The sequence below is a fragment of the Musa acuminata genome, chromosome BXJ3-9 (assembly GCF_036884655.1).
Source record: "Musa acuminata AAA Group cultivar baxijiao chromosome BXJ3-9, Cavendish_Baxijiao_AAA, whole genome shotgun sequence".
NCBI lineage: Eukaryota > Viridiplantae > Streptophyta > Magnoliopsida > Zingiberales > Musaceae > Musa > Musa acuminata.
In genome coordinates, this window is record NC_088357.1 from 11,740,693 (window position 1) to 11,884,109 (window position 143,417).

At 36.5% G+C, this 143,417-nt stretch overlaps 12 protein-coding genes across 23 annotated transcripts in view; 4 read left to right on the plus strand and 8 right to left on the minus strand.

Moving 5' to 3' along the window:
- Positions 1 to 7,121: 7,121 nt before the first annotated feature.
- On the minus strand, positions 7,122 to 20,163 carry LOC103998248 (uncharacterized). Of its 2 annotated transcripts, XM_009419670.3 has the most exons (10): positions 17,207 to 20,163; positions 16,758 to 16,997; positions 14,037 to 14,166; positions 12,108 to 12,260; positions 11,708 to 11,937; positions 11,532 to 11,601; positions 10,799 to 11,005; positions 9,533 to 9,765; positions 8,484 to 8,700; positions 7,122 to 7,877 (listed from the first exon to the last, which is right to left on the minus strand). In XM_009419670.3, exons 1-10 carry the CDS (start codon positions 20,002 to 20,004, stop codon positions 7,704 to 7,706), a joined length of 4,452 nt encoding a protein of 1,483 aa, XP_009417945.2. In that variant the 5' UTR covers positions 20,005 to 20,163; the 3' UTR covers positions 7,122 to 7,703. The 2 variants fall into 2 exon arrangements, with proteins under 2 accessions (XP_009417945.2, XP_065024334.1); XM_065168262.1 differs by lacking the exons at positions 11,532 to 11,601; positions 11,708 to 11,937.
- Positions 20,164 to 33,917: 13,754 nt separating this feature from the next.
- LOC103998247 (cytokinin dehydrogenase 4) lies at positions 33,918 to 36,650 on the minus strand. 2 transcript variants are annotated; one of them, XM_065166959.1, is made up of 5 exons: positions 35,568 to 36,650; positions 35,364 to 35,491; positions 35,031 to 35,291; positions 34,688 to 34,950; positions 33,918 to 34,611 (listed from the first exon to the last, which is right to left on the minus strand). In XM_065166959.1, exons 1-5 carry the CDS (start codon positions 36,172 to 36,174, stop codon positions 34,287 to 34,289), a joined length of 1,584 nt encoding a protein of 527 aa, XP_065023031.1. In that variant the 5' UTR covers positions 36,175 to 36,650; the 3' UTR covers positions 33,918 to 34,286. The 2 variants fall into 2 exon arrangements, with proteins under 2 accessions (XP_065023031.1, XP_009417944.2); XM_009419669.3 differs by having other exon boundaries at positions 35,574 to 36,645.
- Positions 36,651 to 54,511: 17,861 nt separating this feature from the next.
- On the plus strand, positions 54,512 to 59,695 carry LOC135649148 (uncharacterized). 2 transcript variants are annotated; one of them, XM_065167260.1, is made up of 4 exons: positions 54,512 to 54,785; positions 56,426 to 56,482; positions 57,424 to 57,729; positions 59,408 to 59,695. In XM_065167260.1, exons 1-4 carry the CDS (start codon positions 54,604 to 54,606, stop codon positions 59,472 to 59,474), a joined length of 612 nt encoding a protein of 203 aa, XP_065023332.1. In that variant the 5' UTR covers positions 54,512 to 54,603; the 3' UTR covers positions 59,475 to 59,695. The 2 variants fall into 2 exon arrangements, with proteins under 2 accessions (XP_065023332.1, XP_065023333.1); XM_065167261.1 differs by lacking the exon at positions 56,426 to 56,482.
- An 859-nt stretch (positions 59,696 to 60,554) lies between these two features.
- LOC103998244 (probable calcium-transporting ATPase 8, plasma membrane-type) lies at positions 60,555 to 72,360 on the minus strand. 5 transcript variants are annotated; one of them, XM_065168397.1, is made up of 9 exons: positions 71,978 to 72,351; positions 71,633 to 71,807; positions 69,436 to 69,467; positions 69,131 to 69,185; positions 67,121 to 69,054; positions 66,775 to 66,933; positions 65,756 to 65,927; positions 65,355 to 65,653; positions 60,555 to 61,287 (listed from the first exon to the last, which is right to left on the minus strand). In XM_065168397.1, exons 1-9 carry the CDS (start codon positions 72,152 to 72,154, stop codon positions 60,976 to 60,978), a joined length of 3,315 nt encoding a protein of 1,104 aa, XP_065024469.1. In that variant the 5' UTR covers positions 72,155 to 72,351; the 3' UTR covers positions 60,555 to 60,975. The 5 variants fall into 5 exon arrangements, with proteins under 5 accessions (XP_065024469.1, XP_065024472.1, XP_065024471.1 ...); XM_065168400.1 differs by lacking the exon at positions 71,633 to 71,807 and having other exon boundaries at positions 71,978 to 72,160; XM_065168399.1 differs by lacking the exon at positions 69,436 to 69,467 and having other exon boundaries at positions 71,978 to 72,100.
- A 10,369-nt stretch (positions 72,361 to 82,729) lies between these two features.
- Positions 82,730 to 90,325, minus strand: LOC103998243 (RNA-binding protein BRN1). 4 transcript variants are annotated; one of them, XM_009419666.3, is made up of 10 exons: positions 90,017 to 90,325; positions 89,794 to 89,876; positions 87,923 to 87,974; positions 87,612 to 87,737; positions 87,393 to 87,475; positions 86,150 to 86,332; positions 83,600 to 83,690; positions 83,351 to 83,488; positions 83,064 to 83,207; positions 82,730 to 82,988 (listed from the first exon to the last, which is right to left on the minus strand). In XM_009419666.3, exons 1-10 carry the CDS (start codon positions 90,186 to 90,188, stop codon positions 82,846 to 82,848), a joined length of 1,215 nt encoding a protein of 404 aa, XP_009417941.2. In that variant the 5' UTR covers positions 90,189 to 90,325; the 3' UTR covers positions 82,730 to 82,845. The 4 variants fall into 4 exon arrangements, with proteins under 4 accessions (XP_009417941.2, XP_009417940.2, XP_009417939.2 ...); XM_009419665.3 differs by having other exon boundaries at positions 83,351 to 83,690; positions 87,393 to 87,472; XM_009419664.3 differs by having other exon boundaries at positions 83,351 to 83,690.
- Positions 90,326 to 93,942: 3,617 nt separating this feature from the next.
- LOC135650063 (probable indole-3-pyruvate monooxygenase YUCCA5) lies at positions 93,943 to 95,452 on the minus strand. The gene is made up of 4 exons (XM_065169164.1): positions 94,823 to 95,452; positions 94,420 to 94,653; positions 94,210 to 94,332; positions 93,943 to 94,119 (listed from the first exon to the last, which is right to left on the minus strand). Exons 1-4 carry the CDS (start codon positions 95,450 to 95,452, stop codon positions 93,943 to 93,945), a joined length of 1,164 nt encoding a protein of 387 aa, XP_065025236.1.
- Positions 95,453 to 100,416: 4,964 nt separating this feature from the next.
- Positions 100,417 to 104,726, minus strand: LOC103998242 (uncharacterized). Of its 2 annotated transcripts, XM_009419663.3 has the most exons (4): positions 104,524 to 104,725; positions 104,293 to 104,427; positions 102,336 to 102,584; positions 100,417 to 100,881 (listed from the first exon to the last, which is right to left on the minus strand). In XM_009419663.3, exons 1-4 carry the CDS (start codon positions 104,611 to 104,613, stop codon positions 100,636 to 100,638), a joined length of 720 nt encoding a protein of 239 aa, XP_009417938.2. In that variant the 5' UTR covers positions 104,614 to 104,725; the 3' UTR covers positions 100,417 to 100,635. The 2 variants fall into 2 exon arrangements, with proteins under 2 accessions (XP_009417938.2, XP_065023166.1); XM_065167094.1 differs by lacking the exon at positions 104,293 to 104,427 and having other exon boundaries at positions 104,524 to 104,726.
- Positions 104,727 to 106,693: 1,967 nt separating this feature from the next.
- Positions 106,694 to 112,973, minus strand: LOC135649921 (receptor-like cytoplasmic kinase 185). Its single transcript, XM_065168888.1, has 5 exons — positions 112,615 to 112,973; positions 111,757 to 111,953; positions 111,357 to 111,546; positions 108,028 to 108,419; positions 106,694 to 107,804 (listed from the first exon to the last, which is right to left on the minus strand). The coding sequence occupies exons 1-5, from the start codon at positions 112,745 to 112,747 to the stop codon at positions 107,214 to 107,216; spliced, it is 1,503 nt and encodes a 500-aa protein (XP_065024960.1). The 5' UTR covers positions 112,748 to 112,973; the 3' UTR covers positions 106,694 to 107,213.
- Positions 112,974 to 115,028: 2,055 nt separating this feature from the next.
- LOC135650243 (xylose isomerase-like) lies at positions 115,029 to 121,613 on the minus strand. Its single transcript, XM_065169506.1, has 21 exons — positions 121,483 to 121,613; positions 120,500 to 120,583; positions 120,302 to 120,415; positions 120,089 to 120,163; positions 119,879 to 120,008; positions 119,684 to 119,775; positions 119,343 to 119,393; positions 119,112 to 119,191; positions 118,973 to 119,027; positions 118,800 to 118,901; positions 118,568 to 118,619; positions 118,221 to 118,266; positions 118,091 to 118,146; positions 116,448 to 116,499; positions 116,258 to 116,337; positions 116,072 to 116,142; positions 115,911 to 115,951; positions 115,661 to 115,760; positions 115,519 to 115,590; positions 115,325 to 115,402; positions 115,029 to 115,228 (listed from the first exon to the last, which is right to left on the minus strand). The coding sequence occupies exons 2-21, from the start codon at positions 120,554 to 120,556 to the stop codon at positions 115,193 to 115,195; spliced, it is 1,440 nt and encodes a 479-aa protein (XP_065025578.1). The 5' UTR covers positions 120,557 to 120,583; positions 121,483 to 121,613; the 3' UTR covers positions 115,029 to 115,192.
- A 2,401-nt stretch (positions 121,614 to 124,014) lies between these two features.
- On the plus strand, positions 124,015 to 132,679 carry LOC103998239 (probable GTP-binding protein OBGC1, chloroplastic). The gene is made up of 9 exons (XM_009419660.3): positions 124,015 to 124,540; positions 124,604 to 125,268; positions 127,322 to 127,595; positions 129,077 to 129,368; positions 130,668 to 130,827; positions 131,755 to 131,863; positions 132,014 to 132,132; positions 132,214 to 132,302; positions 132,397 to 132,679. Exons 1-7 carry the CDS (start codon positions 124,058 to 124,060, stop codon positions 132,107 to 132,109), a joined length of 2,079 nt encoding a protein of 692 aa, XP_009417935.2. The 5' UTR covers positions 124,015 to 124,057; the 3' UTR covers positions 132,110 to 132,132; positions 132,214 to 132,302; positions 132,397 to 132,679.
- A 1,989-nt stretch (positions 132,680 to 134,668) lies between these two features.
- LOC103998238 (bidirectional sugar transporter SWEET14) lies at positions 134,669 to 136,616 on the plus strand. Its single transcript, XM_009419658.3, has 6 exons — positions 134,669 to 134,823; positions 135,150 to 135,186; positions 135,322 to 135,529; positions 135,740 to 135,901; positions 135,987 to 136,106; positions 136,207 to 136,616. Exons 1-6 carry the CDS (start codon positions 134,772 to 134,774, stop codon positions 136,396 to 136,398), a joined length of 771 nt encoding a protein of 256 aa, XP_009417933.2. The 5' UTR covers positions 134,669 to 134,771; the 3' UTR covers positions 136,399 to 136,616.
- Positions 136,617 to 139,088: 2,472 nt separating this feature from the next.
- Positions 139,089 to 143,417, plus strand: part of LOC135649754 (zinc finger CCCH domain-containing protein 6-like) — a 6,011-nt gene continuing 1,682 nt past the window's right edge. Inside the window, exons 1-6 of the mRNA XM_065168507.1 lie at positions 139,089 to 139,437; positions 139,586 to 139,734; positions 140,003 to 140,068; positions 140,230 to 140,349; positions 140,470 to 140,760; positions 140,867 to 141,187. Of these exons, the coding sequence (XP_065024579.1) occupies positions 139,371 to 139,437; positions 139,586 to 139,734; positions 140,003 to 140,068; positions 140,230 to 140,349; positions 140,470 to 140,760; positions 140,867 to 141,187 (1,014 nt within the window). The 5' untranslated portion in view covers positions 139,089 to 139,370. The remainder of the gene's footprint in view (positions 139,438 to 139,585; positions 139,735 to 140,002; positions 140,069 to 140,229; positions 140,350 to 140,469; positions 140,761 to 140,866; positions 141,188 to 143,417) is intronic.

The following is a 143,417-nucleotide window of genomic DNA, read 5'->3' on the forward strand; positions in this document are numbered from 1 at the left end:
TTATGATTCTTTTAGCTATTTACAAAAGAAGATATTTGTCAAAATAAATTATGATCTTTTGGTATTCATGACTTGATCTTTTGTCAAAAGAAAGAGTGGATCATGTCAGAAGATTGGACGTTGGGTCGGAAGACTAGTCGACGTACCGAAAGGACTTCGTGTCATGAGTTCGAGCATCAGACCAGAATGATTAAATATTGCACCAAGAAGATCGAATGTTGTGGGAGATCAAAATGCCAATAGATATAGCAATACACTAAAGGAGAGGATGATGCACCGAAGGATTGGACGCAACATATGAACTAATGACACGCCGAACAATATAGGAATTCATGCTTATAATCATGTGTAGATCAAGACCATTAGGTCTTAAATTAAGTTGATTTTGGGTGTAACCATGCTAACTCAGTTAGGGGCTCATTGAGCCTGAGTTGGGGTTGATTTGGGTCCACTAGGAAGCCCATTCAGTGACCCAAAGTTAGGTCAAGTGGTGGCACCGTCATACCAGATTGTCACGGACTTAGCTGGTTTTGCCTAAGTCGTGCGGCACCCTCGCGCGTCCGTCCGTAAAGGTCAGCCTCCCCGAAGCCTCCCATTGTCCCTTCGGACCAACAAAAGAGAGAACGGGTTAAAGAGAACGCCTCAATCGGGATCCACAAGCAAACATGTCCGAAAAACACTTCATAGACAATGCAAATTACAAACAGACTTTACAAGCTCTGAACAGTGGCACAATAAAGGGTAAAATGGTCCATTACAGATCGAAAATCTCTCGCACGTGTCCACATGACACAACCTTTATTTACAAGCCTTAAGAGGCCACCAACCCAACTAAAATGGGACTATCAAGCCTTCGGCCGCCCCTCTACATGTTGTACAAGGCATGAACATGCCAAAAGACACAGACACACATAAGCATTACATCGAACATCTTGTTTAGAAGTTTGTCCGTGACATTCTCCCCCACTTATCCCTTCGACGTCCTCGTCGAAGCCTTTATCGACACTGCAACTCCTCGCCTTTGCTGAGTCTTCAATCATCTGCTCCAGCTGCAATACGCCTCCTGGCTCCCAGTTGCTCTCCGCTGTTGTTTTTGAGTAGTCGAACCTTTGATCCGCCATGCTGTTGCAACTCACCAATGACTCTGACTCTGGTGTGGGGTTGGCTGAGTTGTGTTGATCATTGTTGATTCCTGCGGATCCCCCAGATGAAGGAAAAGACCATCCTTACTACGCCAGTCTCTCAAATTCCTCATGCTGCTTGAACTGGGTGGATGCTTGTTGGAGCTTTAACGAGCATCGTCTCGCAAACTTCTGAAGTTTTGGGTCCTTCCTCCACAACATCTGCTCATTGACTCTTCTTTCAGTTAGTTGTCACATCCAAGTAGGTTCGCATCACTTCCGCTTTCGATTGGCATTTCGTTGGGAAATGAAGCGGACAATCTACTCTCAGTAGCACTGATCACCATTGGTGAGGATTTGACAACTGTTGTCTTCCATTCTCTTCGAAGGGTCTTTGAACTTGTGCAGAGCTCCTCTGCTGGATAGATAAGAGAATTGGGGTACTCGGTTTCGCCCATTCTCTTAAGAGTTGAGAAGGCAAAGGTTACTTGACTTCGCCCGCCTCCTCGAGGTTGTACTTCATGCATCGAGCTGGTTACTGGCCTTCGCCTGCTCTTTGCTCACACTTTTGAAGCACTTGAAGTGTTTGCACTCCTTGCGTTGAGTTAGCTACTGTGATTCACCTTCTCGATGCCATTGAACTTCTGGAATGCAGGAAGTTTTCACCCCAACTTGGAGTAATTCTCTGATAGATGAGGTCGCCTCTAGGATTGTACCGTCTTCTCCATCAACCCTGCCGCCTACTCCATTGAGTAGCAAAGGTACAGCACCACGTACTGCTTGCTTCGTTCCTTGGTCGTGCACTCTTGCATGACCCGAAGTCCTTCACTTACGGCTATCTTGATGAGAAACTTGTTGACACCGGTCTTACGAAGTTTCTTGGCCTCTGCCCTTCAGCCTTGTCTCGGTACTTGGAGATTGCCTTTGCATGCTCCACCTCCTCGGCCCCTTTCACGACCAAGCGCTCTCCCTCCATGAGAGCAAGGGATCAATGACTTGCACGGAAGTCCCGCCTCTGCGGTACCATGGCGCTGCCATGCCCATAGCCCTACTATCCGTCGCCTCGCATCTGCATCCCTTTTCTTCACAATCAGTAGAGATGTCTCCGTGGCACTCCTCTGAGTCCACCTCCATTCTAACTGATGCTTGATTTTGGGTAGCTAAGTCCCTCTGGACTCGTCGTCGCTTCCTCGCCCCTTTCGACCCCCTGCTTCAACACCTTTATGTTTTCCAAGCAGTCCGTTTTGTCGATGGAAAGACAGACTGCAACTCCCATGCATGGCCTCTGCCATCACGTTGTAGAGTTTGCACCGATTCTGTTCTCCTTAGCTTCCTTGGTAGCAATGTTCGCTTACTCGACCTTGTCCTCTGACTTGTCGGGCTCCCTTAAGCGAATATGAGCTCTGGAGCAGTCCAACTCTCCAGCTGCTTCGATCATACCTCTGCATGATCAAGTCCCTCCCATGGAACTCACTGGTACTTGCATTCGAACTTTTCCCTTAGTGGAACACAGCCCCCATATGCTGATGACCAAGGTTTTTATCCGATGCAAAATTCGATGCACGCCCGGAAGACCCGCCTCTGCGGTACCATGGCCTTCACTCCTTGAATCCATAGCCCTTCTTGTCGTCGTGTTGTTCACCGAAGTGGAGCTTCCAGTAGCTCCCGATCATACCTCCATATGATCCAGTCCCTCCCGGGACTATGTCGTGTGTATCGCATTGCCACGAACTGTTCCACCATGATCCGCTGCACCATGTCGCCTCCTGGTGACATCTCTGTTGCATTCTGATCCTTGTGGGATGAACTCGAATTGTGAAGCTTCCATGTGTGGCCTCTGCCAATACATCGCAGGGTCTCTTCCACCTTCGATTTTGTTCGCTCCTTTGGCAATCGACCTTCATCCACCCACTCTCGGGTCACACATAGATGAAGCACCGCTCTAGGACAGTCCGTCGCCTAGTAGCTCCCGAAGTCCACCGACTTCACTGTAATTTGTGCACCATTGTCTGGATCCTGGGCCTCTGCCCCTACCAGCACAATCTCCGCTGCGCACCGCTTCCTTCATGGCAATTTGAATGGCAACACTATGGCATATTCTTCAAGAGTACCTGCCTCTGCGTCCTCTTGCCCCGTGCTAAGGCCTTCTGAACCCAACTTCGCCTCCGCAAATTGAGTCGCCTTAGTTCCTCCATCAAATGCTCCTCCGAGATAAGGTGCATGTGTCCAGAAGCTCCCTTCGTCTTTGGCACCATGCAAGATGAGTCTGCTCCGTCAGAATGAAGGACCCATGGAACAACATGATCCTACTCTTGTCTCTGCAAGAGTTCATGTCTTTGACCTCTGTCTAAGGAAAGCACTATGCTTCTGCTCCATGTTCCAACTTCTCTGTTGGCTCCCTTCATGCGGCTTGGGTACTTCGCCAAGTTACACCCAAGTTGCTCCGCTCCTCGTTTTCGCATTGAGTCGATGGTGGCCCTCGTGCCCACCATTCCACGGGTCAGCCCTCCCTTGAGTCCGATCTCTACATCGACTCCAAGTGTGCCTTCATTTAAGTTGCTTTAGGTCGCTCCCCCACTTGATCTCGCAATGCATCCACCAATGCATTCTCTCGAGCGAGATCATGCGACAACTCCTCGCTGCTTGCTCGGTCCATTGAGCTTCGTGGAGTTGTTGTTTGTGAGTTACTCCTCCTCAACATGTGAAGTCCATCTCACATGATTCTCCCTCTGGAGAGCCGAGACTTATCCCTCCTGGATAACTGTCCCGTTGGAGCAACATCTCTCTTCGTTTCGGAGACCACCATCCCCTTGGACTACTCCGATCTGCTGAACAAACTGTGCATTGTTCTGCCTCTTGCAAACGCACTTGCTAGATTGCGCCTCCACATCAATACAGCCACCGCTGCACCCCTCAAGGCCTAGCAACATGCTGAACTCGTTGCACACTTCAGCCTCCTCCGGACGTATCCTTCGCATGCCGAAGAGAAAGTTTCAATGCTCCATGGCGCCAAGTCTCGACCGCCTTGGGATGGCCACGAACAATCCATCGTCCGCATACAAGCCCATGCATGAGTACCGAATTCTTTGAGTTAGCAATTCCCCTCACCTCTGTGAGCTTTGCACAACTCTTTCGGTCGCTGAGCAACTCATTCCACTTTGCATGGTCTCGTCCTTTTGCCAAGCGCCTCGCTTGCCTTGAGCACCATCAAGTAAAGTTGTCAACGTTGAGCCGTAGCTCAAACTCAGCCATCCCAACCTTTGTGCGCTCCACATTCTTCCAAGCTTGCCTGTTCTCGTGGTGCCTCTTGCGCGAAGGGTTGGCCATTCCTCTGAATGCCAAACTCAAATGCCCGCTCCTCTGAGCGACTCCTTTTCCCTACATCTCCATGCCCGTTTTCCCCCAAACGGTCGCGCGTGTGCTGACTGCCCTCAACGCAGCCCCGCTAGGTCCCCCACGTTTGTATGCTAAGTGTTTCTATGAGTGCTTGTCCCACTCTGATACCATCTGTCACGGACTTAGCTGGTTTTGCCTAAGTCGTGCAGCACCCTTGCGCGTCCGTCCGCAAAGGTCAGCCTCCCCGAAGCCTCCCATTGTCCCTTAGGACCAACAAAAGAGAGAACGGGTTAAAGAGAACGCCTCAATCGGGATCCACAAGCAAACATGTCCGAAAAACACTTCATAGACAATGCAAATTACAAACAGACTTTACAAGCTCTGAACAGTGGCACAATAAAGGGTAAAATGGTCCATTATAGACCAAAAATCTCTCGCACGTGTCCACATGACACAACATTTATTTACAAGCCTTAAGAGGCCACCAACCCAACTAAAATGGGACTATCAAGCCTTCGGCCGCCCCTCTACATGCTGTACAAGGCATGAACATGCCAAAAGACACGGACACACATAAGCGTTACATCGAACATCTTGTTTAGAAGTTTGTCCGTGACAAGATGGTGGAATCGCCTATGAGCTAGAATGTATGATGTGTATGATTTTAGAAGACCTAACGGTGGTACCGCCAATGTCAGGTGGTGGTACTACCCAATATAGCGATGGTACCACCTAAACACAGCCTCTTAAATTGTCAGGCGATGGTACCGCTAGTTGTCAAGGCTACAAGCGATGGTACCGCTAGGACCCCAAAAACCCGAGATGAGACATTTTTTAGCTCCATTTTTGAAGTCATTTGGGGTTTATAAATATCCCACTAATTCTTGCTTGGAATAACAAGAAAAAGAGTAGAAAAGAGGAAAGAATTATTGAGAAAAAAAGTTATAAACTCTCTTGAAGTATAGAGTATCTTCCTCCTAGGTCTAGAAATTCTTCTAACGGAGGAGTGAGGTTTATCTTAATATAAAAGAGATGTGTAAAAGTTCTCTCCTGGGCCTCTAAAAAGGAGAAATAGTTATAAAAATGGTAGTTGATCTTTGTCCATTGAAAGAAGATTAATAGTGAAAATTGGTAGCCTCGAGAGGAATTGAGAGTGAATATAGGTTGAAACGATAGAACCACTATAAATAGATTTACATTTTTGTTTATGCTTTTCATTTTTATTACTTACTGATTTACTTCCTCACTATTTTTACACACATTGTAAGTTAAATATCTTTTCGATACAAGTTTGAAAGTACTAATTCATCCCTCCCACCCCCACCCCCCCACCCCCCGGCCCCTCTTAGTGTCATTTACGGTTCTAATAAATGAGACCGATTTATTTTTAAATATAGTCCATAAATAATCCCGATTATAGGTTACTCGAGAGGGATATTGAGATAACCGGATAAATTAGTGTACTATATACCCTTTCATATGATGTAGATGGTTGGTCTCATAGTTATTCATGTGGGGACACTAGGGATACAATGCAGGTGCTCTTTAGAGAATGAGTTCATTGATTGATCCGTTCACAAATATTAGATAGTTAATGATATATTATTATCAGATAGCGATTCCGTTATCATAGTTGTATATCTGATCGTTAGACTTGATATATCAAGGATGTCCTATATGTACTTCATTCTTTAATATCATATTTATATGTCTGGAAGTTCCAAATCTAACACAGTCGATTATCGGGAGTGACAACTAACAATACGAGCGTAATTGAGTATCGATAGAGGATCATCTGGTTTGATGTCATGAGAAAAATATCCTACTTTTTTTTATCATTCACTCTCGTGTCTTTTTCAATCGATCAATTGCTAATCCATCTTAGCACATGTATCACAATTGAATATCCTATTTATAGTTTTTTTGGCTCTTACCTATTTTCCAAGTATCACTCTGCTACAACAGAATTGCAGCAGCCATGGCGGAACTCGAAGCTTGATGGAAGGACCGGAGGAGGAGATGGAATCTCAATGTCAATCCCCAAGTCAACTATTTCTTTTGAAGGACGGGATGGCAACGTGGGATCTCTCAGACGTAAATGATGGTTGTTAAGTAATTGTTTCTGTGATAATTAGTAAAACATATGTACTCGGGACAAGCTTGATTCTGTGATAGGTACCTTTTCTTGAATTGAATTGGATTTCCAAGGAATGAGATGATGAGTTACAAGCCAAGGCTAAATAGTTTCTAAGATAGCTATTTTCAAGCCCATAAACTTGCTAACACGTCAAGAAGAATGAATTAATGGACTGTCTCACTGGTTGGACGCTTACACTAAAGTTTGCAATATGATTAGTATTCCCTAATTAATGAAGTGGAGATTATTTTGAGAAATATATGTACACTACTGTACCAGAACGAGGAAAAAAGAAAACAGTGGAGAGAAAGAGAATTTCAATATTTTTGAAGGTTTGTAACTCAATCCAGGAATTAAAAAAACAAACAGTCCTTTCCCAGCAATTCAAAAAAAGAGGGGTTAACTTTCACAAAATGCCCTACAAATATGATGTTAATTTCAGTAAGTAATTGGCTCCGATGATATCGAGAAATGGAAAATCATAACAACTAATGCTACTGCTGAATTAAATTATACATCAAGTGAAATTGAAATGCCTAATCCATCATCGATGCTTGATTGGATTGATAAACATCAAAAATGTCAAGGATATACTTCCTCGATTTACAATAATGTCATGCTATATTGTTTTGTTCGCACCTCATGTGATTTCTGTTGCCACATGATGATGTAACAACAACAAAAAAAAAATACTGGGATAGAACTACAAGCAAAAACCTCACCAGCAGAGGATGAACAAGCAGTACAAATAAAAAACAACACTCTAAAACCGCATTCATCTTCTTGGTAAGACCATCATCACTCTCTCTACAACAACCAATTTGCCATGAACAATCAAATGATTGCTGGAGTTGGGATGGGGCGGCCAAAAAATCTATTTATGGGGCCATGGATTCTGCTGCCAGTCAGACAGCATGATTCACTGGTTACCCAGTCTTTTTATCGTGTCACTGATTTAGATATCAGCTAACTTTGGTTTCACCAACCTTGTTCACACCATTTTGTAGCACTGATTTGGCTTTGACAAAGGTAAAGATCGAATGCACCCAACAAAAATTTCATCAGAGTTGCATGTAAGGGCCCGGCTGTTAGTAATTCTTTGAATAAAATCACTTGTAATATCGTGAAGATTCTGACCACCTCTGATGTGTGCTTGCATATGCTCGCCACCTACGCCTCTCAGATGGACTGCTGTGATTGTCTTGGGTTTTTGAAGTGCATCTCCCACCACAGGTTTTTCTCAAGGTGGTCCTTAACTCCTCTTCGGCATCATATTGTAAGCGCTGCAACAAGAGAAGACAAAAGAGATATGCTTTTGAAGACAAACCCACAAGAGTAACCAGTTAACATCCATGCCAAAAAAAAAAGAGAGACTAATTTATAGTTCTATCCTCTCCCAATTTACTAAATCAAGTTGCTTTTTGGGTGTAGGTTGAAAGCAGTGTCAATGGCATCCTAACACCAATATTGCCTTCTGGATGTCATCTATATCGGATCATGATGTCCAATAACTTTTATGCAGCCTCTGGTACTTCCATGTAGCAGGATATAGAATGAAACTAATTACTTATTTATCATCAATCTTTAAATTTTGTCAAATCCTTGTTTTCCCTCTGTTTTCATCCTATTGAATGTGTAAAGTTGGCACTGTCAATAAAAAACAACATTGCATCTGCAACATACCTAATAACTCTTCAATTAAACCATCCTTAGCCATCTCATGTCACAAATACATAAAAAGGGTTTAATCCCATAGATATCTTTGTTACCACTGCTTACATTTTATTCTCCTAGAAACATTGTTAGTTTTCTAGTAGACATTTTACCATAAGGTTTGTAAAGTGAGAGTTAGGAATATATTAAACATATAACACTCGCTAAGTATATACCTTGGTCGCATCTGAAAGAACAGTGTATGCCTCTCCTATCATCTTGAATAACCTATCAGCATCCTTGTGAACTTCATCAGCCACTTCTCTCCAAAAACCATCATCAATAGTTTCATTCCTGGCCAATAACTGCCCAGCCTTGTCTGGGTGGTGTCTCAATGCAGCTTTTCGATATGCCTTTTTTACATCAGCTGCAGAACTAGATACTTCAATTCCTCTGCATGCGCCAAGCAAGCAATTGCAAACATGAAACCATAAGGATTATTCCAAAATTAACTCGTAAGCAACATTGCCCAATAGCTTAAAACTTTGCAAATGAATAGCCTTAAAAAAGAGATGACCTAATGACACTGAAGACAACTTGAACAAGATTTAACAAGATACCAAAATGTGATACCAATGCAACTACAGAAAAGCTAGAATCAATAAGTTAAAATCAGAGACAACATAAGGGGAAAAAAATACTTGATTGAAAAACATTTGACCAGTGAAAAACAATATATCTGTTATAACCAATTAGATTTTAGCAATCCAATTCTGGAACCTTCCAGCTTGTAACCAGGCTTTACAACCGAAGACAGGATAAAGACTCCCATCTAACCCATCAAGCTTTACTCAGCTACAGCCTAGTCCAACCATGTTTCTCTTATCTGACCCGTAGATCACTAATAAATATTTTCACAGCCCCATGCGGGTGAGCAATTTAAAACTTCACTTAACACAACAAATAATATTTAAATTTCATGTAATGACTTCCAACCTTTCCAACCTGACTGTATGGTATAAGTGATGTTCAACTTATCTATTAAGTACTTACATAATAGAATTATTGGGCAGGAATTGTGCTTCTTTTACATAAATAAGCACGTGCAAGGTCCAACTGCTGTCAGGTATGATTCCAGTAAAACTGGAGTATGCTTTTATTTAACATTTGTGAATGGCACAGCAAAGAATCTAGATAGAAGAGTTAAACTGAGATGGTCCAAAAAAATTTCTTTCATCAGAAGAATAACTAACAAATTATAAGTTAAAATAAACCAAACACTTACAGTATCATGTATAAATCTAGAGGAGTCTCCTTTCTGGCTTCCTCCTCCACACTACAAAGACGAACATGGGCCTGGTTTAGATCATTATTGCCACTATTTATTCCCAAAACTCCAGCTTGACTGTCTTTATCCTTAGATTGATTTTTCAGAAGCGAGATAAGTCTGCGGAGGTCATTAGCAGCCTGGCCATAGTCTCTGATCATCTCATGCAAGGTGGCTCTCCTTGAAATTGCCTGCAATATTAACGAAGAGTCAATAAGTGAAAATGACCAACTTTTTCTATAAGGTGCTGTGGGTGCTTCAAAACTCAATGTGATGATTTATGGCTAAATCAGAGCTATTCACTGATTTAAACTTTATTGTTTATCATTTCAACTTTATTGCTTATTTAATAATCCTGGTGCTTTATCCTTTTTCTCAGTTCTCAGAAAACAATTATGTTCCTAAATGACCATGCCAACAATGTAGATCAATTATTCATTAGACCTTAATTGAAATACTGTTCTTTTTTAGAAAATAAAGAGAGCATAAACATGAAGATCAAAAATTCACAACATATGAAATGTAAGGAAGAGAATGGTTCAAGAAGTCTGATTATTTAAGGTTACCAAGTTAGACAAAAAAGAAAAGTTAAAAAAAAGTTCAAGCCAAACTTTCAATGAAATTCAGATAAAATCAGATCGAGATTAATTTAAGCCATGGCAGAATTATTTGGTCAGAAGTCTCAGAACTATTAGGTTATATTACTTTTTGTTAATAATCAAATAGCATGTTTTCTATTCTGAAAAAAAAGACATCAGTGTAAACAATTTAACCCATCAACAAAATGAGCATGTATCCAACAAATGACAAATGGCAAGTTTGGAGTGCCAGGAACCAAGCACAATTCAAAAATTATCTTCAGTACAAGATATCTCGGTAGAGGATTGTACTGTTCTTTCCAATGCAATATGCTATTATAGGACTATGTGATGAAATGCACTACTAAGACACACTTGTGTGAATCATGTGAATCCAAGATGTTAATACCTTATGAAACCATACTAATTTATGCCAGCAAGTGCTAGCTACACTACACGGATGAGGCAGATTAGCCCAACCTAATCCATGTACTGTTGGACACAAACCTATGTACCATGCTGATATCCTACCAGCACCAGTCCACATAATAGCATATGTACTTGATGTGGACACCAGAGCAAATCAACCAAAATTTTCAATTTCAAAATAAAAGGTGCATCTGTGAGCAAAAAATACATAACCAACCTTTGCATAACTGGCAACAAGGGCGATTGCTATACTACAGTCTGCAATGGCATCTGTAATTTGGCCTAGGGCTTGATAAGCAGCAGCGCGATTACAGAAGCATATTGCTGTAAAAGGACGTGATTCAGTATTGCATGCTAAAGCAGCAGAATAATGTTCTACTGCATCCAGATGTCTTCCTGCTTGAAAAGCTGCATTCCCAGCAGCCTGTGAAGGAAAAAGTGCAAATTGAGCAAATGAGAAATATAAGAGTTTATCCTGTCCTCAATATTAATGGGCTAATTGTTTTAAAAACTGTAATATCATTGAAGAAATTACACAGCAAAATGGATCTCATATCTTCATCTTATATTTTAACATTGGGCTTTAGACCCTCCATTTCCCTGCCAAAAACATCTTCATTGCAAAGAATAAATTCATTTTTCTTCATCATGCATGGTATTATATGATCGCCACCACAAAGGCACTAAACCAAATTGATGCATTTAGTGAAAGCCATGAGGTTACACTTTTTCTTTGGGCACGACCAGCAAAACATAAACAAGACTTTGTTTTAGTATTTCTGTTGGGTGTTGAAACAAAATCAACAGACCAAAACAAACAAAAACTTGTTTTGTCATTGACGCAAGTAAATTTCCTTAGAAGTTACACAAGTAGACTACTGTTAGAAGTTCTTTAAAGCCTTAATCCCATGGATCAGTCTTAAAGGCTAAAATGGAAATAGTAGAATTACCTTAAGACGTAAGAGTTCATTTATGGTGCCACACAATGATGCCAGAGATTCTGAAGACCCATTAACGTTCCTGGTAATTATAATGTAGTATATTACAAATAAAACTTCAAGAAACATGTGCTAACTATGATAAGAATGCCAAAAGGTGTATTAGATATTGAGACTTAGAGTAATACTTGTCTTCTTTATATGTCACTTTTTCATGCTTCTTTAGTAACTCAACTGCCTCCTCAAATCTCCCTAAATAGAAATAAGACTTGGACATAAGATTCAAACGCCAGAGCCTCATGGGACAACTTTGCATGTCTTCAGAATTATCTGTGCTGACTCTACACAAAGCATAATTTCTTTCAGCAATTTCAATGGTCTGCTCACAGAAAACAATCACCTCTTTGTATCTCCGCAACTGCCAGGTCCAAGAACAATAGAATTAATAAAAGATCAATGTGACATAGTTCTGTTAGATGTCGATGGAGGATGTTGTAATTCATGTATTCAGGCTCTCTGATACATGTATCTATCATTCAATTGGTCTTAATGTGAACTAATATACTAAAAAAGAGAAGGAATACAAACCATTAGAAAAGCCTCTGCTTTTCTTTCCATCAATCTTTCTGAATACGGAGATATAAATAGGGCCTCAATGATTATCTGTAATGCCTTTGCTGCTTCATTAGATGATTTTTTCAGCATAAGTTCCTCAGACTGAACCATGTAATCAGCAACTTGCTGTTTCATAAAGACAGTATCAGACATCAAATGCACAAAAGAACAAAAGGTGGTGGTGGCGTAGGGAGGGGAAAGTTAGCACTATAACTAGCATAAAAAGCAAACAAAATAATCCAGTCTTAATATGCCATTGAATGCAAGCAAGATATGACCTCTTATATCTTATAATTGCAAAATTAGTTGTAGGAATATGTATAATACAAATGTGACTCAGTTTAAAACAAAGGAAACAATATTCTAAGGATTAGCTCCTTCAATAATACAGGTTTAACCAAAGAACATCGATAACTACTAGGTCATAATTCTTGAATGAATTTGAAATTACACACACTATAAATTTAATTTTGTACTACTTTTGTTATTTAAATCAAGGATTGAAATATCGTATCGTACCGGAGTTTCGACCTTCTCTCGGTATGGTATGGTACTATATACCAAACGGTATACCATTTGGTATATATATATATATATATAAGTAAAAAAAAATTTCGGCGACATCGCCTCCCTTCTCCCCCACGTGAGAAGGGACGTATATAGTATCGTCTCCCTTCTCCCCAAGCAAGGCAACGCAGAAGAGAGGCGACGTCGCAGAAAAGCCTCGGCGATGTCGCCTCTATATATATATATATATATATATATATATATATATATATATATATATATATATAAAATCTTTTATTTATATATCTATTATATATATAAAAAATTTTAAAAAATGTGCGATGTCGCCTCTCTTCTCCCAAAGTGGGGCAAGAAAAATGAGACGACATCGCCTTATATATATATATATATATATATATATATATATATATATATATATATATATATATATATATATATATATATATATATATATATATATATATAATACCACCCGGTAGCGAGCGGTACGTGTACCGGTTTCTTGTCAAACCGATACATATCGCTCGTACCAGGCAGTATCATTCGAAACTGTATACCTTGATTTAAATATTTTTCAACTTTTAGCATTACCAAAAGCAATAAGAGGAAACAGATGGTAGCTAAATTACTATTGTATAACTTATAATTTACATGAGATACTAATAAATTCAATCACAAGAATGTTAACAGACACTAGCTGCACTAGCTGGCAAGTCCATAGAATCAGTGATCCAATCACTTGGCTTATCTTGTTAAAAAAATGTTTTATATTGTTAATCCTTCAGTTTATTGTTCAGCTTCTCTAGGACCTCGTATAACAATTTAGCAAGCAAACCGATCAAATGATTCAAATAAAAAAGTTGTTAAATGTAAAACATAGCATGCGCTTGGCAATCGATAAGACACTTAACATTGGACATTAAGATCCAAGTATTGTGCATCTACATGACTGTTAAAAACCATCGACTTGCTGAGAAGAGTTGCTAGTTTTCCTTATATATTTTGGCAAATAAATGATAAAAATATGTGAAGATCTTCAAATTCAATATAAAATTCCTGCTTTCTGGAGAAGTAATTATAAAATTTGGCATTACATTATTTGCATCACATACTGCGATGATAACAATTTATGCAGACGAGTTACTAAAAACCATACCTGCAAAAATTGTTATCAATTGGGACTTTCACCATCTGGCAAGCAATAAATAATTGCAGGCATAGGATAATATCTCTGAATTACCACATTTTCAAAAAGTTCAATCATATACAGGTGTGGAAGTCATTCAAAAACAAATATTTCCATGCTTAAAGAAAACAGCTGTGCGTAGTCTCAAATGTTAAAAGATACACCACAAGAAGTAGACTAAGACCAACCTGAGTTTTCAGTAGACCATCAGAAGCCTCCACTAAGATTTTGTGGTCTAAACTTCCCTCATTGTTTGATTGTAAGCAATTCTTGAAATGCTTCAAGGCATCTTCAATTTCACCCAATGCAAGATGACAACTACATCAAGAGAAGAATATTTTAAAACTATTTTAAATTTCATATGACCAAATCACTTAGAACAGACAATATACCTTAAGATCAGTTCTTTTTCATGATTCAAATTAACTAATTCTAGATATTAATATATATATATATATATATATGAATTTATATGTATATGTATAAGTATATATATATATACATGTATATGTATACATACATACACACTCACAAATAACTAAAGTAAATAAAATAAGGATTTGTGTTGGATTGGCACAACATAAATAAGTAATTTTGATGGAAAAGATAAAGAAAAAATCTCGGGTTTATTCAATTATGTACATCCATCGGACAATCAAAAATATGCATGTCCGATGAAATACTTGTTGCTATCTACTCCAATAACAAACCATTGGTTTAACTGAATAACTAAAGAAAATAGATAGACCTTTCTCTTCGACTCAGGTCGATGGATATTGTATAGTCTCAGCGAACAATCAATTAACAACACAATTCAAAAAAGAGATTCGGGATTCCAATATTCGAACGGCAAACCCGATAAATGAATCCAAATACCTTTATCCAAACTAATTTTCTGGCCATTTTTAACATAAACCGGCCAATAAACCATAATCTCTTTGAATTTGATTCACTTGACACTACATCCACTCCACTGGACATTAAGTGCTTTGCATGAAGGTTGGGCACATACGAGTAGAGGGTTCCAGCTCATTGTTATCCTAATAGAGGAACGGATGGACCTTTACGGATCCCAAAAGTAGGTCCACCTGAGTTGGGCCAGAGTCAGTGTGATCCAATTCAATTTATCATTATTGGTCAGTTTCAGAACTAATTTGATTCTCAAGGAACATGCTCTAAAGCGTGAATGAAACAGCTGCAGCAGGCAGTTTCAAGCTTCAGTAAAGATGAAGTAGCTGGATGATAGTGTTTCATGTAATAAAGGTTGCAAGAGACATGCTGGCAACTAATCTCCTAGATGGACACGTGGGCTGCAAACCGGTGAAATGAAAAAAATGAAGTGTCAATCTTAGTTTGATTGTTTGAATGCCTTCTAACTTTAAACCTCCCTTGACCACATTTTGCCAGAAGCTTTCCTTTATAATGCCATATAACTTAATTTGATTGTTTGAATGCCTTATAACTTTAAATCTCCCTTGACCACATTTTTCCAGAAACTTTCCTTTGTAATGTTTGTATACATGCAATTAAATCCGCACTGGTACAGACCGATTAGTATTTACCAGTCCAAGCATGAACCAACACGTGGACCATCATGGTCCACAAGTTGTACAACCCTAAAACCCACCCCCCCCTTCCCTCGTGCACCTCTCGCTACCTGTGTCACATGCCGATGGGACTCCTCATCCTCCTCTGTCACAGCCTCCTTGTACTTCACTGACTCTACCCCTCTTCTTCTTCTTCGGCTCCTCCTCTCCCTCCCCACCCCAACCCAACCCCTTTCTTTGTACCTTGGTACATTCTGGTATATCATATTTTGGTATAATGTCGAACCAGCCCCTCCACCTAACTCCTTTCTTTGTACCCTGGTACATTCCAGCATATTGTACCGTAGTATGTCGGAACAAACTTGAACCAGTCCAACCATCGACGTGCATGGGTCCCATACCCAATATTGATTATTGAAAACCTTTGTTATACTTATTTTACATAGTTATCTGAACGAGAGCATACCTTAAAATCTCTTTTCCAAAGCATGATCGAATCAGCAAATAGCATAAGCCAGTTGTAGGTTTTTAGTGGGGATTCATATTGTCATTGTAACCTAGTACAGGACCAACTCTGTTGGCCTCTACAGAGTATCTCTAGGGCCATACAAAAAATTGAGTACTAGCATAGAGCTAGAAAGAACACGGAACATATGATGCACATTAACAATCAAACTGATAATGATAATATATCATAAATTTTAGTCAGAAAAAAAATAATAAGGGAAAAAGAACAATTATGCAACAAAACTTTACAAGAAACATGTGAATATCATATTCCACTTAGGCCAGCTTCATGCTAGAGTGTTCCAATTAGAAAGAATTTTTATTATATTTTAGCAATTCTATGCTAAGAGCTTAAAATTTTATTATGTTTTTTTAATATGCTATGATGCTACAAAATTTTAATATTAATAATCCTATACTAAGACCTCAAAATTTATGAATGTAGATTACTTTTTTTTTTGTAACCAATGGAGCAGGAGGTCAAAGTATCATTACTCAAAGTTTGATAAACAAAGAACATCCAGGTATTACTATCTTTACAATCCATAAATATATATTTGATATTCTCAAACCTTGCTAATTTAGACCTCATAAATAACTAAAGTGAAACTCACAGACAGCCATCCTATCACTACTTTGATCACAAAGGTAAGCTAGAATGCCTGCCCTCAATGTTACACAGAACAAATTTAACCAAGAATGTCAACCATTAGGTTAGGCTCATTCTCTATATCTTAATAACTTAATGTTCTCATTACACCAAAAGTTGCATTCTATGCTTATACAACATAATTTAGAATAAGAACGTGCAGTAATATCATGCTAAAGTCAACCATGAGAGGTGAAGAACCATACCATGCAGCCCTAACTTGAGCCCTGAGAAAGCTGGGGTCAATTTTAGCAGCCATCATACAGTCAGAAAGCGCTTCTCTCATTCTTCCAAGAGACATTCGTGCAGCTGCACGGTTGCTGTAACACAGCATTAATGCCTTATTGTCGCTTCTAGAAACTTCCGTTATAGAGATGGAATTCAACCCTCGAGTATAAAAATCCTCAGCTTTCGACATGTCCCCATTTGAATATGCTTGGTTGCCCCTTATGAACATAAGTAAGTCAATGTCAAAAGCAAATGCCAAAAATGTAAACTGACTGGGCTCAAGCATCTGAGACTATATGTGTCAATCTTTATAAGTTACCAATGAACAGATGAGATGTTGCAAGTGCTACTCTTACCGACAAAAGGCCAAATCAGAATGAATGTAGTTCAATAAGTGAACAAATCAAACCAATGCATAAAAAGGTACCTGAGACGCCACTGGTTACAGACTTCCTGCTCAGTGGCAGTTGCTCCAACTGTGGATATGGGATCTTTTCTCTTTTCCAATTTTTTCTGTCTCTCAGCTACGACATCATCCCCATTTTGAGGAACAGATAGCTTGCCCTTGAAGTCTCTTTCAGCAACAGGTTGCACAGAATTGGCTTCTGGTAACAAATTCTCAGAAGGGGGAACCATCGGAACACTGACCTTCGGGATTGAATTATTCAAGTTCTTGGAACTTCTCATCCTACTTTTCTTTCTGTGTTGACGTTTTTCCGCTGATAACAGACCTTGATTAAAAGCTAATTCACCAAAGGTAAAATCAGAGCCAGGAAAACTTTCTAAGCTGGAGTTAAGATTAAAGCAGTTTTCATTCTCATTAGCTTGTGGCTCAAAATTTGAACTACAGGATTCAGTTTCTGCTTTCATTCCAGCAGCGTTGCTGGTCAAAGTACGATCCATGTTGTCAGATTTGAAAAAATATTTTTCTCTACCATTTTCTGTAATTTGTTCGCCTATAAACGAAGACTTGTCAACAGAATCCTTCTCAATATAATCTCTAGAACCACTATTTTCATGTTCTCTAAGTGTTACACCATCTTTATTAATATACAAGTGCTGTGTTGCAGAAACAGGATCTTCTTTTCTTTCACCTACAGGAACAGATTCTTTTGTACCAATTGACTCACAGGAGGAAAAAATATGGCGGGATTCATCAGATATCTCGTCATAAGGAGAATAATCCATTGGTGAGTAACCACCAGAAGAGAACTTTTCCACAGTTTCAACAACTTTTTCCACTGAGGCAAATGTTTTAGAAAAGTCCTTGTGCAGTGGAACAGATTGTCTAGATTTCTCTCTCCTTTTCTTTCTTGTAGTTCTAGATTCTCGCTTCACATTAAATTCCTTATTTTGATGAGGTCCAGTAAATAAGCTCTCCTTTGACAACATAGGAGTAACATGTATAGGTGTTGTAAATTCCATGTGTGGTAACTTCTGTTCTTCACATACACTTGCAAAATTTAAGCCACTAGCAATAGACTGAGTATCATGGCCAGATAATGATGAAACAAAAGGTGTACCTGCTTCCCTGAGCTTGGAACAGTCAGTAGCACCAGAGGAATTCAGGTAACTCTGGCTTCTACCAAAAACAAAAGTATTACCCTCATTAATCTTAGCCCTGCAATCAGCTTGCTTTGCCTTCTCTGGCTCAACCTCATTATCAGGTCTCTGCAAGTTCAACTTCCTCATTTCGACGTGAAGCCTCGAGACTGTGCCCACATCCAAAGCAATAAATGATTCCTGGCCCAAATTAGAATTTAAACTTGTGGCATTTCCACATACAGAAGAACCTACATTGGGTTCCCTACCACCTTCACTAATAACATTATTTATCACATCCTTGGTACCATTGTCTTTGCTACCAAAATTGCTGGATATGCTTGCACCAAAGAAATAACATTCAGACCTGATAGATCCAGAATTTTTCAATCTCGAATCCTCATTCCCACTTGAATTATCACTTTTGCTCTGAACACCCTCACTAGAAAATATACCCCTACCTGTATTCCCGTCAACAAAGCTAGACGGACCTCCATGGATGCTACTGGAACCAATATTTTTCACACCAGAAAGCAACACAGAATCTGTACCAAAGACAAAAGCAGCACTTTCCGACTTCCCAAACTCAAAGATGCCATTATTCCTACCGCTTAAATTTTCTGATGAATTTTCACAAGAATTTGAACTTTGCTTCAGATCACTTTGAAAGATACAAGCATCAGAATGAGGTTTATGGACTGGGTTATTACCGGATCCATCATCTTCTTTGCCTAGGTTCATTACAGAAGTGGTGCCAAAGACAAAACCATCACTTTGGGACTTAATAGATGCAAGATTCCTGACATTCTGATCACTCAGGTCCGCTGGAGGGCCTTGTTCTGAAGAAAAATTCTTCATACCACTACCGAACACATATAAACCATCGTCAGAACTTCTATTTGAGAAACGACTGAAGCTAAATGTTTCCTCCACCACATTTGCAGACGCTACATTTTTCATACTGTTGTCCGACCCATAACCAGTGTTCTCAGACTTGACAAATTTTTTTCCTTTGCTCCGACCCAAATTTGAACCTTTCTTTTCACTGCTTCCAAAGACAAAAGCTCCCCCGTCACTCATAACAAAACCAGCACTCCCAGGTTTTGCAGACTTTAAACTACCTGAACTTGAATGTTCTGGAATCTTTGAACCTGCCTCAGATTCCAATGGATTCCATCCATGAAACTTCTCGTCAAGCCCCTGAACTCCGTCCCTCTGATGCCGCCCAGAAATATCCGACTCCATGCCGACCGGGCCGGAATGGAATGGATTGAACCCAGAGCCATCATTGGCGTTCGTAGTCGCTGCCGACCTCACCCGAGGCGAGGCCAGATGCTTCCTCACCTTCACAAGTCGAGGTTTAGAGAGCCCCACAGCCGACAATGGCCTCCCCGGAACTGGAACGGGGTGGATTGGAGGGAAAGGTACAGGAGGAACTGGGGCAGCGAATTTTCCATCAAAATCAGCGTTCTTTAATCCCCTCGAAGCAGGGGGCTGTTGCCCTAGGACACTCCGATGCGGGAAACCAAACACGGAACTTGAATTGGAGCCGCCGGAGGAAGGAATGCCGCTGCGGAGATGGAATGAAGGAGAACCGGAAGCGGAGATCTCACCTTTACTAGGGTTTCGAAGAGGGGAGGAAGGCGCGGGGCGGGACCCAAAGTCTACCATCGCGGGCGGCATCTCTGGTGGGAGATCACCAACTTCCGACTACGGTTGACGCGGCGGCGGCGGCAGTCTCCGGCGGGTGGGATCGCCGGAGACGGAGGAGGGTGGGATGGGTGTGACTCCCGAGGCTTTGGCTTTGGCTTTGGCTTTGAATCGCTTCGGAAGGCAGCGGCGTCGCCTCCATGTATTTATTTATTGCGTAATACTTTTTGTAAAGCAGCAATGTTTTCGGCACGCACGTACTCCGACCCGGAAACATCACGTTGCCGGATCTCCTGTATGAGCTCAGGCAGGGTTTAAAACTCTCCACCGTCCTCCACCTCCAGCTCAGCCACGCTGACGATGATGTGTCGGGCTCTTGAAACAGCGAGCCGCTGCCAGGGTGGGGACCACTCTGACACGTGGCCAGGGTCTGGTCATACAGGAGCGGATACCGTGGCGTCAGCACCTCTTAGCGGCGAGGCGCGTGGTTCAAATTTCGATGGGGTCTACGTGGGCCCCCCTCGTTCGAGGGTAGGGTCCGCACCTTATACCTTTTCATTTTTCGGAATTACGCGCCGAGAAGGCAAATGACGCACCATAAAACTTTCCATTATTTAGAACTACACACGGAAAAGGCAAATGAATATATATATATATATATATATATATATATATATGTAAAATGACGCACCATAAAACTTTCCAACGTTTGCTCTTAATGTTTCTAAAATAAAATATGCACCAATGATATTTTTTCAAATATTTAGATATTAGACATATATTAGTTTAAATATTTATTTTTTTCATCTATTATTTTTCTTACAAAAGATAAGTGACGAAAATGAGATTGGAACTCAAGATTGCGATCATCGAATATAAAAAATTCATCACACATATATTATTTATTTTTTTCCTAACCTAAAATTCAGAGTTGATAAATATGAAAGTTACCAATACAAAAAGGTTTATATATATAACAACATAAATATCAATTAAAACTTTAACACCATTATTCTAACAATCAAACGACCAAGTTTAATCATATCATATACGAAAAATACGTCATATATACATACGGTAGGTGATTTAACATTGAATTATTCACCTAAAATTAATTTGCACGGGAGACATTTTCTGAAAGCCATGAAGTATTGTCACGTTGGGTTCGTAAAAATGAATTGGTGATGGACAAACCATAGGTAATGATCATAACATCTATATATCCGCAACTTGAACTTTTTTTGCCATAAGATGTCTAACTTTACGTAGGATAATAAATAGAATCAAGAAACACTTTTGATGCATTATATTTTTCAGGATGACAATTAACTAAGTCGATTAAAATTTTGACTATCTAATAGCAAGTTCTAATGATCTAATCTCATCCTCGTTGGCTTATAATGATTGGTTCTATGGAAATTGATAATAAAGATATATGGAATGTTCAAGGAAATTGATAATAATATGATTCTAATATGGATGGACGATCATATATTTTCCTTAAATTTTTGGGTAGATATTGGTTTTGAATTATAAATTATTTATGTACTGAAATTATGGCTTATGGGGGGAACAATCAACCATATGATTCTAAGAGCCATAGCTATTGTTTATTTAGAATGTCTAGAATAATATTATTTTAAAAAGGAATAAGATTTTATTATTCCTTATTTTTCATAATGTAATTATTTTATATATTTTTTCATGAGTATAATATATTAAAATATGTCCCATAAAACCATTTTTACTTTTCAATTTTATGCCACAAAACTTTGAGGAGTCTTTTACCAGTAGTTTTTTCGAATTTTATTTTATTTTTTCTATACTTAGTTTGTTTTGATTCGATAAGTTTTGGACCTATTCGAATTCCAACCATTTATAAAATTTTTAATTAGATAAATTTTAAAATAATTTAAAATATAATTTTAAGAAATAATATTTAAATTTTATAAAATGTAAAAATATATAAACTAATGTGAAATATATATATATATATATAAACTAATGTGATATATATATATATATATATATATATATATATATATATATATATATATATATATACATACATACATAAAATTAAGATATGTATGTCTTGTAATATTGTTTTATTACAATATATCAACATACAATATTTTAAAATATTAAAACGACCTTAAAAATGAACTAAAAAATTCGAAAAAAGCTGACATTATTTCTTTAATTTAAAATGATATCTACACTAAAAATAATGGTTATATAAATTGTTTTTCAAAAGAATTTTATAATTTTATATATTGTTATAGAATTAAAAAATAATTTTTAATATTTACAAATATTCATATATTATTTAAAATGACTTATATTATATATTTTTATACCTTCTACTAGCCATGATTATGATTCTAAAACTAATAATTCTCGTTTATTATTTTGGAAAATCGAAACCAAGTCAAACAAGTCGATTCAAATCATTGGTTCTTTTTTATTTTTAATTTTAAATTAAAAATAAGCTAAAATTATAAAATTGTAATTTTATTTTCAAGTTTTGATTATAGTGCCACTTTAAAAAGTTTAGTAAACTTTCAATACATGTAATAAGCCTAATGACTAAAAAATAATATTAAATTGATGTAATTATAAAATTATTCATTACTATCAATTTTTTTTGAATTTACAATATTCCAAAAGCCATGAAACGGAACCAAACATCTTATTCTGATTTGGTTTGGAGTGGACGAACTACTAAGATTGGTTTTGGTTCTGACTCGATTTGAAATTAGTAATCTTATAATATACATTTCAAAATTTTATTAATCTTATAATATATTTTATATTATTTTATTTTATAATTTATTTTTTTTATTCATTGGATCGATTGTTAATGCACTAGCATTAGACCAATAATCAACTATTACGAGAGGGAAGGAAAAATAAAGGTGAGATATTATTGTAATAATATATTACTTCAAAAACCTATTACAAGGTATCCCCTCCTCCAAATGGTAGAATTTTGGATCTAAATCTGAAGTCAAAACATGATATGACTAGCTAGCCAATGGGCACATTTGTTGCTATCTCTAAAATATGACTCACCATCTACTCTACATAAACCTTGAGTACATAAAAAAGATCCATAATGGGATTTGTCAACAGCTAAAGAGGACGTTTTACAATCCATTCAATATCTATCTCTATAAAGAACTGTTACACCCAAATGAATGAAAGCTTGAACACCATCCTTCATGGCTATAAGTTCATTGGCCTAGCAGCTTCTCCCTTGAAGAAACTTATAGCGAATAATCAGGACTGCAACCTTATTGGATCGAAGCATAAATATAGCCTCTCTAAGTTCAGTCTCGACCTCAAATGCACATCAACATTTAGCTTTGTCCATCCTTCATTCGATTTTGTCCACTTCATTTGAACAATGCATCTCTCTTTAACCCTGAAGGCTAGTCTAATGAAAAGCTATCACAGAGATAAGCAACAACTCTAAAAGCAATACTGAAGGTGTTGCATTTAGAGTTTTTGGATCCTAAATCATTCCTGATCATTCATATCATCCAAAAGCTATAGGCAACTAGAATTCTCACATGTGAGTTAGAAGAAGAGGAGGAGAAAGCTATCCCCTATCTTAGCTGACTACCCTCACCCCTAGAGAAGTAAGAAAATTGGATGTGCAGCTTTTGTCAGAAAAATTCTCACACTTGAAGGGATGTTAGAACACCCAAGGAAGATATGTTGTTGGTTGTCAGGACCAATCAAGTAGAAATAGCAAGGGTGAGGAGTACAAATGTTGAATCTAGCCGATCTTTCTAAAGTGTTAAGTTTATGATGTAAAAGATTCCAACAACATAAAATTACATGAGGTAAGGTAAGAATATTCTAAAGAGTTTTTCATATGATTAAATCATTATCGAGGTTATTTGGGAAAGAAAGCATTGTCCTTTAAGATTAATGTTCCAAAACTAATGATTTTCTTTAGGAAAGATCTCATTTGAAATAAAAGATGATACTTTATATTCATCAAGAATAACAAAAGAGTTAACAAAAGTAAACTTATTTTTGATAGGCAACTCAAAAATACGAGGGAGAGAGTCTAAACTGTTTGAATCACCATTTTTCATCGTAGGAGAAAAATCTGATCCCAAATTGTTCATAGGACTAATAAAAAATTTCCAAGACTAGCTACACCCGAAGAAGAGAGAGAGTCCTAGGGATTATAATAATTGTATTTGACAATGACTATATTAGTTCAAAGGCCAGGAACATAATTTAGAAACAACTCTATGCATTTTACTTGAAGAGAAGATATAGTAATATTAAGGTTACCAATATCTAAACCCTATTTTGATTTAGTTTTAGTAATAATTTTCTATGTAATCAAGTGTATACCTAGAATCAAATTTTAAAGGAAGTTCCTAACGGTTCTTTTAATACCCCTCATGATAGCTTAAAATATCTATAAGATATTTAGAGAATACATAGGAGTAGCATTAAAAATAAATAAACTTTACGAATGTAATTATATAAACTTAAGAAAAGTCATTCTATCTACTTAATTTGCTAGAGATTTAATTATTGAAACAATCAAATATCTCCTCATACATTCTATGAGGATAAATCATAATCCCCATGATTGAACAACTTAGTAATAGTATGATATAATTTTTTATTAGCTCCATGATTGTCCCGAACAACTTAGCAATAGTCCCCGTGATAGAATAATCAAATATTTTTTTGATTGGTTAAGACTTCATAATGGTTGAACAACTTAGCATGGTATGACAGAATTTTTTATTAAACTTGAAGTACAAGATAATGTCATCAATGTATGCTAAGTGAGTCAACTTAAATTTATATTTAAAATAAAAAAGGAGTGAGATTACCATTATAGATAGCTTAGTTTAATAAAGTTGAAAGAAGCTAAATAACCAAAATGTATATATAAAGGGATAGAGGATCCCTTTTCCTAACACCCATTTCATCTTTAAAATAAGAGGAATACTTATTGCAACAAGTAAAAGAAAGAAAAATAGACACATTCCATGACCCAATCAATAAATTGATGAGAAAAGGTGAAAACACCCACAACCTTATTAATAGCTCTCCAAGAAAGATGAACGTAGGCTTTTTCAAAATCTAATTTAATCAACATAAGAGGGTTTTCCCTTTAGAGTTATAAAGTGAATGAGTTAATTCTTAAGCAACTAAAATATAATTATAAATAGTATGACCCATATAAAGGATAATTGCTCAAAAGAGATAAGCTTATCATAAAAAGGTTTGATCCTATTAGTAAGGATTTTAAACAAAATATAATAATTGATATTGTAGAGAGATATTGGGAGAAAGTCCCCCACTATCAAGAGATTTTTACATTTAGAGATGAAGATAAAAAGAGTCCTAATCCAATCTTACTGAAGAATAGAAGAGCTATAAAATTGTATGAGAGAATACATTAGAAAGTCTTTCATAATATCCCAATAATACCTATAAAACTCAATGGTAAAGTCATCCAGCCCGAGACTCTTCCCTTTACCAAGAGAAGCAATGGGCAATCATATTTCCTCACAAGAGAAAGGTTTAACTAAGGAAAAAGTCATATGACTTTGAAACATATTGAAAGAAGACTAAACAAAAGAGTGGTGCATGGAGGAACCATCCTCCGGCTAAAGATGATTGTAAGATGATTGTGATATAACTTAGTAAACTCAAGCATGATAGATTTAGGGTGGTCAATGATGTCGTCATTCACCTTAAGCTAGTGAATAAAGTTTTGTCTTCATAATAATATCTTGTGTTGTGGTCTCCCTCGTTGTCTCACTTAGTTTTAGCCTAACATTATCATTTGATATTAATTTATCTAATAACAACCTATAAATGATTGTGAAGACACATCATCTTGATGTTATCGATCTCAGAAAGATCGGTGCAAGTTTTTCTGTTCTCAAAGTGCTAGAATCTGCTCATGAAGTTTGGAGGAAATATCCCCCAATTATCCAAGGTAGTCTCAGTTTCAATTATAATGAATGGACCTAAAATGCTTTAAATTCAAGGATAAGGAAGACATTAGACCATAAGAAGAGAAGAAAATAGACTAGTGATCTTTATAAGATTGTGGACCTCTTAGTATTCGATTGACAATGACTGAAACTAAAAGATGAAGTGAATCCTCTTGGCCTTATTTATCACCTTAATAATCAAAGAGTTATGGTTCGAGAGATATCTAGAAAGGGAGGTAATGGTAGAATTACCAAAAAAGTATAGTTAAGAAGAATTGGCTAAAACCTGATCAAGCTTAACAAGAACCTTAGCCAATCTCTTTCTATTGTTGGACCAGGTAAAATTAACAGAATCACTCCCAAGATTAAACAAACCAATAGAAGAATAGAAGAATCTAAGCTTTAGAAAGATCTAAGAACCATATTAAGTTTGAAAGGAGAACTATCATACTTTTCAGAAGACTCGAGGATGCAATTAGAGTCACTAATCAAAGCCCAAGGAATATTATCAAAATTCAGAGAAGCCAAATTATGAAAAAAGATATACCTAACAATAATATTATTACTAGCATAAATACCTTACAAAAGCCAAGGAAAAGAGAAATCTGATTACAAAATAATAAGTATACATTGCGGGTGGGATGATATCACTTGGGCTTACACATAATGAATTCTATGCAAGAAAAATTCCTTCTGAAGCCCATTGGAAGCTCGAGTATAACCCTTTTAATCATGGCCAAAGTATAATGTCAAGTGCTCCACATTATCCTTCTTTGAGTGAGTTTCCTGTAATAGTACTACATCCGATTTGTGCTTAAGTTTAACATTAGTAAAAAACCCCTAACCTTTATACGGTTAGCATTATGATAATTTCACTTTATTATAACTTTTAAAAAATAAATAAGATTTAGGAAGATACTTCCTAAGTAGAAGGATAAGTGGGAGGAGAAGTAGAACCAAGGGAGACACGAGATGTCTTATTTTGTTGCTACTTGCACTTGAGTGAGCTTTCAACTACCTTTAGCTTGAGGCCTTTGACCACCCTATTGGGCTGACAGCCCAAAGTTGGTTCAGCCCATGGTGGGCTTCATCAGCCCATAACCCACACCCCTTTGACCTAACCCTAGATCAATATAAGGGGGGTGTGGTGGTTGTGTTTTGAAGAGCAGGTGGCTACGTTTTTGGGAGAAAAACTACAGCAATGTAGAGATTTTCGTAGCAGCAAAGAGGAGAAGAAAAAGGTAGAAAAACAAGAGAAAGAAAGGGAAGAAAACAAAAACAACCTAGAGAGACTGTTCTCAATCATCTAGTAGTGTTCTCATCTCAGGTTAGATCAAATCTACAGTAGACTCTTGTTATGATTACTTCGGGAGGTTTTAGATATTGTAGATAATGACATGATCCTTGTGTTCCAGTTGTTCTCTTGTGATTGTTGCTAGGGTTTAGGGCAAGAGATTGAGATTTGTATATTCATTATTCTCATAGTGGATTATCTCTAGTTTGCCCCGTGGTTTTTACCCTTCACATTGGATGGATTTTTCACGTATATCTTGATGTTCTATTTGATTATAATTTTATTTAATTCCGTTGCATATCTAGTATTTATTCATATACAAAAGTTATTCCGCTTTATATCCCATCAACTAGTATTAGAGCAAGGGTTTTGATGATTTAATTTTTGTATTTGAACATGGAGGCCAATAATATTTCTCGCATGATTAGTTTAAATGGAAACAATTAGATGATATGGAAACTAAGAATGAAAGATCTCTTGTATTGCAAAGATGTATATGGACCTTTGCAGGGGGATAATGCAAAACCTACAACTATGACAAAGGATGAGTGGAAGAGGTTAGATCGAAAAACAATTGGGTTTATTCGACAGTGGCTTGATGATAGCGTCTTTCACCATGTTTCTACTGAAATTTCTACATATTCTCTTTGGAAAAAATTGAAAAGTCTCTATGAAAAAAAAACAGTTGACAACAAAGCTTTTGTGATTAGAAAACTTGTGAATCTAAAATATAAAGAGGGTGCTTCTATTGCTGAGCATTTGAATGAAATGCAAAGTATTACTAACCAGTTATCCTCTATGAAAATATCTCTTGATGATGAGTTGCAGGCATTGTTACTTCTTAGTTCATTATCAGAAAGTTAGGAGATATTGATGGTTTCCCTCAGTAATTCTGCGCTAGATGGTGTTGTCACTACGAGTCAAATAACAATCAGTTTATTGAATGAGGAGTTGAGAAGAAAGAGTTCAGCAACATCTCAGAATGATTCACAGGCACTTATCTCAGAGAACAGAGGAAGGTCAAAGTTTAGAAGTAGTTCACGCATGAGTAGGAGCAAGTCAAGATCAAGAAAATATTTTGTTTGCTATAACTATGGTAAGAAAGGACATTACAAGAACCAATGTAAGCAACCTAAGAAGAATAAAAAAAAAGGGAAAAGAAGTGGAGTCTATAGAGTCAAAAGATAATATCACAACTATAGTGCAGAGTGGTGATTATTTGATTTTGTCTCCTTCTGATGATATTTTTTCTTGTGTGTGTTAGGATCTTAAGTGGGTAATTGACACAGGTGCTTCTTATCATGCTACACCACGGAGGGAGTTTTTTACTACATATAAGTCTGGAAATTTTGGTATTGTCAAGATGGACAACTATAGCACAGCAGACATCACAAGCATGGGTGATATCCATTTAAAGACCAACCTTGGCTGCAAGTTGGTGCTTAAGGATGTGAGTCATGTGGTTGACTTGAGGTTGAATTTAATTTCAGTTGGAAGGCTAGATGATGAAGACTATGATAGTAGATTTCACAGAAGACAATGGAAACTCAGTAAGGATTCTCTTGTTATAGCTAATAGAAAGAAATGTCATACTTTGTACATGTTGCAGGCTAAAGCTTATGGTGATCAATTAAATGCTATAAAAAAAGACTTCAGTATGGAGTTGTGGCATAGGTGACTGGGACACATGAGCGAGAAAGGAGCTCTTTCCAAGAGAGAGGTGTTGTCAGACCTTAGAGGTATACATCTAAACCCTTGTATTGATTGTTTAACTGGTAAACAACATAGAGTTTGATTTGCTAGTCTTATTTTATCTAGAAAAATGCCTGTCATAGACCGTGTTTATACAGATGTATGTGATCCTTTGAGGATAAAAACTCCTGGTGGATCTGTTGATGTTCTTAGTATAAGTAGTGCACTTTATTTTATCACTTTTATAGATGATTTTTCCAGGAAAGTTTGGGCCTATGCTTTGAAGGCCAAACATCAGGTTATTAATGTCTTCAAAAAGTTTCATGCTAGGGTTGAAAGGGAGACAGAAAGACAATTGAAATGCATAAGATCAGATAATGGTGGTGAGTATACAGGATTATTTAGTGATTATTGTAGGTCACATAGATCTAACATGATATGACAGTTCCTGGTACATCTCAGCATAATGCAATTGTAGAGAGGATGAACCGTACCATCATGGAAAAGATCAGATGTATGCTTTCACAGGCTAAGCTACCCAAAAGGTTTTTGGATGAGGCTTTGAGGACTACGGTTGATGTGATCAACTTATCACTATGTACAACCCTAGATGGTGATGTTGCAGAGCATGTATGGTCAGGGAAAGATATTTCCTACATACATTTGAGAGTGTTTGGTTGTCGTGTATTTGCACATATTCCAAACAATGAGAGGTCCAAGCTGGATGGTAAGACTAAAGAATGTATTTTTCTTGGCTACTCACACGATCGAGAAAAACAGAAGGTGTTTAAAAGCAGAGACGTAGTCTTCTTTGAGGATCAAACTTTTGAAGATTTGAAGAAGAAGACACCAACCAATACTTTTGTAGAAGGATTAGCAGATTGTGACCCAATTACTCCTCCAGTATATCAGGGTGATGGGGGAGATGTGCAAGAAGATAGTATAGAGTCTGATGTTGATCTACTTACAGGACATGTTGAGCAAGAAGAAGTTGGAGAGCAACTTCCTGCAGAACCTCAATTGAGAAGATCTTCTAGACAACGTCAACCTTCTAGAAGATACTCTACAGATGAGTATGTAATGCTTACTAATGTAGGTGAACCAGAGAGTTACCAAGAAGAAGTTGAAAGTGAGCAGAAAGAGAAGTGATTAGTTGCTATGCAGGAAGAAATGGATGCTCTTCATAAGAATCACACTTATGATTTGGTGCTACTACCAAATGAAATGAAGACCTTGAAGAACAAGTGGGTTTTCAGGTTGAAGACTCAAGAATATTGTTCTCAACCAAAGTACAAAGCTAGATTGATTGTGAAAAACTTTACCAAAAGAAAGACAGGAGATATGCCGGTATAGCTTCACATTGAGGAGTCATGGGATAGCCTCCCTTTATGAGCTGAAGGGGGAGGTTGTTGGGTTGACGGCCCAAAGTGGGTTCAGCCCATGGTGGACTTTATCAGCCCATAGCCCATACCCCTTTGACCTAACCCTAAATCAATATAAGGGGGGTGTGGTGGCTGCATTTTTTAGAGAAAAACTACAGCAACATAGAGATCTTTGTAGCAGTAAAGAGGAGAAGAAAAAGGTAGAAAAATAAGAGAAAGAAAGGGAAGAAAACAAGGACAACATAGAGAGACTATTCTTCATCATCTAGTAGTGTTCTCATCTCAGGTTAGATCAAATCTACAGTAAACACTTGCTATGATTACTTGGGGAGGTTTTAGATATTGTGGACAGTGACGTGATCCTTGTATCCTAGTTGTTCTCTTGTGATTGTTGCTAGGGTTTAGGGTAAGAGATTGAGATTTGTATATTCATTATTCTCATAGTGGATTATCTCTAGTTTGCCCCGTGGTTTTTACCCTTCACATTGGAGGGGTTTTCCACGTATATCTTGGTGTTCTATTTGATTGTGATTCCGCTTTATATCCCATCACACCCTACTAGAGATCCCAATACCTAAGGGAGCAAAAGGTCCAGTTAAGACCTTCGCTACATCAAATTGCTCCATGGAGGCCACTATAGAAGATAGAGTTACAAGAGTCAATCCCACCTCTTAAACTTGGGATTGAAATGAGTCCTAAGTAATCAAGTCCCAATCTATATAAATATCTTCTTCATTCAATCAAATTTGTTAGTTGTAGGTTTACTTAGAGAAGACCCACCATCACCTAAAGTGGATCAAGATGCCTCCACATCTGAATCGTCCATATATTTGATTGGATTTAGATCCATCAGTATCTATTTATCTTGATTGGTGAAAGAAGACTCACATAAGGTAGCATAAGGTAGCGTTAGTATATTGTAGGCCTTGAGCCCTGCCTCTCATGAAAAGTACAAGAGACCGTGCCTTAGCCTCATCCAATCAATTATCGTTAGGAGCCACATGGGTTATGGGAAGCACATGCTCCTCGAGAGGAGGACCGAAGAGGAGAGGAGTCCAATTAGATATAACTTCCAAAACTTACACACTTTCTTAATTATTTCTTATCAAAAGTAGCATAGTCGTTTGAAGAAGACTAGATACATTAAGAATAACAATAGAGAGGAGTCAAAGCCAGAGATCTTACATGCAAATGATATGTGCCCAAGATAAACTCTTTGGAACCCTCGAACAAGGTTGATATAGAAGGTTTGTTATAGAAAGAGGAGCAAAAAGAAAAGCAAGGATAAGAGAGGGGCCTCCCACTGATCTTTCTCACAAATCGTACCGAAATAAAAAGCATTGGCTAGGATTCACTCATTGGAGGTCCACCCACTAGAGGGGAGGAGAGACATCCTTCAGCCCAACCAATTGAAAGCAATATCCATCATCTTTCAAAGGTTTTAAAATCATATCTTAAGCTAAAATTATAAACTTGAACACATCAATTGACTTTAGCACATAAAAAATTATATATAAAGATTATAAAGTATAATAAAATATTAATAAACTTTTTACTAGGTTGAGAAAGGATTAATCCGAATTTGGTGACTTGAAAAATCCTGATGCAGCTTGACACATAACATCCATAAAAGCTAATTTGAACCCTTGTATTTTGCATTTAGCATTTTATGGGCTGGCCAATTGTGTCGATGGGCTAGCCTTGACTCATTTGCTTCCTTAGGAACTGTTGTTCCTATTCTTTGATGTGCCTTGTTCTTAGGTAACTTTGGTACAACCCTTATCCGTACCTCCATTGAGTCGATTTCTTGGTTTGGCCTCAGGGAGAGTAGATGATCAATGGAACAAAAAGCAGTGAACATATACATGTTCTTCACATACTGACATTAATGGTGGCTCACATTTATTTTACTTTTCGAAGATCTTATTCCCATTAATGATGGTTTTCTATTGTCCCTAACTAATGCTGTAGCAATGGCAAATCAAGATCTCTATGGCTTGCTGTGACTTCATGACAGTGCTGATAGTAATCAGAAAGGGTAGCTAAAATGTAACTAGGCACTTTGTGGAACTCAGGAAGAAAATGATGCCCTCCATATGTTCATAAAGATGATTGATTTAAGCCTACTTTTGTTGCTTGGTCTCTAAGGTTCACAGTCCTTAGCCTCTAGTGGAGACAAACCTAACTTTGCTCCTAATTGATTTGACAGGGAAATGATCCTCTGCTAATGAACCCTAGAATAAATTGAACTTCCACAGACACAAGACCTTTTTTTAGGTCAAAGAAATTGATGACCTAATGAGCACCACTCCTCATGCATTGTTTATTTAGAAGTTTGAAATATGCTAACTCCTCTTTTATGATTTCTTTTTTTTTCTATCATTGACAACAAATTTCTTACTTTTAATTCGTTAACTATTTTCACTTAAGCATTCTCCTTGCTAAACACTTCTTTTTAGTCGATCAATGGGCAATCTTATCTAGGAATGTATTAGTATGTCCTGAAATGGTTCTTTGATACAACGAATTGAAGTCTTTCATCTCTTCACAATCATTTACACTACTTATAGGGTTATTGTAGATTGAGCAATAATATGTGCCGGTGGACTATAAAGTTCGAGGGATGGCTTTGTAGAGGTTGGACTTTCAACAATTTGGTGATGGCAATGGATCTACCTACGCTTACTATTACTAAAGATATCTTTCATTGACATACTTCGTCGTCATCTGTCGACATCAACATCAGACTCAGTTTTTCATGGCTTAGTGAAGGATGTTCTTATTAGTTATCACCCGTTGATGGCGTCTGTTCTTCGTTTAAGATATATGAGCTATCAACTGAACAACAGAGAACTAATAAATCAACAAGATTGATGTATCTTTGATGAAGAACAAGCTGCGATTTATCGAAAGAAGTTAATGGTATGGTGTGTTGATGGTCTCTGTTCTTCGTTTAAGATATATGAGCTACTGAAATGAATGGATGGTTCAACTGAACAATAGAAAACTAATACATCAACAAGATTGATGTATCCTTGATGAAGAACGAGCTATGATTCATCGAAAGGAGTTAATGGTGTGGTGCAATATCAAAAAATTATTGGTTGAAAAGACTGATATAATGGACTGACAACTTGGGAAAATTTTATGTGAGGAAGCTATTCATGGATCTCTCTGCTCTTTGACTACCAATATGTCAACGTGTATGCCAAAAAACCTAGCCTGCAATTAAGAAAACTGAGGATGAGTTGGGTTACATAACAAGGTCAACCACATGTCATCCAAGATGTCATGGCAGTTCCTTTGGCCTTGTGAATCCGTTCCTGCAAGAATTTACCTGTCATATATTAATCTGGAAGCGAAAGAAGCTATATAGTTTAACCAGGAAGAAAAGAGATCAAAGAATCAACAGATGTTTGTGACAAGTTGTTTCTTTCGAGGATGAGTTTGTAGCGGAGGCTATTAATTGATGAGGTAAAAAGAATGCGACGTAGGAAGCTATATATATCATCGAGTTGCAATAACAAATTCGCTAGTTATGTTGTAGAACAAATTGGCAATCTGTGGCGTTGGATGTTCCATTTGGCTCAACAGGTTTCTGGAGATCTTCAACTTTTAATTATGTGGTACAGCAGAATCAAATTCTTTTGATGAGAAAATGTAGACAATTCGATGATTGATTTGTTTTCTTTTTTTCTTTTCTGTCTTCTGGCAAATTCATGATACTTTGATGGAATCATTATTATTTCGATCCCGATATCATCCTTTCAAATGTCATTTTCCACCACCGTAAGGAGAACTTTCAGCTGCCCAGGTTAGCTTTTCGTGATTCTTTAGTTCTTCCCGGCGTTGCATTCGAATGCTCACGGTCAACCGGATTTACTGTCCTCTCTTTCGACCTGTGTAGCTCTTGTGGAGAGTTGCTTCCGTGCAAGACGAGATGTGGCCTCTGCACAGAAGCTACCGTCGTGAGGACCGTACGACCTTCCGAAAAATCCTTTGTCCTGGAGCAAGGATCGACAGGGGATCATAAATGCCTTTTCTATGAGCAAATAGCTCCCATCTGTCACCGAAGTGGGCCTTCCACTCCTCCTGTGTTGTGTAGTGTGGCAAGTATTGCTTCATCTGGATTCCTGCCTTGTTACAGAAGTCTAAGATCTTATCGTTCTGTTTCAGTGCACGCTCCAAGTTGTCATGATCCGAGGAAGATGGCGCCGACGAGAGGAACGCCACCAGGTAGAAGACCTCCTCATCTGGAATCACTGCCGATGTTCTGTTATCCCACCTGCAGCCACGAATCGATGTGAGATAAAGCAATTCCAGGACCGTAAGATGAATCGAAGAAGAACCGATTCGATTACTTGGATCTGTGAAGTGGGTACAGGAGGATGGGACCGTTGTTGCTGTCTGTGAGAATTTTGCCGAAGACCTCTTCTGCGAAGTCTTTGATCCTGGTTCTGGGTATGAGAAGGTTCAGCCATGGATGCGGAACTTCCCACAGGCCTTTGGACCGCAGCTTCACCTCGGAGACGTGCACCCTGTCCAGGAACTCCAGGTAGGTGACCTCCGACTGGAAGAGGGTGGACGGTATGTACCTCAATCTCGACAGAAGCGCTTCGACTCGCTGCGATCACAGGCACAGGTTACCGCACGTTCATGGCCTGCAGACAATGCATTGCAGGGGTGTGGACCGGGGATGATCACCTGGTGCATGACATCGGCCTCGTCTCGGTTGAAGTTTTTGGTCATCTCGAGGCAGAAGAGGATCCTCCCGTCGGAGTCGAACCGGCTGGCTTGAACGGGATCCTGCGGGTTGAACGACGATCTCCAGTTGTTGAGCAGTCCCGTCCGGTTGATGATCACGAATCCTTCGATGTAGTCGAAGGTCTCCCTCGCCGAGATGAGCATCTCCTGGTCCTCCGTGAAGCTGGAGAAGTCGGAGTACAGAACTCTGATCCACTTCACCTGTGAGAAGCCACTCGTCAGCGCTGCTGAATTTTGTCGCTACAACCGGACGAGGTGCCACGGAGTCCCTACCATCTCCGGCGCTGGTTCGAGCGCGATCCTGGCTCCGGTGATGACTCCGAACTGGCCGAGGCCTCCGAGAGCAGCGTGGAAGAGGGCGGCATTCTCCTCGGTCGAGCAGGTAAGCAGCTCGCCCTTCCCTGCACCCAACGTTTCGATGCAGAGTCATGCACAGATCGGTGATGGTGCTGCATGGTAAACTTGCGGCGTGCTCACGAGAACCTGTGACGATCTCGAGCTGGTGGACGTTGCTGATCTGGGGGCCGTGCCGGAACGCCTGCCCGCTGATCCCGGCATTGGACAGCGTCCCGCCGATGGTGAGGTGGAGGTAGTCGGTCCAGGACTTGGGCGCCAGGCCATGCTTCAGGCATTCGAGCAGCACGTTGATCCACAGCTCCCCTCCCGAGGCGTCCACGTAGGGGCGCTCCCCGGCGTGCACCCGCGTCCCGCCTCCGCGGAGCGACTCCATGTGGATGACGACCCCGCCATCGGCCTGCGCCTGGCCCTGCAGCGAGTGCCCGTGGCCTCGGGCCGCGACGGTGAGCTTCGAGCTCGGACCCATTTGGAACACATGCTTGATGATGACGGCGATGTCCGAGACCGACACTGGGTGCAGGATCGCCGACGGCAGGAACCGGAAGCGGTTCCCGAAGTCTTTTGCGGCGAGGGAGACGTCGTGGAAGCTCAAGTTGCCCTCGAGGCGGAGTGCGTCCAGCGAGGAAGGCACGTCAGGGTCGGAGACATGCATGGCGATGCCGCCTAGGACCAAGACGAGGAAGAGCTCGAGGAAGACGACGCTGTGTTGTCGAAGGAGACAATGCATGGTTATATATGGAAGAAGCGTGAGGAGAAAGGGAGGAGCAGCGGAAGTGGAAGGGGGAGGAAGGGGGATTTAAAGGGGCAAGTGAGAGGCCGCAAGATTGTCAACCGGTGTTCGATTCAATGTCCGCGACTTTGGACGCAACCGTGCCCTTCTTTTTGGGCCGTTGTCTGAGGAAGCTCTACCTTTGTTAGCTGAAGGCAAGCTTTCTCTGGACATCTTAGAAACCCAGCGGTGGTGTTGGAGCCCGATATCGAGACGTCGGAGGGGCGACGGGTGGCGGCCCCCCCCGGCTCGGGCTATAATAGGACGCCAACATCTCGTGTCACCTTCCTAATGGTTCCTTTACAGATGGGTTGAATCATTGTCCTTGGTTCTTCTTTGTGAGGTCACGCTCAAGTCGGTTCGAGACCGTCGATCTGGTTCCTACCGAGCCCACCATCATGTAATCGTCGGAACGGTGGCCCCTCCGACGCCAGAGACTCGGGCACCACCACCGGCACGGGGGAGGGGGTCTGATGATCCATGTCACCTTATGGATCGACGGCGAGGGAGGGTTAAAGGTGTTTAAAGTGACAGCGGCAGGGAAATGTGCAAGCGTCGGGATTCTTCCTATCACCTAAGCACGGCCGGTGAAGGATTCCGTTCTAGGTTCCATGCGGTGGGGAGTTGGGCGTCGAGTGGTGTTACTGGCTGCAGTAGTCAAAGGCTAGACGTAGCAACTAAATGCTACGATCTCCCTAGGGTGAATCAATCCGATTTGTTCCACCGGATTAGATCGATCGATTGACTTGGCCTTTTTGGTTGGGTTGAGATCACGTTTTAGAGGTATAGCCTTAGCCGCACCGATAAGAGTCCAAAATATTGGGGGACCACCAGTACAATCAGATTGTATAGTAGCGCCGAATGAAAATGGTGGTATGTATCAGTCAGCAGCGACCCAACTGTGAAATCTATTTCGAGCGAAGGGTGATGCTTCCACCCTAGATTTAGCCTACCACCGTCCATGCTTCCAACCCAGCAAGCGAAAAAGGGAATGTGTTTGGCCAAGATTCGGTGTCTTTACACAGCTGTTTGCACCACCAAGGAAAGGAAGAAGAGAGGTCAAAAGCAGCAGCAGCAACATGAAACATACGATGGAATATATACAACAAATAAAAAAGGTGTGGTGGGCGTCTAAAGCCGCGTTCCCATTGGTTGGTACGTATGAACGCCCAATCAACTGCAAGTGGGTCGTCAGTTTGATCCCCTCAAACAAAAAATATACTGATATCGGCAACTGCATATCAGTCGATCGAAGAAGAAGGGATGCATAAAAAATCGAAATGGAAATCCGAAGGGACAAAACTAGCAGGACAAAGATGGGATGGAGGCATCTCCGAGAGGAGGAGGATGGTGGCACAAGGAAACGAGAACCACCTCAAAAAGCTGTCCTCCGCCTGAGCTTCTCACGTCCTCCCTCCACTTGATTGGAGGGCGTCGCACAGTACGACACTGACACGCGGCGGCTATCACCACCGGCCGTCGTCACACACACTAGATATCAACACGTGGCAGCTGTCACACCGATCGTCGCAACTGCCACGTCATTAAATCATCAACAACGGTACCATTCCGTGTCCCACAGGGGAAGGGGCGGGACCACCCAAAAAGCTCGAGGCCCACTTCTTCTCGTGTGCCCACCAACAACCCACTGGCTTCCCATTCATATCTTGTCCCCCTTTGCTTTGCGCAACACAACACACCCGCGATCACCCACTCATCCCGTGGTTGCATCGTATTACATATGCCTCGGTGACATTTTAACGAGAAGAGTAAGCAGGGAATGGGTATTTTAACGGTGTGCTTGGAACACGTTGTTCACGATGGGGTGGGGGAGGGAGAGCAAAATCTAAGAGGGAGTGGAATATATGGGAGAGAGAGAGAGAGAGAGAGATCAGATTGCCGCCGCCGCCCTCTCGTCTCCGGAACGAATCCAAGATTGATCCATGCACGCGTCAGTTTCTTATACGTGTATCTCGTCTTTGAAGTAGGTTGTCGATGGCTTATTGGCTCCTCCATCATTACAGTTTACGACGATTCTGCTCTGAAGGAATGAGTAATTATTGTATTTATGCTTTTTAAATTTAAACTTTGAATGAAAATAATTATTAAGGTTATTTGATTACAAATTTTGGAGTTGGTTCGAATTTATTTGAACCGATTCAAAAAATTATTGAACCAGAAGATATTTAAGACTATTATAGGTAATAATTATTAAGGTTATTTGATTACAAATTCTGAAGTTGGTTGGAATTTATTTGAACTAATTCAAAAATTTATTGAATCGTAAAATATTTAAGACTATTATAGGAAATAATTATTAAGGTTATTTGATTACAAATTTTGAAGTTGGTTCGCATTTATTTGAACTGATTCAAAATTTTATTGAATCGTAAAATATTTAAGACTATTATAGGAAATAATTATTAAGGTTATTTAATTACAAATTTTGAAGTTGGTTCGAATTTATGTGAACCGATTCAAAAATTTATTGAATCGTAAAATATTTAACATCCCACTCCCTAAGCTTAAAAAATTTACATTGAAATCTCTATACTTATGAAAATAAAATATTTAATCTCATTTATCCTAATATTGTCGACTTTACAGAAAGAAGATATAGCACAAGATAGCATATGCATGAATGATGTTGCATCGCGTTGTCTCACTTACCCCATCTTCCCTCTCTCTTCTCATTCTCGATGATACAGATGTCTCATCACTCGTCTCTTCCTCTTTTGTCGTCTATGTAGATATCTCATCATTAGAGGAGGAAAAGAAGGTAGAGCGATGCAATGCTGATGAAGATGCGTCACCTCCCTTCTCTTCCTCCTCTGATGTTGATGTAGATATCTCACTGTTTTGTCTTCTTCTTTTTTTTTTGTCGTTGATGTTTGGATTGACAATAGTAAAATTGACCATAGCACCATTATCATCGACCACCACCATATTAGCCACCAACGACGTCACATCCATCACGCACGTGTTGTCATTCGTTTTTATGTCATTCACGCACGTATTGTTAATGCTGTATCTTTCATCGATAAAAACAACGACGTTAGGATAAATAAAATTAAATATTTTTATTTTTATAATTATAAATATTTTAATATAAAATTTAAAATTTTAAAAATCTAACTATAAATAATAATCTTTGACCAGGAATAAGACACCACAACGGTTTTAGAACAATGCTGGAAGTTAAAAAATGTTGTAAGAGAAAGTAAAATGACAATAAGGTGCTCCTTAGGAAAAGATAAATCAAATGGCTTTTAATTTTTTTTTTTTTTTGGAGAATCCGTTCAAAAAAGAAAAAGTAATATGTTTTTTTATAGGGATAAAAATTAAAATATTTCCTGTCCCTCCATTGCTACATCCAAGCTCATGTGATGTGCAATTGTCCTGCATGGTTTCAACCCCACTTGGAAGCATTCATCAGAGAGACAGGAGGAGCAAAAGGGTACCATCGTTGGTCCTCTCTTCTTGCATCGACGAAAAGAGTATTCATTGGTGATTTCCTTTTATAGGTTGGGCGTAGGTACTTGTAAAAAAGATAATCCAACATTATCCTTTCTGAATTCCAATATATTAAAATTTATCTCACAAATCGGTATCAAGACACGTGGAAACAAAAAAAAAATTTAATTTTTTTTTCTGATACTTTTTTACCTTCTAATATAATCTTTCTAAACATCTTCAACTTCGATAACCTTCAAATTCTTTACTATTGATAAAATTTACGGGGTTGGATACAACTTTAGGTCGCTTCCCGATTGAATTTTTGTCAATGTCTACTCTTAATTCCTTATAATTTTTTTTACTTTAAAGCATTATTGCTACTACACTATGGTATATTTAGGTAAACAAAAAATCATTCATGTTGTCACACCCTTCGTGCCAAAGCCTCCAACTCTTTAAAGAAAGACAATTTTCGCCACCAATGACTTATTTCTTTTTGAAAATACGTCGATTGATAATATTAAATCAGATTTTTTTCTCATCACCTCATAACTTTAACTATATTATTGATTATACTTTTACATCTAATTTGGACTTTGCAAGATATGGATGGCTTCACTCCTTTGTCATCTTCAAAAGTCTTCTTAAAACCCACACCATCATATTTGAGTGCATGTAAATTCAGAAATCTATGTAAATGACACCAACAGTATAAATTTGGTACCTTAGATCATTATTCTTAGACATCCATGACCTAATAGCTAGGAAGGTCAAAGTAGTTAAATTCCTTAATATCCCCAAAAGTGTAAATATTCAACCACATTTTCTTGCCACTAGGAGCATGCCATCTGAACAATAGTTGATTTTTTAGAACTAAATAATTTTTCATGATGATTAGCATAAACTTTATCAAATCTAAATTTAAAAGTGTGACTAAAAAGATCAATATTGTTTCTCTCATTTATATATATCTAACAACTAATATTAAAAATAATCAAAATAAATCTACGTCCGACTTTAAAAAAAAAAAAAGGAGTGAATTCTTGAAAATACATTTTCTTTTTGGGTTTTCCCCAAATTGTGTGTCCCTTATTTTCAGAATTCTCTAACAACGTTTTCTTTGCCTAATATATGAGATATTCTTGATTTGATAACTAGTTATCTATTTCTTTTCTTTTCATTTTCTCGGGTGAATTGGTCTAGTTATAGTAGTTTTACATCGTGTCGTAATATTTTCAGCAATACCAAGAAAATACTATAACGTAGTACAAAAAATAATGTTACAACGTTTTCAATAATACTAAGAAAACACTGTATTGCGATATTTTTATGCTACGATGTTTTTGTAATATGTTACTAGTGTTTTCGACAATACTAGGAAAATACTATAATGTAACATAAAAATATTATATCAAGTATTTTTCATAAAAATATAGTATTTTTATATTACATTATAATATTTTTCTAGTATTATTAAAACTACTATAATATATAGTATAAAGGTATTATAACTAGACCGGTTGATCGCATGGACGGATATATAGAAAAATGAAAGGAATAATGATAAGTGGCATGGGTATTTCAAATATCAGATTAAAAAAAAAGAATACAGATAGAAAATTCTAAAAATAGAGAAAAAATTTTCCCAAAAAAAATGGAGTTTTTCTCGTGAATTTGCCCCCCTTTAACTAAGATTCGTGTTGGTGATGTGAGATCCAACAACATTATGCCTTGTCATGCTATTGTTACTATCACATCTCCAATAGAATCATCAAACAATCTGATACCACTCGCGATGTACTGCCAAAAGAAATACTCACACAATCAAAGCTTAGGTTACAATCGATATGAAAATAGTCACATCACTGCGTTAAGAACTAAAATTACTCTACTTTGTATACAAATATATGCATCATAGTATTTATTACATGCTATTGCGCATGCAATGAGTCCTGTATATAGAGAAACAATTGCTCATTTACTTCTTGTATGGAGACAATAATCTGAACCTTTTCAGAAGTGAAGGAAACAATCCCATGTTGAAATGGAAAGAGATTTTTTTGATGACTATATATATATATATATATATATATATATATATATATATATATATATATGTTAAGAAAATATTCATGTGTGTGTGTGTATGAGATTGCAAGAGGATCAAGAATAACCTCAGCCGGTAAAGTTCAAAAGAAACGGGTGGCGTATATTAGATTCGATCCATTAAGTATTTAATGATTAGAAACTTTTAGATTGCATTGATATTCACTTTTACATATATTATTTTTGACCAATTTGACTTGATTCATTCATTGTCAATAATATAAACTCACATATATAAATAAATAAAATATAATTACATACATACATATATACATATATATATATATATATATATATATATATAATTATAAATAAATATAGTTAATTATATTTTAATTAAAATTAAAATATGAAACGATCAAGTGTTATCGTTTTCCTTATCTTATTTGGAGTTACAATATCATGATTCTAAGTTTTCAAGATTTCAGAGGTCCAATATGAATATTAAGGAGTCTTATACATCATCGTCAGTATAATATTAATAATGTTCGATTGGGTTTACATCATTAATTATATCGAAAATATCATGAATAAATCTACGCCTATTGATTTTTTTTTTTTCTAGACCCCTACTAAGATAAACTTATACATTGAATTGTCCTTTTATTAGCCTCAAATGACTACAGTCATCACCCACGCCATAGTAACTTATAAGATCTTACGCTAACTAAAATTCCAAATTGGCTTATGCCCATGGTTATTACATGCATGAATTATATTATCAACGATAGGGTGAAACTCTTGGAGGTTCCTTCTTTTCGTTTTCCTCTTTATTCCTCGTCACTTTCGAACACAAACTCTATAAATTATTCTTCCCTAGGGATATATTATTCTACTTTTTTGATTCTTGAACAAAATTGCAGAGTGTACAATCTCTAAAGCTGTTCCACATTTTCACACTTCAAAAGAAGAATATAAACGACTTTATTAAGAGATAAGTGGGTGATGCTGAATTGATAAGGAATTAGAAAGAACAAGGAGAAGAAACAATGCATCATTTTATGTGCAATTATCAGAGAAAGACAGATACCAGTGTTTACTGTTGTTGACATGGATGGATTGAAGTGGCCACAGCATATATGCTTTCCAGTGATTGGTGTGACTTGTCATGCAAGCGATACTTGGGCATGATTCATACGCTGGCTTGATGAAAACCCTAATGCAACCTAATGATGATGTGTTTTGTTTTGGATGCTTTGTGGGGGGAAGAAACCAGCATTTAGGCACAAAGAAATCTCGTTCCTCTTCTTTCATATGTCAACCCACATCATGCATTAGTCGTATCATTAGTAACAGCCATATTATGCATTATTAATTGTACCTTCCCTTTCTTTTTATGCTTTTATTTTGTTTCCTCTCAGTCACGTTGAAATGTCATTGACATATTTAGAATACTGTTATCATCAAAATAATATATTATTAAATGATTTTATGATCTAAAATTTTGTTTTCATGATTTTGAATATCCTAACGGTGCGTACGATAATAATAGCTAATTTAAATATTTTAATTATTTGAGATCGACTATTTGGATCTTTTATATCTTTGAGTATTGATATATCGGTTGAATGGGAGCTGAGAGATCATTCCACCTCCTCCATGATAAAATGAAACACAGTGTATCTATCTATTATTTGGTCTCGAGCCAAATGTATGGATGAGGATATGCACATGACACAATGACATTTTAATGAAATATGACCAATTACTAAGTCAATTACTAATTACAAATATTAGTAAGAAAATCATGCTACACAAATTTTGATGTGTATATTTGAATGAAGTTTTCAGATATATATATACATGTAATATAATATAACATGGATTAACGAAATGAATGATATGAAATATAATATATTGAAAGGACATATGTGGCATAGAAAATTAGAGATAAATGACTTTACAACCTTAATGCACTATTTTCTTATTTATTCATTTATCAATAATCCTCTCTCTCTCTTTCTCTCTCTCTATATATATATATATATATATATGTATATATATATATGTATATATATATATATATATGTATATATATATATATATATGTATATATATATATATATGTATATATATATATTATTATCCAACCAAAAAAATTAATGCTCGTTCTAATTGGAGAGGTCGCTCATAGATCATGATGATGTTCCAAAGAAAATGGAGAATATATTCCTCTCTTTTTTGCGATCGACATCGAAGCGTGTGGCTATCAAACATGCATCCACCAACAAAATTCCAACAATGTAAGAGTCCCTCAAGGAACTGAGTTCCAAACATTGGTGCTGGTTTCGATGGTTGAGTGGGTGGAAGGGAAGGCATCGAAAGCCACACTTGTGGAGGTGAAGAGGCAGCAGGTGCACTTAGAATCCTGGTGATTGAGTTGGGAAGATTGTGTTGTCTCCAGGTTAATTTTCCATGTGGAATTTGTTCTGCATGTTGATGGAGATGTTGTTGTCTTCTTCATCCTGCTATTTGCCAAGGCCGATTGAGACGACAAGGAGAGAGGGATGCTGCGGAGAGGAACCAACTCGATGAATTGTTGGGCTCTTCTTCCATGATGTTGAGACCAAAAAGAGTGCTTGAGAAAGGGATTTACAGTATTCATCTCTTCCGTGTTTGTGTTGCATACTTTTTTGTTAGGAAAGATGAAATGACATCTTTGCATTATCAATTATAATAAATGATGATAATGATTTAATCTCATCTTCACTATTTACCTTTGCTCACATCATTAGTTTAGCTGAAAAATACTTTTTTTTTTATTCATTAGACGATGGAGGCTTTATTGTTTTATTACAAGATTTAGAAAACAAATTTAAAATATTTGTTTTGAGTTAGATTCAATGCTTAATATATTTATATATATATTGTTTCTATTGAGCTAATTAGGGACTCAAATAGAGATGTAGTCTTAATAGAATAAATCATCAAAAATATAATTTTTTTCTTTTTTTTTTAATTCATCATAATCATTCAATATGGCATTAGTTCAATTTGTTTCTTACCTTTGTGTTTAATTAATATCCTTTCATGGATCTTTTTGGCACTTAAAAGATCATTCTTCTCTAGCTCTCTTTGCGAATGATTCTTTAAAAAATGATTTTTTTTAATACTTATTTTATACAATTTGTTAAAATTTAATTTCTAAAATATGATTTTACGACGGTGTACTTAATCCACTTATCAAAGATTTAGGGTTTGAAATATCCTCCAATAAATTTATAAGTCATTGCATTTCAATATCAATATCGAAAAGATAGATAGATAGATAAATTTATGATCAATTTCCCAGGCCCAACATGGCCTAGTTGAGGGTTGGTTGAATATTCATGTATTTAGTATCTTTTGGATAACTTAATTTGAACTTTTTGCTCACAAAGTAAACATAGGTTAAATACCACAACGATCTTGACATTCATATACATGTCATCAATCACACTGGTGGATGGATTATTTAGCTTTTTTCTTACTTACGTGATGTATAATGGTTTCCAATGAATATTACGTATGCATTGTTTAATTTGGTGACACATACTGTTTTATTCGTGCAAACAAATATCATTTTGGATGACGAAAAAGAATAGTTATAAGTAGCAAAATGCTAAAATATACTATTATGTTCATTATTTTGTGCATTATGATATTACTAGATTTATGAAATTAAATTAGATTAAATAATAATAAAAAATAGTGTATCGATTGCACGTAGAACTCGAAAGGTAAATGTGTACGATCATCTCTTTAAATGTTAGTAAATTATTTCTATGACTCAAATCCTATTCTCCTAAGTGAGTAATTAATATCCGTGAAGTTAAATTGGTGAAAGAATCCTCATAAATTTGTATTTGTAAGGGTACGTCTTAGAATCCTCATTGCATTATCCGAACCACATAAATCGAGTAATAAATTATGATTCAATTTTAAAATCAAGATTTTTCTTTCATACATAAGAGTTTAATATTGAGTGATATTAGAAACACATGTTTGTCATTCATTATGATTTTTTTTTTGAACTTCAAGGTATCTCTTCAAATTAAAAAAATACAAATACAAATTAAATTAATTTATATTATTGTTTATGATTGGAAATAAAATATAAGATTTATATTTTAGTTGAATCAAAATACGAACTATATATATATATATATATATACCCAACAACTATAATAATCATGCCATAAATATGTCATATATTTATATATTTAATGATCTTTTGCAATCACAAATGGATAGGAGGTTCAATATTTGATGCAAAAATTTCAAATCGAACCTTTAATAAGTCAATCGGAATTGACTTTGCATCAATGGAATCTTATGGTTTCTACATTTGAACAACTCTGGTAACCAAAGAACACTTCAATAGTTGAGTGACTCGGTCATCATTTGACTGAATAAGCTTCAACAGTTGACTCCAAGTCCACACTCAATTAGCAAAGCTGTTATCTGCAAGGAATATACAAAAAATATAAAGTAAAATGCATTTACCCTTTGATGATAATAAAAAAGATAATTATATCTAACAAAATAAAATTCTACCCTAATCAGACCATAACACATCTCGTTCAACTTCTTCTTAATATGCTTTTCTCTACATCTCGTTCAAGTTCGATCATTTGTTGTGCAATTCTCTACATCTCGTTCAAGTTCGACCATTTGTCATGCAACTTCTTCTCTATTACGAAGAAGATCACATTGTTTTTCTTCTTAAGAAAGATGTCATTCCATTAATCATTTGTCATTCAACTTCTTCTCGAAGAAGATCATATTATTTTGCTTCTTAAGAAAGATGTCATTTCATTAATCATTTGTCGTTCAACTTCTTCTCTATCATGAAGAAGATCACATTATTTTGCTTCTTAAGAAAGATGACATTCCATTAATCATTTGTCATGCATCTTCTTCTTCTCTATTATGAAGAAGACCACATTGTTTTTCTTCTTAAGAAAGATGTCATTCCATTAATCATTTGTCGTTCAACTTCTTCTCTATCATGAAGAAGACCACATTGTTTTGCTTCTTAAGAAAGATGGCATTCCATTAATCATTTGTCATGCATCTTCTTCTTCTCTATTATGAAGAAGACCACGTTGTTTTTCTTCTTAAGAAAGATGTCATTCCATTAATCATTTGTCATTCAACTTTTTCTCTATCATGAAGAAGATCACATTGTTTTGCTTCTTAAGAAAGATATCATTCCATTAATCATTTGTCGTTCATCTATTTCTCTATTATGAAGAAGAAGACCACATTGTTTTGCTTCTTAAGAAAGATTCCATTCCATTAATCATTTGTCGTTCAACTTCGAAGACCATATTGTTTTGCTTCTTAAGAAAGATCAGATCCCATTCCATTGTTCTATCGGGTGGTGGGAGAAGAAGGCAGAAAAGATGATAATTAGAAAATAAAGAAAACAAAAAAGGTGCGATGGACGTTTGGAATTGATGAAAATAATAAAAGATAAGAATAATTATTGAAGAAGCTTTATTGAAAAAGTGAAAAAGCTTAAATACATTAACATATCCCTCTCCTATTTATATAGATTAGGAGGAAGGATTTCCCTCAACAAATGTCCCTCTCCTATTTATACAAATTAGGAGGAAGGATTTCCCTCAAGAGGAGATTTCCTCATATAGTTGAGAAAATCTTATCTTCTATCATGCCCCCGCAAGATGTTGCTCCTATCAAGGATATCAATCTTAGATCGATAATGATTTATGAGCGAGGAGCTTCGTGAGTAGAGCAAGAGCAGATCAACGAAGACAATCACGGTGAGGAAGATAAGGATTGGCCACGGAGCCTCTTAGGAATTTGACTACACTATCACGGTGAGGAAGATAAGGATTGGCCACGGAGCCTCTTAGGAATTTGACTACAGCGGCGTTGGTCACTGGTCGAAGGCAAGAGTGAAGCTTTGCTTTTCTCAGCGGCATTGGTCGCTGGCCGAAAGCAAGGGCGAAGCTTCGCTTTTCTTACTGCTCTGATACCATAATAAAAATAATAGAAGATAAACAATTATTGAAAAAGTTTTATTGAAGAAGTTTTATTGAAAAAATGAAAAAGCTTAAATACATTAACATGTCCCTCTCCTATTTATATAGATTAAGATGAATGATTTCCCTCAACAGAATGAAGGATTTTCATTTGTATAACACCATCCAAAAAGGTAGCTATCAATTTCTATAACTTTGCGGAGGAATGATTAAACAAAGAACAAAAAGGGTCATAAAGCACCAACAAAGAGAGACGTTGAAACAATCATTGAATTAATTCTCTCCGCAAAGGAAGAAATGATTAGAGTAAATGACATTAAGTAATCAAATGGACAGCTTTAACTATTGAGATAGATGCACACCTATATAGGTTTTCTAAAAAGAAGGAAAACACACGATTCAAAAATGAATCTAAGCCATCTTGCAATCACTAATGCAATGAAGATGATGGTATCGATTGCTTTATGGACACATATGTTTATTATATAGAATATTCCAAATTAATTTTGATGGTCCGAGGAATGACTTAACCCAAATGAATTTTGGATTTGCCAAATGGATTGTATATGCCAAATTATTGTGACGTCCTAATTAGTTTTGAAGATTCAATGAATGTGTTAGTTTTGGTATTCAATTATTTATGATCAATTCAATGAACAAAATCATGAAAAATACACTCTTCTTTCTACTAGCCATATGGCATGTTAATGTTCATTTTCTTGCATTCAAGTACATCCAAATGTTATTGCAAAAACGATTGTTCATTGTCATTGTATAATTAGGAATGAATATGAGATTCGAGTTACCTTAGTCACTCATAGATTATATGGAGGTAAGATTAGATCCATTAAAAATTTGAGCTCCAAAGGTATATCTAACAAATGACTTATATAAAAAATAACTATTTAATCAATATAATCATGCAATATGTGATGTAAAATATATTTCAAACTATTGAATACAAAATAATAGGATCCATATTTTCTAATTATGTATGCCAAAGTTTTCTATTAGAAATAGACAAAAAAAAAAAAAATTGTCTGGTTAATGTATTTTATATGAAGTCAAACCATAAGGTGTTATATCTCAATCAAATTGCATTGCATCAAACGACTCTTCAAAAAGATTCCCTCTTTTCCTTTCTAATCCTATCCTTTAGGAAGGGGTGAAATCATGCTTTCATGCTTTCTAATCCCTCTTCGCCTTTGTTTCTCATCTAAGTTTTCTAAGTTTTAATGGGATGGCATCCATCTCAACTTTGAGATGCTTTTATCACAAAGCTTGTATCATGTCTGATTGGAAATATATTAACACTTAAGATCTAATTCATCCTTTATGCTTGTATGAAAATTTAAAACACATAAGCATGAGCTTTGTTTGAGTTTATTATAAAAAGGAAATGATTACAAACTTCATTTTCTCCCTTTATGATATGAAAGATAATTTTAAACTTCTTTATCTTCCTTTATGATAAGGAAGACGATCACAAGCTTCCTCTTTTTCAAGATATAAAAACATATCCTAAATAAGGAAAAGAGGAGAACTCTCTCCTTTCTCGAACTATTTGAGCTTACGTTTAGGGACATCAGATTACTAACTTGAGCATCGGAGGGATCAAATTGGGAAACCTCCCTTGACTTTAGTCTACATGCTAGTGGCATCTTAGGAGTGCAATACTTTCACCTCGACAGTTTTACCTTAGATCCACCTCTCAATCACCTTGAAGCCACCTAAGATTAACCTTGAATCTATCTTGGATCCACTTCGAAGCTACATCGAAACTATCTCAGAGTCAACTCAAATCCACTTTGGAACTATCTCAAAGCCATCTCGAAGATACTTTTGATAATTCTATGCACACAGGTCTAGAATACATTGGGTTGGCTAAGACATTAATGATATTTTTTCTTAATAATTTGATACTAGAAGGAAGGCCTGATATTACAGGAATATTCGCCTATCAACCCTATCAATGAATACTCTAGTGAGGAAGTCTCTCCTCCAACCCACAACACTTTTACTAGAGAGGCAACTGTCATTCTTCCCACATGTAGATATGTTCATCTCGGCATAGATGTTGATAAGGCACTGGTATCTATTCAATGATCTAAGCCCCTTACCCCCAAGGATAAACTAGAGCCACTTGCTTATTCTTACCAAGATATTCCTGAATCTCGCCCATAAGGTGTAGACGTTTATGGGCATGTTGCAAGTTGTTGGCCCACTCCTACCTCAACTAGCATAACAAATGATGTTGTCATCTTAGTTATAGATGACATCTCAACTACTACTAACACTAGCACCCATCAAAATCCCCCTAATTGATGCGATGCCAGCATCTCAAGATCGCTCGAGGTCCATAAAATTGCTAATTGATGGAGCATCTTGCTCCCTAATAGTAGAGTTCAATGCACCACACCATTGCTTTGCCTCGCCCCAATCAGAGACTCAATCGATAGACTTAATAGATGACTCTCTAAAGATCCAACTAAGGCAAATAGACTAATGCCTAGATAAAATACGATGAGATTTCTAGCGGTCCAAGGGGTAGAATCTGATCGATCCCACCTCAAGTTGATCCCCATTCACCCAAAACATCTAAGAGAAACATCTAAGAGAAGCCTATTGATTGTAGTACCAACCCGATTGAACACATTGCCACTTTTCGTGCCCGGATGTCTCTTTACAACACCTCAAACATTTTGATGTATCATGTATTCTCAATGATGTTGAGAGATCCAGTGTGGGAATGTATGCTCGAGGCCATCGATGGCAATGTTGCTCATACTCAAGTTAGGGGAGGAAGAGATACTCTCTGATTTCGTCACCCAGTTCATCATCAAAATATGAGACATGCAAGAAACTCATCCATTACTCATGATTCAAACTTTCATAATGGGAATTAGGCATTCTCATCTTTTCTAGTCATTGGTGGAAAGGTCGCTAGTGACTACACTCGAGGTCCTCTATAGGACCAACCTAAACATAGCTACTAAGGTAATGGTCTCAAGTAAGCATAAGGAGACATGCAAGAGGTCATGACAGGAGCAACCACCATTGGTTCTAACCATAAAGTCACATTAAAAAAGAAAACAAGATCAATCTGAGCCACCCGCTCATCCCCGTTGAGGTATTCATGAACTTCACCTAACAGTTGGAAATGTTGATGGGCATAATGCAAGCTGTTATTCTACTTTTGCCTCAATTAGCCTAACAGGAGACTCTAACAAGATAAAAAGGAATAGCAAAGCGATACCATATCTTGGTTCGTAGATAAATTATTCTTCTTCGATCGATGATCTCTTGGATGGCTGGCTGAGGATATTAATCGTAACGACTGCTTGACCACCATAGCCCCAAGCTAACGCTTAAAGTTATCAATTTGTATAATAAATATAGTAACATATTTTGATCCATCGAAAACTAATTAAACAAAAAAATCACTAAAACATAAATATAAAGAAAGAACCATTACATTCTCACGTCAAAGGGAGAAATCATTAGAGTATGTGGCATTAAATAATAAAATATTAAAGTGTAAACCTACAAAGGGAAAAAGAAGGAAAAAGTGAAGATCCTAAAACACATCCAAGCCAATCTATGATCATCCAATCACAAATGCTATAAGATGAGGGTCGTTTGCTTCGTGGACACATACGTGGACTCATTTAATTTTGAGTCCAATGAGTGACCAAATGAATTGAGGATTTAATAAATGGATTGTATATGACATAATTCGTTTTGAGTATCCAAAAAATCAATTATTTTTGGTGGTCAAAGGGATTATTGCTATGGCCTAATTAGTTTTGAGGATTCTACGAACTGAGTATTATTTGATAGCCTAATAGATGATAGAATCTTTATATTCATCTAAACAAATCATTATAATTATCACTTGGCTCTTTTAACAAACTCCGATGCTGCGATTCATTTTCCAGTATTCAATTGTTTACAACCAATTCATCGAACAAAACATGAGAAAATGAATGGACTCTTCATTCTACTCGCCATATGGTGGTATTCTAATTAATATTCATTTTCTTGCATTCAATTATTTCCGAGTTAAAGTTATTGCAGCAGAAGATTATTCATTATCATTGTATAATTAAGCATCATGTCTCTATGATTAGATCCATTAAAAACTTGAGCTCCAAAGTTATATCTAAGAAAGTGACTTGCATCAAAAATGGCCATTTAATCAATACAGTAATATATATATATATATATATATATATATATATATATATATATATATATATATATATAATGTACAATGCAAAACATCATCTTTATTCAGGTAATAAATTATGGATTTCGTTTTTTTATTTCATACAAAAAAAATTATATATCAACACATCTTTGTAATTCACTATAAAATTGGTATCTCTTAAAATAAAACATAAAATTAAGATTATAGTTAAATTTTTTTTCCTTCCTTTTTAGTACTTATGAATTGGAGATAGAAGAGAAAAGTCAGAAATTATAATTGAATAATTAGTACATACATCTTTGCATTAGCAACTATAACCATCATCATCATGTCTTTGACATCAATAAAGATCTAAGGGACCATGCCACAAGTGTGTGTCTCATCTATTTATATTTAATGATGTTTTGATGGAAGCAAGCATGCCATTTGAGCTTTTAGTAAGTTGGCCAAGTTGTCATCTGCAATGAATAAACAGAATTATCAAGCTTTGATTAGAGTAAAAATAAAATAAGAGACAGTAATATCTAAATAAAAGGAATTCTACTACCTTCATCTGATCATTTGTCGTTCAGCTTCTTAATATGCTTCTCTACTGTCTCATCGGATGGGACAACAAGGTAGAAAAGATGATCCCTAGAACAAAAAAGATAAGACAAAGGGTGCATCTTGTCAAGATGAACATTTTGCCACCCTATAAAAAATATAATTGATAGCACCATCCCAAAGGAGCTCTCGGTTTGTATGAAGCACCTTCTTCACAAATTTTGATCTCAACTTGCCGACCAAAGAAACAAAGTCACTATAGAAGAAACACAAAGAGAGGCCATCGGGAAGAACCATTATTTTCTCTCCGCAAAGGAAGAGAGTAATCCATCCATTCAATAGCATAAAGGACATCTATATAGGGACAAAAAAAAATCTATGCCATTCTATTATCCTCCGATGATAAACGCGATAAGATGCGAGTCATCATCTTCTTTATAAACGCATATCTATAGAATGAATTATTTTGAGGATTCGATGAATGAGTTGCATTTGATAGGTAATGGATGACACAAATCTTTAAATCCATTGAAACGAATCATTAGAATTAGTTCTTTACTCTTTTTAACCAAATGGGACTCGTTGATTAATCTTCCAGTATTCAATCATGAAAGATACACTCTTCATTCTACCTGTCATATGGTATTCTAATATTCATTTATTTCCCATGTTATTTCAAAAAATATTATTTATTGTCATTATATAATTAAGAATGTCTCTATGATTCAAGTTACCTAAATTGGCTATTATTGGAATAAGACTATAACCATTACAAAGTTGAGCTCCAAAGTTATTATCAAAAAAATTACTTTTAAATCACCACAGTATTGCAATATATAATGTAAAATATCTTTATCTATATCTATACCCTTTTAGGTTTCAGACAATTTATTACAAATGATGGGATCCATATTGTATAATTATGAATTCTAAAGTTTCTAAAATTCTTGTAAAAAAAAACATCCCTTAAATATCTACTCCATTTCGACTTGTCAAATGGTCAATAATATCATTGCAACCTTATTCAGGCATTAATTGTTAATAAAGCGGAGCTCACCTGTAATTGAATCAAGAGGAATATGAGAATATCATTCTCGAGAATTTTATTCTAAATCAATCGAAAAGGTCATATGTGAGTATGTTAAAGATGACATATTGGATTGATCCTTTCATAAAAGCACCTTCCCTTGAAAGTATATTAGTATATTCAAGACATAAATCGGATAGAACATATTCCTCTTGAATCTCATGAATGAAACAGACTAATCTTAATAAGTCACTTTGTCAAGCGTTTTTACCTCTCATAACTCATGTATCACGATATCGAGATGCTTATCCATTTCTTCTAATAATTTAATTTATATAAGATATCACTTGTGGTACCCGAGAATAAATTAGTGGGTGGGACAAATGATTTGGAATTCTCTATGGTGCTTGGAATTAACTGTAATCGATAAAATTCTTATAATTTAAAAAGTTGTGTTGCTATGATCCATATTAATCTAAGGAGAAGAGAGATGACGGTGTACTTCATCCCAACCAAGACTTTAACTTATTGGGTGAGGCCAAAGATAACCTTAATAATAATAATCATAAATTTTAATTTTTTATTAAAAATAATAACCTTCGTTGCTTAAGATCTATTATTATTATTCGTGTTTATGTAGGATTGATCCTAACGGCAAAGATAGAGGCTTTTGCTAAGATTGATTATTTTAACGAAAGATGATAAAGAGATCTTTTTGCTCATATATATATTTATGAGATTTTTTTTTTCAATGATACCATCCGAAGAGTTTTTCTTTTAATATTTTTAATCTAATAATATAAAATTTGATCGTTAATTTGATTTGATGAAATACAAGTCAACTTGTGACACCGCAGTTGTACTCATTTAAACGGGTTCGGATCCTACCTAATAGGATCCGATTCTCAACAGTAGTCGATAAAGTATTAAGCACCAAATAATCCCCCAAAAGGAAACACGTGAGCGAGAGAGAGAGAGAGAGAGAGAGAGAGAGAAGAGAGAGACGGGGAGCGAGCGACTCTCCTGTTTTAAGAGAGAGAGAGAGAGAGAGAGAGATGTCGCTCGTGGATTACGCCTCTTCGGAAGAAGAAGAAGAAGAAGAAGAAGAAGCGATCGATTTGCAGGAAAAAGGAGAAGAAAAGGGGAAGCAACAGATGGAATCTGCTGCTCCTTCGCTCTCCCCTCCGTCGACGCGCCCGCTGCCGCCTTCGATCCCACTCCCCGATCGCCAGAACCAGTAATCGTCTTTCGTTTGCTTGTCTTTCTCCGTTTGATTTCTGTGCGAATCAGCTTAACCTATCCTTTCTTTTAGTTATGGGTTTTGAACCCTTCTATTCTCCTCTACGAACAACATCGACGTTGGGTTCCAATTAGTTAGTAGTGCTGTAATATTTCGACATACTCGTTCATCGTAATTATATCGTGATGTTTACCGATGTCTGCAATTCTTCCAAACGCGTATTGTTGAAAGACAGCAGTTCGAGTTATGACATGGAACTATAATGGATGATAGGTTATAATCCGTAAATTTTCTTTCTGTAGGATTCCAAATTAGTGCTACTACTTCACCAAGGAGAGCGAGAAGAATAAGGACAACGCACGTACAAATCTTGAGGAAGTGTTAATACGGGAAATGGAATTTTACAGTAAATGCATTGTTCATTTTGGTTATTCTAATGTACATTAAAGCACAATTCAGAAGGAGATAACATAGAAGAAAAAGGATGCTGTTAAATAAATCATTAAGCATTTGAGTATGGACATATTAAGTCACTGAATTCCACTTTGACATTGTTAAGGTGATTGGAATGTGTAGCACTTTTCCCTGAAAAAAGATTGTTGTCTCTTATCCATTATCATTATTTTAAGCTAGTGGGTTAACTAATTTGGAAAGGGAAACGTTTAGAAACTTGTAATTATGGGAGAAAGAAATATTGGAGATTTTGGTGGTGTCATATTTCATATGAAACAAAGATCAAAGGGTGCTTGTAAATGTTGTTGAGAATAAGGTAGCATAGAGGAGCTACTTTTACAAATCATAAATCAACATCCTTTCAGTAATGGAGTTTAAAGCTAAAAAACAGAATCGTTAACTCAAAAGATAAGTTTATAAAATAACTAAAATTGATGCAAAAGGACCATAAATAGCTAAAGATAAGTTTATAAAATAACTGAAAATGAGGCAAAAGGACCATAAATAGCTATGTAGAATAGACTATAGAGTGCATAAAATTTGACAACTTATTGGGACATTAAAATGCATAGAACTTTGATTATGTTTACCAATGAATTATAATAAAGAAAAATGATTGATATTGGAGGAAGAAGTGTTTGGGTACCATTTTATACTGAAGAAGGGACATATTTAGAATCACATAAACTCATGAAACTAAACTTATAGGCCATATTATGTGACTACTAGAGTGGATGATTAAACACAAAACAAATGTTTACTGAGTTTAATTTGGTTTTTACCAGGTCGATCAACTATAACACTGACTATCAACTTTACATGTTAGGATAGTGAATGGAGAAATGTAAAGAAAGGAGGAAAAACTTGTATGTCTATTTAAGCTATTTATTAAAGGTTGTAATTTAATTCTAAAGCTGTAATATAGTGGTGTTCAAGAAAGAAAAAATGTGTTTATTTAATATTTTATAATCAATCATTCATGATGTAGTTAAAATACAAGCATTATTTTAAATATTAATGGACCAGTATGCAATTTGATTGATAGTTACCAGTGTAACTAAGGATCAGTAATTAGACAATGTAGCTCAATTGCAGTCAATGTTACTTTCTATAAAATTTTTAGTGACGTTGGGTGATCTAGGTTAAAATGCTAAATTACTGAATTACTCTTGTGGGCATGCTAGGTGCTCCTTGGAGATAGGTGAATTTCATGCAACAAGGACCAAAGAGAATGTACAAAAGTTAAGTTATATTCTTGTTCAGGAATTTCACGGCAAGACTTGCATAGCACTGCAATGATATAATATTTGTTCTCATTAACATGGAGTGAGCGCATGATATAATTTTATGTTAGCTCACTTGCTAGGAATTAAGAACTTGCGTCGCAGGAACTGTTTTTGTTGCATAGATATAAAGGCCACTGTAGATTAAGAACTCTATCTGGAATGTGTAAGAACATCTTGTTGGTTTGTCTTTAGTTTCTTTTATCACTGAAGTGTTTCCAGAGCTATATGATTTAGATTTTGGTGTATGACTTTGAGAAAAATAAGTCTACCTCTTGGTCCTTGTGGCCAACTAAGTCACAGACTGGAAGATAATAACTTATTCTTTATGCATGACAAGGTAAATTTTGTTCATCTTCATGCTCTTTGTCATATTGAGATTGTATGTTAGATAGAGTAACATTGATGCAGTTTTTTTCTTATTCTGAATGTTCAGGTGGACTTATTTCTGAATTAAGTAAACAGAAACAAAAAGTTGAGTTTCTAGAGGTGGTGGGCTATTTTGCTCTAACATTTGTTATGATTTTCTTAGTGTTTTGCTTGTTCTATTTTTTTCTGGTTTTTTATTGGGTTGGGGTGTTGGGGGTGGTTGGAGTGATGAAGTTTAAACAATATATCATAGTTCGCCTCCTAATATAATTTCTGTATGACTGACTATCTAGCTAGAATAAATGAATATCTGCAAATGCCATGATGACTGCTACTTTTGGATTCAATCATGAACTTCATACTGGCTGATAAATGTTCTTCATGGCAGAGGGCCGCTATTTGTTAGTGTGGATTAAGTAGGCGATTACAAAGTTATGTAGTGGAAGAATTGAATTTGTATAGTTATATCAATGTTTTACTGCTCTCGAAGTTTCATAACTTTCTCCTTTTCTTTCTGAATATATCTACAGGATCCCCATAGCAGCAAATCAACCTTCAAATGTAGTCCCCCCCTTGCCGCTACCTTCTTTGGAAGGACTTCTAGATGTATCAGTTCTTTTTGCTACTCAATCCTACCAATCAAGCCAAACGGTTGGTACTGATCACTCCTCTAGAGTTGCTGCTGCACTTGCAGAAACTGCATCACGAAAGAGAGAATCAGATGGTTCCACCTTTCCTCAACCATCTAGTAAGCATTCCAGAGGACAATTACGACGTCTAAGAAATGTTCCCAACACAAAGGGTGGCTTGTTAGTTCCACCACAGCTCAGTGGGAGGTTAGTTTTATCGACTTAATTTTTCTCTTTCTGGGTAGGGTGGGCCAAAAGTTTATGCCGCTATATATATTAATTGACTGGTATTTCATGATGTTTAAATGATATTTTGAGTGACGTCGGCAAGCACTTCCACATGATCTGATTGCTTTTTTATTGTGTTTTCCAGCATCCATGGCTTAAAAAAGTCTATTTGTAGTTTTTTACTGCTACTTTCAGCCAAATTGCATATGAAGCCAATACAACAAGGTTAATCCTGACTTCGTTTTTAGGACTAATGAGTTGCTAAATCCTGACTTTTTTTGGGGCATGAGTTGAAACATTTTTGTAATGGAATTGTATACAATTAGAAAAATATAGATGTATACTCCAATATTATCAACAAAGAAGTTATTTGTATATCTTATTAGGCTGTTACGATTGATTCTCTCAAGCTCTTGCGTTTGCTTTTTATATTTGCATGTAATTACCAAAAAGAACTGTTTAGTTTGAACAAATTGAAGCTTTTCCATATCTTGGAAAAATGAGATATAAGTGAGCTGTTGACAAGAATGATTTGTCAATTTAGAAGTCACAATACTGAGGACAAATAGCTAGAATCAAGATGTATTGACAAAGAACTTCCTTTTTGGTGACATTGAAGGCGTCTACTACCATTAACTTAGACTTGAGAATTTTAGGCTATGTGATGTAATATGTCAATTTTTCCATCGAGTCTGTTCATGACATCAACAAGTACACAAGGAGTTTAGGTGTTTGATGTAACTGTTCACTTAGTTGTGAACTTGTTACTGCTCATTTAATTATGAGTCATTTACTTTTTCACATTACTTTTCTTGGAAGTTGCTTATATAACATGCATGACAAGACTGTAATAATTGTGAAGTCAGAGTACTAGCCCCAACAAACTTGAAACTTTGTGTGTAACATAGTCATAGCAATAGAAAGAAAGTTTCTTCATGCAGTCTTTCAGCAAAATGAATAAACATACATATTCAGATATCTGTTTTCTTGCTTTTACATGTAATCTCATATATTTTCTATATTAGCCAAATTCACAAATAATACCTTGATATTAAGATTTATAAACGAAAAGTTTGAGTAGCTAAACTTTTAGCAAAAAAGATTATCCCAATTGCTGGAATAATATAGAGTTGGTCCAGTGTATAAGACCCTAGCCAATATGAGGTCTGTCAGATTGTTCGATGGTATACCAGAACTCTCTCTGGCATGAAATAAATCTTGGGTATCAATCCCTTACAAATCTCTATTGGACCAGTACGGTACGAAATGTTGTTATGTGGAAAATAATGAGAATTGGTTGAAGTGTCAATGTTTTTCAAAACAGTGACATGCTGCATATTGGTGAGCAGTTGGACCTTAACAATACAGTCAATGCTTGGTATATACTGTGATATGGGAATTCATTTTTCTCCTAGTCTCTCTGCTTTTAAAGATCCCACTCGTCTATGAAATTTAGTGCAGTATCGATCAACTCTTTCCATGTTTAAGTAGTGCACAGCTATTATGGTTTTCAATTTTGTGTAAATATAACAATGTACTGATTTACAAATATCAGAAAAGCTATCACCTCAGTTGTGTACACGGGTCAGCTCATTATGGTTAAATTAAATAAAAAAGTCATTAGCTCTTATTTGGAACTTATCTTTGGTTTTGACAGGAGCAATGTGGTTACTGAAGATATAGGAAAGTTTTTTGTCAGCAAACTTACAGAGTCATCTCGGTAACACGTGGACATCATTTTGTTCATGATCATCCCTACACCTTGACCTGAGGATCCTCTAGCAACATATTGTGATGTGAGGCCAGCTTGAATCTGATCCCTCTGAGACTTCCTACTTGTAATTACAATAACAACACGATCTTTGCTTGTTTGTGCACCTTTGCCTTTTTTGTTTATGTGATATTACAAAAAATATTTATCCAAGTATATACTGCTTAATGATTAGATGAAGTGTATAACAAGGAAGAAGTTTGGCATGAATTCTTGTTTCTTGAGGAATAAGATGCAAACAAGAATGAGAAGCATAAGATCAATTATATGATTAAAACTACATGAAAATTTTGTGAGGATTGCATGGCATAAAATTGCTGGTATTTCTGCTATCTCAATGGACGATCCAATATGAATGTAGAAGTATCTGATTAGCAATTTATTAGCAACTTACTTATTTGTGTTCTTATGCCAATATTTTTAAGCGTGCAAAACATTGTTTAGTGAGAGTTTTAACTGTGATTTACTTGTCCAAGTTCTTTCTGCAAACAATAGTTACGCTTTACATTAAGGTTTCTCCTTACTGCTTAAGCAAGCATTTAAGGTTAGATCTGACCTACAGTTTCACTCGACATCAAGAATATTACCAACTAGAAAATCTACTGTCAACACAGATCTACTTGTGTTCTGTTTGGTGCTTTCTTTTGGTTTTAGGTTTTCCCCCATTGAAACAACTGAACAATTCTATGATGGTTAATGTGCAAGACAGCACAAGTTTCTCATCCTAATGTTGGAACCTGGATATCAGATGTGGATTGTAAATGCATCATTTGCTACCTGCGTTGAATAACCGAGTCTCTCTGCCTATGTTAATGTATGCCTAGCACTGATGCATAGCGGAACACCATCACCATTAGCAATCAACCGTTGGAGTATAGCAAAATGAACGTAGCAAAAAAACATTTGGCCAAATGCACTTAACTATCAAGTTTAAAGTACATGGATTTTAAAGAGTTGTCGACCCAAAATTTGAAGTACATGACACATAACCTGAGAGAAAGTTTGCTGAGCCAAAATTTGAAAGCAAAAAATCTGTGTCAAAGCATGGATTTAATCTCAATATGTTTATTAATCATGAAGCATATTTTCCAATCCAAAATGTCACATTTGTCTGACATGGAACAGAAACTCTCAAGCTCAAACCTAAAGCAAATCAGAGTTATGTACAACTGATGACTCAATTTATTAACTGCAGAGCACATCTGGACGTTTATTTTCCTGAAAGAAGAACAAAAGTAAAATTCTGTCAGATATAGCTCTTGAAGAATTGGATCTCAAAATGCAAGATGGTCTTTCTGTGAAGTTTCTCTGTCCTGGTGCAAGAAGATCTATCGTCATGTTTGCAAGAGAATGATGCAATATGACACCATTTAGCACCCTCAAATTTAAACCCAAACAAGGAAAAAAATTGTGGTCAGACTCAGAAAAGTGTCGGTGTGCTCTTCTTCGGTGCTTTATACTGCTTCTGGACCACTAGGGAGTGCCTCATAGCCATTCTGGTGATGAACTATGGTGCACTTGTTTGATTCAACTGGAATCCACTTCAAGATAATTGCAACAATAATGCTGATGGAGCCGATCATTACGCTGATCAACCATAATTGCCAACTAAGAGGCTTTGTGCTTGCAAAGGGACCAAGGAGTTCCACTATGATCACTTGGAATATTATTGTCGATGTTAAGATGGCCACAAAGATCCAGTTGCTTAAGATTCCATGTAGCACATTGATCTTCTCCATCTCACGGCTATTTATCTCATTGAAGACCTGAAGCAGAGGTATCAAGTTAAATTCAGATTGATATACTATAATTGAGTGATATGAAGAGGAAAAATACTTCATCCGATTAATTGCAAGCTATCCCCTTCCTGGGATCGGCTTTGATTTACTGGAACAACATAGAAAACTGGAAATCTTTCATGTGATTTTGAAGATGCTAAAAGCTTAGTTTCTAAATGGAAACATTAGCTCTTTTACTACCCCAATAACCACTAAATGACATTGAAAATCTTCAAAATCTATGTTATCATATCAAAAGAGAGGAACTGAAAAAATCACCGCACCACGAAAGCCTAAGCTTGGCAACTTTTAGTACTCGAGTGACCTTTTTCGTTCACCTTACAAGAACCTGATGTAGTGATGGAATTAAGTGAATAAGGTCTCTGAAACTGTAATCAGATAAAGGTAGACATTCAAAGCCACTGCTGGAACCCACCAATTTAAGTATGTTGGAACTTGTCACATAGTGCATTGTTATGACAGGCAATCGCTTGCTCAGTTTCAGAATATATAAGGTTACAGTTTCCTTAACCATCATGTGTAAACCTATAAAATTATGCATGTTTTTATATATGGATACATATATGAAAGTATCATGATGTCAAATATACCTATCTATGCAATATATACATTTACACACGACATGGATTGAGCCAATAATATGCTTGATACTTACATTTCTGTATTTTTGGAGCCTAGTTGCTCTCATGAACTGCAATATATCGTTCAAGTCTTCTGAGGTACGTAAGTGTTATATATAGAAATACTGACAATAATATGCTTGATGCTTGCATTACTGTATTTTTGGTGCTTAATTGCTTTCATAATTGCAATATAACATTCAAGTACTTTTGGATATATATGACATATATAGAAATACTGTTTGTCAATAGTTGGATGCATTAATTTCCTAGGCTGTGTCTATTCGGGAATAGTGCATGAGAAAATGATGTATCGGCTCAAACTGAAAAGTACTCACGTATCTTATCTAATTATCACTCTACTGTAGTCAGATTTCAACTATAAACCAACCATGACCCAGTAGAGTCAACACTAACATTCTTAGAATTGCTTTGCCAAATCTCTATATCGGAATGAATAGATTTTCCATTACACATAAGCTTTTACACACTTTGATCTATAAGGAAACCCCATCCTTGTGATCTAAACATTCATGCTACTAGACCACTGATCTGTTTTGGCAATTCTTAATTAGGAGTTTAGGACCAGATTGCATCATATACTAATTCTCCATTTTTTTTCTCTTTATTTTTCCTTGAGCTGTAATGATTCATGAAGTGCCTCCTGAAGGGACTAATTAATAATTGTTTTTGCATTTCATAGTATCCTTACCATGAAAAAGACAAGATGGTCATGGTTGTCTTAAAGAGCATAAGACGTCACAAATTGCAGAAAATCGGATGTAGTTAAGTTTTCCATAAAACCATACTTAGACTAATAGCTTTTAAGTTATTTTCCGCCATGGAAAAACTCTGTAATGTTCTATAGGTGAACTAGCTTATAAGCCTTTAGTATATATAAGATTTGCAAGCCTGTTCTACCAGCTCCCTTAACAATAACACAAGGCGAGAACTAATGGAAGTTCAAGACGTGTAGCAGAAAAATGTTTCTTAAACCTTAACATCACCTGATAAACGACTCTCTTCAACGTCTCATCAGAGAGAAATATCTGGAGCAAGACACAGGGGACCATAATGATACCTATGTGGTGATATCCTGTAAATAGATGTCTCATTTTCACCTTGTTTAGACAATTCTCATATGAGCCCAAGCTCCAAAATCTATTATTTCCTCAACATTAAGCCTCTAATATCACTGCTGTTGGTGTACATAGTTCCTAATTCACTTTAATATCTCCACTCTCACCAAGTACAAAACTAGATAATGAATCTGAACCCAAGGACACAAACTTGTTGCAATTAGATCCACCAGATTCAGAATTTACTTCCAAAAGGATCATAGAAACATTTTTTTTTTCAAGAATATGAGGGAACCATCTCAATATATAAGTTGCAACTATGATTTAGCAACGATTAATGCATGAAAGGGCATGAATCTAAACATTCATGGTACTAGACCACTGATCTGTTTTGGCAATCCTTAGTTAGGAGTTTAGGACCAGATTGCATCAAATACTAATTCTCCATTTTTTTCTCTTTATTTTTCCTTGAGCTCTAATGATTTATGAAGTGCCTCCTGAAGGGACTAATTAATAATTGTTTCTGCATTTCATAGTATTCTTACCATGAAAAAGGTAAGATGGTCATGGTTGTCTTAAAGAGCATAAGATGTCACAAATTGCAGAAAACAGGATGTACCTTTTAAGTTATTTTCCACCATGGAAAAACTCTGTAATGTTCTATAGGTGAACTAGCTTGTAAGCCTTTAGTATATATAAGATTTGTAAGCCTGTTCTACCAGCTCCCTTAACAATAACACAAGGCGAGAACTAATGGAAGTTCAAGACTTGTAGCAGAAAAATGTTTCTTAAACCTTAACATCACCTGATAAACGACTCTCTTCAACGTCTCATCAGAGAGAAATATCTAGAGCAAGACACAGGGGACCATAATGATACCTATGTGGTGATATCCTGTAAATAGATATGTCTCATTTTCACCTTGTTTAGACAATTCCCATACGAGCCCAAGCTCCAAAATCTATTATTTCCTCAACATTAAGCCTCTAATATTACTGCTGTTGGTGTATATAGTTCCTGATTCACTTTAATATCTCCACTCTCCAAAACCAAGTACAAAACTAGATAATGAATCCGAACCCAAGGACACAAACTTGCTGCAATTAGATCCACCAGATTCAGAATTTACTTCCAAAAGGATCATAGAAACTTTTTTTTTTTTTTTCAAGAATATGAGGGAACCATCTCAATATATAAGTTGCAACTATGATTTAGCAACGATTAATGCATGAAAGAGCATGGATCTAAACATTCATGGTACTAGACCACTGATCTGTTTTGGCAATCCTTAGTTAGGAGTTTAGGACCAGATTGCATCAAATACTAATTCTCCATTTTTTTTCTCTTTATTTTTCCTTGAGCTGTAATGATTTATGAAGTGCCTCCTGAAGGGACTAATTAATAATTGTTTTTGCATTTCATAGTATCCTTACCATGAAAAAGGCAAGATGGTCATGGTTGTCTTAAAGAGCATAAGATGTCACAAATTGCAGAAAACAGGATGTAGTTAAGTTTTCCATAAAACCATACTTAGACTAACACCTTTTAAGTTATTTTCCACCATGGAAAAACTCTGTAATGTTCTATAGGTGAACTAGCTTGTAAGCCTTTAGTATATATAAGATTTGCAAGCCTGTTCTACCAGCTCCCTTAACAATAACATAAGGCGAGAACTAATGGAAGTTCCAGACTTGTAGCAGACAAATGTTTCTTAAACCTTAACATCACCTGATAAACGACTCTCTTCTACATCTCATGAGAGAGAAATATCTGGAGCAAGACACAAAGAACCATAATGATACCTATGTGGTGATATCCTGTAAATATAAGATGTCTCATTTTCACCTTGTTTGGATAATTCCCATGCGAGCCCAAGCTCCAAAATCTATTATTTCCTCAACATTAAGCCTCTAATATCACTGCTGTTGGTGCACATAGTTCTTGATTCACTTTAATATCTCCACTCTCCAAAACCAAGTACAAAACTAGATAATGAATCCGAACCCAAGGACACAAACTTGCTGCAATTAGATCCACCAGATTCAGAATTTACTTCCAAAAGGATCATAGAAACATTTTTTTTTTTTTTAAGAATATGAGGGAACCATCTCAATATATAAGTTGCAACTATGATTTAGCAACGATTAATGCATGAAAGAGCATGGTTCAATATAATCTTGGTGTAAACATTTAGAACTGAAGAATCATCAAAATATAGCTGGACCAAAAATTAAAAGTATGTAATCAGCTATATAAAGATCCAAGACCAAACATTGTTTTATCAAGTAATGTACTAAATGACTATAAATTACTGGAACTAAATATCAAGAATTACCTGGCAAAACACGAATGTGTTGAATATGAATGTGTTGAGAACAATGTCAGAATTTGGATCTTCAAGTCTCAGAAGTTTTTTCCCATCAAACATCAGAGCTCCTAGTACAATCAGCTGAAATATACTCTGGCCGATTATATTTCTCCACATGACCTTGGTGATGAAATTTTCATCCCGGCCAACAGGTGGTCTTTTCATCATATCATTATTTGGGGGTTCTGTTGCTAATGCTAGAGCACCTAATGTGTCCATAATCATGTTGACCCAAAGCAATTGAACAGCAGTGAGTGGAGCACTCCCTAAAGTTGCATACCATGAAAATTGCATAATTAACTTGGAATAACTATAAAATCTTCTATACATGGTGAAAGGTAAATATTTGTAATGAGGATCAGGAGTACCTGTTATACATGCAGAAACAAAATTGAGCATCAGAGCAACCACATTAACAGTCAGCTGGAATTGCACAAACTTTTGGATATTGATGTAAACCGCACGACCCCATTTGGTGACATTAATTATAGTAGTAAAGTTATCGTCCAATACAATCACATCAGCACTCTCTTTAGCTACCTGCACATGATGCGTAATGCAAATTCACTGTACATTATTCTAAGGAGAAAACAGCAAAGGATTCAACTTTAAGGGTCTAAACATAATATCATCTTTTCTGCAACTCGTTCACAAAATGAGGGAAATATCTTAATCCACTGCACTATTACAAACAATTATATACTTTTATTTGTTAGCTAGTAAGCCGGTCTAGATCATGTTGCTTTAAGTAATTTTCTCTCTGCCCATACTATGTAGTATGTACATAAAAAAAGTTGCATTCTGTAATAAACTGCCACTAGATGAGCACCTGGTACATCTTTTCCTCTCTAGATGATAACCAAAATTCAAAACTATTTCTGTCATCACAAATTTTACCTGCATATAAAACATAATACTGCAAACTTGGAGCATGAAATTGGAAACTGCAATCTGGTTCATAAAATCAAATATAATATAATTTTGGTACTAGGTAATCCAACTTCTTAACTTATTAAACTAAGATGGTTTAAGTACCAAAAACCAAATGTCAGATAATACAAACTCTACATTTGTTAGATAAAATTAAACCAAAACCTTCCAAACAGACTAAAATTCAGAGAGACAGATATCAGAGGAAGATAATTTTGGTACTAGACAACTTTAGATTCTCTGCATGGTTATATGCAACTTTAGATTCTACCATGGTAAAATTGTCATGAAAGATCAAATCTCCGTCCCTTATTGTACAAGGAGTGGCCCATGATTTTTTTTCTCAAAATAAAACATTTTTTAATGTCTTCAAGAATATGATACAACACAATGTGGTCTCTTGCAACTGTGACATGCATAATCAGGAAAGAAACCTGAGAGTGGCAACAAAGCATACCTCTGTGCCAGCAACACCCATTGCAAGACCAATGTCCGCCTCATGTAGTGCTGGAGCATCATTAGTGCCATCACCCGTCACAGCTACGACTTCTTTAAACATCCTCCTCAAGTTTGTCACTAAAGTATGTTTGTCCAAAGGCAAAGATCGGGCCATTACCTGTAATTAACAAGGAAATGTAGGCTAGCTGATCGAGAAGAGTTTATGATGTTAAATATAAGGCACAGCCACAACTATAACTTGCATATTTGAGGCTACATCTCAGGTTGTCTGATGGCTCAATAAGCAACAGGAATGCAGGTTAGTAGTTCTCAAATTGTATCTGTGGTAGAGTTATGAAAGAAACCTGAATTTTTGGTATTAAATCTTTCATCTCTTCGGGGCTCTTGTTTCGAAATTCTGGTCCTTCTATGGCTAAACCATCCTCTGTCAGTATGCCACACTCTTTTGCTATGGCCTTGGCTGTATTTATGTTATCTCCAGTTACCATCCGCACTTTGATACCAGCAGCTATACAAGTCTGAACAGCTTCCTTGACTCCTGGGCGGACTGGATCTTTGATTCCAAAAACAGCTATCAGTGTGTAACCAGTGGCAGGAATTTCTTCGGCCTCCTGATTAGTTATATCCTTGAAGGCCAAACAAAGGGTTCTTAATGCTTCACAGGCAAAACTATTAATCACATTCATGATGTCCTCCTTCTGCTTTTTGGACAACAGAATAGTGTTTCCATCACTATTAATTAGCTGGTCACACATTTGCAGGATAATTTCAGATGCGCCTTTGCAGAAAGCACGAACTCTTCCACCAGGTAATTTAATGAGCGCAGACATCTTCTTTTTAACTGAATTAAAAGGCTCAACTTTCAATTTCTTGCAGTCCTGATGCTGGGATTCTACGAGTCCTTCAAACTCCAAACCAAACTCCAACAATGCTGTTTCTGTCAGGGTACCAAGGATGGTGTTCTTACCATCTTTCCCTCTTACCACCTCCGAACCACTATTCTGAAATATACATTGCAAAAGAACTGCTAAAACTTTCTCAGAGATCTTGGATTTTAAATGTATAGCAGTTTCACTGCCTTTAAATGACTTGGATACTTGACAAATCCATATCTTATCGACAACCATGTGGTTAGTCGTCAGCGTACCGGTTTTATCTGTGCAAATGCAATTAGCAGATCCCATGGTCTCACATGCTGATAAATGCCGCACCAGTGCCTTTTCGTCCATGAGCTTTTTCATTGCAAAGGAGAGACTCAATGTTACAGCCAGAGGTAGCCCTTCAGGAACTGCAACAACGATTATAGTAACAGAGATAGCAAAGTAGTTTAGTATTGTCAAAGCATCATTTGGAAACCACTTGAAGCCATGGTGATATGCCTTGTCAGCTAAAAATCTTCCTAAAAGAACACAGAATGTCATTGTTGCAAATGCTAAACCGATCTTCCCAATTATTGTCGCAACACCATTCAGCTTAACCTGAAGAGGTGTTTCATCCTCCCCACCCTGACTTAATGTTTCCATTAGTTTTCCCCACTCGGTCCTCATTCCAACGGAGGTAACCAGCATTCTGGCAGAGCCATCTTGCACTTTAGTCCCTGCTAGTAGGAAGGGTTTTTCATGAGAAACATACACTGGCTCACTTTCCCCGGACAAGCTTGATGAATCTATCAACAAAGCATATCCAGAAACATATAGCCCATCGGCTGGAACTCGATCTCCAATCGAAAGATGAACAATATCTCCGACGACTAAATCATAAATAGATACCTTTTGTCGGTAGCCATCTCTGGTTACTTGAATGAAGATCTTCTCCTTTTCTTTGTCCAAATCTCTGAACTGTAATGATTGTTTGTAGTCGCTGACCGAAGTGACTACAACAACCAAGAAAATGCTGAGAATAATTCCCAGCCCATCGTACATACCCTTGGGCCACCCTTCAGTCGCAAGCCCCACAACCACAGATATCAATGCGCAGATCATGAGGATGATCAATGTCAAATCATGCAATGCATCCCATACGAACTTCCAAAAGCTTCTTGGCGGCTTCTCAACGTATTGGTTGAGACCATAGATGTTCTGTCTGATAGGCAGGTCACTTGTTCTGATACCAGAATCAAGTGAAACACAGACTTCTCTTGCAATCCCACTGACTCCTCCATGGTTCTTCAAACTCTTCTTATCATGTCCGCGTGCAATGGATGCCAATTCATCAGGGTTGATGAAGTAACCAGCTTGTCTGACCTCTTCTGAAAGCTGGTGATTGGTTTTTGCACCAGCTGCACGAAGGCAAAGATCGATTGATAACCAGAATTAGACAAGTACATTTGAGACTTGCAGCGGTGGAGTTCGTACCGTCAATGAATTGCAGAGCAGCCTTCTGCACATACAGGGCAACACGAATCTTTTCCTGTTCAGACATCAACTACAAATATGTTAGTACTATATGTCTCATCATCTATCACATGGTGTTCCAACCGAAGTAACAAAGTAAATCAGCCAAATCAATGATCTTGACAAAAGACAACCACAAGCAGATGATAGATACTGGTTGATGTTGTCTCTTGCAGTTATTTTACTTCGTCTTTACATGCTAGTAGTAGCGAAAAAATAGTAGCTTTGATAATGTGACAGTTTCTTGTCTGATTTAACGGTTGCACCTCATGGGCCCCAGCAGAGATCCCTCGCAGGCCTGCCTTGCACAGGAAATTTATTAGGGATGCCATCAAGACCATTCATCACATCATAATAATTGATCTAAACTGTCCATCTTTTGTTGACAGAAAATATATATACATATATATACATATATATATATACATATATATACATATATACATATATATATATATATATATATATTGCAAAGTTGATTTGATCAAGACGGGTGGAGGAGATCAAAAGGTGTGGTGTAATGGACTTGGTGATGGTTTACCAGTATTAGAACCAAGGTAAGCAATACCGAATAATACCGCCCAGTACGGACGGTACGAATAATAATATTAAAATTATATATATATATATATATATTAGAAAAAGGCTCGGCGACGCGACGTCGCCTTTTTCGGCAACGCGACGTTGTCTTTTTCGGTGACGTCGCTGAGGCGATTATATATATATATATATATATATATATATATATATATATATATATATAAACGAGGCGACGTTGCCTCACGTGAGGAAGGAAAAGGCGACGTCGTCGAGGCGATGCGACGTCGACTTTTAAATAAATAAAAAATATATATAAATATATATAATCTTATATAAAAAATATATCTATATTTTTTATATTTATATATTATTTAGATAAACGAGACGACACGACGTCGACTTTTAAATAAATAAAAAAAATATATAAATATATATATAAATAATCTTATATATATATATATAATATATATATACCGCTCGATATACTGAGCGGTATACCGTTCCGTACCATACCGAGCGATCGTCGAAGCTCCGGTACGGTACGAAATTTCAGACCTTGATTAGAACCACAGATAAGCATCCCACCTATCAACCCTAGCTAGCTCAGCTCATTCGAATCCTAAACAGAAGCTAAAGTGGAGCGAATGAACATGCTGTACACAAAATAATCAAGTTAATATTGTAGTTCTGTCCTGGTTTGACTCAGTAAGAGAGATCCTGAGAGTTTTCGCTGCACGCCCATCTTGAAAACTTGGTAGAAGCAAGAGTTGAAAGAAGGCAGCTTCAAACATTCCCCGTAATTCCCACGAACTAAAGCAGAAGATTCCTGGCTTAGTTGAACGCCATCCAAACCTGACCGAGACTAACTAAAATTTCCAAGTGGACCAGCAAAGAATTTAATCGAGGCTGTCATCGGTCATCTCTCCCAGTTGGATCTCTGCTTGTGGATTTCTGAAGGGAGAAGTTTTATGGCTAAAATATTCCGCACTCAATAACAGGAACAATCAGTTCCCCTAAGAAAAAGTCAAAATGGAATAAAACAAGAAATAACAGGCCATCTTTTTCTGGTTTGATCGCTTGCTATGGTTTTATGAAGGGCGAAGTTCTATAGCTAAAATATTCGCCACGCAATATACAGGAACAATAAATTCCTAGGAAAAGAAAATGTTTAAATGGAAGAAAAACAAGAAACAACAAACATGTAACCTATAAAGCAATAAAGCAAAAACAATAAAGCAGGACGAAGCCCAGTTATCAAAGCATATGTTCAGAAAAAAAAAATAATTATATTTTTCTGCATGTAGCCAAATTAATAATGCTCTATGTGACTCACGATTGAGTCGAGCGAGGTCCAGTTGACGCGATCCATGACGCAGAGGATGAAAGGAATCTATTTGACTATTACGTTACCACACAAAGGAGTTGTTGAGACGAACCGTACACGATGTGTGCGGCACAAAATAAACCCCATCTTTTTCTCGATTAGTGCAACCATGACCCCACAAAACACTATAATACATCAATCCTCCTAATTCGAAGTGGTGGACCTGCGGCACCAACGACCACAACCGGAACATGCTGTAGTATGTCAACGCGTTTGCGTGAGCCATACACATGAGGCCAAAGCTTTATTATATGCATCCTCGCGAGCCTATCGAGTACAGGAGAAAGTACTTTTCTTGATGTGTGCTCCACTGTAATTTTTTTTATCTATATATTTTTTCAATTATTTTTGGATGACATTATAAAATCATTTTTTTTTGTTACATGATCGAGATTTTGGAAAGAACGCTCTAAAGCCATATATATATATATATATATATATATATATATATATATATATATATGAAATTAAAAAATAATTCTGTGGACAAAATCAGGTGAGTAGTCAGCTAACGTTTAAAATCAGGAGACAGTGTGTACCACGGGATAAACGACGTACGGTCGATCCGCCGGTTTTACGGGGGTGAGTCGTCCGAGAAGTTTCATGGAAACTTCCAGGCTTCTCATTGGTGCCGTTTGCTTCGTTTCCCACCGACGATTGATGACGGCGGGTTGGGTCCACCGAACGCGCGGTGGAAACTCGAAGGGCCGTACGCTAACATCCGCCGCTCGAGAAAGAGGCGCGAGATCGATCGAATCGATCCGAGTGAAAGAAATGCGTAAATCGAGGGCAGGAAACGAAGCAAAATGCATCAAGAATCAATCGCGATGCGTAAAAGACGATAAGATAAACACAGAGGATTTGGGGATGTTCTTTTGGGTTACCTGGATCTTCCGCTTCTTGGCCTCGACGACGCATCGCTGGTCGAGATCGGGGACCATGCGAAACCTGCGGCGACGGTTCTTCACCACGGCGCCTACCGCCCTCCGCCACCGCCGCTGCGCATCCTCCGACGGGTGCTTCCCCGCCACATCGAAGTTCTTCTTCAAGAAGCTCTCCATCGTCTCCGCCGCTTCGCTTCACTCCCTCTCAACCCGTGATCGCTCGGCTTCCTCCTCCCTTAAGCCCGCTGCTTTTTGGTGGGGAGCCGTTCCAGTCGGGCAGGCGTTTCCCCTCCGCAGCTCGCGGTGCGGAACAGCGAAGACCGGAACAGATCTCTCCCAATAGAATTCATATTTGTCTCCAAGGTCGTTGAGTGGGTCGTGTCAAACTAAATGGCCACCGTCACTATTTATATGACGTATTTCCGAATAAAGACTCATTATTTACCGGATGAATTTTCAAAAAAAATATCTCTTTTTATTATTTTTTCCAATAAGTTATACCATTATAAAATTACATAACAATGTTATATTTGTATATAATTATATATATATATATATATATATATATATATATATATATATATTCTTCTATGGATTGATTCATAAAGTAAACCGTTCAATTACAATATATTTATACTATTATAGTGTTTTCAGTCATACTAAAAAATATTACAGTATAATATTTTTATATAAATTTTATAAAAATATTTATCTATAGTGTTTCTGTTTCTACATTGTATTATAGTATTTTGAATGAAATCAAGAAAATAATGTAACACAGCATAAAAAAACTATAATATCTTATTTTTATACTATGCTATAAAATTTTTTTAACATGGTTGAAAATACTAAAATAGTGTAAAGATATTATACCCAGATCGATCGAACATCCATAAGAAAAGAAGAAAAAATATATATGTGACTGAGAATATTTCAGGCATTAGGTAAAAAGAAAATACTCTTTAAGAAAATTCTGAAACGAGGATGCTTTTCAGAAAAAAAAAAATTTTAATTAAATTAAAACAATATTTATATTTAAATGTTCAAATTGCAACTCTGTTACCGTCCTCGTGTGGATTCCGTAATAAACTCATGTGGGCCGCGACGACGGCCCACTTCTTCCTCCAATCACATGATAACTGTTTATTTGGTTGAGTGTAGAGTAGCAACGAGGCTTGTTATGATGTGTTGGCTTTGACTTTTTCTATTGTCCCTATCGGTATAGAAAAGTCAACGCCCTCACATGCTACCTTCTAATAGATCAATCGAACTGTTTTTAATATTATTTTGCAGCCTAATCATTTTCAACAATCAAGCGATTGTGGTGTGCGATTGTGGTGAGTGGTGCATGAGCAAGTGCGATGGGCTAAGAGGTGGGTAAGCGAACAAGTGAGTGAAAAACAAGCAAGTGCGATGGACGAGCACAAAGGTGCAATAGAATACCGAGGAGCAGTTTAGAAAGATAATGAAATTATATTTTTACCCTTTTCATTCGTGATTTTTTTGCTTGTGACAATACGTACGTTTTTTTTCGTCGATGAAGTTAACGACATAAGAAGAATTTGGATTAAATATTTTACCTTCATAAGAGAAGAAATTCTGATACTATTTTTTAAAGTACAGAGATCAGGATACTAATTATAGTTTTCTCGGACGAGTCATAAGTGGATTCGGTAATACACTCATGTGGGCCACGGTGATGGCCCACATGTTGCAGCCGTTATGGTCACGAGTGTCGAGTGGCAACGAGGATGGATTGGAAATGCTTGCAGTGGTGTGAGCTACCATCTAATGGATTAACCTAACTGTTTTTAATGTTATTAGGCAGCCTAATCATTTGCAAATTACTCAATACCATATATTTTTTTTTTTTATTAATTATATATTCCATCATCCTATGAAATTTTGGAGCGATTAGCAAGAAAAACATCTTAAAATATGGGGAAAAATACTAAATAAATGACAAAATAAATGAAGCTGAAGATTCTTGTCGTAAGAAATAAATTTTCGCTAAAAATTCTAATTTGAATTAGGTGTATCTATTAGCAATTAATTTGCTGGCTTTCCTTTGGCTGATCGTCTCACCATGTGAAAACAATAATAATCAAAAGAGTATAGATATGAAATATTTCCACCATAATGTCATGCTTGTTTTGGCATTCTAATCTCACTTTTGTGTGATGAACTTGTGGGCATTTAGATGCAAATAGATTGAAGGGAGTTGATAAAATCAAAGGGTAAAAAAATGCTAATATTAGTTCATACATATAAGAAAATGATGACGATGTGCAAATTAATCAAAATGATGAAAGGGCACAAAATCTAATAATTTTGGCAGGAATTTGAACGTTGAGGCTGATAAAAAGAATAGAATAGAATAGAAAATAATAAGAATTATTGAAGAAGTTTTATTAAAGAAACTTTAGCTTAAATACATTAAGTTGTCCCTCTCCTATTTATAAAGATTAAGAGGAAGGATTTTCCTCAACAGAATAGAGGATTTCCCTCAACAGCTATCAGAGGCAATACAGGAACTTAATCGAGAAATTCTTCTTTAGTGTTCATACATATAATGAGTTATCTCTTCAGGATATTGATAACAAAATAGACGAATCGATAGGGAAATCGAGATGGGGGAGGAGCTTCATGAGAAAATTCGAATTTTAGAAGAATAAGAATTATGGTAGAAAAATAGATCAAATCCTCAACAAAAAAAAATGAAGCTTTCTATAAACATTGTGCACTTTATTTCAAGTTAAATTCTCTGAAAGATAAGCATTTCTTTATAATTTATAAAAATTTTATAAGTTCCAATAGAAAACTTAGGTTATATAAATATATATATATATACATATATACATATATATATATATACATATATATATACATATATACATATATATATATACATATATACATATATATATATATACATATATATATATACATATATATATATATACATATATACATATATATATACATATATATATATATATACATATATATATATATATACATATATATATATATACATATATATATATACATATATATATATATATATAACATTAAAAAAAAAATTAATAATGAGAGTTTTACTGGATAGCACCCCATCTTTGGTTTTTAGGGGGGGGGGGGGGGGGGGCGCTTTTTTTTTTTAACTATGATCAAAATATCCTCTATAAAATTAAAAACATGCAATTAATGTTCGTTATTCATAGTCGATTGTTATTTTTTTTTTTTTTTACTGAATCGATTTGTTCCATAAAACTGTAGGTATTTGATATGTTCTTATTAGATCCTAGATTGCCTTCCTTTTTTTTATAAATCATCCCACTACCCCTATTCAACCAATACAATAACAATGTCAAAGAAGTTACTAATATCAACCTTCTTGCTGGTTGTGGTTGCCATCGTCACAATCTCCATCTTCGTCACCATCGTTAATATAAAGTAGGGATAGCATGATCAAGAGCTCTAATTGTCTAAAGCGATAGTTGGTGAGCATCATTGTAGATGAGAGGAATGGGATCCCATTAAGCCTTGGTAGTGTTACTGTTGCTATTGGCTTACTACCCATCGCCATCATAGGAGGTCGCTATGGTGGTTGCGATCGTCGTCGTCAATGGGGCAGGAGGTGAGCATCACCTTCCCGCCAAGAGTATGTTAGCTTCCTTCCCGATGTTAATCATTATCGAAGCTATCAGTTGAGCGTTGATCAATAATGCAATCGAGCTATAGCCTAGCCATCGTTGTTAAGCTTCTCGTTGGTCATCCTAATCGTGGTTGTCGATTAAGCCTCATCGATTGCCAACATCAACATTCTCCTTCCTACTGGTGTCAGTCGTCGTCAATATTGATGAAGTCTTTGTAGAGCATCAATGAATAACGATTGATCATCTTATCATTATTTAGTATTATCGAGCCTCGTTAAATCACTATATGACTTATTATTATATTATTGAAGTATTCGTAATATTGTTGAAGCGACGACATCGTCCTTCATAGTGTTGTTGAAGAATAAGTTGCATTTACATATCATTTGGTGTACTATCGAATCATTCGCTTCAACAATAAAATAAAAGTTATATTATTAAATGAATACATCTTTGTAGTTTGATATTATTAATTTTGAATGTCATTTACATATAGGCTACTTATGATAGAGGATAGAGATGATCCTCTTCCAAATAAAATATTTAGTTTTCTATATAAGATGGACACTTTCAATGAACTTTCAATGAAATAACACCTTTGTCAATATTTGAATCAGAAATAATTTTGGGAAGTAGTCATCCAATACCTCACCAACTTGAATGATCAACCTATGCACAACTTCAAACATCAAACTTAGCACTTGAATGATCCATCTGTGCATAACCACAAACTTATAACTTTTATTTGAACAAAACATTTGTAATGGATGACAACGAAGAATGTTATGAGATATTCGAAGCAAAGTAGGCTCAGCAGAGAATAGTCGAAGAATTTAAAGAAGATATAAATCGTAATACATTTTATGCACATGATATTGTCAAGAAGATAATAATTGAATAGTAAGAAAACCTCATAGAGTATCGATAGGGCTATAGAATAATATAACTTCAACCTTAATGCCTTAGCTCTCTATCCAGATAAACTTATCAACAATGACCTATATTGCACAAGTAAAAATTTATGACTATTCATATGATTATTTAATATAAAAAATTATTTGTGATATTTGACACATAAGTATTTTATTCATTATAGGTATTTAAAGATGTTAGGATCAATACGATACTAAGAGGAGGAGGGGGGGATTACGTCAATTTGAAAAATTTTGTTCAATAAAATCGTTTCGACAAAGCCCGTATCAGAAAGTAATGACTTAGAGTAAATGTAAAGTGAAGTGAGCAGCTAAATAATAAAAGTAAGCAGTAAGGAAAGAACATACCCGATTTATAATAGTTCGGTCGTTGTGACATACATCCACTTCCGATTCCTCCTCCGTCGAGGTCACCAACGTCCACTAATGATTTTTCTTCAATAGGCGAAGACCAACCGCTTTCTTACAATGCCTTCTCCTTTTCACGGGTTTAGGAGACAATCCTTACAAGCCTCACACCTCTTCTTGAATGATTATAAAGCTAAAGAAGGAGGAGGACTCTTAGCACTTTTACAACACTTTTACAACACTTTTACACCCCAACACTTAAAAAGATTTTTTCACACTTTGTTTCTCTTTTATTACTTCTTTATACAGAAAGGAGTGGGGTATTTATAGGCCCTAATGGCTATAGAATTGGAGCCAAAAGGTATCAAATGTGTCTTATCCCCAATTTTCGAAGTACTAGCGATACCATCATCATTATTGGGTGGTACCACTGCCTACAGATTGATATTGGGTGGTACATCGCCTAGTCTGGTAGTACTATCGCTTGACAAACTGACACTAGGTGGTACCATCGCTCAGTCTGGCGGTACTACCGCCTGATAGAGCCTCGGAGACTAGACTCTAGCGATATCACCGCCTAGTCTGAGCGGTACCACTACCTAGACCACCTAGGAGACTAAGCCTCAAGTAGTTCCACCGCTAGCTCCAGTGGTGCCACTACCTGACGTGGCTCTAAGTTACTGTTTGGGCTATCGGTCTAACCCAAACCTGAATTGGGCCCAATTGACCTCTAATTGAGTTAGTTGGATTATCTCCCAATCCTAACTTAATCTAAGTTCTAACTATTATAGTTAAGGCATTTACTAAACAATCTTTGTTTGGCATGTCAATTGTTCTTTTGGCGAAATCTCGATGAACTTCCGGTAAACTCTCGGTAAGCTTTTGGTGAACTCCTGACGAATTCTTAGCGAACACTCGACGAATTCTTGACGAACTCCTGACGAACTTTCAATGAACTCCCGATGAACTCTCGGCGAGCTTTTAGCGAACTCCCGACGAACTCTCGACGAGCTCCTAATGAACTCTCAGCAAGCTTCCATCACATCGTTCGAATCTTCGACATATCATCCGATCTTTGCCTCCGACCCAATATCTACTTTATGTCTTATCCATTATCATAGTTAATCCTCCAACACTTATCTCAACATATAGATTAGATCATTAATTTATCAATTAATTTTATCATCAAAATCCGAAATTCAACAAAAGATATGTCAGAGTTTAAGAGAGCTCTATAAGAATATATTATAAGACAAAATTTTGAAATAAAAATTCAAGTAGAAGTTACAAGCTTAATGAATGGATGATAGTTGCTAATGGAGATGATATATGTCGAATTACAAAGTTTATCAATAAACATTAATATAATATATCTAGAGGAAATGGAGATCTTCTTTCTTACTCTAGCAAGTTTATAGTTGAAGAAATTAAAGAACAAGTTTTTGCAAATGAATATTATACACTGAAGATGATCATCACAAATATATAAAAGAGATTTAGAGTGGTAGTTTCATATAGAAAAGTATATGTGACAATATGAAATTGCATTGAATGAAGTTCCGGGGAATTTTGATGGATCTTTATAATGAGTTAAATGTCTTTTCTACGTGAGTTAAAAGTTCATGACTATGTAACAATTATTTGTTTAATGGCTTTTGTCAAATTATTTTGAGCATTTAGTGTATGTTTGTGCAGTTTTTTTCATTACATTCATCTAATTATCAGCATAAATGCAACACATCTAAAAAATATGCTAGTGGATTGATGATGGTGACTGCTGTTGATAAATCTAATAACTTATTCTTTATCGTACTTGGAATAATAGAGATTGAGAGGAGAGTCGAGGGAATTTTTTTTTTTTAAGTTGAGAAAATACTTTGGTGCACATTATAATTCTTTAAATATCGTTAGTGATTGAAATCTCGTAGCAGTGAAAGAAATATTTTTAGAGTCACATCACGATTGCTAGAGTTTTTTTGGACTACCACCGTATCGTCTATTGAGTTCAAGTCTAATGAATATATGAAAAAACTGATGGAAAAACATATGAAAATTTATCGTTGGATTTCAGAATTAGATAGAGAGAAGTGGGCTATTACATTTTTTTTCAGGGTCTGCAATGTTAACAAATGGTTCCGAAAACATGAATTTACTATGATTGAGATGACACGAAAGAAAGCTATCGAATGATTTCATTTATGTTGTCAAATTTCCAATGGTATGATCAATAGTATATTTTGATATATTTGGTATTTCATGCTCTCATGCAATAGGCTATTGGGTTTCTAAAGTCCAATCTATATGACTATTGTGATGATTACTTTTTTATAGAATATTTATAATAATACTATCTTCTCAACAAGAAGGAACCAGTTTTACATTAAAACACCTTACCATAAGATTATTTTACCATTGAAAAGCATAAAATCACCAGACAGAAGAAAGAAGGTAAGGATTGAATCAAAACACAATGACAAGAGCCCTAGAAAGTGTTTGAGGTGTCAATACTTAGGTCACAATCAATGATCATACAAATTTTCATCGATTGTATAAGTTGATATTCCCAAATGTAAAATTATGTGATATCTTCAGTTTTCTTGTATAATTTTTGTTGTTTACATTGGCTATAGGATAACATAGTTTTTTCTGTGTAAAGTATACCTATATAATTTTTCTACAAGTGTGTCGCAAAATTATTAAATATAATATTAAAAATATTAATATTATAAAATAATAATTTTCTTACTTTGGTTGCGCATGAAGTATTCTTTGATAATTTATTGATACGTCAACAAACAATCTGTGACAATATCACCCTGTATGCATGAAATAGACAACCACATTGCTGTATTGCTGAATGATGATAAAATAGAAAGCACTTTTTAAATAGGATATACCTCAACATAAGGCCATCTGATTAACGGTGTGAGTGAGATTTTATGACTTCCATATGCAAAGCACCTTGCACTGCATCTGCCATCACAAAAATATACACTTTCCTCGAGAATTGTATTATATGATAAAGAAGTTGGATGAAGCTGAACAAGTGTTTAGGAACAAAAGTCTTTACATTGCCAACTTAATTCTTTATGCGTGGATGATAATTTAGATCTCTTTACGAGATGGACAGAACAGCAGAACGGAACGGAAGGCCTTTCGAATTTATTATTTAACATCACATATGACAATTTACTTCTACCCGTCTCCTATTTTTTTTTTAGCATTTCAGTTCATAATGCTACTGACCTTCACATACTTTTTCTAAATAGGTGAAGTCATCTCTGTCTTCTCAATATTAAACTGATAAATTATATATTAAATCTGCAAGAGTGTTTAGGTTTTTACTATATGATCCATCTCGATATATTACCAACTATGATTACATATTCGTCCCTAATGATTTTATTGATTCCTAAGACTATACATTCAAACTATTCTGGTCCTAAAGTACAGAAAAATACTTGTATGAGTAAACAATGCATTAGCTCAATGTTTACTTGATAATAACCACCAATAAGACATTTTCTTGATAAAAAATATCAGACATCGACGAATCCAAAGGAAGAAGAAACGAAGGATGAATCTTATCAGACTATGATTCACAAGCATGAATCTTAAATTAGGTTAAACCAATATCAAATGATAAGAACGTTATAACTTTCTATAGTTGTTGAAAGTATATGCAGCAGAATATATGCAAGATTGAAGTATAAAAATCACGAGAGTATAATAGAATATGAACATTTAAGTTTTATCACAATTGATCTATGACAAGCTTGCCACAAGGAAATTAGTTATTATATCGATTTACACTGTGTAATATCATAAAAAACTACCACATTTGGTCAGATACCTATCCTTAATTACACTAGAAAATATTAATCGATATTTACTAATATGATGATGATATTCTATTCCTTGGTCCTAGATCATCAATTGAACAAACATCCAAGCATAATCACACCTACCAAAGAACTCATAGTCATAATCATAAATTTTGAGGATTTGTTGCCCACTAAATGTATGTTGCAAAATTAAAGTATCCTACATAACTATATTAATAGGCAAGAATAAATACACTGCAAAAAGAACTTGAGTAAACATATTTGCCCAAAAGTGATTGATTGACCATTTTATAGCCAGACTATATATATCATCCTAAAGATCATCAAAGCCCACCAATATGGATCAGCTATACGGGATAACTGAAGAATGATACATGTATTTAGCAGGCAAATCTTATGATCTCTCTCAACCCTGTACCATTTTCTTAGTCAAGTGAGAAGTAGAAATATCTCCCTACACATTGCAACTTAAGCCTATGAAACCAAGTAGCAAACCTCTGTAATTCTACTGCAGCTAGAACGAGTCCAGAAGGAGAAATAACAACCTTTGCACCAGAGCAGAGTGCAAGTCAAAGGTACAAAAGATTAGATGAGCTGATCACAAACATGATATTTATTTATATCTTAAGATAGATACAAGTAGGCATGCTTGATTATAAGTTAAACAGTTAAGCAGTTAAACTCAATCAAGGTTTGAGGTTATCTGACGCATCTTTTCTTTTTGCTAAGCAGACTATGTTATCCTTATGTAAATTTACGGTATTACCTGTGTTTGAGAAATCCCAGTTGTCATCAAGATTCTTACGTGCTTAAAAACAAAATATCAAGAACCATTTTTTTAATTTGATAACGAGTTTAACAAAAAAGGACTTGTACATAGATTTCTGTTTACTTTCCAATGTGGCTAATTCAGAAATGGTCAGATCAGCTATTTGATTGGAGGGATGTCATGATGGCTAATACAGGATTCCTAAAATGTAGCACAGTAGCAGAACCATATACCTACTTCAAAGATACATGCTCAACCCCAGAAGATACAGAATGGCAATGTGTTTTTAGCAGACAATAGTAAGAGAAGATAATTCAATAATTTAATGTAAAGTATGTTGTGCACCATTGTTTTAAGATGAGTTAGTTACTGGAAAAAAAATTTGCAAATTATTAAGCACTACAAACATGAACATTACCTGGTTGTTCTTTAAAAATTCTGAGGAAACGAACAATCAGGAGTCGCATGAAGATCTCTGTTTAACTGCAGAACTTCATTAATGCCGAATAACTACCAAAAACAATGCATGTGAAAGCTTTCTGAAAGAAGAATTTTTCATCCATTCATCAAAAGAAACATAAAAGTATGCACTATGAAATCACACAGCACTTTCTATGAACCACCAAAATGGTAATGATAAAATCATGAAGATATATGATCAGAGAAAAAAAATTAGAAAAATTGGTTGCAAATACATAGTATCTTAATATTTGCTGCAAACTGATCTAGACCATGGAAGAAACAATATCATGAAGGAAGCACATTGTATACACTAAAACCTTACAAGTATGCAGATAAGGATGTTTCTTGCAGATAAACCATCATGGTGGTGGAAGATTCTTCAGCAACTTTCCCAGAAAATGAGACATAAGAAGCATATAGACAACAAGAATCTTAAATATTAAACTGTGTAGTGAACAAAGAGGAAGGGAAATACTTGTATGGAAAATGTGCCCATCATAAAAGATATATTATAATAAGGTTTCTATATAATGAATCAAATTTGACCAGTATGCACCAGCTAGCTACTGTTCATTTCTGATAGAAACAAACTGAATGAATTAAATTGTTAACTGTCTATTGGAACTCCCATGGTACATAAATTACAAAAAGAATGAAGTAGAATACACCATTTCTACAGTTTCAAGAATGATTCTGGTAAAGAAGCTACCAGTTTTCACTTCTAAAACATGATAAAATGAGCAAATTAGAATAATCAATTATCTTGCATTCATCTTGTATTTGTATTACAGACAACAAAGGCCACAGCTTTGGTATATGCCAGAGATTACATGATGTAGGAAATGTTACTTCCTCATAAACGAATTTCACCATTTATGTGGTTTACTTTGTTTTCTTTCTTAAGTTGTACCTTCAACTTCTTACCACCTAATTGGAAGCCATTCATCACATTGATGGCAGCCTGGGCAGCTGCAGGCGTGTCATAACTGATGAAACCTGCATGCAAAGGGGCCAATTAATTATATGGTAGATTTGGTTCAAGAAGTATAGAGTGATAGTAGATGGTTTTACCAAAGCATTTACTAACACCAGTTGCTTTGTCTATAAACACTTTAGCACTTAAAACCCTGCCAAATCCCTGAAAGGCATTTGAGAGCTCTTGATCGCCATATTCTTGTGGAATATGATATATAAATAAATTAGCTCCAGGAGGGCCTATATCAATAATGAACCAACAAACAAATGATTACTAGAGGTAGATTAAGATCGCTGCTACGAGGATTACCAAGCACCAACAACAACATATACACAGATAGAGGAAATAGGAAAATCAAAACAAGATTAAGAAGCACATTAACCTTCTATCTGAGTTCCAGAATTTGTGGTAGGGCTTGAAGATTTTGCTGGGTTGGTTTTAATATTAACAGGATGGCCTGAACCATTAGAATCACCCAAATGCCCACTATCCGCTGGATATGCCAATGGATATTGAAGACCTGACAATATGGGATATGGTGAACCTATGAAGCCACCGGGTTGCGTTGTATTTAAATTTCTAGGTCCTGTGCATGGAGAAACATCTGAACTGATCCCACGCACTGCATTACCTTGATTAACTGATGGGATCATATTATGAAATGCAGCTTGATTTCGCATTGAAGCTAGAGGATACTGCATAAGTCCATAAGTTCCAGGTGGCTGCACAAGAATCAAGAATAAAAATGTTCTGGTTAATCAAGGACATAGTAACAGTAACATTGATGACTTTTATCAATTCAAAGTACTCTAAAAAAGAGAATCAGAACATAAGGCTGCCATATCAATTATTTATAAATTTAAAAACAATAACCATAAAGCAAAATACATATGGGACACACAGACCACCGATTCTGATAAACATAAAAGAAAAGTCGAGGAACATTTTCACTCTGGAAACAAGTGCTGAAACAAGAGTGTTACAGTTACACTACTATAGCCATTTCAATTGTATTCATATGTCAGTATCGCTTGTCCTCGCGCCAAAATGCATAGTGGCAATCTTGGAAAAAAAATGACACAAGATTCATGTCCAGTCATATCTTACACCTAAAACGTAAAATAGGACTAGCCAGTGATCAGCCTGCTCCTCTCATTGGACACGGTTGATGTGGTTTCCTTAATTTTCTTCGTCAAAGAAGAGTAGTGAAATGGTGAACAGCCTGCTCCTCTTATTGGACAAGGTTGATATGGTTTCCTTCATTTTCTTTGTCAAAGAAGAGTAGCGAAATTTGAAAATGAAGGATGTCAAAAGATTCAGTTGTTTTACATATTAATCCCAAGAACAATAACATCAACTAGGTGCAGGAGAAGTTACAGGAACATCTAAGGAAAGTTAGATTTCAATGATATGATATGATATGAAGTGCAATTTGACACTATCAACTTGCAGTTCATTCACAATCAATTTAGCTTCTGGCCACCATATTCAATGTACTTGAGTTTGTAAAGCACAATGGCATGCAAGCCTAGAGCACCTTTAGCAATTATAAAACTGCTTTTCTTGATTCTGTTGTTATAATCTTCATTTATACCCTTAGCATCCTCCAGTGAGAATCTAACAGGGAAGAAGGAATCTTCAGAATTCCCTGAGGTGATCTAGGAATTATAGTATTAAATATAGGAAAGTTTCTATTATACTTCATAAGATTATTCAAATAAATATCAGATGTCTACCTTTTTTATAAGTAGACATCATTGGGGTGCCTCTTTCATATTTATACACAATGATCCATACATTTGGATAGCATTAAAATTCTTAGTGTCTGCAAAGAAAATGCTGCCTTAAACCTTGGGGCAATCTTTTTATTTCTCTTAGCTACACCTTATAGAAATTATTACATCTATAAAAACACAAGGGATTGTAGTTATTCAGATAACTGGTCAAATCACAAACCATGCCATTAATTAGTTTTTTAGATGAATCGGCCTGTTACTCTGCTTGTCATTCTTGTTATTTGGAGCATATCCTAAAATTAAGATAATTAAGATAACTTGGAAGACAGGATGTGCCAATTCAATTGAAAGGTTCAAGTTGTGGAGCCTATCTTTCCTTTTAAATCAAGGTATGTGCCATTATGTCTTGGCCAATGAAAAATAATGGATATGTTTGACAAAATGTGGACCATTTAAATTGTGATTGAATTCTTGATATTCATCAATTATTCCTGTGTGTGCCTAGCTTGTCGTATAGAGCGGTTAAGTAGACAAATTCTAACATCGAGTAACTTCGATCTAAACTCTAAAGAGCTGCCTCAGACTATAGTCCAGTATTGGGTGTTGACAGCTTCTGTCTGCTGGGTTCTATACCCGATTCATTTATATTTCTAATAATTGCATGCAGCCGATCCGCTATATCCAGATTCAATTCAAACAAGAAACTTCTATTGTTCTATCCCAAATTCAATGAGTTTCGTAGTGCTAAAATGAGTTAAGTGAGTTTCCAGTCTGCCTCTATTCTAACTTAAAGTCAGGAGAACAAACAAGAGCTTCTGGAACGATACTCCAAGGAGCATAAACAAGCTACAGCGGCACCATACCACATAAAGCCCATTTGTGCTCCTTCTTCAGTGATCCAAGACCAGAGAGAGGAGACGCAGTAGATTAATCTAAGAAAGATTATTGCTCCACCACCTACAGGCCTTCAGATCCGAAAACAACACGATTTGATCATGCCTTCATCAGCTACGTGCACCAACTTACTCAAATAGGGTTTCACATTCATTTGAAGCAACCATTTGCCGACTATCTTTTTAAGTAATTTCGTATCCAGTTCTTTACGTTGCTTTTTCTTCCCTTGCATAGTTTGTTCTTTACACTTATTCTTATTGCTCTTGCTTTGATCTTTTGGACTTCCTTCCCCCTATTACAAGTTCAACAGTTTACTTGAGTATATGAAAAGTTTTAATTGTAAAAACTAAAAACCCATAAACTCCTGAATATTAGTTATTCCAAGGTTTATGCTGTTCAGAAGAATAAACGCATAGGTTATAAAAAAATCATTATGCAGAAATTATCATAATCATAACAAGAAAAAATTTAAGAAGACAAACGAAGTTTTTCGGGCTCTACTAATGGGAAGATTATAATCAAGCATAAAAAAATTAGAAAAAGGGCATCACCTGATACCCATATCCATTATATGGAGACATATACCCCATTGGTAATGCTCCAAATATTGATGGCTGCTGCATTGAACTGGGATTAGAAACATTAGATGCCTGAGATTGAGCTTTTTGTGCCCTTCGAGCTTGCCTTTCCTTTTCTGTGTCAGCCCACTTAACAACCAGAGGCACACTTGAACCCTGTATTGTGATGAGACTCATAACTATGCAAGAAGAATAGGAAAATAGAACCCACATTCCAATGTATATTCAATCTGCAAGACTAGGGCACGAAACTCATAGCAACATATATGTCCCTCTAAGAGAATAACATTTTCTCATAACTTTTCATATCACAAAGAAAATAACATTTTCTACAAGTTTCTTCCTCTATAAAAATCAGGCTTCAGTATAATTAGTAGAGATAATTATTCGACTGTTGATCTACAAAAAGAACATATAATATTCTGAAAACAAGTGCAGAATCAGGTTTACATAGTGTCAAAATGTCTGCTAATAACAATTTCAGAAAATGATGTCCACTTCAACTTTTCTTGCATTTGCTATATAGCCACAGCAGTTAAATTTTAATAAGTAAATCAAATTGAGATCTATTACCAGTACCTAAGCTTTGAAATTGTTCTATATAACCTTGGCTTTTACAGTTGTGTCATATTTTTCTTAGCATATTTGTTAAGATGTAAGGCCTCTAAAATAGCTTCCCGAATTCATTAGTCAGTACATTTGTTACATCATACAGGGGATGAATACAATCAAATCAGGATTCACAAGGTTATCAAACTTAAAATAGAACAACGTTGCATGTTAATCCCATATCAACAACTTTTTTTTCAAAAAGTACCTGAGACAATAGGGTATCATGTTATCCTGACAATCTCTTATGATTCACATGCATCAGTTAATTTAGAAAAAGTTCAACATTCTCAGTGACTCAATATATTACATGGAAGCTTACTAGAAGCCTTAACCAGGATAAATGCACCCCATGTTCCCACTAGTGCTTCTTCCTATCATTTCCCTGCTCAACCTGTTTTAGATAGTCCTCCTCTGGACATATTAAAACAAAGTCAAATAATTCTTTCCATCTTAGCCTCAGTTGATCATACATTCAAACATAACATAGTTCAATTGATTACTCAGTCCTCCTTGGTGCCATTGATTTTGTTAACGTAAGTACAATTAAAAGGATTGGTAGGTAACAAAGATATTCAAGAAGCACAGAAGTTCAACAAACACAAACCTCCATCCTATGTTTCCCATTTAAGGCTTCAAGGGCTGTCAAAGCCTGTTCTTTTGTTTCATATTTCAAAAATGCACAGCCTGCTACATTTAAGGGAAAAGAAAAACAACATTTAATACTAATATTGAGACCAATAAGTCTTAAGTAAAATTCACTTTATGGAGAAAGCAAGAAGGCAATATAATATACTAATTTAAGCATTATAAGGTCATAATGTACCTTTACTTATTTGTTGAGAACCTCTCAAGATCAGTAAGTCCCTAATAGTACCATATTTTGAAAATAACACTGCAACTTCAGTATCAGATATGTTCTTTGGAAGCATTCCAATGAAAAGCTTGTGCTCTGGATGAGAAGAGCAATTACTTCAAACCATAAATCATAAAAAGAGTTACAACATCCTAGTACACAATTTAGGCAAAATTTCAATTTAACATCTAAAATGGAAAAGTATAAATGATAAAAAAGGAAGATGGAAAGAGAATTAAATAATTGACATCACTAGAAGATGATTTTTTTGGTGTTTTTACCTAGCCTTTCCGGCTCACCATCAGCATACTTCACTTGCATTGGACTAGAAGCCTGAGATGCAAAAGCAAAGCATGTTTCAATCAGGATTGCGGAAAACCTATAGCAATAATAGGCCCCCAAATTTTGTTATGAACTGAAGCAAGAAGTAGTAAGCAATCATAGAGGAATTGCACATCGTCAATACTTCATCATACAATTTAGAAAAGAGTAGGCAAAATCTTGTCTGAAACCAAGAACAATAGTGCAGTGAAAATGTATCTACAAACCAAGAACAAGACAACCTCTATTTAAACAACCTACATCTCAGATTTCAGTATCTTGACATACCGAAAGTACAAAGTAACCCACAGTGCTGTATGAATAGGTCAAAGCTGTTAAGTCACATGTATATCGTCTGCTTCTGGATATAATGGCACAGTAGTGGTTCTACCAATGTCCATTCATATGCTATTATATGACAACCTAAAGTCTAGAACCAAATATGCTAGTATATCTGGACATGGTCCATATCATCTCATTACATGCATTTGCAACACAGGGAACTTTCAAAGAACATTTTTCGCTTGAGAATTTTGAAGCACTTATAAACTATTATCACATTGATTCAGATATTATACTTGGTAGCAGCATGCATTTGCAATAGGATAGTAGATCAATATTATCCTGTGTGCAGGAAGATGTTACTTTATAGAAACTAATAGATTATGTTGGTTGAGTGAATAATTATTTATATGTTCATTTAAAAATATTAATAAATACACCAATCTAACAGATGCTCCAATGGTTAATCACCAAAGAAAGAAACTGCTATTTTCTAATTAAGGTGTACAAAAAAACTTAAGAGACACATAGAGTAATGTGTTATTTAAAAGGAAAATTATTGCTTTCAGTCTGGGGTTCAAAACGATAACCTGATGCTCTTCAACATACAAATCCTCTGAGTTTCAACATAAGCTTGTAACTCCCTTTTCCAATAATAAAGCTAAGCTACATTCCCAGATGAGACACCTGGCTCTGATGATTTTTGCTACCTAATTGGATGACTGTCCTGTCTCTGTCTACCAATCTTTCAAAGGTGATGCTTTAGTTCATGGTAAAACAAGAGACTAAAAAATTAATCATTCCCATGACAGAAGCACAACCACAATGAAAAAGGAACAATAGAGAGCTTCCGAAATAAGTCATCAGAACATATAATTAAACAGTGAGCCCATAAATGATACAGTTTTCAAGAGATTTGTAAATATTAGTCATATAATTTAAAATTGTAGCATCACAAACTTAAAATCAATTGTTGTCAGTAGCTTCTTAATCGTATGTGCAAGTTTCCCAGTTAGTGTTTCCAATAAAATAGCTGTCAAAGCACATTTCATGAATCCCAATTTATTGGTCAAGTGAAGAAAGGGGAACATTAGATTTATACATAAATTCGTCATTCATGCCAACGGCAAAGAGTCCTACCATGTACTCAAGAACTCAAAACAAAACTTTCAAAACGGTGTTCTTTGGAGCATGGCCAAATCACTATGCTATGAATGTGAATGCACAATCCATTCCTCTCTGGTGGTATAACTTAAACTACTCCAAGAATCCAACTCCAGAAAAGTAGCCAGTGATTCCCTGTTAAAAATCCTACCGGCAGATCATGACACAATTTGGACATCCACGACATGATATGAGAATGAGATATCGAAAAGGAAGAAGGAAAAAAGCCCAGAATGCATACAAACACAACAGAGGGATGAAATTCTACGAAGTCAGCACCCCCCTCCTCAATAGGTAAAGAAAGAAGAAATGCAGATCCACGACACATTTAAGCTGTATTAAGGACAGAAACAAAAGGGGAAAGAAATCAGATGGAATGCCGTACACCGGGGAGCGTCCGCTTGTTATGGCACGCCGCGACCGCCTTGTCGGCCTCCTGCCGCGACGGGCAGAACAGGAAACAGCAACCTGCGAACGAAATCAAACACAATTGACCAAACAAATCCGAAACTACAACGAAAACTTCCAGGTTGACACCATTAGCAACCCACAGAAATCCACAACGAAGGATAGTGAGAATAACAAAGAATGGATCTCAGAGGAAGGACCTCGGGACGCCTTGGTAACTTTGTCCTTGATGATGCTGACTTCGTCGACGAGAGCCACCTCCTTGAACAGGTTCATGAGCTCCTCCTCCGTCATGTGCTTAGGTACCTGTCCCACAAACAGCTTCACGCTCTCTTCTCCCCTCTCCCCTCCTCTCTTCTCTCCTTCCGCCATTCCTACTCCTGGAGATCCCTCTTTCTCTACTTCCGCGATCCACAGTATTTGGTCGCTCCTCCTCGTCCTCTTCCTCTTCCTCTTCTTCTTCTTCTTCTTCTTCCCCTTCCCCCTGTTCTTGATGGTGGCGATCTAATAATGGTAATTATTATTCTATTGAGGTCAGAGAGATACAAACACACAACCTCTTTAATCCCTTTCTTTTTATTTTTCTTATTATTATTAACAATTTTGGCGCAAATTAATAGCAGGTTCAAATTTTAGAATTTATATTTTAAACTAGAATTGCTTTTTATTTTCTTTTTTATGTAACCTATAAAAAGGGTGGGTTAGAAATTAATAGGACTCGAAGTCCGGTACTGCCACGTGGCACGTGATCAGCGGCAGTCGGAAGGCGGTCTCGTGTCCGGGAACCGTTCACCCGATTGGAACCGTTGTCTTGCTCAACGGGGACACCCCGTCGGCCGCGGCGGGATTCACGTGGTCCGTCCGTTCTCGATCGTACGGGCCCAGATGGTCTCTGCCGAAGACGGCGAACGTAGTTGCAGCGTCGTAATTGTAGGAGAAAACGTCGGTCAAAGTGCTAAGGTTGCCAGTCTGGCGCTGTGAGCTGGCTTCGGTCCACACGTGAGAGTGGAGCCCGTCGAGTCCACTCACTCTCCAGTGCGGTCACCTCCGGGTTCCCGCTCTTGTTGTCATGGCCGGAGATGGGAATTGAAATAGCAGGAGAAGATACTGACAGCAAAGGGTGACGCAACAGACCCGCGTCCATCACATGGTTGTTGTGAGATTGCAAGGAGACATGGGAGCGTTTCAAGTGGTCCACGGTGTGAAGGGGAATGATAAGACAATGGATTAGATTAATTAGATTAATATGAACAATATGAAATTTTATTTATTCAAAAAATATCAAAGCCATTTTTATCACGACAAGAAATTTGATATATCTTTGAACGAATTCCTGAAAAAGCTCAACTTTTTGGCTTTTTTCCCAAAAAGTATTTCTCATTTTTTAAATTTTCCAACTATATTTTTGTAATCATTGATAATTTTTCCCTAAAAATAAATTAATTATCATAAATAATATATTACTTTATTTAAATTATTAATTTATTTATTTGTGTAGTATGGTTAAAGAAATGATCAAATAGATTTTCTTAATTGTATGGATAAGTTAAGAATTTTATCGATTAATTAAATTATTAATTTATTTATTTTCTAATGAATGTTGTGTTTTTTGAAAAATAAATAATTAAAATTTATTTTTGTGTACGAATCATAAGAAATAAATATTATAATTCTATTTTTTATGTGAAAGTAAAATAAAAATAAAAATAAAAATAAAATTATTTGTTACCCTTCAAAAAAAGAACTTGTTTTCTCTTATATAAATGGGCTTCCCCTCTCTCATTTTCGGGGGAAGGATTAGAGAAAGGATTTCTCGAAAAGTACGATATCCTATTCTTTTCTTATTAGTTTTTATCTATATTTTAAAATATTTAAATTAAAATTATTATAATTTATGTGATGCATAATAATATTTGAATTTTAATTTTTTTATAATTATTTAATTATTATATTAGAATAATTAGTTAATTTAATAATAATTCTATTTCATTTAATTAGATATATTTATATTTCAAGGAATTATATATGAATTTTTATGATTTCATTAATTTTTAAATTTAGAATCATAAATTTAAATTATTTAATTCATGAAAAGAATGGATTTAAGATTAACTATTATTTTATAATTTTTTTAAAAAAATAAAATAATATTTAAAATAGTTTCTCGGGAAGGGTCAAATTAGAATCTGATTTAAATTAAGTTAGATCGATGAAACTAGTTCATGTGGCTATATACAACCTAGCAAATATGATCAAACATAAATTAGCTTATATAGTCAAGTGTGATCTAACCTATGTGGTTAAGCATGACCTGGCCATGTGGTCAGATATGACTCAATCTATGTGGTCAAACATGACCCAACCCATGTGGCAAGGAATAACCTAACCCATGTGATCAAATATGATATAGCTTATGTGGTTAAGCATAACTTAGCCCATAGGTATGATGTAACCGATATAGTTAGATACAAAGTAACCCATAAGGATAAATATGACCCAACTCATGTGGACAAGCATAGTCCAACCCATGTGATCGATCATACATGACCTAATCTATATGGTTAGATATGGTCCAACCCATATGACTAGGCATGCTCCGACCCACGAGCCAAGCATGATGTAGTTCAATGGTAAAGATTAACTTAACTATGTAACTAGTGTTACACATATCGCCCCTCTATCTAATCCATTATACCTTAACCTAATATGCTATATTGGACAAGCATGTGTAGTGCATGTGACCCGCCCAAAGCTTACGTGAGTTGGTTTGGCCTAAACTAGCACCATACAATATAATCCAAATTTCTCTTTGGTTTGAGCTCGTTGGTGATTTCAAACTAACTTAATCAATTTATTAGACCTAATTGAAACTAATTAAATCTAAATTAAATTAGTTTAAGGTGATTCTAGACTAGTTCTATAAGTATTTGATGTTGGTTCATTAGGTTTTAATTAAATTGAATTTGGTTTAAACCAATTCAGCTATTTCAACCAGGGTTTTGATTGATTAAAAACTCTTAGATATTTATGTCTTATATATTTATGATTTGATAAACTTAAATTTTTTATTTAAAAATGATTATTAGTATTCTCATATTTTTTTTTTATATTAAATTAATGATATTAATATAATTATTATCATATAATATATATGATTATACTAAGTGGTTCACATTATAAGTGTAACATATAAAAGAAGCTACAGACTCATCGTAATAGGAAGCCACCAATGGACATAATCTAAGAAGATTATACATGAAGCATGATCCCTCATGATATGTTATCATACTACATCTTGGATTCATACATAAATGAATGGATGAATATAATATTATATTATTTTTAATAATATAAAAAATTATAATAAAATATTAAAATATTATAAAATAATATTTTTATATAAATTTTATAAAAATATTATAATACTTTTAATAATACTAAAAAAATACTATTACACAATATAAAGACACAATACTATATTATAATTTTTTAATAGTACTGAAAATACTTTATTATAAATATAAAAAATATTATAATTGGACCAGTTTACCCTATAGACCGGTCCATTAAAAAAAAAAGGATAAGCAGAGAGTGCTTCAGGTATTAAAAAAAGATATTGTTTAAAAATTCTAAAAAAACGTAGGATGCTTCGGTGGGTTTCTCAAGAAAAATCCAAAAAATATATATTTTTTACCTGTTATTGGACCATTAGGATTTCAAAATGGAAATTTTAGAATTCCGAAGCATTATTATCCATCACATTATTGTCACCGTACTCTGTGCATGTCAAACATTCCCCTATTATCTTGGCATAATATATGTCATCCTTGTGTGCGTGCATGGCAGACACATTGTGAGGACCTTCGTGCCCACAAAGTGCCTTTTAAGGTTGGATAACAACTCAGGTACTAACCAAAGCTCCACACCCAACGTGCGACGAATCAGAATATGGAGGATAAACGTCAACATCTTGATGATAAAGGAAGCACCATTGCAGACATTAAATGTTTCTTGTTCATTCGAAGAAGAGGAATCCAGGAACTCTTTCTCAAACTCTAATTCATCGTCTCCATCTTCTTATTGACAGATGCATATTCTTTCTTATTGATAGATGAATGGATCCTATTCATTGTGTATGCTTGTAGTCGTCACCAATATCATTAGCTATTTTTAATGCATCTTCTGCAGACCCATAAATCCCTCTCCTTGCAAGCCCAGCACAGTAAAGTCCATTCCGCCCTTTCCAGTTGTTGGGGTGCGTCTGCTTCGCCATTCCAGTTTCGTCGATAAGAGAGTCATCACCCTGCACCCACCTCGTAAATAGATGATAATATACATGTATGCTCTCATGCATGCAGTGTTCATGTGTGTGAAGTGCAAGAACATTAATTACCTTGAGCCATCTCTTCACTGTGCTTCTGTAGCCTGTAGCGAGAACGATGGCGTCGAAGTGCTGAGTCCTTCCATCGGAGAACGTCACGTCGTTTCCTTCGATGTGCTTTATCGCAGGTAAAACCTGTAACGCATCCAGTTGAGGGATTAGGGTTTGGTCGATTCACGTGGATAAGTAAGATACAGCAAAGACAAAAAAAAAACCACACACCTTTATGTCTCCAGACTTTATCTTCTTCACTGTGCCACAATCCAGGACAGGATACACTGGGGTGTGCTCCTTGAGATACAACGGTCCCTTTGCCGGTCTGCGGATGCCATACTTGGCCAGACTGCCAAACTCTAGATGGCATAGTAGGAGAATGACGGTGTCCACCACTTTACATGGAAATAATCTGCTTAGAATCATGGCCTTTACCCATATCTCTTTGGTTACAATGTGGAACTGCATCAAACAAGTCATGTTTTTAGATCAAATTGAGATCAGCATTGTAACATGAATCGAAAGTTGCATTCTTGCACGGAGGTAAATGAGTCGTTGGGCGTCTGCTTTGGCTGCAGCTGACGCACGCATGAGGCGTCAAGAATACGTGCATGGGTTGGTGGATACAAACCTTGTTTCTTACTACGATGTGAGTGGTGGCGCCATTCTCGGCCAGATCGAGCGCCACCTCCATGCCGGAGTTACCGCACCCAACCACCAGCACCGACTTGCCTTTGTACTCCGAACCGGAGCGGTACAGGCTCGAGTGCACCACCGGGCCGCTGAACCCCTCCAGCCCCGGGATCTTCGGCACCACCATCTCGTCATTCTCCCCGGTCGCCACCACCACGTACCTCGCCACGTACTCCTCCATGCTCCCGTCCTCGCCGTTCGTCGCTACGAGCCGCCACCTCCCCGCCTCCTCGTCGTACTTCGTCGACTCCACCTTGCGCTGCAGGTTGATCCGGAGGCGGAACCGCGCCGCGTAGTCTTCCAGGTACCGGATGAAGTCCTGCTTGGGAATGTACATCGGCGTCTCCGGCGGGTGCGGCGCGTGCGGCAGCTGGCAGAACTGCTTCTGCAGGTGGAGGGAGACGCGGTCGTAGCAGCGGTTGCGCCAGAGGGAGGCGATACAATCTTCGCGCTCCAGGATGACGCACGGCACCGACAGCTCCGTCAGGCACGCCGCCGCCGCAAGCCCGGACTGCCCAGCTCCAACTATCACCACCACCTCCTCCCCCATCACTCTCGTGTTCTCCATGTGGCCTTTACTCGGAGTCTTGGGTGAACGACGGGCGCAGTGAACTCTAATTGTTTCCTTTGGTTTATATGGTTGTCGAGATCTACCGTTTAAGAAGGCAATAATAATATTATCGAACGGAATGCCAATACATATTTTAGGAAAAATGTCATAATTCCATTAAGTGTATGTAATGCCAACTCTTTTATGCCATCAGATTGGATTTCCTAAGTCATCATTGGTGACGCACGGGTGAGTCAGATGGGTAATTAATACCATAATCCTAATCCTGTAGTTTAGATGACAAGAGATTAAAAAGCAAAATAATTGATCTATGAATCAATTAATGTAATTTTTGAATTTTTTTTTATTTATTTTTGATATTCTTGAAACACATCTGAGTATCTATTTTATCATGATATTTGATATAAAAAGTTTATAAATTTATTATTTTAAAAGTAAAATAATTGATCTAACTTTTTTTCTCTTCACATTGAAGGTTTTTTTTTTTGTAATGTAAATTTTGGCTTGTGATTTGTTTATTATTTTGCTATTTAGTGTTAAAAGATATAGTAGTTGTTGATCCATTAAAAAAAGAGAAAGAAAACTTTAATGTTTAGCACATCTTTTCCTAACAACTTGGAGGGGAGAAAGAGGACATGAATATAAAGATTAGATTTTGGAGTTTAAGTCTCTATGAAAACCATCGTAAATTTGATATGGCGCAGGCCAAAAATATCATGTTGTTAAAGTTTAGACATGATAGGATACGCCTATCAATTCATTTGATCACAATCGTATCTTTCTAAGTTTATCTTAGTCTATTAGAGTATTAACGAGTATTCTTATTTTATTCATGAATAATTCTTTTCCTCTCCTCATTTTTAAATATTATGTTGGTTCTGATATTAAATATTTGATTTTTGGATAAGAGCACTATTAGACATGGGAAGAGAACATGCAGAACGTGTTGTTCATAATGTAAAAAGAAAAAAAAAGACCATTATTAGTTGGACCGCTAGTGTGAACATAGTGGTCTTTGACATGTTAGGATCGTCAGTGTGAACATAGTGGTCTTTGACATGTTAGTTGTTTCGTTAGGAAGTTGATGGACTTATCATGAATTAGGTCGGGGATAGTCGGCCTATTGCCTTCGTTTGACCTAAACTAGTAATACACCCATCGAATCCTTAAAAGTTATCTTAAACTTGTGTGATGTGAGATTAATCAAAATAATAATATATATTTTATTAGAGCAAACATACAATTGAGATGAAAAAAAAGGGTAGAACTAATTTGTGATCATGTCCAACATTTATAAACACCTCTAATCGCATCCTGCATTATCATATAATTAATTCACTGAAATGATTGACTTTAATAATCTAACAAATGTTTTGTCTACATGCAGTTTGATTTTTTTTAGCTAATGAAAGTGCTTCTTTCAAGGAAAAAGAAGAGAAAAGAAACGTTATAAGATCATTATTCCCGTGATGGAATCTATCAAATTGTAGCTAATATAAACATGTAGTTAACAAGAAGATAATTCATCATCATCATCATCATTATCATCATCTCAGAAATTGCATGAACCTTCATTTTAGTTGATAAAAAAATAGAAAAATAATAAATACTATTTATTCAAAATTAAAAATATTACTATGTCCCTTTCTCACTAACTAAAAAAATAATATATATCAACTCAATTTACTTTCCTATACAGATGAGAAAGATTATAATATCTATCAAGTCTGACAAACTCGGCAAAATAATATTTCTAATAAACCATGGAACTGAATAATTATGCTTCAAAATATTAATGAGAATCAATAAATAAGATTCTATATGCACTCATCAATCAATCGGTAAAAATGGGATCAACATCCCCCCCTTTCTTAGAATCATCATAGTTTAATATGATCCCTACAAAAGGAGGGGACTATTAAATTCTCTCTCCTGCCTAATGCTATCAGAAACTTTGGCCTTATTATAAGCCAAGACTGAACCCACAACCAATGTTAGAAACAGATATGTTAGAATGATTATAAAGAGCATTGGTGCATTCTCTTCAAATCCACCATAAACCTATAACAACAACAAAGGCAGCTACTAGTGAGCCCAATTCTCCCTCCAATTAAGCCCCTCACCAATTCAATCCATGGCTACACCAAAGAAGGATCATAAAGATTAAGTTTTCGATTCAATAAAGGTGAAAAGAAAATAATGTATTAGTAAAAAAAAAAAAAGTAATGTTCAAGAGATTAAGTAGTGGCAACACAAAAATGATAAATTAGGAAGGAGAAAAGCATATGCAGATTTTGTGGTGGTAGTCTCAATAGGATCTGACTTTCAAAACTAAAAATCATCGCATGACATAAAAGAGAGATTAAATTGATAATTTCTCAAAATTAGGTCCTTCCCAAAAGTGACATAAAACTTGTCAATATTCCAAACTCTGTTTGTAAGAAAATCTATCACACAAATCAATTTTAGAAACATTAATCAAAGTTGACAAACAGTTAAATGAAATCCACATATCACCCAAATTACAATCGAAGAACCACCAATAAATTTCATAAAGCCATTATGGAAGGAAACCAACACTTACAAAAAAAAAAAATCCAACACCAACTAGTATTAACATGGTTATTAATATTCCAAAGGTCAATAATATTATATTTAATTTTACCATCTATTAATATTATATTCCAAAGGTCCCCATTGTTCAAATATAAGAGAATACGCTTATTCTATAAAGTCTATACATAAATCTCCCTCGTTCTTAAGGTAAATCATATTGTCCTAAGCCACTAAATGAATGCTCTTGGTTTTACTGGAGTTAGATCATAAGAAATTCATCGTAAATTAAGTAATCTTATCCGATATGCTATACTGCATCTAAGTCATGCTCAATGGATAAAAGAGAATAGAATTAAACATCAAATTAATCAAAGTGATGGACCCAATCTAAGACAATAAGGATCCATGCCATCACCCTAAGCGATCCATAACTGGTCGGACCAAGGAACCAAGGTCAGATTTAGTAATGTACTTGGGGACAATAAGTGCACTCAGATACGAGGAAATGACCCTCTCTCACTTAGAAGAAAATACAAATCTCTCTCTTGATATCCCTCGTAATATGCTTACGAAAAAAGGTATTTGATTTGACCATATTCACCCTCTAATTAGTCAAAGACTCGTATACACTTAAAATCTACTGAGTGGTATGGCAAGAATACTTATTTGCATGAAAGGATAACAAAATCTCATCAACATATATAATGTAATAAATTTTAAATAATCTCTTAAAACAAAAGAGAGAAATAGCACTTCTAACACATGCATCATTAAGAAAGAATGATAAAATCTATGACATAAGGATATAAGAAACAGAGAAATAAAGTCACCGTATCGGATACCACTACATCCCTTGAGAGGGGTGCTCGTTCACTAGACAAACAAAAGTAAGATAGAGATACATGTATTAATATAAGAGATAAACTTATTAAAAAACTTAGTAAGTTTTATAATAGCTAAGATGGCATCCCACGAAATCCTATGGTAAGCCTTTACAAATCAATCTTAATCGTAATAAAAAGATATCGATCCTTGAGTTATAAAGAGAATATGTCACTTTATTGGTAATAAAAATATTATCATTAATGGATCGAATCTCTTGAAAGATAACAATATTAAGATGAGGCTTTATCCTATTAATCAATACTTTGGCAAGAATTATAAAGTTGATATTGCAAAGCGAAATAGGTCTAAAATCTCTTATTTCATGGTATTCTTAAATTTAAGAATAGACAAAAGAAATATCTTGACCTAATCGAGAAGGAGAAGCATGATCCTTAAAGGCTTGAATAATAGAGAAAGAAAAATCTCTCAATAGAAATGATAAAACTCAACTATAAAACTATTCGAACTCATATTAGGTCAACAAGATAAAACCACAAGAAGCTATGAAGATTACTATTTGGGATGAAGAAAAAGGGTATACGGTGTTCTTAAATATAAAAATTCTTATCTTCTACGATATATATATATATATATATATATATATATATATATATATATATATATATATATATATATATATATTATGGGCAGGATATGCAATGTTATACAATTTTTTTTTTTTACAAAGAGTAAATGATCAAACAATATAGGAACCGAAAACTTTGAAACTTCTTGTAGGAAGAGGAAGAAAGCAAGAAGAATAATTTTGTATGAATCATATATGTTCACAATAAATATATTAGACAAGTGTAGATGAGTAAAATGAATGATGCCTATAAATGTGACACGTCAGTGCACGGATATAATTTTTCCTTGTTAATCATTGTGATGCCAGCTCCGAAATATGGGATTATGTTGGACTAACTGGTTTCCTAGAAAGGTATTGACATGTGATCAATGTGAGCATATTATGGTTATGGAAGGGAAGCCAAGCAGTATAATTTTGAAGACAACATGACAAATGGTAACTTTGTTTTTGTTTTGTTTTTTCTTTTTTTGAATAGTTAGAAATTGGTTACAGAAAATAGATAATTCTATTATCTATTATTATTTTATATTATTTATTATCTTTTTGTTTTATTCCTGTAATATTTTTGTTTTATTATAATTGTGCCTATCATACACCTGAATGGTATGGTTAATTGTAATCAAAGCCCAAGATGGTCATTTGGAGAAATAAAATGATATCTTATGTTCATGTGTTTTTTCTTTAAATGAAAAAACATACGAACAATATCTAAGCCAATAAATATATTAATAAATAATAATATACTCATCAGATCCTTATAAGTCTAAGTTTTTATCCACGAGCAACTCACTCCAACTGCTGGTTATTTCTGTTGTAATCCAGACTGAACGAACTGTGTTTGAAAACACTTTTTAACACAAATAATCAAATCTGAGAAGCTATATCAATCTTACTATGGAAAGATAGTTACTAGCTTTCCGCTGGAAAAGAGTTGAAATCAAAACCTAGAAGTTATGAACAAGCGGCAACACAAATGTTCCACTGCATATGGTGCAGTGCTGCAGATTCACAAACTAAGGGACATGCATACTGTGGTACATCCAGTTAACCACCATCATTCACATGCACAAACATCCACATTTATTAGATATATTACATGGAAAATGCAGTTTAATAGATATAACCTTCAGATTGGCATGATTTGTCAGGATCATGTGGCATTTGATCCAACAGATGAGATCCGGATACGCATTCCTTGGTTGGTTATGCCATAGTTGAGCAAATCAAAGACCTCGTCCTCGTTGCCCATGGCGAGATCACCCAGAGACACTATGTGAGAGTGGTGCTCATTAGGCATGGGGAAGCCGTAAAACCGCCTACATAGCATAAACCACCTCACGCATACTTGTCGCTCGAGTATTTGGCAGATTTCAAGTGCTTCCATTAGATCAACAGTCTGGGATGCCACCACCATAGAGAAGATCATTAGTTTGGTATCCCGAACTTTTGAACTGATGAATCAGGTAAGATTCCTAACATGATTTTGGACTAAAGAGAACTTCACAAAAAGAATAATTCATGCAGAATAAGAATCCTTAAGTAAATTTGATTCTACATAATGCCACAGAAAAGATGCTCCCTTGTGACCTATGTCCAAATGATCGATCACATAATTCCCTCCCTAGATCCCAGATCCAGTATTGGCGGGAGCCATATGCACTAGATGATCCTTCTTTTTATTTGATTCCATATAGAAGATAACTAGAATTTGCATGGATAATGTTATTCGTTAATGTTCGTGCAACGCAGAATAACCAAGTATATGCTGTTATTACACAATGTTGTGGTTGCTAGCACAGTCTTGCTTTCTGTTATAGAAGATACTATGTTATGGATGTTTTCTATGCTTTTAATTAGACTAAAGAAACAATCATGTTGATGTTTAATTATTGGATTTGACCTTACATACAGAATCTCTAGACTAATCTAAAATAATTCGAGAACATTATAAATTAGACTGACCCCATTTGAACTAATCCTACAATTCTTTTTCACATCTATTGAAAATGATTAGAACTATGACCTATTTTATGCTGTAAACAATGGGCAAGGTTTCAAGAACAAATTGACATTCAACAGTGACAACTGTCTGCAACAGGATAGAATATTCACTTCTATCTCCAGGAATCAATTTGAAGACCTCAGTGAAAATGTTTTAGATTATAGCTCAAACAATGTTGAGAACCAAGTTTATGTGGTAGTCAAATTACTTTCTCATTAACTTTTCCATGTGTTTTATTTTCAGGTATAATTCAAGATCAGCTATTCTTAGCTTCTGTTCAGAGCTAAATTTAAGAATCTAAAACAATTTATAAAATGAAAGTTTAGCCAGCAATTTGTATTCTGTGACATCTTCTATCATAGAAGTCCCAAGTCTTCACTCTAAAATACGCACCACCTATATCAGTCATTTAAAGTGTTGCAATAGAAAGATTTACTAATCTGCCACATTGACAATATTTCACTATAATTACAACTTCTAAAAAGATGTTACAGGGAATCACTAAGTTTAGTTAAGGAAAGAGGCCATATATTGCTTTATATTGTCTAGAAAAAGCAAGCAGCATGTTTGCCAAAATATAATAACAGCCGACCTTTACATGTCTTCTTGATCATTCCTTACTGGAAAGATAAGTGCCACATCATGAAACCAAAATGTGAAAGTTAAAAGTTGACATGAAACTAAAAAAGAATCACTTTAGAGTACCAACAGATCTTGTTAAAGGGGATTGACAAATATCAAGGAATAATTAATTTTACAAACCCTATCATCCTGGTTAAAGAATAATCAACAATAATCTAAAACCCAAGGAAATGTAATACAGGAAGTTTGTGTAGAGGATTACTGACTGGTATTTCCAGAAAAGATATGCAATAATGACACCCAATCAGATTCAATAGCACGTTCTGCTCTCTTCTGAACAGAAACAGCTGCACGTCCCTAAAACCAAGTTTCATCGACGTCAGATCACCAATTGCTTTCATGTAAAAACGAATTTCCAGTGACCCACTCTGTGTCGACCCTTCCACATATTTTATTACAGCAGAAACAGCACTGGCCATTTTCTTGTGCTCGTTCATGTAAAAAGCTTTGCATTCCTACAAAATAAAATAACAGTTAAAAAGTTTATGTGACGCCATTATTCTCTGTACTACATTTATTGTACCATAAGTGATTATTGGGAAGTGAGCACGTAAATTAATTTCTGGGTAAAAGATACATTACAGTGATCAATTAAATCAAACTGAAATGAACAGAGATACAATATCCAAAAAAATCTTCATTGCCACCGCAAAGGATGTTATGCTCTGAACAAGTATATCAAGGACAGACAAATGAGAATAATGCCTCAGATGTACAAAATTCAGTTGATGATTTTGATTGTACTGTAATTACTTCTAACTTTAGAGGGACCAACATTTCTTCTTTTGACTTTTGAAATTGCATGGCCATGATCCTTTCTTTTTTAATTCACAGGAAACATTGCCATACAACTACAGTGATATCAAGGGTTGTCACTCAGTATTCAGATGTGAATTCCTTTCCTAATTGCAATGAGTGAAATACAACCCTGTCTAAACAAGGGTTGTCTCTTCTACTAGTATAATTTTTGAAACTATAATTTTATCCTTAAATTTCTTCACTTCGCAATATCCCTGTCTAAACAATACCTATGCCGCTTTTTTGTTTATTTTTTAATAAACCAAAATTTATGTCCAGTATTATCAATATTTTTAGATATTTTATCTACTCAGTTCCTTATAAACAGATTATGTAAATTATTCTTCGCTTCATTAATATGTATCAATCTTAATTCTTTCCCTAAAAGTGTTTCTACATTCTAAATTGATAGCTTAACCCTTTGGTTTGAACTCATTTTTTTAACATATATTGGCAATACAACATGAAACTCTTACCTATTTTGCACTATATCCAAACGAGTCGCTTCCGGACAAGCAATTTAAGACACCTAGATGGTGAAGAAATCTCACATGACTTGCGTAACCTTACAATGAAAGTAGTCAAGATTCATTTCGATGAAATCTAACATAGTTTATGTTGGCTATCAGTGTCCTAATGCAATCATCTATTTTTCTCATTTGAGCCTGGAATTGTTGTTAGGTGGTAGTTATTTGGTCCAGCATAACTTTGTACAAAACAGTGCATACTACGGGATTAGAAGTTCTTCGACCAGTGATATAACCTTTAGACCACCAATCAACTCTTCTCTTTACAATACCTAGATAACATTTGAAAAACTTGCCCACTGGGGTTTAAGATGAGCAACCACAAAAAATTAGCATGATTACCACAAAACTCAAAATATCATTGTAATTATACCAAATATGGGGTACCACTCTCCTAATACAAGCTACAACTGTGGTTTCAAGAAGATTCACTTGAGACCATGAAGAACCAACGATGATTGGAACATATATTAGTAACCATATACATAATACAAGTACATGATGTTGTACATATGTTTTGATGTAGAAACAGCTAAAACAGTACTGCAAGTGTATGATTTCAGTCATTTAGAGCATATATGTCGACTAACCTGAGAACATGAAAAATTGGCTCAAGTTGTCGCTCGATTAAAAGACAAGGTTTCATATCTTAGCCTGTTAGTTAAGAGCAGCAACAGTGTGTGAATCACCCACCCACCCACCCACCCATGAGATACGGCCCTTTTCAACCACAAATTAAAGATTGAAACGCCTTTCTAGTTTCTTCCCTCGTGAATCACAATCAACACGAGTAAAAGAACAAAAAGGGGGCGAAATTACGATGAAATCTTCTGCTGACCTGAGAGGGCGATGCGACGAGGCGGCGGTCCTCAGAGGACCACCGCCGCCCGTAGAGCGCGATCCAGATAGAGTCGGAGGAGCAGATGTCCCGCCAGAACCTGGAGCAGATGCCCAAGGAGCATACATCCGAGGCCTATTGGTGAAGAGCCGAAGATTGAGGTTCAGATGCATGGTGGAGGAGGAGGAGGAGGAGGAGGAGGAGGAGGAGGAGAGAGGATTGAGAGAGCACCTCGAGCAAGGAGACGATGTCGAGGGCGACATCGCGAGGGAGGTAATTCCACCTCAGATCGAGTCCCGAGCTTCCACCGCCCCTCTCCATTTCCGATCGTCGTCGTCGTCGTCGGAGGCGGCTTCCCTCCCGAGCCGTGAGTATAAAGACCGAAGTCGTCGTGTGAAACGTGCGCCTGCGCGGGGCCTGGACCGCTCCCTGCGTCTCTCTCGGCCGGCCACCTGGCACCATAGTAAGCTTCTCCATTGGTTGCCCCTTCATGGGACCCACAGAGTGGCTGGCTGAGGACACCGTCGGACCGTGTTCTTTCGGGTACGGACACCGCCGACTCACTTAAATCGGATTCGGGTAAAAGATATTAAAAATAATTAAATTAAATTGAATTTTCTGTGGGGATATCCGATTACTGTCGCGCATCGATAATGCATCGACTTTGGAGTCCAAAAAGTTTGAACTTTTCATCATGAATTACTTAATAATTCCGATTTGTTTGCTCGTGGGTTTTCAGAATAATCTCTATAATCCATTTAACATTATAGCACATCATATAAAAAAAAAAATTATTTATTTATTTAAATAAGGTATTCATCATTCATCTAAATTTTGTGTAAGAGAGGATTTACCTTTTTTTTATATTTTTACATGGTTATTAAAAATAATATAACTTGATCATTATTTTACGATAAGAGAAAAAAATTTGATTGAAAAATAAAAAATTCATGAAAAATTACAATCCCCGTTTTGTAATAACCGAACACATAATTAGAGAAATATTTCATGTATGCTCAACTTCGTTCGTATTAAGTTGGTATTAATACGGAGAAAAATATTCTTTCGAGTTTATATGAATGGTATGAACCTGTGTTATCATTGTTTAATAAGCATTCAAAAACACATGTCGATGCAAGGGTTTTATTTAGGCATTTCCAGCCATCATGCAATCATTATAATCCATTGAACCATTTATCTTAGTTTCCCAAAGAGATAATAACGATACACAGCAGAAGTGGCAATATTATTATACTCATGAGAAGTAAATCTTTGATTTCATGTATAATTTTTTTTTCTCTGATACTTTTGATCAGTCGAGCCATCATAGTGTGTGAAGGTTATTTATAATGTGAACAACTTAAAGGTAATTTATGTTTAGTTTCCACCAGTATCATGTGAATAACTCATATAAATGTGAGATAAACAATAACAGCATAAAGTATCAACTATTTCGAAGAACAGGTCGACGAGTCGTAAAGTATCAACTATTTGAGGTCACAAGAGGCATCTTAAACTAGTTCTTGTAGATGTTGGTGGAAAAGAGGGCTCTAAATATACAATTCTATCTAGCAATTCAAGTAGGTACATTAAAAAGATAAGACTACATGTATTAACTCTCCCTAAATCCATTCAGGCAAGAGCTTCATACCAAGATATAGCAGTCAGCACAAAGGACAACGTTTTGGGTATGCATTTTAAGTCCATGCTCAAAATGATTCGGGTAGGAAGTAGAGTTGTTCTGGAAATCCAAGAAAACATAAGATGAACAAGGCATAGAATTTGATCAAAAGCAAAGTATCAGAAAGTGGAACAAGTGGATTCACAAAAGCAACAATAGATTCAAAGAGTTCTCTCTTAGGCATGAAGGCCAAGAGAGAGAGTACCCAGTGGTTAAAAGTACAGCAGTCCACCATAGTAACTTACTCAAAAGGACTTCCCTGATGCACAGTCTTTGATCCTCTTGAACTGGGAATTAGGGGACTCCTGCCACAAAGATTGAAGAAATAAGAGACTTTTTTGGCTGTTAGATTAATCAAATAAGAATTGTTTCTCACCTTTGATGAAAAGTCAGAGCCAAATAGAACAAAGCAAAGGATTGGAATTCCTACAACTCAAAAGCACATACTTCAAGTCAAGCTGTCATAAATTACCTAGTGATGGTTAAAATGGATTCCTCGGGTGAAGATAATGAAAAGAAAGGCAAAAGACAACATAAAGTCTGTATATTTCTTGTACCAAACATTTATCCAAATGCATTGTTCAACATATTTTCCTGTGTCACAATAGTAACAACAATTGGAGAAATAATCATCCATCATTATAAGAACAAATGGAACCAACAATGTCTGACATAACAATGACCAGAAAGGGTGGAAGCTAGAAAATTCACACAGTGAAATACAACAGAATTCTGCAAGTTTCCAATAGCATGACAAATACAACTTGAAGAAACATAGTTTTACGAGACGAGATGTGAACAGAAAAGTCATGTGCAGATTTTATGGACAAAAATCCAATAAAATTTTCTTGTACTTCGGAGTAAAAAAGACACTACACAGAATGTGCACCGAATTTGCTCGTACGAGTTGACTGTACTAGATTGCATGTATACATTCTAAATCCAAACTCTATACTTTCTGAATGCTTTTTCAAACTTTTACTTTTTGGCTGTGCCATCTTGTACGCCACATTACAAGGCTTCAGTAAGGCACATCACGTCTCTCAGGAAAAGGAACCAGCGGATATAGCAGATTGACAAGAAAGTAGATGTCACAGAGCATCAACCTTATTCACAAAAAGAATGTGGTACCATGATGAAACCTGCAAAGGTCATATGTCCCGACCAGCTAAGCACGCAACCTATATCTTCCCTTTGTGCATGAAAGTATGGCAAGAAAAGCACCATCCAAACAAGACCTCTACCCATGTGTACTATCATAGCTACCTGGTGTATTTCTCGGTTGTCTCTCTCTCCAATTTTCACCCCATAGTTTGGCTTCTGCAACAGCATGCTCTCTGACAAGATTCGGATCGACAGTCTTTGGTGAGCCTTCTGCTACCCCTACATGAACTGGGCTATCCATCTGAGACTCCTGAGTCTCCAAGTCATCCAAGCCCCACTTCCGCCCAGAGCCACCAGCAGAACCACCTCTGCCAACTTTTGCACCTTTACCACCCGCCTTGAATGGATCCCTTTGCCTAAGGTCTGGAGAATTTTGATGTGGTGAATGAACAGCCTGTTGATTGTCAGACCCACTTCGGGACCTGGGGGTAGATGAACCAAACCTGGTTCTCTGAACACTAGCTGCATTTGGATCATAAGTTTGTGAAGCTAAATATGAAAGTGCTGTCACGACATCCCCTATGAAAGGTCGAGTGGCTGCTTGCTCCTGCAGGCACATAGCTGCAACAGCCAGTGCCTGATATAGGCCTCTCATTGGATATCGGCCTTGTAGCAACGGGTCAGCCATGTTGGGGAACTTCCTACGGTCTTTAAATAATGGACGAGCCTGTAAATAAGATTTAAAATAAGAGGTCACAGTTTTCGTCTATATCTGAAACTGAAATTTGCAAGGCCATCACAAAAACCAAACTTTTATACTTTGTATGAATCTCTAATCTTTACTTTTGGGATCTAAGGTTGAGAATAAGAATCTGAATCACTCCACAAGATTTCTACTACTATGCCAGAGGTTAGATGTGGTATTACAAAAAAGTGAAACAGCAACATACCCATGCAACTAGATTTTGTTCTCCAGAAGGCCGAGTATTGTCAATTGCTTTACGCCCTGTAATCAGTTCAAGAAAGACAACACCAAAACTATAGACATCAGATTTCACTGTTAACTGCCCTGTCATAGCATATTCAGGAGCACAGTAACCATATGTTCCCATCACTCTGGTTGAGACATGAGTCTTGTCACCAACAGGACCAAGTTTTGCAAGCCCAAAATCTGACAACTTCGGATGATATCCTTCACCAAGAAGTATGTTTGATGATTTGAAGTCACGATAAATAACTGGAGGATTCGCCTTATCATGCAGGTATTCCAAACCTTTAGCTGCACCAGCTGCTATTTTCATCCGGATGTTCCAGTCTAATGGTTCTTTATCAGCTGGGATATCTATTATAAAATCAAAAAAATAACAATAAAAATTAAGTTGATTTGTCTGGGACCTTGAATCAGTCATATATTCTCATAACATCACTCCATAAAAGCATCAAGGTATTATCTTTTTCTCTGACATGCAGAAAAATGGGGGCAATTAAGTTCATTAATTCCAGACAACCAACAAAAGCCACATAAAAGGATGAAGAAGCAAATGATAGATACAGTTGCTAATAATGAAGTTTAACTAAATAATAACCAGTCTCACAGAAAAAGCTACAAGCAATTTTTTTAAAATTTTCATAATGTTGTCCGTTCAGGTTAAAGCACGACAAAAGATGTTAAGAAGAATTGAATCAAATTCGTGAAAAGTCTAGTGTCTGTTGGAATTCAAGATCTTTGCATTATAAATTCTGGTTTTGGTTAGCAAATGGCATGTCTCATAACAAAACAAGATGTTAAGAAGAATGGAATCAAATTTGTGAAGAAGTCTAGTATCTTTTAGAAGTCAAGAAATCTAACTTGGCAATTGCTTAGTAAATGGCATGACTCATAATGAATTGCCAAAGAGAATACCCAGAGTTAAAAAGAGCCATTAAAATAATCCAATTGCCAAGTTATTATAGAGACATTACTATAATGTATCGTGTAACTCAATCAACTTTCCCTGATCCTTCCACTAATATGTTCCCTGAGTCGTATATTTCTTTGACAAACAGGAGTATTGAGAAGATTCAAAAAAATAAGTTTCCATGGTGTCGATAGCATTAACCTGGTGTAGAAACATTTCTAGAAAGAAGTAAGAGACAGTGCCGCAGGTCACACTGTGACTAGCATTCTCCCTAATTTGAGTTCCACGACATATCAAAATTGCTCCTTAAATATTGTATCTTACCAAAAACGTTTGGTTTTTTAAAACGTGGCTCGTAATTACAAGTTGAAAGGATAATTTAGATGTATCTTACAGATTATATCAAATCCTATCCAAACTGTCAGATCAATCAAACTAGGAACGAGGTGGCTTCAGAAGAAGGGACCAGAAATATTTCTTGTGCATCAAGATGTGTACACTCAGCTTCACATGGTTAAGGATAGCAGCTGGCTTAATTTGGTGAGGACCAAGGAGTACAGAAGAAAATTGACTTGAACAAGGTCTTGCACATAGCAAACAAAGAAAACTAGCAATCCTGTCTTATTTGCGTACCAAAATATGGGCTGACAGCCTCTGTTTAGAAACAAATTTGCACCAGCCATGCATACTGCCTTAATCAACCTACCAAAATATAAGCCACAGCCACTTTTGGGATCAGGTTATACCGGCTGTAAGAACTATGAAAGGGCAATCAGTACAACTATGCAGATGCCCTTTGGTGAAAGCCCATTAAGGGCCAGTCAGGACTCAATGATGAAGATCAGCTGCAATATATGAAATCTGATGTATTATTTAACTACTTCAAAAAAAATTCATGCTTTTTGATTGATTGTTCTAGACTAGATGAGAAATGCAATTATGTTAGAGGATTTGGCAGTAGTAACTTTATTACCAGACTTGCTTATAAGCTCTTAAGGTTCAGGCTTGGATATATCTTCAACTTTAGTACAATGAAATGAGCTAAGATTAGCAATTTAATTTTAGCCGTAAAAATAGGTTCTTGTTTTTAGGCTATCTATTGCCCTTAAATTTTCTCCTATTTGGACCATGATCTATCTAAAATTTAATGTAAGCAAGGATAAACATTGGTGAATTGTTTTATTTGTATACAAGGAATATGAAGCTTTGTGTAATAAACATTTACTTTATGAATGAAAAAAACAATTCAAAATTGAAAGCTTAGGCAAGACAATGAGATATATATCCAAGTAAGCATGTGCAATTTGGCTCATTATCTCAACAAAGCTATTTAATAATTTTGTTGAGTTAAGCTTATGTGTAACTCTATCAGGATACTACTCAAACACATCCAATACAGGTCTCCTCAAGGATACATGCCAAACTTACAGCACCCTGTCTTTGGGGTTGATAAAATATCAACCAGGTTCCATTCATGCATCCAAGTGAAACATGGTGGGTTTCTCCTCTAGAGAACTGGTGGAAATTTATTGGTACCCAATACTACAAGAAGAGGACATTGTTCACAATTCCATTTCTAAAAAGTCTTACTGTCCCACCAATAACAGCATTTTAAATGTGTGTATAGTTTCTGCTGATGAGCATTATAAACTCAAAGACGTACTACAATGAAGACCATGGAAGCAGTCCTCCAGACACCATGGCTATGATTTGATGCTGGATTTGGCATGTTCAGCCATCACCATTTCATGATAGCTGTTTTACTAAAAAGACAGTTGTCTGTAGGTGGGTGCTTTAGCTCAAAAACTGGCCATTGTTTGTTAACAACAAATGATAGATGCTCTCCCTATTGTGGAGGTGGTTAGTCACTATGGGCTAAACTTATATGATTCAGATATACTATGAACTTTGAAGAGGAGTGAATGAGATCAAGGGAGTTGGTAAAAAATGGACAAAAGTGATATGTAAACTATAAAGAACATATGACAGTTTAACTAGAAGATCTCAAGTCAAACATTTCCAACTAGTTTATTCTAAGCAAACGACCAAACAAGCCAAATAAGTATTTGCAGAGACATAATCTAATAATTTCAAGCAGGGTATGGAATTCTAGGTTAATGTAACTTGAACCTTCATAAGTTCGATTTGGACTCATTTGTGACACCCTACATTCTTAAGTATTCATTCAAGTAAAAGAGAATCTAAACCCTTGCAGATCATGTAAGATGATGTAAATTATTTTATCAATCATCCTTTAACATTTATAATACTTAATTAACACTTTACATGTCTAACTCTAGAAGAACTGCAACTGCAGGAATTATGGAAAAATAAGAACAACAAGGCTAAATCAGTAATATAAGCTAACCGAGAAATCTAACCATGCAAATGGTCTTCTAATGATCCCAAAGGCATAAATTCATAGACGAGCAATCGTTGATCACCATCAGCACAATAACCAATCAGATTGACAAGATTAGGATGATGCAAGAGGCTAAGCATGAGGACTTCAACCAGAAACTCCCTGTTCCCCTGAAGACCATTTCTGTCAAGTTGTTTAACAGCAACAACCTGCATTGGTTTACATCAGCTGCATGCTAAATGCCAGATACCATATTTCACATAACAGATGCACATGTTTCCTAAGCAGCAATCTTAGATTGTAATAATATCTCTAAGCTTATAATACAAGGTATTTTTGTGTTCCTGATCAATTTAATTAAAGCAATCAAGACATTTATAGGTAAACTAGTCACATGAAGTACTAAAACAGAAACTAACCTGTCCATTCTCCAACCTTCCTTTATATACACGACCGAAACCACCTTCACCCAAAAGGCAATCTTGTCTAAAGTTCTTCGTGGCAGCAGCAAGCTCACGGAAAGTGAATGTCTGAGCTGCAATATGACCGGCATTGCTTTCCTTCGGAGTTGATGCTTCCTTCTTGGAGTCTGAACCAGTCCTCGACCTCAATTTGTCTAATGCCACAACCAATCCACAACAGTAAACAAGAAACTCGATATTTTGACAGCAAAACATGACTTAGTATATGATATTTGCTTTCGTAGCATAAGTTGCATAAGCCGAGAGACAAATGAATATTATTGAATTCCGCAATTCTGCGTATATTTTGTTAAAAACCATAAATGCACCTTCTTTTGAACATAATTTTAGGCATGATCAAATAATTGCATGAGCTCCCATTCACCTTCCTATACCCTGATCATTTCATGACAAAAGCATCACCCTAATGTTTTTGGGAGAACAAGACATCTTTCTCCTCAGTAAGGAGAGATCAATGCATATGGCAAGAAAATTAGCCACAAAAAGAGGAGTCCGATCTCCAAAATCTAATGGAACATCGAACAAGAGCACAACAAATAGCTTCAATTTTTTCTTTTTTCTTTTCTTACTTACTCTTCATGCAATGATCATGAAATCAATTGGCATTATTTAGAAAAGAAACGTTGAACGTCCTAAAGCGAGGCCACGAACAATAGCTCCACAGATCGATAAGAAAAGAAAAACGATCAGCACTAAACAAACAAATACTCCTAAAACGCAGCAGAGAGGGACCATCAGATCCACGAGATTCACGTAAAAAACAATTTTCCCTATGAAAAATTCCGACTTTCTCACCAGAACCGCCATGGTGCGACAACGAGGCACCCTTGAAACCCCCACCACCTTTCCCCTCATTCCTCTTCTTCACCTCCTCCTCCTCCTCCTCCCTCTGACTGGCCGATCCGAAGCAGGGAAAACAGCCCATCATAAATTAGAAGAACCAAGAAACCCCCCCCCCCCCCAAAAGCCACCCACTTCAGCTCCAGCGACAGCTCCTCCTCGATCCTCCGATCGATCCCGACGGGCCTACATCAAATCTCGCCGCCTGCGGAGCAGATCAGAGCCTAAATCCGCAAAGGGAATGAGATTTAGGGAAGAGGGGCGGACCAAAATGCACAACCTCCGTCAAAATCGAATGAGAGAGAAAGAGAGCTGAAGTCAGCAGCGTGTGATGTAAGAAGAAGGAAGGAGTCACCAAATGTAGCGAGAGAGTGTTAGGGGTAAATTCCATATTAACAAAGAGGGACTTAGTTTGTCCCCCACAAATTTATCCTATGTGAACCCCACGGGAATCCTCCGCTCACAAAGCAAGTAGGGATGCGGGTAACGTTCTAACGGGTAGAATTAAAATTGTTCTTTGTTGTATAATTATATTGTTCATTAATAAAAATACTTCATTTTAACCTATTTATATACCCCTTTAGATCCATTAATTATCTCAATATTTCACATGCCAACTAATTAATCAATGATATCTTAATTTCTTGCAAAAATGTAATTCTCAAAGGGGTAGAAAACAGTTGCTTTTTATTGTTAATTAATTATTTGAGTGGAAAACAATTGTTTATTGTTGTGGGAATAATTTTATTTTACTAATAAAAAGAGTTAATTTTGTGTGTATATATTTATCCATCCCTTTCCATCTATCAAACGGTAAATAATGGGTAATTCAATAACGAGCAGAAAATAATTGTTCCTCACTGTTGAATTAATTATATTTGTTTTACTTTATAGGTAGAGTGTCACATTTACTATATTTTTTTAGGACAGATTGGACTTCACATTAATAAAATGAAAATCCCAATTGATCTCAGTCTTCTTCAATCTTATACCAATCAGGCATTTCTTTCCCATTGATTCTTCTCACATTTTGTGTTGACTATGTTTTCTTCTTCTTCTTCTTCTTCTTCTATTTTTCTTTTAATTGGTAGGTTTGACTTTAGCAATTATTTACACCAATGGCAAATTTTGTGGTGTGTGCACCACTTGGTCAACATGGGCTTAGTCCATGTTGTTATTACTTAAATAAAACTTCAATCGAACTTTGATACAAGAAATGATGTAGAAAATTTTGATTTAAGAATTAAGACCTACAAGTTTAATAATCGAAACTTTCAATCCATCTTCAATCTATTTTATTTTTTTCACTATTTTACTACTCGAGTATTAAAAGAAAAATTACTATGTTTTTTTAGGATCGATCGTCCGCCTATGAGGATCAATATCGATCGATTAAAATCGATACACGAATCAATATTGATTCGCATTTATTTCCTTTCTTTCTAATTTGATATTAATTTTATTATTTTCTTGATCTGAATCAATTTTTTTTATATTTCTTTCCAATATGCACACACACTCACAACAAATTCATTTAGGTAATTTTAATCTCTAAACCCTAATTTTCAAGTAGCATAGTAAAAGAGTAGGAAAGGTGGACTATACCACCTTCCATGAACTATACTTCAAAAATTGAAGGTTTGATAGAGAGAACAGCCCTCTCTTGAGATGGAAGCAAGAAAGATATATATATATATATATATATATATATATATATATATATATATATATATATATATATATATATATATATATATATATATATATATATATATATATATATATATATATATATATATATATATATATATATATCCCTCTCTCTCTCTCTCTCTCTCAACATATGAATATGGCACATAAAGCAAAAACATCTAAGCTGTGACTGCAGAAATAAGCTCATACTATGTATAGAATTGACAATTTACTGGTTGAAAGAGTGCTCTAAGTTAGATATTAAATTATTTTGTTACTAAGAATGTTGTAGTAATACTTGTTACAAATCTTTCACAGGTCTCCATAATTCGAATGCATAGATGAGTAGATCAGAAACATGGGTAGTTACATCAATAAGTAGAACGCAAATAAAAAATATTGTCAAAATATTTTTTATTGTGGCATAAGAAAGACACCTCCAAATCGACACCACATCAAGTGATCAAGGTTATGGACAAGATCAAAGTTCGAGCTCAAACCAAATTAGACTGCTCAACAAACTCTTAAGGCGACCCACCGAAATCGAACGATAACAAGCGATAAATCTCTTAACCATGATAAACTAATATGTTGAGCTAAACCAAAGTAAACAGAAAATAATTGAACCCCTAATATGGAGATATCACATCTATCTCATGCAAAATCACAAGCGTCACTGATTGGCAAAATTCAAGTTGTTTTCCCGGGAGCCGGTAATTTGAGTGTACAAAGGTTGCAACTTTTATTTCTAGACTACGCTGTACAATACTTGGAAGTCATGGAAGTGTTCTTATCATACGAATCTGATCTCCCATGACAAAAGTTGAAAGTACCTAATAATCTATAGTGCAGATTGGAATATCATCTCCGCGAGTTCCTGCATCGAAAGTTAAAAGCAAAGGTCATGGTGAACTCAGATTACCAGAAAGCTTCATACAGGCATGGAAAACAGACTTGGGTTCGAGATAGATACCTGCTTTCCGGATGGAACAGAAGGTTCATCCCATTCCATGGCCTGCTTTTCAAGTGTCTCGAAGTCGGCTTTGCCAGCCTGATCAGAAGCATATAAAAAAAATGAAATGCATAGCATTAAAATTGTTGGATAATCCCACATTCATGGTCAATTGGTTTTATTTGTACGAGAAATGGATGTATTGATGAACAGACCTCAATTAAAGACCCAATCTCTGTGTCAAAACTTTGGTAGCGCCTGCGGACAAGCTCTGCCAGGGAACCATCCTATCATAAAGAAAGGACCCTTATTAATATACTGGGAGTGGTCTCACATAAAATAAAATTCTCATATTACCTCGTTTAATTTTTTAACATTTCGGAGTCCACGGGCTAATGTGTCCATTCCAGAAATATGAGCAATGAACATGTCCTCAACATCAGTGCTCTCTCTCCGCCTAAAACCAAGGAAAAAAAACAAGCTTAGCACTTAGTTTAACTTGTAGCAGCAACATGCACTTGTTGCTTTTGTATACGGCTATCAGTCATCAAAACAATTTCAGGGATCTAGGATCAGTAAATGGACAATAAGGAGTAAGAGCACCAACAGTTTTGCATCAAAGTTAAATCCACCAGGTGCAAGTCCTCCCTATCAAAACAAATAAAACAATAGTGATAGATCCAAAATAACTTGGAAAAGTGTAGTATATCCTATTACCTAGAGAAAACTTCAACTATTAAGACAGACAAGTATTTTAGTTCGACTTACATTTCTCACAACACTTAACATAACTAAGGTTGCCTCTCCAATGTCTGTAAGGAACTGATCTGTGTCCCAACCTGTGCCAAAAATAGTTGAAGGTATCAGACACATGTCATTATATATTTTCCAGCAATGAGGAAAGACTTAAGAGATTTGTAGCTTCAAGTGCCTTTAAGGGATAGTTGCACATACCAATCTGAGGATCACCAGTATTTGCATCGATATTTCCAAGTAATCCATTTATCCTTGCAGTTTCAAGCTCATGATGACAGCTGCAGCCAAGAAAAAGCCATTGATATTTTCAAGAAAAATAACAAATATCTTCATATGACAATCTTCCTATGTCAGCATTAGCCAAACCCACATCACAGACAGATCTTACCTATGACCAGACAAAGTAGCATGGTTACATTCAATATTCAGCTTGAACTCTCCTGCACCATAGAAATATCAGAATAATGTACTCAGAAACTTCTTTATTGAAAGGAACTATTAGAAACAAAGAAAAGTATGGTTCAATTGAATCAACAATTACATGCTTAAGACTCCTAATGATCAAGATTCACATTACAAACTATGGCTCCATTTGCAAAGATTTTCAAAGTGCATTGCTGAGCAGAATGGAGAACCTGAACTTGTTATGGTAAGTCCAAGTGATAAAATGAAGAAAAAATAGTGATCTTAAAAACCTTCATAGAAATCAAGAGACTGAACTATCAAGAACTGAGTTGACAAGGGATGCAAACCTCAACAGGAAAATATTGAAACTAGTTGCAACAATCATATTACAATATACTGATAAAGCCTGCCTAGAATGATAGCCTGTAAATGAGCAACAGAGAAAACACATTGACATGTTCAAACATATATACAATATGGCAGTCAATCCAAAACTATTAGGCACTTATATCTGATAGTCGTTCTGTTATGTTCCTCTGCACAGGAGTGCATGTAAACATAATCATTCTGCTATGTCTATCTGCACAGGAATGCATATAAACAAAATGGTAGATACCACAAGAGATGCATATAAAAGGCTTAGGGGGGCCATGATTTTGCAGTCATGATTTTGTCTTTTGCTTTATTAAATGTCTTTAAAGATGGCCAACCATAAGAGGTGTAAGCGTGACATTTTGGTGGTCATGAAAAAACATAGAATTTTGCATACATGTACTTGTTGCAGATTCCAAAGTTCATGAATGTATAAACTCATTTCATAATGCCAGCAATCTGAAAACTGGGTGAAATTCCCTTCTTTTCTGAATTAGTTGAATGAGCATAATCATAACAAACATATTTCCTTGTTTGGACCATAAAAAAACACCTTTTAGATTAGAATTGCTAAAAATTAACCAATTATCAACCTGGAAAACAACATCAGGGACCAGATGAACCAGAAAGAACAAAGCTGAAAATGAGATAGTTATAAATGAGTTCATAAACTCTAGCATATATTATTTTTTTTCATTTCTTTAGTGAGGTGAATTGACACTAAAAAATCTTAGCCCATAGGGATACATATTCAAACTCATAATTATGAAATTTCATATAAATAAATCTTGTTGGTTGATTTGAAATGAAGCCATGATAATTTGCAACCCATAATAGTGTTTCAGTATATCACTAGGAAAGCTGGTGAGCCACAAGCTAAGAAAAACTTGGGAACATAATGGGCAATTTCATGAACTCCAATTCAATGCTTGTAAACAAGTCAATAATTCTATAATTATGCTAAAAGTTTATCACAAAAAATAACTAAAGAAAAAAGCCGTCCTCATGGTAATTCTCATCAACAATACTTAGACACAATAAAATTATCTAAGAACTAGTGATTTTACTAAAACATATGGTCACTGAATTGTTTCGTAATGCTAAACTCTAAAGAAAACAAAAACTCTTGCTATGACTAGTTTGATGGAATAACTTAAAATAAGAAGAAATAAAGTATCCATTCAAGAAGTCATGGTACTCTGGCTTATGTAACCAACTTATGTGAATATGAGCAAGATGAGGACAGAAAAGTACCTATAAGGCCATACTTTTGAAGGAAAGCAAAGGCCGTTGCAGCATCCCAGTCATATCTGATATAACAAAAATCAATCAGATTAAGATAATGAACATATCATAGACCATCACCCTTAATTGCAATACATACTGGTGCTTTGTCGGTTCTTGTGGTTTGGGCTCAATCAGCAGAGTTCCTGGAGTATGGAAGAAAAAATCATGAATAATACTATAATTCAAGATGTTAAAGGTACTATAGCAAGTGAATCAGTAATTGCAATAAGAAAACATAAATAAGCATGCCAAGAAGATAAGACTATTAGATATAGTTGTCAGATCAGATAAATTATAAAAGAAAATGTTTTTTTTTAACAATCAAACTTCATACAAAAATATGGAACATCAATTTCTGAGTGCTTTTAACTAGTAAGCTAATGACTTGAAAACCTAATTGTGCAATGAACTTATATTAGCCAATATGGATCAAGACATGGATACCATTGAACCCTATCTTCTTCTTGTAATCAACAGCAGCTTGAAGAAATCTTGCCTACAAAAAGTAAAACCTTGTTTTTAAATGCATAAGAATAATAATCTGGAAAACAATATGTGTGCTTTTACAATTATGAATTGTTCAGGTATTCTATCATAATAAATAAAAGAAAATTGATAATAGAAAAAGATTAACTCTGAACAGGTTAGACTGGCCAATATATTTACTAACTCATACCAAGTGATCAAGCTCTCTTTGCATATCAGTGTTAAGAAGTGACTGATACCCTTCACGTCCACCCCAAAAAACATAGTTCTCTCCTCCTAGGTAGTGTGTTACCTACAAGAAAATGAAGCACAAATGTAGCGGATATTTGAAACTAAAGGCATTCAAATATTCAAAATTAACACCTCAATGGCCTTCTTGACTTGAGCAGCCGCATAAGCATAAACTCCAACCTCTGAGCTGCAAGACAGAAGGATGAAAGTTGGTGAATATATACTTTGAAATATAATACAGACTCTTATTAAAAGAAGAATCACACAGTACCTAGTAGCTGCTCCATGCATGTAGCGAGGATGCAAGAAAAGTTGCGCTGTGCCCCACAAAGGTTTAATTTTAGTTCCCTCCTGTAAAACATATGAGATTCGTCAGGGGATAAAACTTAAATTACTATGGTTGATTCATAATAATAAGTGAACAATGAAAAGAGATGATAACAAATAGCAACATTATAGAGGCTCTACTCATGTTTTACAAGTGGTAATGCAGCATTAATACCTGAAGTTCCTTGGCAAGAGCTACCACTTCATCCAAGTTTGCATTAGTTTCCTGACAATACCAAATTGTCAAACAACAGAGTTTAAGTAAAAAAATGTTTTTCACATGCTTAAGCAGTTAAACTTAAAAAGTTCGAAATTAACTAGATCACTGAGCAAACCCTGGTAACTTTTTTATGGATGAACAGTGACAGAGTTTGCTAAAAAAACTTTTCAAGCATGCCTCAGAAGCAACATAACTTGATTCTTGCAATTAGTTGAATCATTGTCTTGCATCAGCATATATAACTGCTAAAGTCTGAATAAAGTTAACGATAAGAAACAACAATGATCATTGCTTACCGCAAGTGTTTTACCATCTGGAGCTATATCTCTATCATGAAAACACCACCTATCAACTCCAAGTTTGTCCATGAATTCAAAGTGTGCTCTCACTGTGATTGGAGACATAACATGAGTGTCTTAACTTTAATTAACTACCTGATTGTATATTATCTTACTTTGTCCAACTAACTAGCTGACATAACATTATCTTACTTCGTCTTTTGGCCATGGCTACAGAATTTGTACCATCTTCCCATGGCCATGATTTTGTTGGGGCACCAAAAGGATCAGCACCAGTCCCACGAAAGGTGTGCCAAAAGGCAACACTAAATCGCAACCAATCCTACAAGAACAATTAGAAAGCATTAGCATCAACAAATGACAGGACGACTGATCCTTAAATAAGTAAACCAACAAACAAACCTTCATTTTCTTTCCAAGTATCTCTTCCTCAGCATTATACCACTTATAAGAAAGTGGATTTTTGCTGGTTGGACCCTAATGTGAAAGGGGAAAATTGCAACAAAATTTGTATTAGTTGATCAATCAAATCAACAAGAAAACCATGTTCATATTGCAGCAGACCCAATGTTTGGACAAAGTCAATAAAAAAATACAATGTCGATAAGATATTACTTCATATTTGATTTTTGGAATGCCTGGGAAGAACTCGCCTTCCCAGCCATCTGAAGAACCACCATCACACTTGGCCTCGAGATTAGCTGGGCATGTATGTGGACCTTCTGCAATCTGCAAGTAGAAATTATTCACACTTCCACCAAGACAGACATTTGAACGTTTGGTAAAAGAAAAAGAAGGTATGGGGTTACTCACAACAGATGATAGGACCAAGGCCAAGGAGAACAGCAGCAGAGTCCGCTTTATCTCCATGGTGCACCAAAAGTGGAAAAGATGGTTCTGAAAATGAGAGAGTTAGAATGCATGAGAAACTGGTCGAGTTGCTATAACACAAACAGAATATTTCAAATTCCATACAAAGAGGAGGATACAGCTTGTCCATAATTTTGTATAAAGATTTGGCTAATTTTTGAAGTTCTAAAATTACGTCTTTGATAAAAATAGGTTTTTGGGTAAAATGGAGAAACTCAATAAGAGAATACAACCAACTTCCGAGGACAAATCAAATCCATTCCCCTTGAGAAATCAAATTCCTTCAGTGACTAACCGGTCTATTTCTACATTACGCTACACGGCTAAGAAAGTTAAATAAAATATAGAGATACAACCACAAACCAAGCAACAAATCACGGAGTCCTTTGAAAAATTGAATTAATCAACATGTACAGACTGCTCCCCTTTTTCTCAATGTTTGATGCAGAATAACAAACAAACTGAATAATATCCCATCCCCTCATGAACCACTAAATAGGAAATCAAATTCGATTTGTCTCCTCAAAAGACGCGTTTTTTCTTCAAATGAACTTAGTCTCATGTTTCATCTATTCCTAAACTAAACACCAAAAGATCACATCTTTCCTTTCTCCCTAAACACGATATAATTGAATCAAAGAAAAACTTCAAAAGAAATCCAAAGTGAAACCCCGACATAAAAACAGATAAAAGGAAAAAGGAAAACAAGCCGACATTTTTATTCACAAAACGAGCATTCAAAATCCTATGTTACTAATCCTCGACTCCAACGTTAACAAATGATCGATCCCCAAACTAAACACTCCAAAACATCACATCTTTCCTTTCTCTTTCTTTCTCCTAAACACGAGATCGATCATCGAGTCGACATAGAAATAGAAAATTCGACACGAAGAAGAAGAAGAAGAAGAAGAAGGGAAACACACCACGCCCACGCCTCCAGCGATCTCTCGAGTTCCCAGACGAACAGCGCTAGCAGCAAACAGTAGAGAATAAAACCACCGCTGTGGATTAAAGCCAACACGGGCAAACGGGGATAGCCAAAGATAGCCGTCAATCACGAGAATGTGGGATCTTATCCAACTCAAGCAACAAATCCCCAACATAGTCTACTTCTTATCGCCGTCCATCAGAAGATCTGGACCACGGCTCATAAAGATTTGTATCCATCATAACCGTCAAAATGTGAATGGACAGATCACATAAGCATTTCACTAAGGGCATTTAACTCCGACGTTGGTATCTTTTGGTCTACCGTGTGGAGACTGTTCGACTCTCACCACATCCGTCCGTGCTTCACACGAACTCATTTTTGTGTGCGTCGATCCGCTTAAATCGGATCATACTAACTAATGGGATGATGATAATACATTACATTGAAAAGGAAATGTGATTAGTCAAGTTTAGAGTAGATTTAGGCAGTAATTGATCAGATTGGGACTCGAGAAAGGTAAATTTTGATATCCTAATTCGATTTAAACTTTTTTAAGTAATTATATATAATAATCTTAAATTAGTTTTTTTAAGATAAGTAATTAACGAGGGATTGATTACCTTTCAATAAACGGTCAAAGTGCTAAATTAATTAGTTTTATAGTTTTTACAAAAATATAAGTTGAATTAAATAAAATATTCGTAAGCCTCACTAAAAGATGCTTAATATCATCTTGCTAGAGAATATTTATATTTTGAGTATCTTTCTTTTCTTTCTAAATAATATTTTAAATTTTAAAATATTTTGATCACCACAATAAAAAAATATTATAACAAATATATATATTATATATTATAATAATTTTTTAAAAATAAAAATTATCTAAATAAAAATAAAAGTTTGAATTGTTATAGTGCATTGATGATCACAATAAAAAAACCTACTCAAAAATATTAAGAATGATCTTGATAGACTTTTAATATTGACCAAACTAATTATAAGCTTAAAAATATGATATCATAATGGTGTACCAGTAATGATAATAATATATATATATATATATAATATGATATTATTTTTATATATTTTTATAATATTTAATATTAAAAATACTGTAAATGAATCAAATGAAAACACTATAACACATTAAAACTAGTCAAAAAAATAAAAAGAGTGAAAATTTTGAGGAGAAGAGTTGGTGAAAGATATTTTGATATTTTTTAAAATAAAATTGATTGACAAATTTTGCGAGAAATATAAAACCCTTCTTTTGTTGGAGTGAAGGATTGATCCAAACCTTTTAGTTCATGATTTAAAGTAGTAGATATATTAGATTGATTTGGAAATATATATTATATTTCTTTCAGAAAAAATATTTAATTATTTTGGACTAAGTAGGAATTAATCAGTTGATGGTTAGTGCATCGTTAATAGGTCTCATGTTTGTTTGATTATTATTATTTATGAACAAAATATTAGGTTTGGATCGAGTAGGAATAGGTAAATAGATACACGATTTGGATTTAAGATGGTCTTAATGCCTAAAAATATTAGTTAGCTTTAAATTTAGGTAGGATTATCCTACCTAATACAATTCCTACACACAAATTAAAGGAAATATGACTCCTCTAATTTTTTTATTATATGAAATTGACGTAATTACCGTAAATTGGTATGTATTGTAATCCAAATATAATATATTAACTTAAATTATTTCTCAGATTTACGTATAAACCATGTCATATTCGAGTCGTATGAGTTTACCAAATCGTATATCTATAAATTATTTATCTCATGTTTATACGACATTAACATCAATTCTCTACCAATTCCTTCTACTCATTTTCATCGTAAAAGGCGTAAGCTATAACGAATAAGAATCTATACCGCTCGGCTCCAACATAATTATTTTGATATAGTATGCATTTATCGTTATTGCCTCTGTGAATATGAACATACTAGCTAAATAATTCCAACATGTTAAGACAGATATTATATAATTGTTTGATTTTTTACTATTTTTTCTATCATCATAATTCTACTCGAAATTATTCACATAAAAATAGTAATTTAAATAAGTATCCTCACTGATTTGTAAATAAAAATAATTAAATAGAGAGATTTATATTCAATCACATTGTTTTTTTTTGCATAAATTTATAATATTTTTTAAAATATTATAACTGAGAAATTCAATTAGTTCAAGTTATAATTTAGGTACTGTTTTTTAGTTGTATTATCATGAAAAGGTTTCACAGATTATTATAACAACAAATAAGAACATTCTTGGAAAAATATTAAAAGGAATGTTAATCAAGAGCTAAAATAGAAATCATTTTCAGAATTCACCCTATATTATTATACCTTCTCGAAATAAAAAAAGAAAAAGAAAAAGAAAAAGAAAATATCCCATTTTTTCGTTCAGGATATTTTTGCCAATCCATGTGTTTCTTTCTTATCCATCCCAAAGAAAAAGGACAATAAATATTAATATAAATATGAAAGCAAACTCCCTCGCCTCACTCTTTGCTTCTTCCTGTGGCTAGAGAACGGCCAAAGGAACTGTAATGGCGACCGCCGCCGTCGCCCTCTCCTCCCTCCGCTTCCGTCCTCTCTCCGCCGCCGGGGCTCGCCCTAAGGCCGGAAGCCCTAAAAGGCCATCTCGTCCCAAGCCTAACCTCAAGTCCCGGAAGGTCTCTGGCGGCCCGCCGTCCTACGGCTCCTCGAGCGGCGGCGGTGGGGAGGCCACGACCTACACCCGCCTCCCTCCCAAGGGCGACTTCTCCCTCGATCCATCCGTCGTTCCGTTCTCCTCAGCGACCTCCGGTGAAATTAGGTTGCGTGAGTCGCCGGTTCCGGCTTTAAATTCTTCTAAGGAAAAGCCTTCGGACCGTCATCGAAGTAGAGGCTACGATAAGAAGGCTAAAGGTTCGTTCTCTGTGGAAGTGATCGAAGATGAGTTGTTGACGTTTGAACCCGATGGCAAGTTCTCCCTCGATCCATCCCTCGGATTCCACGCACGAGGCTCGGGCGAGTTTAGGGTCGAACAGGTAACAAATCCTGCGTCGAATTTGATGAATAAGAATCTTTTGAACAGTTCGATATTTGTGCAGGACATCGAGGGAAGCGACGACGAATTTTTGGAGTTCGAATCGGATGAAGATGAGGTTATTGTGGGGTATGGATCCACGCATCCAGAGGTTGAGGCCTCGGATTTGGATTTAGAGTCTGAATCCGATGGGGAGTTGGAGGGTTATCTTGATGGGGACAATGAGTTTGGGAATGGAGAAGTGAAGGAGAAGGGGGTTCCTGCGATTATGAGATGCTTTGATAGCGCGAAGATATATGTGAAGGCCGGGAATGGAGGGAATGGAGTTGTGGCATTTAGACGTGAGAAATTTGTGCCTTTTGGCGGTCCATCAGGAGGAGATGGAGGGAAGGGAGGAGATGTGTATGTGGAGGTCGATGGGGCAATGAATTCTTTACTCCCATTCCGTAAAAATGTGCACTTCAGGGCTGGGAGAGGTGGGCACGGCCAAGGAAGGAAGCAGGCTGGGGCGAAGGGAGAGGATGTGGTTGTGAAGGTGGCACCTGGAACTGTGATCAGAGAGGCCTTCAAAGGAGGTATGCTGGGTGAGGTGTTGCTGGAGTTATTGCACCCTGGACAGCGGGCACTGCTCTTACCTGGTGGGCGGGGTGGGAGAGGAAATGCATCTTTCAAATCAGGGACTAATAAGGTACCAAAGATTGCAGAAAATGGAGAAGAGGGCGCCGAAATGTGAGTATTAAAATTTTCTTTTTTTGTTTTCTTCTCATTTTATGTATTAAATATGTGTTTATTCTTGAATTTGCAAGAGAGCATATACATATTTAAGAAATGACTTCATATTGAAATGAGAAACATTTCCAACGACTGACTTTTAATTTAGTCAACATACTTCTTACAATATAGACTGCAATGAAGTTGAAGTTTGTTAGAGCCTCCGGATTCTTAGTGGAGAGGGAATAAGTTCATGTCATCCAATTTATCTAATTGACCTACTCTTGAGAGAGTCAAATTAGCTAGGAATATATATTGTACTGCTCCTTATTTATCTTATTGGTGTTTCTTTTGTTTTGAGACAGAGTAGCATCTAGGGATTTTTGTTATGGTGGGAATGGCTGAAAGGTTCTCAAGCTTCCTAAACAATTAGATAGCCACCCTGCATGGGATTAGCAAACATGTGTCATCTTGACGGCTGATGATTTTGAATGTCTACAAAAATTTGATGATCATCATTATGTGTACGATCGGTGCAGGAAACATATCTCATCTTGATGACTGATGATCTTGAAGCTATGTGAGTATAAAAGGGCAATGGTGCACTAGGGTTCATGGTCTACAGTATCAAACTGTACCGTCCGGTACGGGCGGTACATACCGGTCCGACAGGTTGTTGGTACGCGGACCGCCGGTTACCGGTCCGAATGCACTGTAGCACTGTAGCAGAGCTAAGTACTCGACACACCTGGGTGTATCGCTCGGTATACCGTAACGTATCGATATCGAGCCCAGGTCAAAACACCGGTAAGGTACGGTATTGCGAACCTTGCTAAGGATAACATGCATGGTTCTCCTACAATGTTGCCATTATAAAATCAAAACACAATAGTTGATGATTTGAATTTTTTTAAGAAAATTAATCAGTTAACCAGTAGGTTGAGGGAATTAGAAATGAAATTAGTTCACAGAAGAAATGTTGTTATGTATTTTAAAGAGAAGATGTTGTAATCATCATCACTGAACACAAAGATTGTCATATAAAAATCCTGGATTGATGTGATTGTCAATTAAAAGAACCTCTAGCATGTTGCTGGATGAGTTATTCTAAGAAGAAGCACTCTGTTGTATCTAAAATCACTAGTTAGTGATATTTGATTTTACTTAGACAGCTGCAAGCTGTGAGGGTCAGTTACCTTAGCAGAAATGTTAATGTAATTGCCCACAATCTGACAAATTTTGGTAGGGAATCTACGGTATCTCAATCTTGGGGAGATGATTTTGATAGTTTTTTGGCCTCTGTAACCGATGGGCACCATTATTTAGTAATGGAATAGAGTTTTCTTCTTTTTTTTCAAAAAAAAGAAGAGACCTTATTTCCACAAGGACATGAGTGCTTTATATCTTGCATCAATTAAATAATTTGGCAAACCAAGATTGTAATTTATATGAAGCCTGAGATAAATTATGATACATGTATTATGTAGAAATTGTCATGTTCTGGAATAAACAAGTTTGCTGATGGATTAGGCTATCCAATGCCATCTCTGTAGATTTTTTTTGTTATCAAGTTTTTGTAGCTTAACGAGAAGTCTAAAAAGAGATCTTTGATGAAGCAACTGGGTCTGATATATTTCTTACTATAATTTTGTTACTGTTTGTATCTAGAAAGTGAACATAAAATTTCTGTTCTTACATGAAGCTTGTGATTAGATAAACTCTTCAGAATTATGCGATGGTTGAAACTTTCTCTTGATTTCTATAGCAGTACCATATGGCAAAATTCATGAACTGGCTAAAAGAACTGATATGTAGGCTCTGCATAAGATAATGACCATATTTGGAGAAAGAATATTTTATATAAAAATTGTCAGTATGAAATGGATTTTTCCTCCAAAGTAGGTTAAACCTATATATTTTTAAGACCCAGTTCCAGCAAGCAGGGTTTCAATGGCATTGAATTTCTCTGCCAAATTATGTATGCTTTTTTGATCTGTTCAAAGATCCTTGGATTCATTGTCAGAATTATGTAGGTCAAGAAGTTTTGTTACCCAACTAGAATATTCCTCAGGTGGTTGGATCTGGAGCTGAAGCTTGTAGCTGATGTTGGAATTGTGGGTGCTCCAAATGCTGGAAAAAGCACTCTCTTAAGTGCTATTAGCGCTGCTCAGCCAACCATCGCCAATTATCCCTTTACAACTTTGCTTCCTAATCTGGGAGTAGTTTCATTAGATTTTGATGCCACGATGGTGGTTGCAGATCTACCAGGTTTGCTTGAAGGTGCTCACAGGGGATTTGGCTTAGGTCATGAGTTCCTAAGACATGCTGAAAGATGTTCTGTCTTGGTAAAATGCTTAATCAGTGTTTAGCTAGTTACTTTCATTTGTCTTTCATACTTAATAGTAGATGGTATCTAGTTGATTTCATATTGATGTGTTGTTGGGTTGTTTCTTCTTTTCCCGGAGAAAGTTCTGGCACAGTATGCATAGTTTATGCAAGCAATAATTCTTTTGGAATTTATTCAGAATTTGCATAATTAGTGATAGTACTGAAATGATCTTCAGCAAGATTAGTGGGCGCCTTTGTGTTTCTCATTCTAAACTTGCAATTTTTAGGGTTTCTAACATTCAGTACCTATTGATACCTTTTCTTCCTGATTATTTTGCACGTTGATGATCCTTGTTCCTCATTTCTTGTATCTGCTGACTCGGGCATCCATCTTCTTCAATATGAATTTTCACTTGAGTATGATGCACGTTATAAAAGATTTTAGCAAACATAATTTGTTCTTCAATGTTATACTTCAATCATCATCAACTATTCAAGTTTCCATAGAGGTCATTTTGACGGATATGAAATGTGTTTTAATGTTCAAGCCAGAGACAATATCCCTTTGTCATATTTATGGTTATTAATTGATTTAAAGCACAAGTAATAGTCATAGCTCATGTTTCTTTAGTTCTTGAACGTTTTGCTGATGAGCTTACATTATTCTAACATCTTTCCATGAATTCTTCTGGTCAACCCTACGTGCTGCAGTTTAAGCCACTAGATCTTTGTTATTCTTTTGTCTTCCTCCAATCTACTTTTCTTCTTCCTTCCTCCCTCTTGATTATCAGTTAGTCTGTTGTGTAGTTTCGGCATCTATATGTTAAATTTCAGCTGTAGATGACTGGTTTTGACATCAGCCATAAGTAGAATGTAGACTCAAAGATCATTTGACACTTTCTATTATCTCAAAACTGCAGTAGGTTTCATGCAATAACTATCAAAGGTATATGTTTTTGATATGAATTGATAGTGCAGCATGGAAATGCATACATCAAGATGTGAATGTTGGTGTTTGGTGAGTTCCATGTTTGAATTCTATACTTCCTAGGATAATGAATCCCCTAGGTTTTATCCTATCTTCTGAAAATTTACAAGGCATTTGTGACTATTCTTTCTTTGGTAACCTCGGCACCTTATTTTAAATTTTTTCATACTCAATATATTATCAAATACATTAAATTTTAACAAGTTTCTTTTATAGCAAGACTGGTTAAATCTTTTGAATTAGTTCTAATGGTTAATTTTGGGTGCTTCATTTAAATGCCTACTCATAAACGAATTCATATGCTGAACTTTGTTGTGATACTTATTGTTCATTTTCATGGGCCATCTGGTTTGCTGCTTAAATGATAATAATTTGTAAAAATAATTTTCTATTCAGCTGTAGGATTTCCTAATTAATCTTATTTGTGCAGATGAGTTACTTCTAGTATTAGTTATTGTTACAATTAACATTTTTGACTAATAAAACTTCTCTTGTGATATGGATCCTCAGGTGCATGTTGTTGATGGTTCAGGGCTGCAGCCAGAGTATGAATTTGATGCAGTTAGATTGGAACTGGAATTATTTAGCCCAGGGCTCGCAGAGAAGCCGTATATTGTTGTATATAACAAAATGGACCTTCCAGAAGCATATGAGAGCTGGGATTCATTCAAGGAACGTCTGCAAGCTCGTGGAATCCAGCCTTTCTATAGTAGTGCAATGAATAGACAGGGGACACATGATATTGTGGTTGCTGCCTATGAACTTTTAAGGGAAGAAAGGAAATCAAAACGGGAATCTGAAGGTAACTAATTTATTATTCTTTTCTTTTCCTGTTTTTATGGTGTAATCATAGCATTTTTTCTGTCCAATGACTAGGTACTGATGTATTTTTCTGTCTTAACAAGCCTAAATTCCAATTATGTGTGGTCATCCTAAACTAATTTGGTGTGAAGCTGGTTCTTGAAAATAAACTATCCGTGTTATGTATATACCTTCATTTTATATTCTTTTTTTTCTTAGTTCATTATATACTGGTTCTTAATTTAAGACCATTACAAATTAATGATAACTGAGATTTTGTGAGAAGTGTCCTTGTGGTGATGTTGTGCCAGTAATCTGATTTCCCAGCTAAATTCCTTTGTGTGTTATCCTAAACTAATTTGGTTTTCAGTTGGTTCTTGAAAATAAACTATCCATGTTATGCATATACCTTCACCTTTGTGTTCTTTCTTATTTTTAAGATCACTATACTAGTCTGGGTTTTATTTAAGGCCATCATAAGTTGCTGATAACTGAGATTTTTTGGCAATTTTTCTTGTGGTGATATTGTGAAACTAATCTGATATCCTTCTTGATGGGAAAATAAACCATCTGCATGAATCCAAGCACTTTTCACAAAGTGTACAATGCTAGGTCAGAACATCAACCAAGAGATGGGGAGAAGAAATAGATGCTAAACAAACAAGAGAGGAAACACCTTCAAGCACAAATTCCACAATATCCTAACCAAAGTAAAATTGCAGCTGACAGAAAAACTAAGAAACAATGGACCAAGAAATCTCCACCAACAATGGTTTGGAATGGAAGAAAAGTTATAATGAAAAAGGGCCAGCTACCTTATCTTAGAACCTTTAGAATTTGACCTTTTTCGGCTTCTCTGAGAGACAAGAAGCCCCTAAGAAGAAAATAGATCTGTTCTCTCTACTTTTTCTTCATAACTAAAGGCTTAAATAAGATATGTAACTGACTACATGGACTACCAACTACTGCCCATCGGTAAGAAAAAAGAATTTATTGCATTCCCAAAATGTCTACATAAGGATATGCAAACACCAAGTACATGATGATGGTCATAAATACTCAGGCCTCAACAGAAACTGAATAGCATGTCAAGAACTAGCAAGTGAAACACTAAGATTTGACATTTCCTAACCTTTTGTTGTTTCAGTTTGGAAAAAGATTATATATGGTAGCTTAGTTTGGTTGTTTACTTTTATAGATTTACGTTTGAATTGTAAAGGTTATCTTTATCCATGTAATTTATTTGGTTTTGTATGTGTGGTATTTCCCATAGTCATTGTTGTGCTGCTTCTTGCTGCAGAGTGGACTGGTCCATTGAACCTAAATCATGTTGCCGACACCATACAAAAGCAACGAAGCTCTTCCATGAATGAATTTGAAATCTTTTACGATAGCAGCTCTAATACATGGCATGTAGATGGGGCTGGATTACAACGTTTTGTTCAAATGACAAATTGGCAGTATGCATTCTACTCTCTTTGTGACCATTCTGACCTTATCATTGGGTGTTAGCCAATTCTTGTGTTCTTATTGCTGTGAAGTATTCAACTTCGTGTGTGTGCGTGTGTGTGTGCATGCACGCATGCACACACACACGTTTCTTATGCAGCACCTTATTGATAAAATTGTTAACCATAACACTTACATTATGGAAATGATATGAAAATGGTTTTTTTGTATCGTATTTGCATAAATTGCACTATCAGAAGGTACATTATGATGGATCATTTTTGCACTATATCTGTAAGAAAAATTCTGGAATTTAAGTGGTTACATGTCACTTTTACATACGTTTATAACTTAAGCTAAGCAAATTCACTAATGGAAAAATGAAACTATAGTACCTAAGAAGGTACATTAGCAAGCTAATGTAAAACTAAAAAGAAACAATAACTTCATTTGGGGAAAAGGTTGGATGAAGTTCGATTTGAAGTAGGTTATGTCAGACTAAAAATTCTTTAATAGTGCTGAATATAATCAAATATTTTAATTTTTAGAACTCTACGAAACCGTCATTTTTCTTTTTTTCATAGTCATTATAGACAATTGAGAGTGACCCATGGTGCATTAGTGAGTTTTGTAGGTTGGGCCATATGTATTTGTCCCTCCACAAACTTTGCAGTGGTGGAAACCTCGTGCAATGAGGTTTCTTTTTCATTAAAGAACTTTTTTCTCACTGGTTGTTATCTTGCATGATAACCTGCTAAAAACTATCACATCTAATCTGGGGAGTACAAAATGTAACAAAATTAATTTGATCAAATTTGGTTAATAATGTTTTTCAGAGGGGGGTGAGGTGTGGTTCTATGTATCCCGTACTAAGAGGATTTATTTATTTTTGTTGAAATTATCTGATAACATACGACATAACCTTAAATGTGGATCAGGTATTTGGAGTCTTTGAGAAGATTTCAGCATGTTTTGGAGGCATGTGGCGTGAACAAATCTCTAATTAAACGTGGAATTAAAGAAGGGGACACAGTCATCATATCAGAGGTACAATTTGCAATCCTCTTATTGGTTAAAGTTTTTGCTTAATGATTACAAGCTCAGCAGGTAGCGGGTTCTCAAAATTGAAATTGTTTTTTTTTTCTTTTAATTTGATTTGATTAACTCTGTTTTTGAAATTTTGTGGCAATTCACAAGATGGAAATGGTGTGGCATGATGAAATTGAAAAAAATGATTCATCGAGCGTGAGAAAACGAGCAATTGGTTCTGTAAAATGGCCGCAATTGTATTAGAAGAATTGTCAAGAAACTCTCTGGTACGAGGAAAGATTTACCTTTTAATTTAACCATAATTCTTCTGTAGCCTAAATGTAAGGTCTATGCAAATTGCTTCTCAGCCCATATACACGGAGGATAAGTTGTGTGTACTCAGATGTTAACCCCAAACAATTTAACGTGTTAACACGAGCTTGGAAATATTCTCAAGGTAAGCTTTCTATTTCTGAACCGGTCATGGTTTACAGTATAAGTAGGGAGTTTGAATCAATTCAGCTGAGTTGCATTTGCTACTTGCATATCAGCGGGCTGTATCAAATGCAATTTGCTCGCTTGAAAATGAAGATCCAGCAGCGGACACTTTGACCGAGCCATCTGATTATCTCACCGACAGCGACAGTTGGATCATGCTGCCTGTGGTGCAGGTTGGGTCAGGTTCTTTGGGCGAACATGTGCTGGTTACACGTAGCGACCACCTCATGTTTGTTGTTCGAATGATGTTTGTACTAATGGTCACAATGCTCATGATGTATGCAACATTTGCCCCAATCTAATCTCATTTGCCAATGACCAAGGCTGTTAACTCTCTGTTAGCGTCATTCTTACACAGTCTATTGTGATTTCGGGATACGGTGGGTGGATTAGTGCAGGATGGAAGACATCAATATTTATACTCATGCACATATGTACCAAGCATTTGGATTGGTATGCTTTTGCATCCATTAGGGAAATGTTGTGGTAATGATTTGTACTCGTGGCTTCTATTGGATTTCTTATAATTTGGATGCATCAATACAGATGAATTGATTGGATAATCAATCAACGTTTCCATTTAGACTAATTCTATAAGCGAAAAATTTGGTTTTTGGACAGGAGGAATATTCTCGATTGCTTCCAGGATAGAATTTTATTGAATACATTCGGAAACATTACAAAGGGTTTTATCTTTCTTTCATTTCATGAATTACTACAAAAAGGGTAAGACATTGAAAGATGCATTCATTGGTGTTTTATGCAATAACAACAGGAGGAGTTGTAATGCATTACAGTCGCTTCCAAATCAATCAATCAACCAAAAGACACACAAGTCATAAAATATGCGTAGATAATTGTACAAGACATATCTACCTACAATCTACAAGCATTTAGAACGGCTACAAGTGGACTGACTACTCACCGTGAAGCCAAAAAAAGACGACAAGTACGCCGCCAAGTACGGACAATCGAATGTCACCTTCAACCTGCCGTCTTAAGCTTTTCTCTTTGCATTGTAAGTTTTGTAATCGACCCATCTCATCCTCTTCCCCCTATTGCTCCTATTAACTACAAATGAGATCAAAAAGGCGTGTCCAATCTCCTATCCCCTTGTCGTTCTTGGCATGCCCACCGCAAAGCCCTTTTCCCCACGCATAAGCCAAACCCATCTACAAGAAGCCCAACCCCTGCATGCGATACATGCCTAACGCACTTCCCCCTTCCTTCTCCTGGTAGCAACTTGACACGGCATCAACCTTTCCCCCCTTTTTTGCGCGATGCATGCTCATAAAGACTGACTAGCCATGGTGGCATCAAAGATGTGGTGTTTGCATGCCAGCTCTCCTCTACCACGACCACGGCTCTCTATAGTGCGCTATCCGCAGGTGTCGTCTCCAGGTTTTCATCGGGTGCTTGATTCGATCACGAATGAAGAAGATGTGACTTTGGGGATCGTGCGTGCCATTGGTGATGAGAGAGCTCCATTAATGGCTTAAGATACTCGAGTCGGTGCATCTCCTCTGAGCTTCCCTTCGATTTGATGGAGGAATGACGTTTCCCTAATAATGCATGAATGAGGATCGCTGGCTGTGTGGATACATGCCGAACGCCACGCCACAAGTTCACGTAAAATCTATCCACACATATATATATATAGATTTGTTTATGCCTCTCATAGATTTCTCTGAATTTTCTGATGAGAAATATACTCTCATTCTTCTTCCTCTTTTCTCGCTCGTATTCGTGTCCAACTTTGTTCTGGTTACCTTAATTCATGTAATCTTTTATGACTATGATCTGACTCCATGCCCTATCATATTGCTATTGCTTGTTTGCTTACCACCATAGAGCCAAGTTTCTCTTTACTACAAATATGGAACTTCTCTCGATATCTACTCCATTAACGAAGACCAAATTTCTTGTCTTGCAGTTCGGTTAAAAGTGACCAACAACAATTAAGTCATAATGTCTCAATAGAGAAAATTGATGTAATCAACAATATATATATATATATATATATATATATATATATATATATATATAATCAGCATTACTGTCCCTGTGATTGCATGACACGGATCTCTTAAACTCCTTTCTGCCATTGGTTAGGAACTCGAAGAGTGCATGCGATTATTCTTGGCATTATGTGGATGAATCAACACACCTGAACTCGTCATGTGACCAATAATGTTCAAGATTTATGCCGAGTATGTGGAAGTTGATGAGGACAGTCTCAACAATTTAATGCCTAGATTGCTTGCTTCACCACCATTTTGGTTGCCTCGGAGCACTTTTTCGCAGCTTATATAAGGATGCGATGAAGATGGTGAGCTGCACAACCAGCCCAGCCTCCATTGCCACACCCAACTCTGTAGCTTCCTTGCTTGCTCTGTTCTAACCTCAGGAGCAAGAGAAGGGTTCGAAAATGCTGGTCATCACCATCGAGAACCCTTTGGCTACGGCAGCTGGCCTTGCCGGTAGTGTGCCTCTTCCTCTTTCTCCCTGATCCTTCTTCGTTTCCTTTGTTTGTCTATGTTCACGATATATGATGAAAGAAAGCTCTTCTACTATAGTTCAGTAAATCTTGATGAGCTCATAACAATCAAGCAAACAAGTGATTGACCATCTCTGATCATTAATTTCCCAACTTAACGTGCCACGAGGATGTAGAAAAATTTGCATGAGTAGTACTACTTGTTGTATGAATGAATTTTGAGAGTATAGAAATGAGACTGGTAAGTATGTTTGGAGACATTTCTTTCATATGTATGTAATGGTTTCTTTTGTTTTCTTCCTTGTGCAGGAAATATTCTATCTTTTCTGGTGGTTTTGGCACCCATGTAAGCAAGCCACTCCCAACATTTATGTTCTTGATTCATTTGTGGTTCATAACATCATCAATCCATCCATGTCTGCATCATTTGCCATTTCTTTCTGACAAGTATCTGAAAAGGGTTCTTCGTGGTATTTGGCAGGCCAACATTCTACAAGATCTACAAGAAGAAATCCACAGAAGAGTTTGGTTCGGTGCCATACATGGTGGGCTTGTTCAGTGCCATGATGTGGATTTATTATGGTGCCCTTACAATGGATTTCCTGCTGCTCTCCATCAATGTTGGAGCTTCCCTTATCGAGACGGCCTATCTCATACTGTTCCTGATTTATGCCCCGGCGAAGCCCAGGGTAATCTTTGTTGTCTCACATATAGATTGGGAGCACAGCACAAAAGTTACAGTAGTAGAACATCTAAATCTTGTTTGATTCTTCATTAGTAGAACATCTCAAATTCCAATTTCTCAGAAATGAGGAAGATAAGAAACCAATTTGCTTGTTCTTGCTTCACCGCCATGTTTGACCAGTGCAATCAAACCATCTTCTTCTTCTTTCGTGCAGGCCTTCACGCTGAAGCTGGTATCCCTATTCAATGTTGGCGCCTACGGTTCGGTCGTCCTCTTCACCATGCTATTTCTCCGGGGAGGACGACGAACCAACATCGCAGGCTGGATCTGTGCCTCCTTCGCCTTCAGCTGTTTTGTGGCTCCGCTATCCATTATAGTAAGCTGACACCGTCGCAAACTGCGATGTGACACCCACCATCGCTACCGTCATCATCTTACATGGCAAACTTGATCTCTTGCAGAAGCAGGTGATAAGAACGAAGAGCGTGGAGTACATGCCGATCTCACTCTCCTTCTTCCTCACCGTGTCTGCAATTGCATGGCTCAGCTACGGTCTCCTTCTCGGCGATCTGCACGTAGCGGTGAGTCTCTCTCTCTCTCTCTCTCTCTCTCTCTCTCTCTCTCTATCCCTAGCCGAAGTAGATGAGATCATGGATTAATGTTCCGGAGCTTCTGCGGCAGCTTCCCAATGTGGTGGGGTTCTTGTTCGGGGTAGCCCAAATCATCATTTACCTCGTCTACAAGAACGCGAAGAAGGATGATACGAAGACCAAGCTCGGCAACCAGCCCGCGGAAGCCACGGCTACAGCAGTGACTTCAGGCTCCGACATCGAACTCCCTGAGAAGCTGAGCACTCCACAAGCTGAGGTGTAGAGCCGTGTTGGGGTGGGGAAGAAGGAATCCATCAGATGATCTTCTAATAACATCATATTTAGTTTCATGGTTCCACTGACAGTGTTGCACTATAATATGATATGATATGACTACTACTAGTATTGCATTGATCATTTAGAGGAATGGTGGGAATAAATTGACTCCGTCCATGTAATTGCTGTAATTTGATTTGCTCAGTAAGAATTATATATTACATACGTGCTGGTCATCCAATGGAAGTTTCATGTTGAATTCCCTATTAAAAATATTTTTTTGTAATAATTAGTGTCACATTGATCTTCTCAACCAACATATCCAATTTCTAAGAAATAGATTTCGACAATACTCCCTTAAGCTCATGTAATTATGACCACCTCCTCCTGCTTTGACTCTTAGTTTACTCATCTCTAATGATATAATTACAAAGTGATCTTGTCGAACATGTCTCTGAGGAACATTAATTCTCATAATCTTTTCTTATCCAACCGTTTAGTTTAACACACTCACATCAACATATCTATATTAAACATGAGGAGGATGTTTCATCGTAATTATAATCTTGATTGCAACCTAATCATGAAGATGATGATGATGATGGACGAGAACATTACCGATTTTAGCTGCTGTGTCATATCTTAAAATAAATGTACTCACATGATCAAGGTGTTATATCATATCATGACTAACTCGACTTGAGACTAATCAAATCAGGGGCATGAAAATGGATCGGTGAAGTCAATATTAATTTTGGCTCATCGAGCTATATCCATCATGTGACTAACTCGACTTGAGACTTGATGAGGGCAATAATGGTGATGGGACGTGGTTTGATGTCGTCTCGTGCCTCGGTTGATCTGATAGTACCTGATCGAACAGATCGAAACGTCGGTCGAGGCACATTAACATCCTACTCAGGTTTGGTCCTTCACGTCACGCCAACACCGCTATCAGACGTTACAAGGAGTACGATCCTGGTCCCTGCAAGCGGGCACATCAAACAACGACAACCTTTACTATAAAAACCCCCACGCTTCGAGGAAACGGAGGAGGAGAGAAAAAGACAAAAGCCCCCTGTGACTATCAACTGACTGGATCGTCGGAGGGGCTCGACCCGACCTGTGTGCAGGGACGAAGACGGAGCGCCTCCCATCGTGTGCCCAGGCGAGGAGTTCCCTTCTAGAGGAAACAACCGTCCCGTTGTGATCGTACCATCACAGTCGGCCACCTCAACGGTCTCAAGGGTCGCTCAGGAAGATCCTCAATCATTCGGATCCGAACCCAGTCGTGTTGGCCCCGAGGCCATGGCTTCATATTGTTAAACTAATTAATCATGGAAATGGATCGGTGAAGTCAATATTGTTTGATTTTGGCTCATCGAGCTTCCGACTTGGAGTATTAATTGTCACACCGGTTCACTATTGTTGCAACCGACACACATCAACTACGACGTGCCACGTGGGGCATCAACAATTGTGGTATGCTGATGTCTGATGCGAGATGCTTGGGTTGACCAAGCGCCGCGTGCGTCGTCGTACTTGGATGACGTCGATCAAACGTCTCAAGCAACGGCACAAGAAGCCAAGATGTCGCCATGCACAGTAAACCATGATGCATGCGATTCTTGTGGAAACCATCCTTGCGATCCCCATCATTTATTGTAATGACAATGATTGGGGATGCTGAATCTAAATCCGATTACTTATTTATCTCTAATCCTTCTAATTAACTACTTTAATTTAGCTTAACCAAATAGGATAATTACGCAAATGCCTGAATTCTCACCGCAAAAGCATCCGCCCACCTACTCCCCGTTCCCGTCTGTCGATCGGCATGTGGGACCCAGCGGTGGAGCCATCGCTGCCCCCACGAAAAGGGCACGGAGGTGACAGAGGTGAACCCAAAACGGGTCGGAGTTACTTTTAATTATTATTTTTTTATCTGAGCCATGTTTACGATCACAGATTACAAACAAAGAAAAGGGTGGTTTTCTTTTGCGTACGCTCGTCGCCGAACCCACGCACCGACTCCTGGTTCTGTCCATCTTTTCTTACCCTCGCCTGCGAATCTGAGCCGTCGATTTCGGGGACCAACCTAAGATGATCTATGATCCGGCGACGTACGAACGTGTCAATCTCGGGTTGGCGGCATCAGACTGTCACGCCCCCCGCTTCCGTATCCGGACGCGGTGGGGCTCTTCCGGCGTCTCGGATGACCAAAACGGCCCTCGCCAATCCCCAGAAACACCTGCCTGGCACTCCGCCTTCGCACCGTCGAACTCGCACCGCCGACACACCTCCGTCTAGCTTGGTGCGGTCGGATCCGCTGTTCCCCCGAAACCAACGTCGGTCCATGGAATTCGGAATCTCTGTAGACGCGTGTCCCCGGGACACCACGCGCCCACATGGGGACGCGTCGGTGGACGATGCCATTAACCTCCGCTCACCTAGCAAACCTCCGTTACGAGACCAAAGACACTACGGTTCCCACGTGCAATCCATCTCGGCGGCCAATACCAAACCAGGTGGACGAGAGAGTAAACGCGGAACGAGTGGCCTCTCTGGGAACGTGGCGATTTCGTAATTGAGGGAAGGCTCCGAGGGTAGAATGGGATGTGACGGTTTTAAATGATTTATTGAGGGGACAAATAATAAATACGGCATTTTGCATCTTTCTTTGGCTCCTATATAAAACCAAGCGCACCCACGAAAGGATCGGCGACAGAGTTTTGAAAGCAGGACCGAGAGCATCGAGAGCGGAGCGCAGAGAAGGGGGCTCAGAGGAAATCGAGCAGAAGAAGTAGAAATAGCAGCGATCGCCATCGGAATCGGAATCGATCCCTTCGGTGGCCCGAATTCTCCCCGGTTCCCGTAACCCCGCTCGATCGCTCCATTGGTTATCGTTCCGGAACCTTCCAGAGCCCCTCCCACTTCCGCTCCGACACCCACCACCGCCGCCGCCGGCGATCCAGGTCAATGGATATGTACGGACGCGACTCCGCCCCGGGTGGCGCCCGCCCCGATCCTGACACCGGCCTCGAAGGTAGGTCCTCGGTTTATTCGTCACTCGCCCCTTTCCCCCCCCTCTGTTTTCCGGGGTTGAGTGGTGTTTGGGTTCTCGGTTTGGGACTGCGATGAGAATTGGGATGATGGAAGTTTCGTTTTGCGCGTTTTCTTTTTTGTGCTGATAGAGTCCATGTGGAGGTTGGGCTTTGGAGGTGGCGGCGATGCGCATTACCCGGAGAGGCCCGGCGAGCCGGACTGTGCCTACTACATGCGTACCGGAACGTGCAGTTACGGGGAGAAGTGCCGCTACAATCATCCCCGTGATCGTGGATCAGTAAGGGTTTTGTCAAACTTTGATTTGGACTGGGTCTAGCAGGAATAACTCTACCTTTTGGTTTTGTGCTTTATGTGTTGGTAATGTATGTTGTTCTGTTGCTTCCATTAATTAGTTGGTGGTTTTGGTAAAAAATGATTAGGTAGCACAAAGTTTGAATTTTGAGCTAGATTAGTTACCAAGCTGTGAAATTTGATGTAATTGATTCGTGTTATCCACGATCGTGTGCTAGTCATGTTAAATTTGACGGTATCTATGCCCTCTTTAGTTGACTGGAGCAGGAAGGACAGGAACTGTGGAGTATCCAGAGCGAGTTGGTCAGCCTGTATGTGAGGTATTTACCTTATCTAGCATTAGTGTCTGGTCGAAGTCGAAAATGCAAGAATTTGCGGAATGGTGAATTGTAAATGAAACTTAAGCATTAGAGAATATCTTGGCTGGAGTTCTACATATATATTCTGTTAATCTTGATTATACTGAAATCTTTTTCTGTAGTACTATATGAGGACTGGGAGTTGCAAATTTGGTTCCAGTTGCAAGTATGACCACCCTAGACAAGGAGGTGGATCTGCACAACCAGTCTCACTTAATTACTATGGATATCCACTACGACCGGTTAGACTTGTTCTAGATATTCTTGATACGATCAATACTTCATTTATTAGTTAATGATCACATATTTTTCTAATCTGACTTGAGGTTGTTACTTAAGTTTGTGGAACTATGAAACTGTAGGGTGAAAAAGAGTGTGGCTACTACATGAAGACTGGGCAATGCAAGTTTGGTTCTACCTGTAAATTCCATCACCCACAACCTGGTGGGGCCTCTGTGCCCTCTGCCTCTGCACCTGCATTCTATCCGTCGGTGCAGCATCCATCAGTTCCTTCATCTCATCAGTATCCACCTTATGCTGGTTGGCAAGTTGCAAGACCTTCAGTGATGCCTGGGTCATATTTGCAAGGGTCTTATGCTCCTATGCTGCTCTCTCATGGAGTCGTTCCAGTTCAGAGCTGGAGCCCTTATCCGGTTCGTAAAACTATTGACACTTAAAAGACATTTTCATCATAAAATATCAGAGGACATAAGAGGTTAACTTCAGATGTCATCCTTTGTGGCATTGCATACGAGCCAGGCATCTGTAAACCCTGTTGTGTCACCTGCTGGTCAGCAAACAATTCAAGCGGAACCAATTTATGGATTAGAGAACCAGGCATCTTCGATCAATCCAGCTTTGCCTGTACCGCAAATGCCTTCTCTGTCACCAGCGGGACCTTCAAGCACCAACCAGAGGGGGAACATTTTTCCTGAGAGACCTGGGCAACCTGAATGTCAGTTCTTCATGAAGACAGGGGATTGTAAATTTGGAGCCAAGTGTAAATACCATCATCCACCAGGTCGGAGAATGCCAATGACAAATGTTGTTCTTAATGTTCTTGGTCTCCCTCTTCGTCCGGTACACATTTCCATTGCTTATTATTTATTATCATAAATAAGAAAGTTGAGCTGGTGACTTTCTTAGTTCTGAAGCTTTGGATGGATCACCTCTTTTCATTGAAGTTCCTAATAGTTGTGTAGGCCCAAAACTGCTAGTACAAGAAACACAACGATAACAATAACAAGTAGCAATATCCCAGCTATTTAGGGATGTCCATTAGATTTCTTGTCATTGAGCTATATTTAATGCAATATCCCTGGTTATATTAAGCCTTAAAACTGCAGTAGTTTCCAGAATCTTATGCATGCTGAAGTGAAGATACATTGGCATTATTTTTACAGCTTCATTGATATCTAGATCTAATTTTTGCAACAGTTCACTTAATAACTTGAGTGTTATTCAATTGCCACGTACACAAAAAAACATAGTGAAGAGTAACTAGCAGAATGGCTTGGAGCTGGCTCCATTCTAATAGGCTGCTTGAGTTTTTATTTGGGGTATAAATCTGCATATGACCTCAATGTCATAGGTCCAGTATTGAGTAAACCCTACCTATGTATCTTATGGATCAAATCACAAGTTGAGTGATGTCATCAGGTATTGGTTCCATGTGGACCATATCGACTAGTACATACCAGTCCAATCCCATACCAATATGTAATATTTAATTCTTTCCTGGCAACCGATGATGGTATGTCATACTGTATTGAGATCCTCTACGGTGCAACACTATAACAATAAACTGCTATATAAATTCATTGTGATATTGTGAAAACAAGAGAACCAGGCCAAACTGCAAGTATGTATAAGGCAATTTTCTCAAAATTATGTTAGCTTTGTATAATAACTGAACTTTGGATCACCCTTTTATCTTGAAAAAACATAGATACAAGTTACTGTTTACTTAGATGTATCTACTTTTGAATGGTTTTGGACTTGTGATTTTGTAGAAAATTTGACCATAATGTTTGGTCAAGCCACTTCTGATATTTAAGAGTCAATATAGTTGATTTTCACATTAGCAACTAACTATCATGAAGATGGTAAAAAGAAAAAGAAAACTAACTATCATGAAGAATTGCTGATGGTTTGTACTTTGTACTAAGAAAATTAGATTTTATTATCCCAGTATTGATGAATTCTCCAATCAAGATATGTTGCATGTTATTCCATGTATGCCATTACAAAGAAAAAGAATTATCACAAATATGGTGGATTAGTGTGATTCTATTTATAGAATACAAATCATTTTTGTGTAAATACCTGTGATTTCTTTTTATTGATTGATAAGATACAGTCCAGCTTAAAATCCTACGGCAGTTTATTGCTTGTTGGAAATTTTATGTTTCTGTTTGTAGGATGTTCAGGCATAGAACATAGTTTTGGATGGGCATGGTTGAAGGTTTCCAGTTTTTCTGGGGAGCTCTCATATTGATGACATGCTAGCATGATATGTTTTATTTGTTATGCTAATCTAGCAACTTTAGTTGTTCATGCTTTTACCAAGTGTCAGTACTGAACATGTGGTGGCCAATGATTCTCGGTAACTGTCATTTGCAATCATCTTTGGCAAGCATGAGGTTGTCTTGTGTTTATCATGTCAATAAACTTGTACCAAAACTAAAATTGTCAAATAATCTAGGGATAATTGATATGTCATAATCTGCAACGTCGACCAGACCTGCTTTTAGTTGGATGACCAGCCTCACCACAGATTTAATTTAGTTAGCAAGTCCAAACCAATCATGGATACCTTTGTTGCTGTTTGACCTGCTTATTCGTCCATACAGGACATGCAGTGATCTATTCTCCCCTCTGTATTTAAACTTTGCAGTCAAACCTGAAGATTGATTGAACAATCAAAACTGATGTTAAGTTTCTGTACCATGTTAATAAAACTTGAAAGAAATGTAAGCTAAAAAAAGTTAACAAGGACATAAGCATGACGAAAAATATTCATTTTGTAGGATGAATCTAGAACGTCATCAACGTAAGATTAACTTTTTGATTGAATTCTTTCAGGGTGAATCTAGAATGCCATCAACATGTGTGTGTGTGTGTGAGAGAGAGAGAGAGAGAGTGAGAGAGAGAGAGAGAATTCCATAAAGTTCCCATATTAAAATAAATACTACTTTCCTGTATAGTTGGCAATTCCAAGGGTGCCTAGTTGATATACCAGCTATAAGATCAATCTGTGAAGGTTCAGACTAGCTCTGTGCTGTATATGCATGCTTTTTACGAGGACTAT

Excerpts from the sequence above, each read along its gene's own strand:
- LOC103998238 (XM_009419658.3), top strand. The coding sequence starts at position 134,772 with ATGCTGGTCATCACCATCGAGAACCCTTTGGCTACGGCAGCTGGCCTT. Across the intron at positions 134,824-135,149 it reads TACGGCAGCTGGCCTTGCCG|GAAATATTCTATCTTTTCTG; the intron begins GTAGTGTGCCTC and ends TTCCTTGTGCAG. Across the intron at positions 135,902-135,986 it reads TGGCTCCGCTATCCATTATA|AAGCAGGTGATAAGAACGAA; the intron begins GTAAGCTGACAC and ends GATCTCTTGCAG.
- LOC103998239 (XM_009419660.3), top strand. The coding sequence starts at position 124,058 with ATGGCGACCGCCGCCGTCGCCCTCTCCTCCCTCCGCTTCCGTCCTCTC. Across the intron at positions 127,596-129,076 it reads CTGAAAGATGTTCTGTCTTG|GTGCATGTTGTTGATGGTTC; the intron begins GTAAAATGCTTA and ends ATGGATCCTCAG. Across the intron at positions 129,369-130,667 it reads ATCAAAACGGGAATCTGAAG|AGTGGACTGGTCCATTGAAC; the intron begins GTAACTAATTTA and ends TTCTTGCTGCAG.
- LOC103998244 (XM_065168397.1), bottom strand. The coding sequence starts at position 72,154 with ATGGAGAGCTTCTTGAAGAAGAACTTCGATGTGGCGGGGAAGCACCCG. Across the intron at positions 66,934-67,120 it reads ATTTAATACCAAAAATTCAG|GTAATGGCCCGATCTTTGCC; the intron begins GTTTCTTTCATA and ends TGTTAATTACAG. Across the intron at positions 65,928-66,774 it reads TGGGTGTTGCTGGCACAGAG|GTAGCTAAAGAGAGTGCTGA; the intron begins GTATGCTTTGTT and ends CATCATGTGCAG.
- LOC103998243 (XM_009419664.3), bottom strand. The coding sequence starts at position 90,188 with ATGGCGGAAGGAGAGAAGAGAGGAGGGGAGAGGGGAGAAGAGAGCGTG. Across the intron at positions 87,975-89,793 it reads ACAAGCGGACGCTCCCCGGT|GCTTCTAGTCCAATGCAAGT; the intron begins GTACGGCATTCC and ends TTTGCATCTCAG. Across the intron at positions 86,333-87,392 it reads ATGGGAAACATAGGATGGAG|GGTTCAAGTGTGCCTCTGGT; the intron begins GTTTGTGTTTGT and ends ATCACAATACAG.
- LOC135649148 (XM_065167260.1), top strand. The coding sequence starts at position 54,604 with ATGTCGCTCGTGGATTACGCCTCTTCGGAAGAAGAAGAAGAAGAAGAA. Across the intron at positions 54,786-56,425 it reads CTCCCCGATCGCCAGAACCA|GTGCTCCTTGGAGATAGGTG; the intron begins GTAATCGTCTTT and ends TGGGCATGCTAG. Across the intron at positions 57,730-59,407 it reads CCACCACAGCTCAGTGGGAG|GAGCAATGTGGTTACTGAAG; the intron begins GTTAGTTTTATC and ends TGGTTTTGACAG.
- LOC103998242 (XM_009419663.3), bottom strand. The coding sequence starts at position 104,613 with ATGGAGAGGGGCGGTGGAAGCTCGGGACTCGATCTGAGGTGGAATTAC. Across the intron at positions 102,585-104,292 it reads TCGTCGCATCGCCCTCTCAG|GAATGCAAAGCTTTTTACAT; the intron begins GTCAGCAGAAGA and ends TTTATTTTGTAG. Across the intron at positions 100,882-102,335 it reads TATCTTTTCTGGAAATACCA|ACTGTTGATCTAATGGAAGC; the intron begins GTCAGTAATCCT and ends GTGGCATCCCAG.
- LOC135649921 (XM_065168888.1), bottom strand. The coding sequence starts at position 112,747 with ATGATGGGCTGTTTTCCCTGCTTCGGATCGGCCAGTCAGAGGGAGGAG. Across the intron at positions 111,547-111,756 it reads GAAGGTTGGAGAATGGACAG|GTTGTTGCTGTTAAACAACT; the intron begins GTTAGTTTCTGT and ends AAACCAATGCAG. Across the intron at positions 107,805-108,027 it reads AACAAAATCTAGTTGCATGG|GCTCGTCCATTATTTAAAGA; the intron begins GTATGTTGCTGT and ends TCTTATTTACAG.
- LOC135650243 (XM_065169506.1), bottom strand. The coding sequence starts at position 120,556 with ATGGAGATAAAGCGGACTCTGCTGCTGTTCTCCTTGGCCTTGGTCCTA. Across the intron at positions 118,147-118,220 it reads CAAGAACCGACAAAGCACCA|ATATGACTGGGATGCTGCAA; the intron begins GTATGTATTGCA and ends TTGTTATATCAG. Across the intron at positions 115,591-115,660 it reads ATGTTAAAAAATTAAACGAG|GATGGTTCCCTGGCAGAGCT; the intron begins GTAATATGAGAA and ends TCTTTATGATAG.
- LOC103998248 (XM_009419670.3), bottom strand. The coding sequence starts at position 20,004 with ATGCCGCCCGCGATGGTAGACTTTGGGTCCCGCCCCGCGCCTTCCTCC. Across the intron at positions 12,261-14,036 it reads ATGGTCTACTGAAAACTCAG|CAAGTTGCTGATTACATGGT; the intron begins GTTGGTCTTAGT and ends TTTATGAAACAG. Across the intron at positions 7,878-8,483 it reads TTCTTTCAGATGCGACCAAG|CGCTTACAATATGATGCCGA; the intron begins GTATATACTTAG and ends CTCTTGTTGCAG.
- LOC103998247 (XM_065166959.1), bottom strand. The coding sequence starts at position 36,174 with ATGCATTGTCTCCTTCGACAACACAGCGTCGTCTTCCTCGAGCTCTTC. Across the intron at positions 35,492-35,567 it reads CGAGATCGTCACAGGTTCTC|GGAAGGGCGAGCTGCTTACC; the intron begins GTGAGCACGCCG and ends CGTTGGGTGCAG. Across the intron at positions 34,951-35,030 it reads AGGCCGATGTCATGCACCAG|CGAGTCGAAGCGCTTCTGTC; the intron begins GTGATCATCCCC and ends CTGTGATCGCAG.
- LOC135650063 (XM_065169164.1), bottom strand. The coding sequence starts at position 95,452 with ATGGAGAACACGAGAGTGATGGGGGAGGAGGTGGTGGTGATAGTTGGA. Across the intron at positions 94,333-94,419 it reads TAAAGTCTGGAGACATAAAG|GTTTTACCTGCGATAAAGCA; the intron begins GTGTGTGGTTTT and ends GATGCGTTACAG. Across the intron at positions 94,120-94,209 it reads CAGTGAAGAGATGGCTCAAG|GGTGATGACTCTCTTATCGA; the intron begins GTAATTAATGTT and ends AGGTGGGTGCAG.